This window comes from Micromys minutus, assembly GCF_963924665.1.
Source record: "Micromys minutus genome assembly, chromosome: 23".
In the NCBI taxonomy this organism is placed as follows: Eukaryota; Metazoa; Chordata; class Mammalia; order Rodentia; family Muridae; genus Micromys; species Micromys minutus.
This window is the reverse complement of record NC_137958.1, coordinates 6,709,351-6,853,529: the sequence shown is the minus strand read 5'-3', so window position 1 is coordinate 6,853,529 and position 144,179 is coordinate 6,709,351. Positions and strand designations below refer to the sequence as shown.

At 40.9% G+C, this 144,179-nt stretch overlaps 1 protein-coding gene and 1 pseudogene across 5 annotated transcripts; both read left to right on the top strand.

Moving 5' to 3' along the window:
* The first annotated feature begins 40,344 nt into the window (after positions 1 to 40,344).
* Positions 40,345 to 132,276, top strand: UBE3C (ubiquitin protein ligase E3C). Of its 4 annotated transcripts, XR_013975513.1 has the most exons (25): positions 40,345 to 40,669; positions 56,886 to 56,939; positions 59,367 to 59,441; positions 60,420 to 60,566; positions 64,658 to 64,773; positions 65,586 to 65,743; positions 66,922 to 67,075; positions 67,407 to 67,627; positions 68,472 to 68,623; positions 71,237 to 71,424; positions 75,033 to 75,119; positions 78,664 to 78,821; positions 79,022 to 79,254; positions 87,495 to 87,599; positions 88,191 to 88,278; positions 90,749 to 90,846; positions 92,732 to 92,864; positions 97,882 to 98,129; positions 109,121 to 109,333; positions 114,984 to 115,172; positions 115,285 to 115,351; positions 118,357 to 118,487; positions 126,460 to 126,514; positions 128,430 to 128,485; positions 131,319 to 131,336. XR_013975513.1 is itself a non-coding variant. In XM_080936570.1 (24 exons), exons 1-23 carry the CDS (start codon positions 40,604 to 40,606, stop codon positions 128,481 to 128,483), a joined length of 3,135 nt encoding a protein of 1,044 aa, XP_080792696.1. In that variant the 5' UTR covers positions 40,345 to 40,603; the 3' UTR covers positions 128,484 to 128,485; positions 131,319 to 131,447. The 4 variants fall into 4 exon arrangements, 3 of the variants coding, with proteins under 3 accessions (XP_080792696.1, XP_080792697.1, XP_080792695.1); XM_080936570.1 differs by lacking the exon at positions 126,460 to 126,514 and having other exon boundaries at positions 131,319 to 131,447; XM_080936571.1 differs by lacking the exon at positions 128,430 to 128,485 and having other exon boundaries at positions 131,319 to 131,435.
* Positions 81,934 to 82,599, top strand: LOC308435599 (acidic leucine-rich nuclear phosphoprotein 32 family member E-like; annotated as a pseudogene). The gene is made up of 2 exons: positions 81,934 to 82,123; positions 82,254 to 82,599. The product of its transcript is annotated as an acidic leucine-rich nuclear phosphoprotein 32 family member E-like (transcript).
* Positions 132,277 to 144,179: the final 11,903 nt, after the last annotated feature.

The following is a 144,179-nucleotide window of genomic DNA, read 5'->3' as shown; positions in this document are numbered from 1 at the left end:
TGTGTGTGTGTGTGTGTGTGCAGGTGGAGGTTAGAGAACAACTTTGTTAAGTCAGTTCTCTCCTTCCATCTTTATGTGGGTTTTAGGAATCGAACCCAGGTTGTCAGAGTTGCACAGCAAGTGCCTTTAACCACTGAGGCGTCTCTCCGGCCTCTTGTTCGCTATCCTCAAGACAGATTTTTGGTGTAATTCTGGTTAGTCTGGAGCTCACTATGGGTGCCAGGCTGACCTTAGACTCTCAGGCAATTATTCTGCCTTAGTCTCTTTAGTGCTGGAATTAGGGGCTTGCTCCATCACCAGCTCTGGTGCAGTTTTCCAAGGAAGGAGAGGTCCCTAGTACCAGGTCCTTCCTTCTGAAGTCCAGTGGCCACTTGTTTCTGGAAAGGTTTTATAACTGGGCACATTTGGGTCTCTTGGACACAAATCTGGAGCCTTTTGGACTGAGGATGTTGCTCTGCTCCTCACTTCTGCCAGTGACTTCCACAGTTTCTTTCCCTTCACGGAGCTCTAGAGCCCCTCTGCACCTTTTGGAGCCTCCAGGCTGGAGGCTAGTCCCATCCTGACAAAGCTCACACAGGCAATGCTGATCTTACTTACATAGAGGGGCCTCTCAGCCTGTCTCTACGTTTCCCCGTTTGAGCTTTCCGCCTTCTGAGAAAGACCTTCCCTGATGGTAAATTTGGCTTAGGGAGACATTATGGTCATGCATTGTGACCAATACACTGAACTATTCTTAACTGAGTCAGAAATCTTAAAACCAGTGCCACAGGGTATATGGGTATAGCTCAGTTGGTAGAGTTTTAATATTACAAAGACTGTTTCTATGCCCTGAGTAACCCTATGGCTGTCTCCAGTGGTGACGGGGGATGGTCTGCTTGTAGCTCTGCTGTGACAACAGCCAGTGAGTTCAAGAAAGCTAGTCAGGGTGCACAGCCCACCAGCCAGGTGGTAGTGAGCCTAGCAGAAGAAGCTCAAGCCTGAAACAACTTCCTGATGGCTCTGGGTATGAATATGTGACTGGTCATCATTCATGGCAAACCTGAAGCTGTTGGTCCAAGGTTGTTTACCTCAGGGACAACGATAACTTTTTTGCACAATGGCCCTATTCCAGAGCAATCTTGGACCCAAGTCTACTACCAGAACAATCAACTCTAAGTTGTTTGAGAAGGCTGTGTACATTAAAACAGCCATAAATCATGCTAATGAATCCCACAGTGGGGAGAGAAATCCATTACACATTGCATACACAGGACTATTACTCCAGGACTCAGGGCTCACGCCTTTGAGGGCATAAAATGCAGTATTAACAAACTGCCCTGTAAATGAAAACATCTCACAATTGGGGATGGAGTGGGGAAAGTCCCCAGACTCCAGTATGTGAGCATTTTAGCAATGCTAACTTTTTCAGGGACTTGCATTTCATCAAGAGGGCGGGTATAAGTGCATTGCTTGGCTCTTGGAAGGGTTTCAGAGTAATTTGCTGGGTCCCTTCAAGCAAAGTGAAGTGTGTCTCCACAGAGCAATAAAGAATGGAGACGTGGCTATTTGCGCGCTCACATGAATTCATTGCATCTGAAAATGGTTTAGACTTTCTGGACTAAATATACCCCCCCCCCACATACCAGAAGATGAGTGGTAATGTTGAGAACATCCTGAGCTTTCTCAGATGTGCCCACAGCAGAAGTTTGGACTCAGTTTCGCCTGCCAAACAACCCAAGGTCAGCAAAGCTGCGTTTGGAAATGAAAGTGCCGGTGCTCACTGCCGTCCTCATTTGATTTCCATTTGCAAATGAACAGGAATGACTTCTTTCACTTGCCCTTGGTGATTAACTGTCGGCAATCAGTGTCCTACACACAAATGAGCCTGTCCCAGTTTCCAGCTTCAAACACTGGACACTTCAGAACATCACCTTCCAGGTTTCTGGGTCAAGATCCAGTAACGCTCCATGTCTTGACTTGGCGTCTGGCGTCAGCACTGATTTTTACCTCAAGGCTCTTGCGCAGTTTCTGTTTGGTGTCCTTAAAGTAGGTGGTTACTCTGGACTTTACCTCTGTGGCTTCCATAAACGACACAGCTGGCTGGCTGTAGAATGCTCCCATGTGGGCAAAGATATGGGGGTGGGGAGTAATTTGAAGCTATTGATTTAGGATCAAAATACCTGGGGATGGGGGTGGAGTCTGGGAAGATAGTTGGGCTGTTAAAGTGTTCGGCTTACAAGCACAAGGACATGAGTTCAATCCCCAGAACCCAGTTTGGTTTGGGTTTTTGTTGTTGTTGTCTTTGTTTGCTTTAAAGCCTGGCACAGCTGTATGGAACACATTATCCAAAGGCTAGGGAGACAGACAGGGAGATCCCTGGGATTCACTGGCCAGTCAATCAGCCAACTTACTTGGCCAGTTCCAGGTCAGTGAGAGACCCCATCCTTCATGCCCCCAAAAGATGGACAGTACCTGAGGACACCTGAGTTTGTTTTCTGGCTTCCACAGGTACACACACATAAGTGCATATGTGCACCACTGCAAGCATTCATAGGGATGGGAAACAGAAACTCTCCTAGGGAACAATGGAAGCACATTGGTTGTAAATTCTGAGTCCCCCACTAACCTCACAAGCCTCAGTAAACTTTCCCCCACAAGTCTGAGGGATCTGTGGAGGAGCAGAGTCCTCAGCACAGAGAGCTTCCTTAAACCTTAGCAACCAGTATTTACCTGCTTTGCTTTCTGACTTATCTGATTTGAGGAAGCAGAGCCCAGATGTCACCAGTGCTGATTGCTGCTGCCATGGCCATCCTCACCCTGTGAAGCAAAGCAGACCCTTGTTCCCTTAAACTGCCCTTTGGTAGCTTTTACTCTCTGGAGCTCCAGTAGTTTCAGCATTGTGCTGTGAGGACTCCCAGGCAACCTGACTGTCAGGCCCATGAGCTGAGGAGCTGAGGCCTTGGTTAATGGCCAGGAACTGTCACCCTGCAAGTGAGCTACTGTAGAAGCTTATCTTTTGGAGCCGTGCAAACCATTCTGACACAGTGGGAAGGAGAAGGAGCTCAGCCTTGGTTTAGTGTCAGTATACGTCAAAGAGACCTGTTACTGTATGTTCATGGAGGCACCTCCAGCTTCAGCCACCCTCTGTGTGACAAACTGGGCTTCCGGTGTGGAGCTCCTGGATACAAAGACACCCAGACACCTCCACCTCCTTCCCAAGTGCTGGCACAGTTCATGGCTGACTGCATTCTGAGAGCTCCTCTTTCCACTTCTCCTATATGTGTGCCCAAGAAAGAAAACACTTTTAGTCAGTTTCTCCGGAGGAAGCGTCCAGTCCCTCATAGGCAGGCTCTGAAGGTAGAGAAGGGACACAGCTGTCCACTGATAGGCAGGCTCTGAAGGTAGAGAAGGGACACAGCTGTCCACCGATGTGTAGGTTTCCAGATTGTGGTATCTGAAGGACAGATACGTACAGACAATGCCTCTGCTTATTGGGGATTATCACTTATTAGAATAATAAGTTGTAGAATAGTTGTAATGATGGCAGAAGATGATAAGAATATGGATAAATAAAATCATTTACAGGCTGATGGAGGAGGCAAGTGATTAGAACTGGGCTGGAATATACTTGGTGGTTCCTCTAGGAATTTCTTGTTTTTAATTCCTGTTGTTGGTTTGGTTTTGTTGATCTTGATTTTGTTTTGTTTTTCTATGTTGTGATTTGTTCTTGCTACATAGCCCAGGCTAGCCTATAACTCACAATTTTCCTTCCTTTGTCTTCTAAGTGCTTGGCGGTTCTCTTCACAATTAAAAAAAATGGGGGCTGGCAAGATGGCTCAGTGGCTAAAGATGCCTGATGCTTGATGGGATGGGAGCAGTGTGAGGAAATTTACATGGTAGAAGAAGAAATCCAACTCCTGCAGGCCAGTCCTTTGGCTTCCACATGCACACCCTGGGCATAGCAGGTAGGAGGCACTGAGTTAGGTAGCATATTCTCTGCATTCTTGGTGGGCCAATGTGGGAATCCAGACAGGGGATTATCCACATCCCACTGTCATGGGGTGTGGGTGGGGGAATGGAAAGCAAGTGAAGCATCCAGGAGGGGCTAAATGGGAGCCAAGGCCTGGAGCTGTCCCCCGGCAGCCTGCAGCCTGTTCGCACCCCTCTTCCATCTATCAACAATGAGCTGTGACCCTTAAATCGCCAGGTAACTAGCTTGGGGCAGGAAAGGGTTTGCTGAGTCAGGTGCAGCTGAAGAGACCTAAGCTGAGACTGCAAGTCACTTCTTCAAGGTCACATGCTGAGGTAGTGCAGCTGGGTGGTGACAGGAGTCAGGAGTCCCTTACATGTTTGAATATTATTTTTATCTTTCAGATTTTTGAAGCCATGGGTTCTGAACAGCTTGGGCTGTCTATACCTCGGGCTTGGTTGTCACCGCAGAGGGCCCCTTTTTGCCTCCCTTGCACCCCTTTAGACAAGATTTACTGAAGTCGAGTGAACCTTGGTTCAACCTTGTTCCCAGGTTCTAAGTGGTCGTTCCACTTAGACATTTAACTAAAAGCCCTTTCCATACAACCAGCTCCCACAGGCATGCTGCCAGCAATTAATGAAAGATGATAAAATAATAAAAGCAGTAATGCATTAACTGTATTATCCTTGCCCATTTGGGCAGTTCTTTTCATTATCTCCTCCTCACGGACAGGCTCCAGCAGCATTTGAAGAGCTCCTTTACTACCAGGCTGCAACTGCATTGGCTCAAAGACGCTGCTGGGCAGTCTACCCCTAGGGAGCTTGAGCGTCCTCAGTAGGGGAAGGGGCAGCTCCGTGCCTGCCTTAGAGACTGGGCTGAGAACTCACAATGACAGATTTCACTTTTGGACTCCCAGCTCTGAAATAAATTGGTTTGTTAATTAAGAGAATTAATGCACAGTCTCCATTCGCAATTTACTTGAAGAACATTTTGATCAGAGATTGAGTGTCCCTTAGAGACATTTCTTCATGGGCATGGGCACAGGTACTTGCTGCCTGGGATTACAAAGCTTGTGGCATGTTGCTCCCCCTTTTTACTTGACTCTTACATCACATATTGGTCTGAAAGGCCTAGGCCTTGTGTATTAAGTGGGAAATGGCCAAGTCAACATTGGTGCACTCTAAGCTCACCTATAGAGATGGTAGCCATTATATAGGAAATAACACTGCTCTGATCAGTGGGGAAAAGTTCAAGTGGTCTGTCTAATGGGATGATCATAATGTCTGGAGAAGATCAGACTGTTGTGTAACTCAGTTTAGAGCAATGAATGCCCACAGCACATGGATGACTTCTGAGAAGTTCCGCTTCCCATGAGACAGTGCTAGCCAATCACTGTCAGAATATGAGCATGAAACCCAGGAAGTTCTGTTAGCCTGACACTGGAAATAGCCTTTCCATTAGGAAGGACCTGCATCTCTGGCACATTTTTGAAATGCTGCACCTGGCTAGGTCACTTGCCCTGGACTTCTTGTGACTTGAGAAGGGGCTCCCAGATGAGAATATAGTGGCAGCTTCCTCATTGATGCGCAGATATCCCTCATCAGGGACAGCAGATCTCCAGGCTCCGTGCCCAGTGCTCACTGTAGAAACCTGGATGGGACCAAGGATTGCTCAGGGTCACAATCTAAGCAAGTCTTTCTTTGCATTTCTTTCCTAAGGAATCAGTGTCTCCCAGAGTCTGGTTCTGACCAACCTGTGCTGAGCATCCCTCACACTGATGCTGACCTCTGGTTTCCTGACCTCAGCTTGACTGGAAGCAACCTACTCTCCAGTCTCTCCTGTGTGTTCCTACACCCACCTCCAATTTTGGTCCCATTGTAGGCAAGAGAGGCTCAGGCCTCTGCCTTCCCAGAGAACTCACAGAGGCAAAGCCTAGTGACTGAGGGCCCAGGTAAGAAGGTAGACCCCAAAGAGGGACAGTGGGAACCTTTCTGCAATTGCACTACTGGCAGGTGGTGCCTGGTTTTCCTTCTCCTCCATCCTCCTGAAGGAACTTGGCTGGGTTTTCTGCCCTGATCAGAAAAAATGAGCAAGACTTCAAAAGAGAATGTCTTTGGGGGCCAGGTGGCAAGATTCCTTTAGGACCTCAGAGAAGTTTATGGAGGACTGGAGGAAGTTTGTTAGCTACAGGGCTGGTGGAAACTTCCTCTTTGTTTTCATTTTCCTCCCGGTTTTATTGAGATGGCAGCAGCAAGAATGCTCCTTCCCTAACTCTACTGTGGACTTCCTAAAAGTCATCTGCTGTGATAGTAATGGGTCCAGTCTTTTGGGCTTAGAACCTTACTGACAGCCACCTCTTCTAGAAGGGTCCTAGCAAAAGCCTCCCCAAGTCCAGTGATCTGCTCCTACACCTCTCTTCTTCAGCATAGATGAAGAACAGAAGTAACTGGGCCAAGATGGGAGGACCAGAGAGGCTGGGAAAGAGGGGCATAGAGGTCACAGGTAATTCCAGACAGCTGAGGACAGTGGCATCAAAGACACAAGTGATTCTAGAGGCTGGAGGAGTGGCCAAGATCTTCCCCCACACTCTAAGCTTTCCTTATTCACCTCACCTCACAGACTTCTATAATGCCTTTTGCCTTCTGCTGAGACTCAAGGTATTTGCTGGCATGCTAGGCTCGTCGCTTTGTTCCTTGTTTGTGGCCTGGCTGAGTCCTGCCATCTCTTTCTCCAAGGTTGGCCTTTCTACTTTGTCCCCCTTGGGATGTAAGGCAGGGGGACATATCTTAGCCCAACAGCTGCTATAGGCTTCCTGACCTTGGATTTGGCCCTTAGGGCAGTGAGCATCCTCAGTACTGTTCAGAGGCAAAGGAGAGACCTGCTTTAAATCTTTCAGAAAAGACCTGACTGTAGACATTATTTTAGCTGCTCCCCAGAGCATCCTCACCCTCTGGAAGATGAGGAGATTCACAGTTCCTAGGGTACCTGACGAGAGAACCAGTGTTGCTTAAAGGATAAAACAGGCATGCACTGGTCAGCCATTGAGCCCACCCTCATTTCCACAGAATGTAAGCTTGACCACTCATTGGAACTGATTTGCTCAAGGCCATGAGGCTGGTGTATCCCAAGCTGGTGACATGAATGGCTTATGAATGGCTCACTTTGTTTTATTTTTTTCCACCCTGAGCTGGGAAGATACCGGCATAACCTTGCAGTTTAGGGCTCTTGTCTCACTCTTAGTGGAACTCCAAAAGTGCTGCCAGGCTGGAAGGAAACCGTCAATTAATTGTCAATTTTTCACATTGAGCAACTGATTAATTGGCACAATGTTATCTCTAAATCAGTGGTAATTAATTACTCTGTTCTTAATCTTGACCTTCAGAGTGCTAAAACTCTTCAAATTGTCACTGCTCCCGAGGCAGGATGACGGATGTAGCGACATTCTTCCTATAATTTGTGCGGTGCCTAAACTTTCTGCCTAAGGGAGAGGCAAGCAAAGAGACGCCGGGTGGAGTTGCACTGGCCTCACAAAGACATCAGGTGAACCTCACAGAAACTGAGCTGATTCCCCCGAGGGTAGCATGCCACCCTGCCAGTGTTGAACACCCTCAATTACTAGCTCTTCCCAGAACAAATCATGAATGCAGGGAGTGTGCTTCCTCATGCTAGGATGGGTTTGCAGAGCCAGAAACAGTCCTCTGGAATCTTATTGAAGTCTGTTTGGTTCTGGAGGGAAATGGGGTCCCCAACCTATTATCTTCTGTTTGGAGGAAGAGTATTTAGTCAATGAATTGCCAAGCCTGACTAAAGTGGCCACACACACAAGGTTACCTCCCTTGGCAGAACCCAGATGAGCTTCTCCACCTATGGGAAAAGAGATCATGGAGTTCATTTTAGGATGAAGAGGCTTTTGGTCTCTATCCCTGTCTGGTCTGTAGAGCCCTCAAAGCCCATTCTGGACCCAGATGACTGTCCTTGGGTCTGGTGGGGTGTCTCCACAGGGACTGTGGTGGAGAGCTCAAGGGAAGACAAATGACCTGTTTGCCCAAAACAGAACTTGTTTCTAATCAATATTTGGGGAGAAAGGTTAGAACAGAAACTTGGGAAAGATAGGGGAGTCCCAAGTCCTGCAGCTAGGACAGGAAGTGTTTAAAGCTAGATTCGACTTTTACACCTAAAAATATAAAGCTGTCAATTTTCATTAAGAATGAAGCAAATGAAATCTAGAGGGTGCCAAATAATTAATGACTTTTAATAACCCTAATAAATTCAGATTTCATCAAACTCACGTTGCTTGTCATTCTGGACGGCCAGCAGGATGGAGGCAGGAGGGAAAGCACCTGTGGGAAGTGATGCAGCTGACATTCTTCCCAGGTACATCAATTATCATTAAAGAGCGATAAGGATGCCAGAATGGACTGTGTTAGCACCTGATGCGGAGGCCTCTCGTTTAAAGCTGGACCCATTAATTGTAATGACCACTTTTGTGATCCCACAGGTAGAGCACAAACTAATTCATGGCTTTGGCAACCATGGAGGCCTTTGTTCATTAAGGAGTCTGATTTATTTTATACGATGGAGGACACCCACAGTCCAACTAAGAAAGGGTCATTCCACCATCTTGTTCCAGCCAGTCAGAGGCACTAGGCGAAATGTGTGTGTCTCCGGACTCTGGAGCGTCCTCGTGGGGGCAGATGGAGCTTGTCCACAGGGCTGTGTGCATCCAGCACCCAGCTCTGGAAGTCTGAGGAAGGGAGCCTGCATCGGGGTGGGGGTGGCTTTATTTTTAAATAGGAGTTTTTTGGTTTTGTTTTCTAAAAGTTTATTTACTTTGTTTTATGTACATGGGCATTTTTGCCTGTCTGTGCACTATACCTATGCACAGGAGACCAGAAAAGGATATCAGATCTTCTAAAACTACAGTTATAAATGATTGTGGTTCACTGTAATATGGGTGCTGGGTTCCTCTATAAGACCAGCAAAAGCCTTTAACCTCCGAGTCATCTCTCCAGAATGAAAAGTTATTTGGATTTTACCCCTGGCTATCCCAGGCGGTGGTCATTAGGATTCATCAGTTGTGACTTAGGTCCCTGTACAAGGGGATGGGGGCTCGGGGGTCAGGGCAAGAATTAGCTTCCTATTGGTCTACAAGACTCCTAAGGGGCTCCATGGATATTGGCCCTGTTGGAGGTGAGGAAGGCATATTGAGTAGAAGCAGGGTCCCCTGACTGAAAGGCCAGCCTGTCCTGTCCTTTCCTTAGAACCACAGAGCAAGGGTTCTAAGCAGTGGCCAGAGCTCTGGTCCTCATTACGAGAAGAACATGGCTTGCCAACTGTATTCTTCAAGTCACAGAATAATTGAAGTCAGTATAGTCAGAGCTCTCTGTACAGCAGAACGGAACATGCTGAAAAGTTCTGGGCAGAGTATCTAGGACTGAGGACCCCAAACCGCTCTCTCCTTAGGAAGCATTGCTGCCTGCAGGGAATACGAGGGGGGGGGGCGCTAGCTGGTCTTTATCTGCCACCTAACTCTAGGCCAGTTCCAGCAGCAACATGACATGACAGTCCCAAGGATTCTGGGGCTTGAGCTTTGTAGACACACATCTTGCTGTCCAGCCAACCCTGGCCTTCAAGTGTGTACCACATACGCACTCACTTTCTTCTAAACCAGTGCTTCTTAACCTTCCTAATGCCGCGGTCATTTCACAACAGTTCCTCCTGTTTTGGTAACCCTCGATCATTACATAATTTTTCGTTGCTACTCATAACTGTAATTTTGTTAGTGTTGTGAATCATGATGTAAATATTTTTGTAGAAAGATGGTTGCCACTTATGGATTGAGAATCTTTGATTTAGACTTTAAGCCAAAGAGCTGAAGCTTATTTTTTTTGAGATAGTTTGTTTTTAAATTTGTGTGTGTGTGTGTGTGTGTGTGTGTGTGTGTGTGTAGTGCCCTCAGACACCAGGCTTTTGGATCAATTGTAAGTCACCTAACATGAGCGCTAGAAAGTAAACTCTCATCCTCTGAAAGAGTAGCAAAGGCTCTTGATCGCTGTTCCTAGTTTATTTGTTTACCTAATTTTGCATTTTTAAAATAGAGTCTCATGGAGTTAAGGGTGGCCTCAACTCAATATGTAGCTGAGGCTGACCTTCAATTCCTGATCCTCCTGGCTCTGCCTCCCAAGAGCTGGAGTCTCAACCATGTACCACTGTGCCCAGCTTATTCTAATTTTGGGAATTGTTTTAGTTGCTATCCAGAAGGTTTCAGGTCTCCAGCTCCAGGTGGGTGCTTTAGGTATAGTAGGCTGCTATTCTGGGAACTCATAATGGGCTATAACCTGCAGCTTAGACTCTGAAATGGTGGCTAGCACTAGGTCATGCTAAACTTCATCAAAACAGCATGAAAGAGTCCCGTGAGGCTGCTCCTGTGATCAGCAAGTTTTTAGAGGCTGGCTCTGAGCAAACTGCCTGCAGTGCCTGGCAGAGTAAGGGGAGACTGACCCCAGAAGCAGGCATACTGCATTGAGGGGCAAAGACTGGCCCATGCCACCAACCCAGTGAGCAGAGAGGGTGACAACGAGGCTGCCATCTGCTTTGAGAATCTTTTCTCTGGGTGCCGGAATCCGGCTGAAGCCCATCTCAGGGCTGAGCCGCAGATTGAACCTGTCTTGATTCCATCTCATCTACAGGCTGAGTGTTTTATGGGTCTTCACGAAAGGCATGATTTATGTTTCAAGACTGATGGGAAGGCTCAAGCTTTTAAAAATAATTTCTGAAAATAAATTTCTTTTTAGGGTCAGTGACATTATCTCAAAGCTAAGGAGGACTCAGGTCCTACTGATTACTGTTGTAGGCATCTTCATCTTCCTCCCAGATTAACTGGTCCTTCACATCTTTAAACCACACGTGCCCCTTTAATTTTATGCATTGGTGGCCCATTCCCCAGCTTTTCGCAAAGCTTCTCATCTGTAGCAGGTTGGCCATAGACGTTTGTTGATACAATTACAGAGACCTACAGATATCTCACCAAGACGGACATGGTGGTTCATACCTGTGATCACAGCTCCTCAGAAGGCCAAGGCAGGAGGAAGCAAGTCAGAGGCCAGTCTGGAACACATAGTGAGACCCAATTTAAAATGAAAAATGTCACCAGTGTAGTGTGCTTTAGGCTTTAGGTTCCGGGTGGACTGTGGTACCAGCCCCACCCAGGTTCCCTCAGATCTGTGGATAAAAGACACACACACACACACACACACACACACACACACACACGCACACGCACACGCACGCGCACGCACACGCACACGCACACGCACACACGCACACACACGCACACGCACACACGCATTAGCTTATTTTTTAACCTGCCTTATTGGCTCAATTGTTGGGTGCTTCTAATCTGCAGCTAGTGTGCCCTTCCCAGCACTCTTAGCTCATCACCCCAAATGCTCTCAACTTTAGTTCTTCAATTATCTTCTCCCTGTTCAGCAACCCAAAACTGCCCTCTGCTTAGTTGTGTTTCTAATCTCCCTCTGGGGAAGAGGCCAATGGCAGCTCCGCCTGAGATCTTATCAGCTTTTCCCACTCCAAAGTATGGTGGAAATCTTCCATTTTTCCTCCTTGAGGAGACCTGGAAGTCCCACCTCTTTCCTTCCACTCAGTAATTAGCTCCTGGTATCTTTATTGATCAATCAAGAATTAATTGGGGAAAAGGACTTTAGCATTAGAACCACCCTCTATATCTCACCTTTTCTGTCTAATAAAATAAAATTTAAAAACCCTCTTCTCCCAGACATAAATTGAACAAAACCATAACAATCATCTAAATTACAATGTATGATATACAGTTAACATCTAGGCCAACATATTCATCAATGAGATAAAGTTCTCTATCATCATTGTTAATTTCAAGAATTATGATTATATTTAGATTTTAACCTGTAACACCATCTGAAAACCATGTCTTTTACTCTATAACCTCTTCCTCAAGATTAAACAGTTTGAGTTTGATTATGAAACTATTACTAATCTTTAACCCGGCAGGAATCCGAGAATGAATTAAATATTACCTGAGTATATAGGAAGCCCCAAACATGGCTTTGAAAACTTAAACAATTATAGAGACAGCTGACTACCTTGACAGCCCCTAATTTCTGATAAAGTTAGAGCATCTGTCTTTACCCTTTTGGCCCAGAACCATCTGCAGACCTTTTGTGAACTAGGAAATATGAAGGACCAGTTTATCCTGTCTTGGCAGAGCCAGTAGTCGACCATCCCACCTGTTTGTTCCTTTTGGACAGTATATTGTCGGTAGATGATAGCAATTTTTGTCTGGTGGCTACCTTTTCAGATAAGCATCCTCGCCTAGAGGTAAAAATGTTTAGTTTTCCTTCGAAGGAGAATGAGGAAACTGTCTGGACCACACATGTCTCACTGTCAAATGATTTTTTTAATAATGAAATAACATTAAATGTCACATTCTATGGATTTCTGATGATTTTGAAGACTATCTATATAAAGTATCTTAAACCATTAAACTTTAGCTATTCTTAGCCATTTTTATTTGAGTAAATTGAAGGTGCGTTTTTATAGTTAAATTAGAATCTAACATAATCATGAGTTTGCTCTCTGACCCTTAACTTGTCTTGTTTAATCATCTTAAACAGTTTGTAAAGCAGCTATTAGTGGGTCTAAGTCTCATATTCTCAAATTAGTTGTATGGGCACAATGCCTATCTAGAGTAACAATGTTAATTTTAAATTTTGTACCAATATAAGAAATTTACACCAATGAAAACATTAAATCTGTATCATATAAATTCTGTACCAATTTAAGAAACTGTAACTTTAATCTGTATCAATTATAAAGATTTCTATCAAGATTATGACCATGCTACGTTTTGTTTAAGGATACAATTTAGTAATCCATCTCATCTATTTCGTTTCTGTTCAAAATTATGACCATTTTTAAATTATCTCTCAAAATGACAGCCTATCTATAATTTGTAAAATAATAATTACCAGAAACTTAAACCCAGGGAATCAGGCTGACGACTCTCTGTAGCAACTTTATGCTGAATATGGACAATGAGAAATTTTCTAAAGGGGTGGGGAGGGGTAGGAAAATTAGAAAAACTGGTCGGACTTAAGAAGGCTAGCTTTAGTGTCGTCTTCTAGTCTGTGTATTTGGAAGCTTTAGAGATTGACTGAAATTTTGACTGGATCTGTGTGAAAGGTTGGATGAGGTAAGATGACCTGGAATCAGCAGTAATTCTAAAGCTGTTCTGGAAACAAGTCTCTGGACAGCATCAGGAAGCAGGAGCTGGAACAGCAGGTTAGTTTAGCATCCCAGCAGACGAATCTTGTCAGAGTTGTACATTTTGCAACACATGAATCTCACAACCAAAAATTTAGTATCATTAAGATATTCATATGGATTGTACAGGGTGCACATATCAGTTAAGGATGAAATTTTGCTCTTTGAGCAGGTGAGAGACAGCTGTCTTTTTTATGAATTAATTTTTATCAATGGCCAATTGTAATGATTCTTTTTTTAATGCCATGTGAAGGATGGCATGATGAACCTTTATCTGTCCAGTTTAATTTTTTTGGACTTTTAGAGTTTTTTAGGGGTGTCTCCTCCTTCCATATCTGATCCATATCACATCAGAAGATGTCCAGAGCTTTCCTGTCAACACAAATGTAGATCCTCTCTCCCAAAATAGCATATCCTTGGCCCAGAAACTGGAATTATTAAACGTTTAGCTTGGCCTCTCTCCTAGAGGAATTTTAATATAACCACCGAACTCAACCACACTTATTCTGATAAATAAAACTATTGAAAGCAAATAAAGCTATCTAAACAAACATTAACCAACGAGATAGTGCTTCTGCTGTCTCCTGTCCCGACCTTCATGAGATCAAAACCTAAATTGTTTATTTAATATCTCTGTGTACTTATTGTATGAGACTATTTCCAGGCTTTCTATTTATATAATTCTCAAGGCCTAAATTGTTACTGTCTGAGTTAGGCTAGGTGACCTATCCCCAGACTTTTATCTAATTATTTTAAGAGCAAATGTCTCACTATTTTTATTTCTCTGTAATCAACTTTAATTAAATTCCCCTTTAGCCTAAAAAAACAATTAAATCAAAATTTAAAAATTTATCAGCAGCCTTCCATCTTGATAAGGCCCTCACACAAGAGGCAGGGCAGGATTTCTGAGGGGCTTTCAGAAACCGCTGGGACACAGTCTCCCATGTTTTTGGACAATAATCTTAAAAAGTGAAGGATTGATCACTGAAGGCTCATTATACAGAGTCAGGGGAGAGAGCTCTGGGGAATTCCTATTAATAGGGACATTTTTATGTATCAATAAAGAAAAATAAGAAGTGAAGAAGATAAGGGAGGAGAGGGTGCGACTGTCTAGGACCTTGAGGCAGTGCCTCCAAGAATAGCCACTTTCGGGGATGGAGGTTTGCATTACCCTGATCATTAGAAATAATTCTCTTTTTTCTTCTTTTCAAAAAAGTTCCTCTGTGTACACCTGGATGTCCTAGAACTTGCTCTGTAGACCAGATGGCCTTCTGCCTCCTGATTTCTGGGATTAAAGGCGTGCATTATCATGCCTAGATTATTTTTTTTTGCACAGATTATATTTAAGGGGAGAGAGAGAGAGAGAGAGAGAGAGAGAGAGAGAGAGAGAGAGAGAGAGAGAGAGAGAGAGAGAGAGAGAGAGAGAGCCCTCTGGAATGATAAAATTATTGGCATGCACCACTACGTCTGCCAACACTCTTCTTTTTTAAGCCCAAGTAATGGTATAAAATTCCTTGACTTTATCAACTCATGTTTTGAAACTTGCTCTTGACTGGGAGTACAAAATAAAGATTATTCATAAACCACAGATCAAATTTTGTCATGAGCTGTAGTCCTTACTGTGTGCACCCCTCTGAAAGTGGGATGGGGCTCATGATCTTAGCTGTGGCCCTAGTGGCCAACCTTTTTGTATGTTCTCCATCATGCCAATCCTGGAGCCATGATTCCTCACCATGACCGGGGGTGAAAGACATCCTTCCTTGCTGTTCCCATCACTTGTGCCATTTCTGAGCTCCAAACACCTTATTCATAGCTTGGAAGCATGGAGGAGACTCAGGAAGCAGCTTGGAATTTCAAAGCTGGTATGTGGAGCTAGCCAAGAACTAAAAAGCAGGAACCTTAACTTGTCTAGAATGAATTAGGCCCTACTCTAAGGATGTACCTCTCAGTAGCGCTACTTGTCAGTAAACAAATAAGGGATTGATTAGAATCATGAACCGGAGTTTCTTCTTATATCCACGGTTAAGAGTCGATAGGGTGTTGGGTGATTAGTCTATCAGGCAGATAACACCCTGGTAGCAGCCAAAATGAAGGCTGAACCTTACTTACCCCAGTGACTTCTCATACCTGTCACCACTACAAAGGACCTGGCAACTTCATAAATAGGTCATTGGAAAGATCTGTTGTGCAGTGTGTTGCTATAGTTAATAATGACATGTCAAAATTGCTCAACAGTACGGCTAGGAAAAGAGCTCCGCAGTTAAGAGTACATATTGCTTTTTCAGAAGACTCGAATTTGATTTCCAGCCCCAGTGTCAAGCAGCTCATCAGCCCCTGTAACTCTAAGTCTAGTTGATCCAATGCCCTCTTTTGGCCTCTGAGGGCACTGGCTCCCCACAGAGAAAATAAATAAACAAACAAACAAAAGAAATCTTGCTGAGCATAATGGTACACTGCCGTTAATTCCAGCACTAAGGAGGCAAAGGCAAGCAGGTAAGTCTAAAGCCAACCTAGTTTTAAAAAAATGAATTCTAGGATAGCTAGGGCCACACAGTGAGACCCTGTCTCACAAACAAAAAGTAAATCTTTTTTAAAAATAAAGATAATCTTAAGTGGGGGCTGGAGAAATGATGGCTCAGAGGTTGAGAGCACTGAAAGCTCTTCCAGAGGTCCTGAGTTCAAATCCCAGCAACCACATGGTGGCTCACAACCATTTGTAATGAGATCTGATGCCCTCTTCTGGTGTGTCTGAAGACAGCTACAGCATACTGTATATATAATAAATAAATTAAAAAAAAAAAGAAATTTAGTGTTAATATTTTCCTGATAAACATAAAGGCAAATTCCTCAATAAAATATTAGAATAAAATTTAAAACACATTAATATCATACACCATGACCAAGTTGTTTTCATCCTAGGAATGCAGGGTTGATTTAGCATGAGTCAATACATGTAATACAACAGGTATGTGACAGAAATCACATGATCATCTCACAGATGCAGAAAAGGGCTTTGATCAAGGCCAACAACATTTCCCAGTAAAATCCTTGAAGAAACTCTGAAGAGAAAGAACATACCTCAGCATAGTATATAATAAAGGCTTTATATGCTGTGGTGGCTTGGATATGCTTGGCCCATGGGAAGTGGCTCCATTAGGAAGTGTGGCTTTCTTGCAGAATGTGTGTCACTGCATAGGCAGGCTTCAAGGTCCCCTAGTACTCAAGCTCCATCAAGTGCAGAAGACAATCTTCTCTTGGCTGCCTTAAGATTAAGACAGAGTTCTCAGCTCCTTCTCTAGCACCATGTCTGCTTGCACACTGCCATGCTTCCTACCTTGATGATAATGGACTCAACCTCTGAAACTGTAAGCCAGCCCCAATTAAATGCCTTTATAGGAATTGCCTCAGTCATAGTGTCTCTTCACAGCAATGAGACATATGCATACCCATAGCCAACATTATACTCAATCAGAAGAGACTATAAGCATTTATTCTACAACTAGAAATGAGATGATTACCCTCTCTGTCCACTCTTATTCAATGTAGTACTTGAAATCTTAGACAGAGTAACAAGATAAGATCAAGAACAAAATGGATACGAATAGGAAAGAAAGAAGTCAAAGTATTTCTGTTTGAAGACAAGTTCCTTTTAAAAATTATTGTGATTATTTTATTTGCATGGGTATTTTTCCTGCATGTATGTTTGTATACCACATGTGTGCACTGTCTGAGCATGCCAGAAGAGGGAGTCAAGTTCTCTGGAACTGGTGTTTCTGATGGTCACACGGTATCATATGAACTCTAGAAATTGAATCTGGGTTTTCTGGAAGAACTTCCAGTATTCTTAACTGCCAGTCTGTCTCTGAGGCTCTCAAAGATATGTTCTCAATATAAAAGTTGCTTAAGAAACTCTTAGCTCCAGTACACACAGCACACACACACAGTACACAGATCACAAAATCATCACACAGGATCAGCAGTCTTTAGCTGTCAATAATGCACTTATAAAGAAAGAGATGGGGACAAGGATCCCATTCACAGTATCTTTACAAAGAAATAAAATGCCTGGGAATTAACCTTATCAGGGAGATAAAAGACTTCTGCACTGGAAACTTCAAGACACTGAAAAAGGATATGAATTGATGGAGACACTAGAGGATAGAGAGTCCTCCCGTGGTCACAGGAAATTCAAAGTGATCTACATATTCAACACAATCCCTATCTAGTGATATTCCCCAGAGAACTAGGGGAAATCCTAAAATTTATATGGAAACACAAGAGAGCCCAAATACCCAAAGTCATCTATTGTAAGCAGTAAGAGCCATGCTGGAGGTATTAGAATCTCTCTCAAGTCATATTACAGATCCAAAGGAACAGAACAAGCAAGGCGCTGACAGACATAGGCACCACATGTAGGTAAACGGAATAAAACAGGACACCCAGAAGCAAACCCACAACTCTGGGAAAAAAGGGGGTGGTTTTGGGATAGTGGCACACAGAGTTAGGTGCAGTCTGATGTATTTAGTGAGTGTAAGAGAGTCAGGGCTAGAGAGACCCCATCTCAGAAAAACAAAAATAAAATACCCCTTTGAAAATGCATACACTGGAAAAAAGAAAGTCTCTACAACAAATGATGCTGCGAAAAGTGGACTAGTCATGTTTAGAAAAATTAAACTAAATCCAAATCTCCCACTGTGCACAAAAATCAATTCAAAATGAATGAACTATCTTAATGCAACATCTGAAACTCTCAACATACTAGAGGAAAACAGAGAGAAGACACAGATTCAGGCAAGTGTTCTCTGAAGACTACTGTAGCAGAGGAGACAGCCCCAGGAATTGAGAAGTGAGATTCCATAAAATCAAAAACAAGGGAGGCAACTACCATACTGAAAAGATATCCTATAGAACTGGAGAAAATATTTAAAGACTCCACATCAGAGACTTATGCAGAATGTATAAAGAACTGTAAATTTTAAACATAAAAATAAATCATCCAGGCTGGAGAGATGGCTCAGCAGTTAAGAGCACTGACTGCTCTGCCAGTCTTAAGTTCAATACCCAGCAACCACATTACAACCATCTGTAATGAGATCTGATGCTCTCTTCTGGTGTGCCTGAAGATTATACATAAAATAGATAAGTTTAAAAAAAATCATCCATCTAATAAATGAACTGGATGACTCTCAACAGAAGAAATACAAATAGCTAATAAACATTTTTTTTAAAAGCCAGGTGCACACCTTTAATCCCAGAACTCAGGATGCTGTCAATCAGATCTCTATGAGTTTGAGGCCAGCCTGGACTACAAAGAGAGTTCTGGACAGCCAGAGAGCCAGGGCTGTTACACAGAGAAACCCTGTCATATACATATACATACTTCCTGCTCCTCCCTGTTCCAGAGACAGCTGCATCTTCTCGTGCAGTGCCTGATGGAGACAAGGTGGTGAAGGTTGGTGTAAATGGATGTGGCCGTATTTGGCGCCTGGTTACCAGGGAAGCTGCCTTCTTCTAGGCATCTGGCAAAGTAGAGATGGTTGCCATCAATGACCCCTTCATTGACCTCAACTACATGGTCTACATGTTCCAGTATGACTCTACCCATGGCAAATTCAATGGCACAGTTAAGGCTGAGAATGGGAAGCCTGTCATCAACGGGAAGCCCATCACTATCTTCCAGGAGTGAGATCCCACTAATATCAAATATAGTGATGCTGGTGCTGAGTATATTGTGGAGTCTACTGGCGTCTTCAGCACCATGGAGAAGGGCAGGACCCATTTAAAGTGTGGGGCCAAAAGGGTCATTATCTCCTCCCCTTCAGCCGATGCCCCCATGTTTGTGATGGGTGTGAACCACGAGAAATATGACAACTCACTCAAGATTGTCAACAATGCATCCGGCACCACTAACTACTTACCGCCCTCCCCCACACCGGCCAAGGTCATCCATGACAACTTTGGCATCATGACCACAGTCCATGCCATCACTGCCACTCAGAAGACTGGGGATGGCTTCTCTGGAAAGCTGTGGCATGATGCCGTGGGGCAACCCAGAACATCATCCCTGCATCCCCGGTGCTGCCAAGACCGTGGGCAAGGCCATCCCAGAGCTGAATGGGAAGCTCACTGGCATGGCCTTCTGTGTTCCTACCCCCATTGTATCCATTGTGGATCTGACATGCCACCTGGAGAAGCCCACCAAGTATGATGACATCAAGAAGGTGGTGAAGCAGGCAGCCAAGGACCCACTAAAGGGAAACCTTGGCTACACTGAGGACCAGGTTGTCTCCTGCGACTTCAACAGCAACTTCCACTCTTCCCCCTTTGATGCTGGAGCTGGCATTGCTCTCAATGACAACTTTGTGAGGCTCATTTTCTGGAATGACAATGAATACGACTACAGCAACAGGGTGGTGGACCCCATGGCCTACATGGCCTCCAAGGAGTAAGTAACCCACCCCCCAGCAAGAGAGAAAGCAAGAGAGAGGCCCTCAGGTGCTGAGGAGTCCCATCCCAACTCGGCCCCCAACACTGAGCATCTCCCTCACAATTTCCATCCCAGAACCCCATAATAACAGGAGAGTCCACCCTACTCTCTTGAATACCATCAATAAAGTTCCCTGCATCATATATGTGTGTGTGTGTGTATAAAACTATATATTATTATATAGTATTTGATACATATTATTTGAAAAAAGGTTCAATATTCTTATCTACTAAAGAAATGACAAATTAAAACCACTTTGAGAATATATCCCCACTCCAAACCCCTTAGGTATTATAAACAAAAAGCAAAACACAGGGTTGATGGGGTTGGAGGAATGTCTCAGTAGTTAAGAGCATTTACTGGTCTTGCAGAGGACCCAAGTTCAGTTTCTAATACCCACATTATGGTTTATAACCATATGCTACTCCAATTCCAGGGATATGTTACCCTCTTCTGGCATCTACAGGCATCAGAAATGCATACGGTCCACATATATACATACAAATACTCATATACATATTATGAAAATAAATCTTAAAAAGAAAAAAGAAACCAGGTCTGGTCAGGCAGTTCAGCAGAAAAAGGCACCTGCCTTCAAGTGTAACAATATGGGCTTGATCCCTGAGATCCATATGGTGGAGAGACAACTATCCTGCAAGTTGTCCTTTAACTACATGTCCTTTAACATATGTGTACATGTGTGCACACACATGCTATGCAAACACACAAAATAAAGAAAGAGGACAAAGCAAACAATGGGATGGGTCTATACTCATTTAGTAGAGGGCTTGCTTGGCATGGGTGAAGGGTGAGGTTGATCAAAACCACCTGACAAACTTGTTTGGTAGTAATACCGGGAATCCCACAACGCCCATAATCCCAGCACTGGACAGGTAGACCCAAGGTCAGAAATTCAAGGCCAGCTTGGATTACCTGAGACTCTTGTCTCAAGAAACAAAGCAATAACAAATGCTAGTGAGGATGTGAGGGAAAAGAGACCATTACACAACACTGCTGGGAATATAAGCTGGGGACTCAGTGTGGAAGCCGGTGTCAAGGTTCTTCAGAAAGGCTCAGAGCCGGGGCTGGAGAAATTGCTCAACAGTTAAGAGCACTTGCTGCTCTCATGCGGGATCCAGGCTCGGTTCCCAGCACCCACATGATGGTTCACAACTGTTTTGGGGGATCTGACACCCTCTTTTGGCTTCTGTGGGCACCAAGCATACACATAGTGCGCATACATACATGTACACTTCCACACAACCACATAAAATTAATCTTACACACACACACACACACACACACACACACACACACACACACACACACCTAAAAACAGAATTGTCATGTGAGCAAGCTGTTCATGGTTGTTCACTGCTACCCTATTTGTAATATCCAGGAAATGCAACCAGCCTTAATGTCCACAAGCACAAGAATGGACATTTATTCAAGAGAAAAGGTGGCCTATAGATACAATGGAGATTTTCAATGGTTTTAAAAAATGAAATATTAGCATTGCATGAAAATAGATTGAACTATAGAGTACTATGTTAAATGAAGAAGAGCCAGACTCAGAAAGGCACATACTTATGTTTTCTATAGTATGTGGAAATGTGTGTGTGTGTGTGTGTGTGTGTGTGTGTGTGTATGGTGCATGTGTTGTTGTTGATGATGGTGATGATGATGATGATGATGATGATGATAGAAAAGGGACCATGATATGGGAAAAATGATATAAAGGGGTCAAGGGAAGGAGGGAAACTTCATGTAAAATGAAACCAAAAGTGGAGAAATAAGAATGAACAGAAGGAACAGGGACAGCCATGTGGGATAGATGGAATAAGAAAAAAGGAGACTACTGGATACATATGAAAATGCCATTAAAATTTATTGTTTCATGTGATAACCTAAAAATGCAATATAAAAGAAAAATTATATTTAGGAAAAACTATTTAGTGATGTGACTGTTTCCACTCACTTCCAGATCGGCACCTGAGGCAGAAAACCTGGGGACACTGGACCCAGGCCAGATGCCCTTCACAGAGAAGACCATACCACACCTAAAGAGCAGTGTGGAGCCTGGTCAGCAGCAGTGGGCTTGCAACAGAGGCCTGGGAGGCCTGGGGCTGCAGTGGGTGGAGGTGCGACCGGGCAGGATGCTGAGGAAAGGTTCTCTGATCACAAGTGAGACGTCAGAATATCTATGTGCGGAAGGACAGAAGCCATGGCTGCCTGTGTGGTTGTCTCTGTTTCTCTGAGCCCAAATGTTCTCATCTGTAAATTGAGAGCCTGGGTAGGACCCTCGGTCATCAATCTTTGTTCTATTCAGCACTGATGTATGTGTCTGCCTTTGTAGCTTGGTAGCAGATCAAAGTAATCACATTTCATCAGGAAAACTATAACCACAACCTTACTGAGCAAATGTAGCTGAGGAGATGAGGCAGACGCAGATGAGGAGGCTGCTGTGTAACAACCGGTGCTTAGTGCGGCTCTGCATCCAGTTCACTGTTACACTGCCCTCTGTGTAGGTGAAACTGTAAACCCAGATCCCAGTGTATGATTAGCTTGCTATTTAAAAATATTAAATGTTAGTATCGCATAAAGATTCATTTCTACAGTATTGTATATTCAAGTTCAAGCTCATGTTCTTTTTTATAAGATTTATTTTTATGAGGCTAAATAGATGGCTCTACAGTTTACAGCCCTGGCTACTCCTCCAGAGGACTCAGATCAGTTTCCAGCACCCACATGGTGGCTCATAACCGTCTGTAACGTGGGAATCCAACACTTTCTTCTGGTTTTCATGGGCATCAGGCATGCACACAGTACACAGACATATATGCAAGTAAGACACTTACACACATAAAATAAAATAAATCTAAAAACTATTTAAAGATTTACATTTACCATATTTTTCTGTCTCTCTGTCTCTGTCTCTGTCTCTGTCTCTGTCTCTGTCTCTGTCTCTCTCTCTCTCTCTCTCTCTCTCTCTCTGTGTGTGTGTGTGTGTGTGTGTGTGTGTGTGTGTGTGTACAATTGCCTGAGGAAGGTAGAAGAAGGTATTGGATCCCTTGAAGCTAGAATTATATTGTGAGCCACCCCCAATGATCTGGAAGAGTATCAAGTGCTCTTCACATCTGATCCGTCTCTCCATTCCCCAGGGCTCACGTTCTTAAAGAGACTGTGAGGCTGTCACAGTCTACAAAGTTCAAGAGGAAACAGTTGTAGTTCAGTTTTTGGAAGGTCGAAAAACTTAGGCCTAGTCCCTAAGGCCCCACTTTTGGAAGTTGGGGTAGACCTGGTGGAAGGAAGTGGGGCCAGTTGAGGTTGCCTTCAGTTAGAGCATGGAAACTCTCTCTGCTCTCTGGCTTCAGATGTGAGCATTCACTCAGATACATGTTCTCATCCTTCCCACACACTGCCCTCATTGTAGGCAAAGTTAATGGACTACCTGAGTTTGGATTTTGAGTATTTAAACCTGAGGGTTAATTAAATATTTTCTCTTTAATTGGTTCAAATATTTTGTTGTAGTAACACAAAGCTGACACAAAAGAGCCTATGTTGCTTTGCAGTGAGCTGTTCTTCTTGTTAGTCTTTTTTATTTATTTATTGGGAGGTATCTTAGTTAGGGTTTTATTGCTGTGAACAGACACCATAACCAAGGCAACTCTTATAAGGGCAACATCTAATTGGGGCTGGCTTACAGATTCATAGCTTAAGTCCATTATCATCAAGGCAGAAGCATGGCAGCATCCAGGCAGGCATGGTGCAGGAGGAGCTGAGAGTTCTACATCTTGATCCAAAGGCAATCAGAAGACTGGCTTCCAGGCAGCTAGGATGAGAGTATTAAAGCCCACGACCACACTGACACACCTATTCCAACAAGACCACACCTCCTGATAGTGCCACTCCCTGGGCCACACATATACAAACCATCACAGGGGGATTGTGTGTGTTCATGTCTATGTTCCCCCATGTGCATCAAGTGCACATGTGAAGGCAGAGCTCAAAACTGAAGTTTTTTCTTTAACCACTCTCCAACTTGTTTTTTGAGTCAGAGTCTCTCCTTGGCTTCTCAGGGAAGGACCAATGTCAGCTTCACAGCCAGAACGTTCCTTGTGCTGCCTAGTTTTTATCAACTTGACACAAATAGTCACCTGGGAAGAAAGAAACCTGAAGTGATGAGTTATCTCCATCAGATTGATAGTGGGCATGCCTGGTGCATTTTCTTGATTGATGTGAGAGGGCTCAGCCCATTGTCAGTGGTCTTACCCCTGGGCAGATAGTCTTGGGGCATATAACAAGTAAACTGAGCAAGGCATGAGGAACAAGCTAGTAAGCAGCATTCCCCCCATGGCCTCTGCTTCAGTTCCTGCCTTCAGATTCCTGCTTGGCTTCCCTTGACTCTAACCTTTAAGCCACTGATACATCTATTCCTCCCCAAGTTGCTTTTTTGTAGAATATACATAAAGCAGCAAGTCGTGTATGCTGGCAATCCAACTCAGGTCCTCACAGTGCACCGGAAGCACATTGCCAACTAGACCATCTCCCCCACGCACCTCTTGTCTTTCCTGGAGGAGGGTGGGGAGAAGGAGTGAAGGTCACTTGGAGACAGGATCTCATGGGCTAGCCTTCAACTCACTATGTAGCCAAGGTTAATTTTGAAGTTCTTGATTCTCTTACCTCCACCTGCCAAGTACTAGGATTAATGATGTGTCCCCATCACCCTGAGCATTTAAAATCTTTCTTATTTTCATTATTTCTTGGTTATAGTTATTCAATAAGACACTGTTGTGGATGAAGAGGCAACTAGATCAACCTTTTTTTCAGATATATAGCAGATTGCAAGCTTTTGTTTTCCTGGCTTATGACTAATGAAACAGAAAATACATTTTGCCTAAACATTTTGGTTTTATTTTACTGGTAAGTATGTGTCTCAAAGAATTGAGGGGCAAATCTCCAGCAGATGCTTTCCCACTGCTTCTGATACTGAATACATGGCAGGAAGTAACTCAAGTATGTATCAATAGATAAATGGACAAGCAGTGTGTCGTGTACATACACAGTGAAATAATTCAGTGTAAGGCAGGAAGAGACCTCTGAAACATGCAACCACACAGGCACATCTTGGAGACATTAATGTGTATATAAAAAAGAAAAGATGGTGTCCCGGGTTTCGGCACCAATGTTGGTTAAAAGATGAAGAGAGTGGAGGGGGATATAGCCTATGGAGGTGCAGCGAGGCATGAGGGCAAGGAGGATGTCTCTGGGGGACCCATGTTGGGAATCTCTTCCCCCTGAGGGGACAGCCACATGGTGGCATAGTTAGAATAGAGTTTATTCAGGTCATGGGGGGTTAACTAGAGGCAGAGAGAGAGAGAGAGAGAGAGAGAGAGAGAGAGAGAGAGAGAGAGAGAGAGAGAGAGAGTAGAGAGGTAGAGGCCGGCCATGAGCATGTGGAGAGACGGGGGGGGGGGATGGGAAGAGGAGGGACAAGGAGGGGGTGAGAGAAAGAGATCAAGAGAGTTAGAGAGCAAGAGCGAGTAAGAGAGAGGAGGGAGCAAGCAGCCCCTTTTATAGTGTCAGGTAACTGGGGTGCAGCATACCTGGCTTTTGCCAGGTAACTGTGGGTTGGGGTATACCTGGCTGTCGCTAGGTAACTGTGGGTTGGGGTATACCTGGCTTTTGCCAGGTAACTGTGGGTTGGGGTATACCTGGCTTTTGCCAGGTAACTGTGGGTTGGGGTATACCTGGCTGTTGCTAGGTAACTGTGAGTTGGGGTATACCTAGCTGTTGCCAGATAAATGAGGGGTGGGAGTTACAGAATCCCAACAGACATGATGAGGGAAATGAGGCAGCTATTTATTAAGTATTAGCTATTAAATAAAGCAGACATAAGGGTCAAATTCCGCATAATTGGACATTCATAGGATACCCTGACTGGTCAACTTCAAAGACTGGAAGTTTCTGTCTCCGGTGGAAGGAAGATTGAGGAGTTAGTATTTGGCAGGTAGAATTACAGTTTGGGTAGAGGAAACTGTCCTAGGGATGTATGTTTGATGGGGATGGGTGCAACGTAATGTGGCTATACACAATGCTACTGAGCCACACATTTTAAAATGGCTAAAATGCAGCCAGGTGTGGTTGTTGCTCCAAATGCCTGGGAAGTTGGCACAAGATCACTTGAGCCCAGGAGTCTGAGGCCAGCCTCAAAGCAAGAGTGGTGTTTGCACTGGAACATCACTGGAACAGCACTCCACACGTCTGGACCTCAGTTTTGTTTTCTTGTTGGAGTTAGTTTTTCCAGGATATATCCAGCTCCCTGGACAGTTCAAGGACAACTTCATGAGGAACTGGCACCTTAACCCCTTTGGGTCTCCCAAGAAAGATTGCACCTATCCATTTGAAAATTAAGGGAAGCCTGAAGTGGAAGGCAAAAGTTGTAATTAAGGCACTGAGCCTGGAGAGGCTGTCCACTGGCAGATGATGCTCTTTGTTGTGCGAGCCTAAACCTTACTTTAGCCAAATCAGCATATCGCAGCACACCAATATTGCTAATTTGAATTGTAACAGCTTGGTAGTTTGCTTTATTCTCAATTTGCAAATTATTTTACTTTCATGATTGCAAGGTGCTTTTAAGCATCAGGAGTTTATAAGCCACTCTATATTTATGTAAAAGCGTCCTTACAATAGCAAATCAATAGGGACCATAGAATATTTTAATTCTCCCTTTAATGTGATCTGGAGGACCGTGAGGCTGCCTCCAGGTCCTCCTGCCTGTGCTTCACCGTCCAAGTATGGAGGTCGGGAGGAATCAACCCATCCTCTGATGCAAGGGTCCCTTGGGTTTCTATGATTGGTTAAGCCTCAGCCAAAGTATTCCCTGAATATTGACATGGTTTACAATGGGCTCAGGATACTATGAGAGGAGAACAGATCCAGGAAGGCATGGGCACTGCTCTGGACCTTCTAGCAGAGCTGAATGTCCTCACTTTTGCCTTCCTGGGATGTGTAGGTGAGACCTGGAACCACAGCTGCTGTTTTACAAATGTGGGGAGAGTGTGAGAAAAGGAGGGAACAGAGTGTGGCCTTTATGGCCATCTCTCCTTCCAGAGTTCTGAAGTTTCTTTGTGGATTAGGTCTTTCTGCTGTAAGGGCCAACCCTACAAATTAATGGCATAACAAGAACTTGAGTAGGCAATTGGGTCTGGTCACTGTTCCATCAGCTTCCTCTGGGGCCTCTCAGTCCCAGCAATGGGCTCATGAGAAAGCACAGTCATGCCCCACTCCATGGGTGATCCCTGTGGGTGCCATGATTTCTCCAGCATAACTGGGCTCCTAGGACAGTCCTTCTCTACCTTCCTAATGCTTCCACTATCCACTATAGTTCCTCATTTCATGGTTCTTCCAACCATAAAATTATTCCCTTGCTACTTATAACTGTAATTTTGCTACTGTAACAACATAAATATGATATGAGACCCCCAAAGAGGAAGAATCGGTGTCTTAGGAGGAGAATGGAAGCCTCATTGCTCACTACCAGCGGAAGTGATTCCCTTTTATTTTCCCTTGAGTGATACCTAAAGAGACATGTTCAAGTATCTTACTGGAAAATCTAAATCACTTCTCAGTGGAGATGAAGTTTTGTGTGGAAAGCTTTTGGGGTCGCTTGGCAAGAATTTGACATTGGGCTAGGACAGTGAAGTAAACTCGGGCAGGAATCTGATTTTAGGCCAGAACAAAGAAGTAGGCTTCAGTCAAGAGGATGACTTTGGCCTAGGACAGGGCAGGAGGTTCAGATAATCCTGTCTGTCCTCCTTACAAGCCCCGAGAAACAGTGATGCGGGACTTTGTTTCTGGCCTGGCTCGTTCCCTGACTGTTTTGTGTTCACTGTCCTGCTTGTTCCCTAACCTAGAGCTGACCTTATTACCTGCATGTAATTAAAATGGTATAAAAGCAGACTGGGACAGATTAAACCTGCCTTTCAGCCTCAGGACTGGCTGGGGTCATGCTGCAGTATTGTCTAACCATCTCTTTCTCTTTTAATCCTCACTCTGCCACTGGAGAACCTCATTGACTAACTGAGCTGAGCGGACTTGGTCAGTTCTGTAAGGAAGTGTCAGCCTGAACAATTTCCCATGGCTACTTTAAGAAAGAAATGGTGTCTTGTGTAGGCTCACAAAATCCTAATTAGGGAGAGAAAGAAAACTTTTTGTACTGATAAAGGATTTTTCTCTTGTCTCTCCCTACTGTCTTTCTCAGACAGTCTCATGTAGCCCAGGGTAGCCTCAAACTCATTTTATAGCATAAAATGACCTTGAACTTTTGGTCTTTCTGCACTCATCTCCTGAGAGCTGAGATTACAGGCATGCACCCCTACAATCTGTATGGCTCTGGGGTTAGAGTCCAGGGGTTTAGTCATGCTAGGCAAACACTGTACCAATTGACCCCCAGCTCTAGCCCTGGTAAATTAATTTTTAAAGATTTCACCAGATGAGCCAGAAGTAGAATTAATAAATAATAAAGCTAATCCTAGCACCTAAAAAATAGTTGTCTAAGAAGAGAGTAAAAGTTAGGAAATGGAAAGACAATGTGTGAGGACAACCAGGGCTGGGACATGGTGTTCCACAAAGTGTCTCACTGTCTCACTATATTGTTGCATAGGCTGTCACACGGGTTGAATGATAAAATAAGATGAAAAGTAGTTAGTAAGTGTTTTTAAAGCTTTAAAGTTCTATCCAAATAATGACGATGGTTCTAATTCAGTATTTTAAAATTCAAAACCAGAATGGGAATGCCAATTATACAAGTCCAGATGATGTCTTCTGGTCCTCATGCCGGAGTGGTAGGCAGAATAGCTCGGTGCTTCTGCAGGAAAGGGAGGCAGATAGATACAGCCAGTGAAGTCAATGCTTTATTTTCAGGTTAGAGAATGGCACATTGGAACTTCATATTTTATCTTTTTAATCATTTGTGTGTCTGAAGTATTTCATTATAAATTTGAGAAAAAAATCAATCCGGGCCTTGACTTTCCAGTTAGTTTATTAATGGCATTTGGCAGCAAGAATAGTGTTTGGATCCCTTCCTATTAACTGAGAAGTTTTTAGCATATTGGTCCTGTTAGCTAGGGTTTATCTTCCCTTGTTAAGTGGCCGGTCTGTGGCTCAGCGTTCATACTGGGTGCAGAGAGGTCTCTGTGGATGTCTGTGGTGTGCTGTTTGTTCTCAGCTCCCAGGGCTTACATTATTTTACTTTCTTCTCTTTGGTGTAGCTGTGTAACTCGAGATGCTGTAAAACAAGCTTTGGCAAAAGTCTGCAACCAAAAGTGTTGTGTGCGGCTTTGAGTCAACGCATCCAGTGGCTCCCAGACCACAGTGTTCTTGTCCCTTGGTGGAGCGCTGTCACCTGTGTAGAGGTGATAAGAGCATATGTAGGCAGCTAGAGTTCCTGTGTCCATCTGCCAGTCAGCTGGCCTGCAAAGTAACCAAGCCTCCCAACAGGCTCTGTATGAAGACCAGGAAGGCTGTCATAATTCTGAGTAGCGATAGTTTGGGAGACTTTATACCTACACTTGACTTAGTGGGTCCTGATTATTTCCTTTTAAAAGAATATTTGTTTGCTTGTTTTATGTAAGTACACTGTACACTGTCTTCAGACACCAGAAGAAGGCATCAGATCTCATTACAGATGGTTGTGAGCCACCAGGTGGTTGCTGGGAATTGAACTCAGGACCTTTGGAAGTACAGTCAGTGCTCTTAACCACTGACCCATCTTTCTAGCCCTAGAATCTCCTGCTGTCTCCCAGATTCTCATGGCCAAGTGCTGTACATTCTCTAGGCTAAGCAACCCAGAGAGGGAGCACACAGATCTTGTAATCTGAATTACCTTGATCAAGTACTTGAAAGCACTTTTACTTTTTAATTGAATCCTGAATTTTTACTTCAGGAAAGCATTGAGCCTATAGACATATTTAAAAAGTTCACCAGGTTCACATAAGTAAGGTTTTTATTTTATTTTATTTTTTGGGTTTTGGAAACAGGGTTTCTGTGCAGTTCTGACTGTCCTGGAACTTGATCTGTAGACCAGGCTGGCCTTGAAGTCAGAGAGCAATTTGCCTCTGCCTCCCAAGTGCTGGGATTAAAGGTGTCTGCTTTTTATATCTAAGATTTTTTTAAAGATTAATTTACATATATGGTTCCATTCCCTGTTAGCGGCTTTCCTCAGAAGATACCCCATGACTCTGGCATCTCAAACATCTTGGGGTCTCCAGGCAACTTCAATGTTATAGCTTCTCATTTCAATGTTTTGGATCCACACACGATATGGGCTCCTCCAAAGGGCTGGTGTCACTTCTCCAGCTCTTCCCTCTGTAGCACTGTAAGCTCAGGCTGATCCACTCCACTGCTGCTGCTGGTCTTGATCATCCCATGTAATGGCACCTTAAATATACTGGGATCTTCCATTGCAACTAGGCTTCACCAATAGCTTTTCATAGACTCTTTTTATATGGTGTTAGGCTTCAGGTCATTTGCATGAACCCTTCAGTCCTGGTCCATTAACTGCAACTGGGGCCTTCCATGGCCTCTTGCAGTGCCAAGCCTCTGCTGCTCTCTATGACCCCCTTTATTCCTTCAAAACCAGCACTACCTGAGTGACTCTTACACATTACCAAGTACAGCTGCAGCACAAGGTACAATCTTGTCCACTCCTGGAACACAGCTCCTCTGTGCTCTCAGAAAACACTTCCCAAAAGATTTCACCTCATTAATGCTGGTCTTTTCTTTTTTTAAAAAAAAAATAAAGATTTATTTACTATTATATTTATATGAGTACACTATAGCTGTCTTCAGACACACCAGATGAGGGCATTGAATCCCATACAAATGGCTGTGAGCCACCATGTGGTTTCTGGAAATTGAACTCAGGACCTCTGGAAGAGCCCTGATCTTTTCTTAATCACCACTAATTTCTTAGCTCCAGCTGACCAGCATCAATAGTCCCAGTCGTCCCTTCTATTTTTTACTCTAAAGCCAGGCCACATGGCTGAAGCTACTGAGTTCTGCTGCTTCCTGGAGCTGGAACATACCCCCGTGTTCTATTACATCACCACTAGCTTTCTGTTTTACAACTCCTTTGGTGACTAAGCTTGGCTGCCCTGGAACTTGTTCTGTAGACTAGCTTTGAACTTGAGAACTGTATGCCTGTCTCCTGGGATAAATGTGTGTATCACCATGCCTGGATTTACCTAGAACTTTCTTTACCTAGAACTTTCTCAGTTCTAGGCTGGCCTTGAACTCAGATCTGCTTGTCTTTGTCCTGGGATTAAAGGCTTATACTAACATTCCTGGACCTAAATTTAGCTGAGTGGGATCTTTCCCCAAGGTTATGACTCCTTTAACTCAGTTTAATATCCTTGTACTCAGGATTTAGCTCCATTTCACTTCCTAGTGCCCCATTAATACTTGGACCATATATTCTGTATTTTTCCTTTCTCAGTTTGCTATGCTTGTTTAAAATGTTCTTCTTGAGACTTAACCAGAGAACAAAGTCTATGATGGGTGTTTCTGAGACTTCCTTTGTCAATGTAATTAATCTGAGTCTCTTCGCCTTCACCTCAGGCAGACTCTTCAGACAAGGGGGAAAAGTAGGCACATTCTTCTCCAAAATACCACAAAACAGTCTCTAGGCCACATATATTTCTCCACTGAAATCTCTTGGGCCAGGTCCTCACAATTCAAATTATTCTTAGTAACAAAGTCTTTCATATTCCTGCTAGGATACTTCATTAATCCCCATTTAAAGCCTTCCACTGCTTTCCAAACCCAAAGTCCCAAAATCCACATTCTTCTAAACAAAAACATGGTCAGGCCTATCACACAGTACCCTACTTCTGGTACCAACTTCTGTCTTAGTTAGGGTTTTACTGCTGTGAACAGACACCATGACCAAGGCAACTCTTATAAGGACAACATTTAATAGGTTCAGAGGTTCAGTCCATTATCATCAAGGCTGGATCATGGCAGCATCCTGGCAGGCATGGTGAAGAAGGAGAGTTCTACATCTTCATATGAAGAATGCTAGCAGTATTCTGGCTTCTAGGCAACTAGGATGAGAGTCTTAATTAAGCCCATGGCCACAGTGACACACCTACTCCAATAGGGCCACACTTTCTAATAGTGCCACTACCTGGGCCGAGCTTATACAACCATCACACTCCTCACCTTGCTTTTGGTCATAGTGTTTTATCACAGCAATAGTAACCCTAACAAGACAACCCCCAACTTTTTTTTTGGAAAGACTTATTTATTGTATATGAGTACACTGTAGCTATCTTCAGACACACCAGAAGAGGGCATCAGATCTTATTACAGATGGTTGTGAGTCACCATGTGGTTGCTGAGATTTGAACTCAGGACCTCTGGAAGAGCAGTCAGTGCTCTTAACCACTGAGCTATCTCTCCAACACCGCCCCCCTTTAGTACTGATTAATCTGTCTTTTTTTTTTTTTCTCTTCTTCTCTTTCTCCTCTTCTTCCTCCTCCTTCTTCTGGGTTAAATTCTCTGGCCAGTGGTCTATGATGACTCTGAGGTTCCCATCTTCTCTCAGACTTAGCCTGTTTCTAGACCACTATTACTCAACACCCCTGGGACAGACTCTCCCTTGGGATCTCACTCTGAGGACCTCTACTTCCACCTTCATGCGGGTAGTTCAAGACTCCAGAACTGACCAGTGGGTTACATTCCTTCTTAAGGTATTACAATGAGAAGCAGCTTGCTCCTTCCCTCTGCTCCCTGCCACCCTGTCCATTTCCATACTGCTCTGTGCCACTGTGGCCTCTTGCAACAATGAGCAACACCCTTTTTACTAGTGGTCATTGTCTCAGCCACTAACTTACTTGCCCTTGAACCAAATCTCAAAAAGTGCCATGCTTGGCTCTGTCCATCTCATATATACATAACCAGAACCTCAGGAGATCTGAGCCACTGAGACCTTGCTCAGTCACCATCGGCCCACCACATGGCCTAGGCACACACAAAGTATTTTCCGAGTCTTGAATTTTTCTAGATTTCATCAGCTAGTGACTATTTTAACGACCCAGTGTTGCCTCTAGCCTTGGCTCTGACATGAACTCCTTGAATCAGAAGAGATTTACTGCCCTACCTCTTCTGTGTCTCAATTTAATGAAAATGTTAAAGATACTTTGATGGTCTTAAACCAGTGTAATTTTAAATAAAATGTCCTCATTCTTTGGCAGACTCTGCCACCCGACGACGTTTAACTATCACAAAGTACTTAAGTGAAGTGCTATTTTCAATATTGTCTAAAGACAGTCAGTATGTTTTATAGCATTTCTCCCCCCCCCCCCCCAGAGTAAACAAAAAACAGTGTTATGGGCATCTTCGAGACAAAGCATCTCTATTTTTAGAAACTGAATCCAGAGGTGTATCTTGAGGGAAATGCCAGGCCCTGGAGCTACAGAGGAACTAGTTGTGGTCATGACTGCTTTGTGTCCCAGCTAGGAAGCCTCTTGCTTTAACTCTTTTTCTGAGCTTTGTTCTTTTTAAAAGGCAGCAGTCCTATTAACCTCTTAGGTTAGGGAGAAGCAAGTGAGAGTATGTATAGCCTTAGTGGAGCCTAGCAGGACCCTAGTTCCTGCAGTGGTTTTGATTCCCTGCTTTGTTTATATACACCACTTCCTAACTACTTGTACTGTGCACATCTTCCAAAATTGTTATGTGCTCTGAAGCTTATGGCAGTGATTGCTCCTTGATGGTCCTATATCCCAAAGCAGGTGAAGCAGTAGGGGGCACTTGTGCTCTGGCCATCTGTTCCAACACATGGAATGGCTGCCAAGCACGCTCTTAACTCTTTGAGTGATTAAAATTTTGTCAAAGTCAAGGCATCAAAATAGTATCAGTATATGTGGTAGTTTGAATGAGATGTCCCCCATAGTATTATCAAGTATTTGAATACTTGGTCTCCACTTGGTAGTGTTATATGGTTAAACTTAGGAGGTGTGGCCTTGCAGGACGAACTGTCACTGGGAACTGACTTAGAGGTTTCAAAAGCAACATTCTCAATTTGACCCATCTCTTTCTGCTTCCTGCCTACAATCTAAGGTGTGAGCTCTCATCACCTTGTCTCCCTACTGCCATTCTTCCCTACCATGATGGCTGTCTTTGTTAGGTCTTCATTGTGTGAAAACTCACCATGTCCAAGGCATCCCTTATAAAGGGTAAAATTTCATTAGGGCTGGCTTACAGGTTCAGAGGTTCAGTCCATTATCATCATGGAAGACATGGTGCTGGAGGAGCTAAGAGGTCTACATATTTATCCAAAGAAAGCAAGGAGTAGACTCGCTTCCAGGCTTCTATGAGGAAGGTCTCCAAGCCTACCCCCACAGTGACACACTTCCTCCAACGAGGCACACCTATTCCAACAAGGGTATACCTCTTAATAGAGCTACTTCCTGGGCCACGCATATTCAAACCACCACAATGGCTATCCTAATACTTTCCCAAACAGTACTTATCAACTGCAGATCAAACATTTGAATTTATGAGCATATGGGAACTATTCTTATTCAAACTACCACACTCTACTCTGTAGGCTTATGGCCATATCATAATGGAAAATGTATTTAGTCCAACCTCAAAAGGCACCATAGTTTCTCAGTCTCAACACTGTTTAAAAGTCTGAAGCCCAATGTCTTTTTCTAACTGTAATTCTTAGTAAAATAAAAAAAGCAAATTACAGAATTCTAGCACACAATGGCACAGACTATATATTATTATTCCAAAAGAAAGGAATGTAGGCATAACGAGGTAAATATTGAGCCAAAGCAAGATTAAAATCCAGCAGGGTGGCAGGGTTGTTGTGGCCAACCTAGCACTCAGGATGCAAAGGTTAGAGGACCTTTAAGTTTGAGGCTAGCCTGGTCTACAGAGAAAGTTTCAGGATAGTCAAAGCTCCATAGAGAAACCCTGTTTCAAACAAATGAAGACATCAAATCCAGAAGGGCAAACCCTAAATCCTGTAGCACTGTGTCCGATGTCAAGGAGATTAGATGCTTCTTTCCTTCTAGCTTTGCTGACTGTAGTATTACCTCTCTCTTGGGTTGGCTCCACTCCTTGTCTGCAGTTCTACTTGGCAGATATCTCATGGCTCTCAACAACATCTTGGCATCTCCAGTACAATTCAATTCACACCATGGCCTCTAAGGGGTTCTTGATCTCTAGGGACCTTTATGCAAGGGAGTGGCCTGCCACACATTGCCTGACCTCAACAGCTCTCCTTACCCACTGAGGAAGAGTCCACAACTCCCTTATTTGTGTATCTTTCATGACTCTAAAGCCAGAATCACATGGGTGACACTGTTCAACCACCAGGGCATTTGTGGCAGCTTTTTTTTTTTTTTTTTTTTTTTTTTGTTATTTAGGAACAAACAGTTCCCTATACCTGTCCATTTCACAAGCTGGAAGGTTAACTGGGTAGGGTATTGCCCTAAGGATAGCCTTCCCTTAGTTCCAAAGTAGATGAGGCCTCACCTTAATCTCAGCATCTCTTACAGCTCAGGCTTTGGCTCCAACATGCAATTTTCCTGGTACTCTTTTGCTCTTCAAACTGCACATTTGTGTTTCCCTTTTAAAAATAAATTCTTATTTTATGTGTATGGGTGTTTTGCTTGTATATGTCTGTGTATCACATGCACTTAGCACCCACGGAGGCCAGAAGAGGGCAGTGGATCCTCTGGAACTGGAGTTACAGTTGGGTGTGAGCTACCTTGTGAGTCCTCGGGGAGAGCAAGCAGTGTTTTTAACCACTGTACCATCTCGCCAGCCACTTTCTTTCTGCTCCCCCCTTGCTCTTTTTCATTGCAGATCTATGCAAGCGTGATCACTGACAACCACGCAACAGAGTCGATATTATGCTGTCTTAAGACCTCCACTAAAGAAAATAGTCCATTACTTCTCAATTTAGCCTCTGGAAAATCCTTAGGATGGGGCAAGAAGGGAGCCAGATTATTTACCAAAACATCACAGGAACTCCTCTAGCTGTGCGGCTGTTGAAGTCCTGGCTTCTCTCTGAAGCAGCTTTTGAGTTGGGCCTCCACAGTTACTTTCTATTGCTGTGATAAAAACACTTCATGAAATTCGTGGGCAAATAGATGGAACTAGGAAATATCCTGAGTGAAGCAATCCAGTCACAAAAGGACATCCATGTGTGTGCTCACTGATAACACTGAGAAGTGGATATTAGCCCAAAAGCTTGGAATAGTCGTGATGTAACTCACAGACCACATGAAGCTCAAGAAGAAGGAAGACCAAAGTGTGGATGCTTCAGTCCTACTTAGAAGGGGAGAACGAAATTATCATGGGAGGGAGAAAGGAGGGGCAGGAAAAATGAGGAGCAGGATAAGTATGAGAGAAGATGGGGGAGAAGTACGGGGGGGTCAGGAAATTGAACAGGGCGTGTAGCAGTAGGGAATGGGGAACTGGGGGCAGTCACTAGGAAGTCCCAGATTCCAGGGAAGCAAGAGGTTCTCAGGACCCAAAGGGAATGACAATAGCCAAAATATTCAACAAAGGGGAGATAAAACCTGTAGTGTCCATATCCAGAGGTCAGGCACAGCCCCCGGTTGAGGAATAGGGCCATCCATCCATCTCAAACATTTTAACCAACATAAATTTCCAGCAATCAGGGATGCTGTGTTATGACAGAACCATATGGAAAGGACAGGACTCAAAGAAGATATAACAATTAGTACAATAAATTTCTAGGTACTCCATCAAAGGATATCTGTGTTATATATCAAAGCTGGATCCTCTGGAAGAGCAGCCAGTGAGTGCTCTTAATCACTGAGCCATCTCTCCAGCACCACCTATGGTATATTTTGGTTTAAAAAATGGGGGGGGGGGAAAGGGAGAAATATAATCTCATTTAAAAGAGGACACTCCTATAGAGATAATACTTTATAATAAAGTATGTAGTAAAGAGGTCTATCTACACCCTAATGCCTAGAACTGAGAGCTGTGGCAGGAGGATGACCCTGAACTATCTTCAGAAACCCCAAATAATCAGAGTCTCACAGGAAGGAGGCAGAAAGGTCAGTCAGAGGAAGAAACCGGAAGACAAACACAAGGAGCAGGATATGATCAGGGGGAGGGGGCCCTGGAGCACAGGAGGCTCCTAGAAGTTAGAAGAGGCAAAAAGCAGATTTACCTTGCAGCCTCCAAAGGCAGTTCTATAGCCATGAAGTCTGAGCTGTACAAGACTTTGGCCTCCAGAATACCAATATCATAAAAGTGTGTTATTTCAACAGCTACATTTGTAATTATTTGTTCATGTGTGTGTGTGTGTGTGTGTGTGTGTGCAAGAGTGGTTGTGCTCGCCTGACTATATGCATGTGGAGGCCAGAGGTCAATATCTAGTGTCTTCTATTGCTCTCTACCTTATGTGTACTCATTATTTCTTAGCACAAACCCCACGACATCACTGGCACAATCAAGATAACAACACATTCAATGTCTTCCCCAAATAATTCTGTGTCACCCGAATTGACTTGGGTCACCTTGTCATATGCACTTTTGTGCAACCACTATCACAACTACTGGTTTTCCTGGCACCCGAGACCACTGAGTTTGCCTCTACCCTGTCTGCAACTCTCGCACCATGGCTCTGTTTCAAGTGGAATTTCACAGTACCAATGTGACCTTTGGACACTAGTGTTTTTTGCTAGTGTAACATCCTGTCCTCGAAGGCCATCCCAGGTGTTGTGCAATAGTTACTCTCCTTTCACTGTTTGTTTGTTTCCAGATTTGGGCAATTACAAAGCTGCTGCAAGTGTCATGTTCAGATGTGGTTTCAGTCACAGCCCTCCTTACTCTTGGACAAATGCGTAAGAGGACAATTGCTGGTTTGTATGGTAAGAATGTGTGCTTAAATCTTTATTAGAGAAACTGCCAAGGCATGTTGCAGGTAGTTCTGAATTCTCAATAGAATGAAAGGTCTGCTCCATGACCTCCTTAGTGTGTGATTGTTGCAGTAAATAAAAAAACCTTTCAACGTTCGCTAGTGCCGGCACCATTAGGGCCACATGGCACTGTGGGGTATCTTTATCTCAGCAGCTCCACACTGCCCCCAAGTACTCTCAGACCCAGGTGGTCCGAGGGCTGCCCTCTCCCAGCTGTCTCCTTGCCAACTGGGAACTTAGCTCAAATTCCCCACAGCCCTGTAAAATCATGACTCAATAATCAACAATTTATAAATTCTCCACACAATACATCCACACAATAAGCTCACAACCATTTGACAGAGATGTAAACCACCCACCTAGATAAAACAAATTGACCCATAGAAACCCTTAGAAATAATCATTATCTACCTATTGCCAGTTAAGACCACCTGGATCTAAAACCTCCTCCTCCCGCTCCATCTTGATTCTCTTTCCTTTTTCTTCTCTTCCACCTACCAAAACTTTGTCCCTGCCCCACTCTCTACCATTCAGTCATGTATCGCCTTGACTTAACTAGTGCCAGCCCTCACCTGCATATAGACATCAACCTACATGTGGCAATGTCACACCATCTGTTTAGTAGGGGTATGTATCTATAGGGATTTTTTTTATCTACCTCTTCCCATGGCCTTTTAGTCATTACATATTATTCAAACAATATTTGGGGTTCTGTCACTTAGTGCGGTTGCCAGTACATCAGTAGAGGTTGGCAAGATGATTCAGCAGTAAATGTACTTCCCATTAAGCCTGATGACTGAGCTTATACTCTTAAATCTACATGGTAGAAGTAGGGAACAGACTCTTATAAATTGTCCTCTGACATTCACATATATATTTACATATATACACACATGCACAGAGCCAATGAGGGAGAAAGAGAGATTGCAAGAGAGAAGATAGATAGGTAGGTAGATAAGTAGACAGACAGACAGACAGACAGACAGATAGAGCTGGTAAATTGATTCAGCAGATGAAAGGTAAATGTACTAGTTGCTTGCTATCAAGCCTGATGGCCTGAGTTTGGTTCCTGATACCCATATGGTGGAAGGAGAGACGAGTTGTACTCTGACTTCCACATGCATATCATGGCACTCACCCTACCCCATAAATACTAAGTAAACTAAAATGTAATACCTTTTTTTAAGTAAAAAAAAAAGGGGGCGGGAAGTAGTTGCATGGTGGTACACATCTTTAATCCAGCACTGAGAGGCAGTGGATGAAGGATCTCTGTGAGGTCCAGGACAGTTAGGGCTGTACAGTGAGACCTTATTTCAAAAACAAAAATTTAAACTGTGCTGGAGACATGGCTCATCAGTTAAGAGCACTTGTTGGAGAACTTGGTTCAGTTCCAGATCCTACATGGTAATTCCATTTCCAAGGGATCTGGCACCAAGCACACACACGTAATGTAATACAGACATGCATGTAGGCAAAATATTCACACAGATAACATAAATAAATCTTTTGAAGAACAAAAAAACAAAGCAAAACAAGAATATAATGTCTCCAATCATGTGCACATGATAACATATGTATATGTGATATATTTATGTATTTATATATATGTCATGTATATACAATATATCTGCATGTACACAGAACATATACTATATGATATACATACTATGTATTTATATGACACATATGTGGTTATGATATATATATTTCATGCATGCCATGGCTTGTGTTTATCAAACTATGTATATTCATACTATTTTTTGCATATGTATATGTGTATGTATACATGCATATGTGATATGTATTTATGTTGCCTTGTATGACATATGTGTATATGTATGTTATATATGACAGATTCATTTACATTGCTTTGTGTATTTTTATGTTTGTACTTATGTTTATGTAACAGTGCATGTTTTAATACATGTGCATACATATATTAGACATGTATACAAGTGTATGGATATATGATAGGGTATATTTGTGCATTATGTATATATTTATGATGCATTTATACATTTGACATGCATTTATATATATTAACTATTCATATAGAGTGTTGTATTGACGTTTGTGTGTTGGTGTATATTTGTGTATTTGTAAAGAACTGATATCCTAAACGTGTATGCTAGCTATGTATTCATACATATGTTGTGCGGTATAACTTACATGTGTTGGTGTGCATTTGTGTATCTCTATGTGTATGGCATAAATTTATGTGTCAGGTGTGTACCTTTGTTCGTATGTCATATATTATTCGTTTCTGAGTCACGGTCCAGATTCTCTGTATTAGTAACCTGTTCCCCACAACTAGTTGGAGGATGGGTGCGGCCACCTCTGCAGGTCTTTCTGTCTTCAGTAGTGCGCGCGACCGGGTTGGCGTCAATTGGGGGGCGGGGATCGGCTGGCGGCATGACGCACGCGCGGAAGGGTGGTGCATCTCGCAGAGCCGCGCACGCAGGCTAGCACAAGGGCTGCCGGGAGGAGCACCGTGTAATCGATGGCGGGACGGGCGCCGACGCTCGCGGGGGCTGCCGGGAGGAGCGCCGCGCCGTCGATGACCCGGCCGCGCACGTTCACGGGACCGCGCGCGCAGTGCGGGCGGTCACCATCTTGGCTCCGACGGCAGCGCGGTGCAGGCGCGAGTCGGGGAGCTCTTCGCTCGGCGGCGGCGCGCCGTGGATGAAGCAGCGTGGTCAGGCCGGCCTCCAGCGTCGCCGCGCTCGCGCCCGCGTGCAGGGCGGAGAGCGCTGAGCCGCAGGCGGGGCGGCGCGGGACAGCGAGGCCACGACCCTGCCGGGCCCCGCCCAGCCCGCCGAGCCCGCCCCCGGCCACTCCGCCGCCAGCCGGGCCGCGCAGATGGGATAGGCGGCGAAGATGTTCAGCTTCGAAGGCGACTTCAAGACAAGGCCCAAGGTGTCTCTCGGTGGCGCGAGCAGGAAGGTGAGGTCGTGCGGCCCGAGGTGTTAACCGAACCCGGGCCTGAGGCGAACGCCGGCCTGTCAGCGCCCGGGCGGCGCTGCTCCGCGGTCCGCTGTGGAGCGAGCTCCGGCCGGGTGCGGCTGCCGTGCAGTCCTGACAGGTCTGTGAGGAGGCTCCAGAGGAGCGCTGTCGAGCCGCGGACTGAGCGGCTGGGTCATTCATTGCGACCTCGCCGCGCCTGCCCAAGGGCCGCAGTTTTGACCTGGAAACACACGTGCACCGGCAGTCAGTGGCTGGGGGCGTTACACGGTTAGCTCTCCAGCACTGCGAGGCAGCTGCCCCCCCACCCTTTAAACTCTTCACAAGCTGTAAACTAGACATACCCGCACCTCACAAGCTTGGAGTGCTCTGCCCTCAAGAACAGCTTAGGGAGGAGTCCTCATGCCTATGAAGTGGAAGGGGTCAGGTAGGACAAGGTCTTTGTAACCTGCATCTCGCTTTAGCCTGCCTCACTCGGAGCAATACAGAGTTGTGCCTGCCTGGGGTCTGCGTCGCTTAGGAGCCTTCCCCTTGTGAAGGTTTTGACACTCTGGCTTTCTGGGGGCAGTCTGAAGGATGAGGGCACCTAGCCTTGATGCTCTAGGCCGGCCCCGGAATCCAGACAGGGTCCCTAGAATTAAGTTAAAACGACTTTTTTCTTTTAGGCAAAATTTTAAAGCTTTATATTAAAAAAGAATTATACGTCTGAGTGTTTGCCTGCATGTATCTATGTGCACCACAAGCTTGCTTAGTTCCTGCAGAGGTCAGAAGAGGGCTTCGGATCTCCTGGAACTGGAGTTAAGGACAATTGTGGGTAGTAGGAACAAAACCCGGGCCCTCAGCAAAAGCAGTAAGTGACCTTAACTGCTTAGCCATCTCCCTAGCCCTTTAATGTAAATTTTTTTTGGCTTTTTTTTTTTTCCTCTTTCCAAATTTTTCTATGTGCAAGAGCAGTGCTGCTGGGTCTTTACTCCAGCCTCATTTCATAAAGGATTTTTATCTGGACACATCTGTATGTAAATGAGCTCTTCAGATAAAGAATATTTTTGGTATTCCTACCCATAGTTGTTCTTCACCAAGGAAACTGCTTTTCTGGCCTGTCACTACTGATCAGTTTTAACTGTTGAACTTGGTGCAGATGAAGTGGGTGCAGCTTGGTTATCCTTTGTGCCTTGCTTCTCGAGCTAGGCATTTTCTTTGATAGATTCTCCCATCCCACTGTGTCTCTATTGGTCCAGGACATGAATAAAAATACAATTAACCCGTTCTGGTTTTCATGGGTGCTTATTACATGTGTCTTGGTGGGTGTTGCTTACACTTGTGTTCTGCTGGAGCACATTGCCCACTGCTTCCCTAGTTGATGTGCCCACTACCCTACATCCAGCAGAGTCTGGGGGCACTGTTGACTCAGATCCTGGCCAATAAGTGGTATTGATAGTCTTGGGAATTTTGGCTATTCTAGTATATTTGAAATCTTTCCCTTCTTCAGCTTAATGGAAAACTGTTTAGTGTTTTCTTTTTTAAAGTTAAATGAATATGTTTATGTTTTTTATCTGTAAGAGCTATATGCTGGGAAAATCCAAGACTTGATGAGTTTATAGTCTTGTTGGGAGATAAGACTTAGACATTGAGAAGTTATAGTGTACTGGTGACTTTTTGTTGTTGTTCATGTTTGTATTTCTCTCAGGTTCATACAGACAGAATTGGTTGACTTGGTCTAGAAAGGAGGGAAGTAGGATGGGTTTGAAGGGACAGTGCAGAAAGTTTGAAGTAGGTGTGTGGTGGTTTCCAATGCTTCAGTTCTACCGTCTTCTACTTGTACATGGTTATATTTGAGACTGGACCTTATACTGTAATCCAGGCTGGCCTGGAACTTACTGGCTTCAAATTTATATACAGTCCTTTTGCCTCTGCCTTCCAAGTGCTGGAATCACAGACAGGAATGCAGCAACACACCCAGCTCTGAGTCTGCTTCTGAAATCAGGATACATCCTGATGGCACAGCTTATTTGGCAGCTTGCATGTGTGTATAGAGGAGAATCTTAGCCGTCATTTGATTGCAAGTACAAAAATCCACTGAAACTAAGTGCAGAAAAGCAAATAAACAAAAAGCCTGTGGGAGGCACGATGATATTTCATAGAATGTACAGGTCAAAAACTGTCCAGTTTCCGTGCTACCAGTAGTCTATCTCAGCTATTCTCTTAGAGTTGCATTCTATATAGGTCCTGTTCATTTATTTCATTCTAGCCAAGCGGTGGCCATGTTTCCTGGTTGAGTGCCTTGATCTCCATACCAGAATGTCTGGAGAGGAAATCTTGGCTGGGTCATGGTTTCCACCTGTGAGCTGATTCTCAACCTCTTGAGGGTTGAGGAGAAGGAATCTTTGAGCAGATTATTCCAGGTGTGTGCTTAAGCTAGAAGACTACAGAGGAACAGAGCTTGAGGAATGAGTGCTAAAGTTCTTGTGGGGTTCAGGCATGTGTTACTAGATGTGTTACTCCATGATTAATCTGAGTAATCTGAGTAGACATGGGGGTATGAGGGATATCAGTAAACTGACTGGTAGCATAGTTGCTGATTCAAGTTTGGGACAGGAAGTATCACATCTTCGGATCCTGAGGAGGATGATGTCTGGAGAATGAGTTTATGGGAGGAAGAAGTGGACCAGAAGTGTTGAATGCTGAATGGTTACCTCTAGATAACACCATAGTCTAGATTTGAGAGTGGAAGACTGGTGACTAGTGAGTGTGCCCCTTAGGGTAACAGGAGCTGAAGTCAAGACTTCAGTTAGGCGAAGAATGGAGGGGGTGTACAGTGCCTCTCTGTAAAAGACCAGAAGATTGAATGGATGGCAGGGAGAAAGAATTTGAAGTCTAAGGCAGGTTTGGGTGATAGGACAACTTGACCAAGTTTTACAGAATCGGACACAGCAAAATGAGGGGAGGCAATGAGTAAAAATACAGGGACGAACCTGGAAAAACCAGGTGTATCTGGTTGGGAACTACTTTCAGATTGAAAGTGAGAGTGTATGTGGATGTAGAAAAGTTTTAGGTAGGATGAATGACTTTAACATTACCTTTGCAACTTCTAAGATTACCTTTGCAAGTTTCCATAGCCACTTAATCTAATAGTGGTAGTTGAATTATAGTCATTTCAGTGTTTGCTCGTTGCTTTATCCTCTGAAGCAGGCTGCGGACAGAGGAGCAGGCGGTAGAGTTACTGTGTGTTGAATTTGTTCCTCTGTGACATTGTCAGCTGAAGTCCATAGTGCTTTGTATCTTATGATTCTCGAAAATGATTACTATAATGACCTAACACTAACCCAGCATCATACAGAATAGTTCCCATTGCCTTTAAACCCCATTGTTCTCAGCCTAGCCACTGCCCTTCCTCTGCTTAACTTTGGCAATCCTGTCTACATAGAGTTACTTTCCCCAAAATGTCAGTGTTGGAATCCTAAAACACAGCCTTTCAGAATAACTTCTTTCACTTTTATATGCATTTTAAAATTCCTCCATACTTTCCATGCCTCACTGGCTATTTTATTTCAATTTTAAAATAATATTTATCTTATGTATATGTGCATTTATATGGGCATGTGAGTGCCAGGGCACTCCTTTCTTTTGTGTGGGTCCAGTGATCAAACTCAGGATGTCAGGTTTGGCTGCAAGTACCTTAACCTGCTGAACCATCCCATCAACCTACATCTTATTTTGTATAATCGTATGATATATATTAAGAGTGGTTTAAGGTTTATAGAAAAATGGGTAGAAACAAAGTTCTCAAATATCCTTCTCACTTCTATTTCCTACAGTCTTTTTGATTTCTGCTACTAATGTTAAAATCTTTTGTTTTTTTTTTTTTAAATACAAGCTCTTTCTATGTAGCCCAATCTGGCCTAAAACTTACAACACCTTTGAGCTTCTCGTGTGAGCCACCACACCAAGACCTGCACATTGACTTCATACACCGAGCGGTTTGCTTATGTTTTGTAGCTTAATAACACTTCTCCCATTTAATAATATTTCATGTTATGTACCAGTTTGCCTTATTCATCTGTATTGAAAGACTCATGATTGCTTTTAAATTAGGGGCAATTATGAATTAAGCCACTATAAACATTTGTGTGCTTTGAATTTGGGTAAATACTAATGAGCATTCTTTATTTTTAATATTCTTTTGCAGTGTTGGGTGGGAACTTAACCCAGAGTGTTGGTAGACTTTCTCTAGCCCCTGATTTTTGAAACAGGTTTTTGCTATGTACCCAGGCTGACCTTGACCTCCAGATTCTTCTGTTTTGGAATTAGATGCAAGTGCTAGGATTGTCAGTGCCTTAGGTATGTACCACACCTGGATGCCATGTGTATGTTTTTGATCAGGTGTCTTGAGTTGTTTGATTTCTTACTGTTAAGTTCTTTATTTCCATTTTGTGTATGCTGTAGCTACAAGTCTGTTTTCATATGTCTTCTGTAAATATTTTTTTACACTCTTGACTCTTCATTCTTTTAACAATACCTTTCATAGAGCAGAAAATTTTACTCTTTGTGAAGTCCAATTTATCTTTGTTTTCATGCTTTATGTTTCTGATATGTCTAAAATTTCTTCACCAATGTTAATATCACCCAGGTTTTGTCTTATTTCTTTTGTCTTATTTAGTAGTATTAATGAGCTTGTATTTTAAAGTCTAATCCATTTTAAAGTTTCAAGAAAGAGAAACATCACTCTTGCACATATTTATAGAGCACAATGCTTTAGCACATGCAGAATATGGAGTATTGTCATTCCCTTAGTGGCTGGCTGGCTTTCTGGGTTTTTTTTTTTTTTTTTTTTTTTTTAATGCTATTGAGGATCAAACTCAAGGCCTCGTAAATGTGCCAGACAGTGCTCTAACACTGTGTTCTATATTCCCAACTATCTTTCTCATTTAAAAAGTATTTATTTGTTCATTCATTTATTTTGACTTTTCAAGAGTGTTCTCTGTGTAAGAACTCTGGCTGTCCTGGAATTCACATCTTCCTGCCTCTGCCTCATGTAGACTGGAATTAAGGCAAGCACCACGTGTACTGGACCCTTTCTTTTTAAGGATTTATTTGTTTGTTTGTTTAAAGTGAGTACACTTGCAGCTGTCTTCAGACACACTCCTTACAGATGGTTGTGAGCCATCATGTGGTTGCTGGGAATTGAAACTCAAGACCTCTGGAAGAGCAGCAGTCAGTGCTCTTAACCACTGAGCCATCTCTCCAGCCCCTCTTTTATTTTTAAAAACAAAATTTTAACATTTCTTTGTGAAATGACGCATGATTGGAGGGTCAAGAGCAATTTCTGGGTGTCAATTGTATTCTTCTGTCCTGTGGATTTCGGGGATGGAACTCAGGTTATGAGGCTTGGCAGCAGGCACTCTTCGTACCTGAGCCTTCACACTGGCCCCTCGTGATTTTCTTATATGGAGCCTGTGGGCCCTTCTCTTCATGAAGTCTGTTAAGAGGTTATAGTGTATTGTCACCACTCATGCTTTGGTGCACTAGAACTTGTTCTGTTGTCTTTCTCTTCTTACCATCTCCTCTCCTCTCCTACCTAGCCTGTACTAGTTATAATTACTTTTGCATTCAGATTTCCTTTTAAAAAGTTCAATTTGTTGGGTTGGAGAGATTGCTCAGAGGGTAAGAAAGCACTTGTTCTTGCAGCAGACCAGGTTCAATTCCCAACTCCCACCTGGCAGCTTGCAGCCATCTGCAGTTGGTTACTTTTTGTGGGTACTAGGCATGCACATGGTATACATACATACACCCCCATACTTAAATACACCTAAGTTTATTTACTTACTGCTTTTATTGTCTGTGTGTGTTCACCTGAGTGTATATCTATGTGCACTATAAGCTTGCAGAAGACTGTGGAAGTCAGAAGAGGGATTAGACCTTCTTACCCCACAACTGAAGTTATATTAAAGATGGTTGTGAGCTTCCATATAGATGCTGGAAATGGAACCCAGGACCTCTACAAGAGAAATAAGTGCTCATAACTGCTGAACTACCTCTCTAGCCCCTGCCCTGGACTTTTTTCCCCTCGTTTTTTAAGGCATTCATCTGTGTGAGAGAACTTATCGTATTTGTCTTTTTATGTTTGTCTATTTCATTTAACATGTCTTCCAATTCTACCCATTTTGTTATAGATAGGATTTCATTCTTTTTAACTGGATAATGTTCCTTGTGTATGTGTACCACATTTCCTTTGTCTATTCATCTGGGACAGGAACCTAGATTGATTTCCTTCCAGGCCTTTGTGAATAATGCTGCAACAACAGGATTTGTAGACATTTTTAACATGCTGATTTCATTTCCTTTTGCAAAATATGATACATGGTAGTATATATGCAGTAAATCTATATGTAATTTTTGAGGACCCCCTACCCTGATGTACATAAGTGGCCATACTATTTTACATACCCACCAACAGTGTAAAAGACTTTTTTCCTGTCTTCTCATTAGCGTTTATTTAGTCTTTTGACAACAGTTTTGTAACTGGAGAGTGTATTTGTTCGTGGAGTTTTTATTATTTGATTTCTTTATTTTTAATATATATTAGAATTTTGCTTCCATGTATTTGTTCATCATGTATATGCCTTCTGCTTATGGGGGCCCCAAGATAGTGTCAGTTATGTTGAGACTGGAGTTACTGGTGTTTGTGAGCTGCCAGGTGGGTGCTGGGAATCAACCTCTGGCCTTTGAAAGAGTGACCAGTACTCTTAACCAATGAACCATCTCTTCAAAGCTGATTTGTGTTTCTTTTTTGGATAATTGATAGTGAACAATTTTTAATTTTTTTCTTTTCCTCTTTTTTTGTTTTCATTTATTTTGTTTTAAAGACAGTTTCTCTGTGTCTAGCTGTCCTGGAACTTGCTCTGTAGACCAGGCTGACCTCTACCTCAGGGATATGCCATCTGCCTCTGCCTTCTGAGTGCTGGGATTAAAGGTGTGAGCAATTTTTTTCATATGGTTATATTTTGAAAACTGTCCATTTTTAAAGTTGTATTTTGGTTTTGGGTGGGGTTTTTTTGGCATGTATATGTTCTTCCTTTTCTGTGAGTTGTTGCCTCTTTTTATTGAAGGTTTTTTGTTGTACAAAATTGTTTTCATTTTATTTTAATATTTTACTTATTTATTTTGGATACGTGTATAGTGTTGTGTAGCAATATCCTTGTACTGGCTGGTTTTGTGTGTTAACTTGACACAAGCAGGAGTTATCACAGAGAAAGGAGCCTCAGTTGAGGAAATGCCTCCATGAGATCCAGCTGTAAGGCATTTTCTCAATTAGTGATCAAGGGGGAGGACTCAGCCCATTGTGGGTGGTGCCATCCCTGGACTAGTAGTCCTGGGTTCTATAAGAAAGCAAGCCAAGGGAAGCAAGCCAGTAACATCCATCCCTCCATGGCCTCTGCATCAGCTCCTGCTTCCTGACCTGCTTGAGTTCCAGTCCTGGTTTCCTCTGGTGATAAACAGCATGTGGAAGTGTGAGCTGAATAAACCCTTTCCTCCCCAACTTGCTTCTTGGTCATGATGTTTGTGCAGGAATAGAAACCCTGACTAAGACAATTCTAAATAAAATATTTCATTCTAGAGGAAGGGTTAGTAAGGTGAGGGAAATAAAGAACTCACAACTGTCAAGTTTCTCAAACCTGTAAGATTTACACAGTCCCTGTCTTAAGAGTTTTACTGCTGTGAACAGACACTATGACAAATACATGTCTTATAAAGGACAATATTTAATTGGGGCTAGCTTACACATTCAGAGGTTCAGTTCATTGTCATCAAGGTGGGAGCATACTAGTGTCCAGGTAGGCATGGTGCAGGAGGAGCTGAGAGTTCTTCATCTTCATCTGAAGGCTACTAGCAAAATACTGACTTCCAGGCAGCTAGGGTCTTCAAGCCCACACCTGCTAATAGTGCTACTCCCTGGAACAAGCACATACAAACTATCACAGTTCCTTGCTCCTTAGGGTTATGTAAATACTAAAGAGATTTTTCAGTTTGTTGAGTGGCCTACATGTCCTACAGAGATGCTACTTTTGTGAAGGTTCATGATGAAAGGTTTTTGGTGATGCAGCTGTCTTTGAACTGTTTATTTCTGTGAACAATCTAGTAAACTAATTGGTTCATCAAGTTAGATATTGGTAGAGTTCGGTTTTTTGTTTTATTTTATTTTGGTATCCTATCTTCAGTGAGTAAACATTTGTTCAGCTTCTCCAGGAAAAGTCATACAACAGTTCATGTATGTGGTGTGGGGTGTGTGTGTGTGTGTGTGTGTGTGTGTGTGTGTGTAGGGGATAATAGTGGTTGTGTATACCACAGTGAATGTGTGGAAATCAAGAGATAACTACTTTAGTTTGAGGCAGGGTCTCTCTTTGTTTTTGTTCCTTTGCTGTGTATCCCAGCCCCTTGTTTAGTTTTACATTATCCTGTTTGTCTACCATTTTTCCTTAAGATTAAAAAAAAAACTGAATTTTCCTTCATGTATGTATGTACTGCATGTGTGCTTTGTGCCTATGGAGGTTAAGAGAAGGCTTCAGACATTATGGCATTGGAGAAACATGGAGGCACTGAGATCTGGGTCCTCTTAGAGAACAAGTGGATAAAAAGTTCAATCTCCCACCTTTAAGAGATGCTCACCTTACTGGCAGAGGTAGTCCTACAGAACAGGAGAGAGCTAGACCTGTTTTTACAGCAGGGGGGGGGTCACTTTAGTTTTAACTCTGATACGACCTTTGATCATTCTTCTCTTGCTTTTGACCTTCAGGCCTTGCATTTTAAATCGCTTAATTACTTTTATTAGAGAATGTATTAGTACAGTGCAAATAAGGATGTTAAGGCAACAATATAGGCCAATGATGAGACCAAATTATGATTTTAAGATTAAAATCATGCCAAAAAGGGGGGAGGGTAAATGTAGAAAACAAAGATTTTAGGGGCTCTGAGACTTTTCCAAAACACCCATTTTTGAGGACAGAATTTACTGGCTTGACAGCCACAAGGTCTCATAGAAAAGTCCAAATGTACATCATCAGCCTAAATCCCTCAAAATTTTTGAGAATGTATAAACAAGATTTTTAAAATGTAAAAACAAAGTTTTAGTGGACAGGTCAGAATAACTAGGCTGTGCTAACCAAGCTGAATTAAGACAAAACAAAAATAACTGCTTTAGGAATAACCCCCCTGCTCCTCCTTGTACTGAATGCTAAGAATTGTCAACAACCTTACTGCCAACGTTTCTCCCCCTTCCTCTCCCCTTTCTGACCAAAGAGTTTAAAATTATACTCTGCTTTGCTGACCAATCACAATATAGCAGTCCATCCCCCTCACAAAAAGATATAAAAGATGTGTGCTTTTTGAGTTCAGGGTTGACTCTCCCTGTGAGGCTGAGCAACTCCATGTGCGTCAGATCAAAAATAAGCCTCTTGCCATTGCAGCCATCTATCATCAAGTTGTGTTCTATGGGACGGTGCACCTAGGCTGAGACTTTGGGAGTCCTACACTGCTACAGATCCCCCCTGGAGAACCTTCGTTGATGATGCTTCAGAAGCTTGTAAGCTCAACCAACTTCCTCCATAAAGTCGTTTAGTTGTAGAAAGCTAGGAAGGTTTCCAGGAGGTCTTTGAGAGTATAAACCAACAGTTAGCTCTGTCAGATAGGCCTATGTGGGCTAGCCAGAGCTGAAGCAGATAGGCCCACAGAAGTTCAAGCCTAGACCACTCAGTCTCAAGTCCTCTTGCTGATGGGTCTCAATCCACACGCTAGCAAAGGTGTGTATCAGGAATATGGCTAGAGAGCATTGCCAAGTCACAAAAAGGTGTTTAAGTTATGTTCCTTACAGCATGGCTGTAACTAACTGTCTTAGGATTTTACTGCTGTGAACAGACAACCATGACCAAGGCTTATAAGGACATTTAATTGGGGTTGGCTTACACATTCAGAGATTCAGTCCATTCTCATCAAGGCATGGCAGCGTCTAGGCAAACATTGTGTAGAAGGAGCTGAGCATTTTATATTTTCATCTGAAGGCTGCTAGAAGAGTGGCTTCCAATTGATTAGGAAGGAGAAGGGTCTTAAAGCCCAGGCCCACAGTGACATACTTCCTCCAACAAGGCCATACCTCCCAGTAGTGCTACCCCCTGGGCCAAGCATATTCAAACCACCACACTAACCCTAGTAATGTGAAGAGGACAGGTAAATCCACAGGACTAGCTGGCTAGCCTGATTATCAAAGCAGGGAGCTCTATGTTCAGTGAGAGCCCATCTCAGAAAAAAAAGGAGATACCCAAAGATGACCTGGCCCCCATATGTGCATGCACAGGAGAGCACACTTGCATGCATGCTCACAAATATGCCCTGTACATATTTCTAGTTTTTTAATGACCTTTAAAGTGTGAGGTTGTGCATGTTGTGGTATGCATGTGGAATTAAGAGGACATCTTCGGAAGTGGTTCTCTTGGAAATGAAGTTAATAGATTCAAGAGAGTAGTGAAGGTATGATTGTGCATGACTTTCATTGAGAGGTAGAAACAAATATCTCTGAGTTAATAAATAATAATTACTAGGTGGTGTTGGTAGCACACACTTTTAATCGCAGCCCTCAGGAAGCAGAGGAAGGTGGATGATTTGAGGCCAGCCTGGTATACAGGGTTACACAGAAAACCCTTGTCTCAAAACAAAAAAAATAAATAAATGCAACAAAAGATTAAAAAGCAAGAAAATAACTAGTTTACACAGGCAATAATTCAAACGATGGAAAAGTAAACCAAATAGTCCACTTATCTTTCCACTCTGTTCTCTCCTTCCCTCCCAGCTTTTATTTCTCTTTTTCAGACTTGGCTTCTGGACTTTCCACAGCCTCCCACGACTGTCTTCTCTGTGTGTTTAATCATGTAGGTGTCCACATTCCTCTCCTTGTTTAAAACACATTCTGATGCTCCTTGAACCCCACTGCCTGTTTCTGTCCCTTAATAATCCAGCTGGGAGAAGGAAAAGGCAGGCAGATCCTCTGCATTGTTCTGAGTGGCTCTGGTACTGGCTTCAGTACCTGTTCTCACTGCTGATGTTTTAAATGGCTCTTATAGTTGCTTTCAGGATTGATTGGTTTAGGTTCTTTTGTTTGATTTTTTTTTTTTTTTTTTTTTTTTTTTTTTGAAACAGGTCTCACTGAGAAGTCCTGGCTAGTCTGAAACTTGATTGTCTCTATACTCAGATTGTCTGAAATTTGTAGCTGCCTTCCTGTCAACTGGTTTCCAAATGCTAACATTAGAGATGTGTACTACCATACTGAGCAGTATTTCTCCCTCTCTAATTCAAATAACACTTAAACTCGTGGCTATCATTATCATCTGTAAATTCCTGCAAGTGAAACTTCTGAGTGCAAGCTTTGGGTTGAGTAAGTTACCTCTGAGGAAGTTATGTCAGTGTAAAAAAGAACTTGTTTTTCCTGTCTGCCCTGCACATTGCATTAGTAAACATTATATGTCCCAAATACATGTTAGAAATAAATCCAGGATCACAAAGGAGACCACCATTCTTACTGAAGTGTCTGGATGAAGTAAACACTTTACTCACGACCAAGAGGGTATACTCTGAAAGAGCAAATACACACCAGGACAGGAAGCAGATTTGGTTTTTTACTAAGGAAAGTGGCAACTGTCTTTTCCCAGTTGGCTATAGTTTACCTCACCATCTTACTCAATCGGCTAGTTGGTGCAGAGGAAAGGAAGGACGTGGAGAATGGAGAAGGAGTCAGACTCCTAGAATATAGCACTGGGCCTTTGAATAAACAGGTTTTACTGGATGGGGAAAATTCAAATATTTCTAAGTCTTATAAGGTGGGGAGACAAAAAGATCTTAATTCCTTGTTCTACACATAAGTTTTATAATATTATAAAAGACTCATATTTGATATTTCTTACACATACAGAAACAAGAAATAAATCCTTATTTATAATTTTTACCTTTTTTCTTATTTATAATTTTTCACCTTTTTTCTTAAAATAAGTGGAGTTGAAGTTCTTGTGTTTAAAAGGTATGTTTTCTATGAGGTACATATGCTTTTGCTGATTTTTCTCTTTGGTTGTTGCCTTTTATATCATTACTGAATGCTCTCACAGGTCATGTTTGTGCTGTTTCAAATATTTGTTTCCACTTTGTCATGTGTCTTGAATCTTGGCTGTGATGGTTTGCTTCGTAAAAGATGTGAATTCTGTGATTAAATTTACACATCTAAGCTAAGCTTTGCGGCTGTTTTAGAGAATGTCATCCTCCATATTGAGACTTAATTAAGTTACATTTATTTATTTTGAGATTTTTAACAAAAAATTCAGTAGGTGTGGTTTGGTGATGCAGCTACAGGATGAAGCTGCATAGTGTATGTTCTTTGTGGGTTCTGATCAGAATTACTGTCTACCTTGTTGCAAGCTGGTTCATTTTCAGCCTGGTGGTAAAACTGCACTTTTACTAGTATGAGTCACATTGAAAATTAGAATCATAACCTGTGCTTTTTATTCCTGTTGGCTGCTGAACCTGATACCAGTTAGATATTAAAGGAAAACAGTCCTTTTTAAAATCTGAAGGTGAAGATGGTTATATAAACAAAGATATTGATAATAAGTAGGATAGTTGGTGTATCTCATTTCTGACCCTTGGAGGCATCTTTTAGTCTTTCTTATAAACTTGCTAGCTACAAAGGAAAAACACAAGTCAACAAACAAGTAGATTGAAATTTTTTTTTTTAATGCAGTGGCTAAGCAGTGGCCAATTATGTACCCCAATTTCAGGGAAGATGTCTTGAATCCTGTTGCTTGGTAAAGGTATGGCTGTAAAATTACTAATTGGGTAGCCTGCTGCCAAAGTTAGGTTTGGAAGACTTGTAACAAAGCAAATAAGATAGCTGACAAGATTCTTTCCTCCCTGATGACACAGTTGCCCTCTGTAGATAGACAGGACCAGATTGTGGAGCCATTGTTCTGCAGGGTAGACAGTTGATCTGTTCTCTTGGAAGGAGCATCCTGTTATAGGCTGGATTGATGGCACCTTTACTCTAAATCTCTAAATTAGAGGAAATCCTTTGCTATCTATTGATGACTCATAACCAAACCACAGTGTGACCGGAAAGGCAAAGGTAATATGTTAGCTAAACAAGAGTGTATATGGTCTTTTGTCCTCCAGTACTGGAAACTATCCAAAACAAATATGCTTCCTTCTGTAGGCAGCATTCCTGATCTCTGTACAGGAACATTTAACGGTGTCAGTGCATGGAGTGTCTACTCTGGTTAAAGGCAGATGACAGCTCCAGGCTTGTGAAGGCAGGTACCTGCTTCTCATTGCACTGAAAGCTTCTAGAGCCCTTCTTTGTTCACAAGGATGCTAGGTTTCAGGACTGTGGTGTTTTGTATGGTTTGTATTGTTTTGTTTTAGTTTTATTTCTAATCTTTCTATCTCCCAAGTGGTAGTGTTAGAGCTTGGGAGCTGAGGTGGTGGGGGTGTCACAGCTCAATTGAAAAAGTGTTTCCCATATAAAAATGAGAGCCTGAGTTTGATCCTCAGTCATGGTGGCAGTGAATGAGTTTGCAATCCCAGTACTGATGAGGTAGAGAGTGATTGATCCCTGGGACTTGGTGGCCAGCCAGCCTAGCCAAATCAGGGAGCTCTAGGTCCTACTGGGAGACCTTTAATTTACAGAGGCTGGTAGATTGCTGGAATTCAATGTAATCTTGGTATACATAATGAGATCCTGTCTCAAAACAAAAACAAAACAAGCAACCAACCAAACAGACAACAACAAATCCCCAAGGTGGACAGCTCCTATAGAATGACACCTCATACAACCCTTATTAATATTTAATTTTATTAAAAATTTTTAAAAATTTATAAAATGTAAAAATATATTACTAGGTGTGGTAGTGCATATTTTTGATCCCAGCACTCAGGGGGCAGAAGCAGGTGGATCTCTGAGTTTGAGGCCAGCCAGGCCTACATAGAGGGAAATACTGTCTCAAAAAAAGAAAATTAATAACTAAGTATATATATATATATATTTCTCACTAAGTTACTCAGGCTTGCCTTGAATTTATTACCCTCTTGAGTATTTCAGATTATGGACCTTTGTCTGATTTAAAATGTAATTTTGAAGGTTATTTTTTTTTTTTTTTTAGTTTTTTGTTCAATGTGTTTATTACAAGTATACATAGGCCACCCTAGAGATATAAAGTCTTTTCTTTAAATAAATGCATGTACTTTGTTTTTGGTAAGACTACCAGAATAGTCACATTGTGTCTTCTAGGTTCTAAGCTGGAGTTGATGGCCCCTGAGGTTTTATTTTTGTAATGTTTCTCTGATCCTTGGGTTGGTGTCTACAAGGTTTATTTATTGTGATTTGCTGTCTTTCCCTTGGTAATTGTGAATATCATGAGATTGAGGCCAAGAAAATTCTCATTCCCAAGCTTTGAGGAGTTGGTATTAGCATGCTTCAGGGGTTCTTACCTGTAGCAGTTACTGCCTGGTGCTTAAGACTGCTTTGTCCTGTGCCTGCACACACACACACACCCCCACATTGCCCATTATTAGTTATTTGTGTAAGTATGGAGTCATAGAGTTAGACCTGTTCCTATGGACTAAATACAATGACTATCATTATTGTGTAATGTCACTTGAATCATGAGAGAATATTGGAAACTAAAGCTGATAGACAAGATCAAGACAAACATTTAAGACAGGAATTGTTATGGGTGAGTGTTGGTAGGGGACAGTCAAGTGCTGTGAGGGATGTTAAGTGTGATTTGAAAGCAGATAAAGTCGAAAGCTTGTGAAATTAATGCTAAACTTGTGTTAGTTGCCTGTTGAGAGTCTGGTTGTATAGAAAAATAGAAAATGGAAAAGATTAGAGAGCTCAATTTGAAAAATACGGGGTTTTTTAATATAAAGATACTATTTTTTTAGCTTTTCTTTGTCTAAAGAGTTTTAAAAGCCAATTTTTTATTTTAATGTTTAAAGATTTATTTGTTTATTTCATGTATGTGGGTACACTGTTGCTATCTTCAGACACACCAGAAGAGGGCATCAGATCCCATTACAGATGGTTTAGAGCCATTGTGTTGTTGCTGGGAATTAAACTCAGGACTTCTGGAAGTGCTCTTAACCACTGAGTCATCTCTCCAGCCCTTCCTTCCTTCCTTCCTTTTTTTAGCCTTCAGAATTTTATTTTTTAAAAAAAATCCAGAATGGATGAAAAAGGAACAATCATCAAGAATATAGATGCCAGACATTGGCCAAGAGTGCGGCTAAAAGTATGCTTATATCACTCTCATGTGTCACTAACACAGCTGTTACCCATTGACCATGGCACAGGTAGCTTACTCTTCCAAGGTATTGGTTGAAGGAGCAGATGATTCTTTATAGCAGTGCCTTGGCCAACAAGCATCTGCGTATGATCTCAATTATCTCAATTCAAGGTTTATGACAGACTACCTCCACTGTATGTGAAATGGACTTCCTATCTTAAAAACACAGCCACTTGAGCACAAACCAGATTTACCTTAATGATTGGTACACAGCCCCATCCCACCCCTTTACATGCAGCTGAAAATAACAGGCTACTGACAGAACAGTATGAACCTGCTATTGCTGACTTTATTACCTACTAAATGAGTTGGCAACTGTCACTGAATTTATATGTTAAGGAAATTGTATACAGAATACTACAAAAATACATACAGTAAAAAGACTGAAGTTTGCCCCTTTTCTGCTTTATTCCCAAGCTTCATAGTATGTCGTCAGTCCAGCTCCACAATGCACTGCCACTATTACTGTTTCTCTTCAAAAGGTAGTTTTCAAAAACAGTTTTTAGTAAAAATGGGGAATCCTTTATTTTAGTGAGTTTAAAGCAAATTGTATGGCCTATGAAGTTTTCTGTGATGAAACTATCCTTCAGCTTTACATATTGATGGAGAAGCTTTGTTCTATATATTATGTGTTTGTATGTCAGTGTATATGTTGATTGTGCAATACTCATTTGCATATGTGATTCTCCATATGCCAGCAAAAACAGGGAGTGTTAACTTTATGTAGATTTTTGGGAATCCTTTTTGGGCCATAACATTCTGTAATCTTTGTATGATGATGTTTTCCGGCTTAAAATTATCCTAATCTTATCTCTCTTTGAATTTAGGAAGAAAAGGCTTCTCTTTTACATCGAACTCAGGAAGAAAGACGCAAGAGAGAGGTGATGGTTTTAATTATTCTATATTATTCTTTATAAACCCATTTTCTATAGGTTTTTTTTTTTAATTTTGCTTTACAGGTACATGTATGTATGTTAAGTGTGTTTATCTTTTGCAACAGTTTTGGATGTGTTCAGTTTCCCCAGTAAGTTTTTCATTCTTGAACCACTGTAGGAAAAGATAGACTTAAGGCTAAGTTCTGGGTAAGCAATGTAGGGTGTTGGTTCTTTTTTACTAATAAGGGTTCCAGCAGGTCTACAAAGGCTTAATGTACATTGTTCACATTTCTCCATATAAGGAGAAAACTCTTTAAGATACTTGTCTTAGCTATTTATGGAAAAGATAAAAAGAGCTAATGACATTCCTTTTTCTTGTTTTTGTTTTGTTTTGTTTTTTAATGCCTGTTTCCTGTTCTTCCTGCCAGCCCAGCCTTGTAGTCTAGGCTGGTTTCAAACGCCATTTTCTTGCTTCCTGGGTTGCAGTTTTGTGTCATTGTGACTGACTTAGATGTTACATCTTTTGGGGATAATTACTTCAAATAACTCTGGTGGTTAATCAAAACTTACATTGTAAGGCCTGCTTTTCTAGAGTTTTGGGTCTTGTTATTTTTCTTTCTTTGTTTGTTTTTGAGACAGGGTTTCTCTGTGTTGTCCTGGCATGGGTCTTTGTAGCCCTGGCTGTTCTAGAACTCTTAGATCTGCCTGCTTCCACCACTGCCTTGGGTCTTGTTATGTCAATAACTCATTCCTGCATTTAATAGATATCTGAGAACTTGTGGTTTGTTAGGTACTGTTGTGCTTGCTGGAGATACTTACTGATGGTAAACAAGACAGATAAGGACAGAACGGCCAAGGACGAAGATGGTATTGAGTGCTGTAAAGACCATAGAGTCATGGTTACTCACTGAGGAGTCTGGGATAAATGGGCACTGAAGGTAGGGTCCTGAGAGAAGGACAGTGTGGGTCTGAGTGAAGGCCTAGAGGTTGTTGCTGTGCAAGCTGAAGAAGAACATTCCTAGCAGCAGAAACAAGTCCAGCCTCATCACTGTTGACATTTTTTGGCTAGGATATTTATTTATCTGTGAGGTCTGTCCTCACAGCATTTATTTTCAGTTAGGACAGATCACCAACCAGTTGCACAGGTAAAGTCAACCTCAGTTGATACTCAAATGCTGTACTAAGAGAGGTATTTACTTGTTAGTGTTTCCCACAGTTTGAGGAAGTTCTGTAGTGTTTCTAACACTCAGCTTCCTATGTCCTTCTGTCTGTGTTTTTTCTTCTATCTATGGTGGGATTGTGAAATGGTGGTAGCTATCTTAGAAAACATTGTCATAGAAATGTTAATTTCACTCCTAGGTTTGACTCAAGATATGCAGGCCTATTATCTTTCAAAAAAGATGGACATTGTATTTATAGCAGGACTGTTCATAATAACCCACTGTGGAAACAGCAGTTATCAGCTGACGAATGGGTAAACAGAATATTAGAAATGTATATGATTAAATGTTATTTGGCCATAAAAAGGAATGATGTGCTGGCACATGCTACAGAGTGTATGAACACCGAAAACACCATGCCAGGTGAAAAAGATCAGAGAAAAAGACTATAGAGTGAGTGAATCCATTGTATTAGATGCACAGGCTAGGAAAATCTATTGAGAAATTATGAATAATGCCTTAGGGGTCTGGACAAGGAATGAGGGGTAATGGCTAAGATAAATAAGGGGTGTCCTTTTGGGAATAATGAAATGCCCTGAAATAGAATACAATGCTAGATGGTGGTGGTGCACAACTTTAATCCCAGCACTCAGGAGGCAGAGGCAGGCAGATCTCTTAAGGTCAGCCTGGTCTATAGAGTTTTGGAATAGCCAGGGCTACACAGAGAATATATTAGAAATATATTCAATGATGGGATTGGAGAGGTGGCTCAGCATTCAGGAATTTCCAGAACCCATGTTGGGCAGCTTACAACCACTTGTAGCGATGGCTCCAAGGGATCTAGTGCTTCTGGTCTCTGAGGCACCTGTACTGACTAAAATGCACATACCTACATAGGCACAGACATATGATATTAAAAAATAAAAATGCTGGGCATAGTGACTCATGCCTTTAATCTCAGCACTTGGAGGCAAAGACAGGAGGATCTTTGAATTCAAGGACAGTCAGGACTACAAAGAGACCCTATGTACAAACAAACATAATAATAAACATGAGTCATTAAAATATATTGATAAAGATATTTTAAATAAATAAATAAATCATTAAAATATATGTTCAGAGAGTGGTACACTTAAAAGAATGAATTTTCTGGTTTGTGGGTCATATAGCTAGTTACCAAAAACAAAAAAAACAAAAAAAACTTTAACTAAATGTCATTTTTTTTTTACTGATTCTAACCAATTGTTCCTTCTTTCCTTCCTCCATTATTCAGGAAGAAAGGCGAAGATTGAAAAATGCAGTAATAATCCAGTCATTTATTAGAGGCTATAGAGACAGGAAACAACAAGTAAGTTTGTTCTTAAAACTGAGAAGTGGACAGGAGAGATGGCTTATCAAGTAAAGGCATTTGTGGCTAACCTTGACAACCTGAGTTCAATCTCCATGACTCACATGGTAGAAGGAGACAACTAACTCCTCCAGCCTTCTCATAGCGTGCCACAATACAGAATACCCATACACATACAGAAAATAAACAAAATTAAGAAAAATGAATTCGATGTGGTGGTACACTCCTCTAGTCCTAGCACTGGAGAGGCAGACACAGAGACAGGCAGATCTTTGAGAGTTCAAGGTCAGCCTGCTGTATAGTGAGTTCCAGGAAAGCCAAGGGCTATCCTGTCTCAGACAACAAAACTAACAAGGAGGAAGAAGAGGAAGAAAAAATAAACCAAGAGTTATTTCAAGGAAAAGAGAACTGATGGGCTGGAGAGATGGCTCTGTGGTTAAGAGTACTGACTGCTCTTCCAGAGGTCCTGAGTTCAAATCCCAGCAACCACATGGTGGCTCACAACCATCTGTAATGAGATCTGATGTCCTCTTCTGGTGTGTCTGAGGACAGCTACAGTGTACTCACATACATTAAATAAATAAATCTTTTTTAAAAAAGGAATTAGAAGGCCTCAGAACTTATTTTAAATATAGTATTATTTTGTATAAATGGTATTTGTCTTGTATGAAGTTTTGCATACCTGTTTTATAAAATTCCATGTTAATAATAGTATTTTTCTAATAAATACTTGCATTTAAAAAAAAAAAAAAAGACTTAAAAGTAGGTGAGTTTTTAGGAAGAAACTGGTGATTACAAAGAAGAAAAAGGAATGGTTTTGTTGGTAGACATTTTGGATCTTCAAAGCACCCCAAGTTAGGAGTTTTTGTTACTAGCTTGTTTTTAATCTTTAACTAATGGTCAGGAACCACTTCTTAGTTGTTTCTGCCGTGAGAACTATGGAGAACTATGTTGACACATGACTTCCTGTACTTCCAGTACTTCATCCAAAGAAGGGCGTTTGACCAGTACGCCGACTCTGCTCAGCCTGGTGGCACCTTCTGCCTTGCTGACGGTCCCAACCTTACCCTCTTGGTAAGGCAGCTTCTGTTCTTTTACAAACAGAGTGAAGACTCCAAACGTTTGGTGAGTATAGATACATTTTTACTTAGCTTTGTTTACCTATTTTCTATCTCCTTTGGGGGGGAAGGGGGTAGAACTGGTGAGATCAGTTAGCCAGATAACGTCTTTCTGAGTCTAAGTGTTAGTGAGTTTTTCCTTTTATAAATTCATCATAACAGATGACCTCTGTGTTGATGTGTTTTACTTTTATTATATCTTTAGTTGATTTCTTTATTATAGAGCTTTTAAATGCTATAGGGTATGCCAACATTCTGTTAATGTAGCCTTCTTTGTCCAGCTGCTGTGAGGTGCACCCTCAATATTGATTGTGTACATATATAATACTTTGCTGTCTGTTTTAAATATAGCATCTCTTTAAAAACATTGTAACCCATTTTTCTAAAATATTTTAGGTCTTTGTTACTGCTAATGAGGGATGGAGATTGTTGTATCAGTGAACTATGCTTTTAAAAAGTGGAATTTACAGTTAGGTGTGATGGTTCATATCCGTAGTTCTAGCACTTGAGTGATGGAAACGGGGATCAGGAGTTTTAGGCTAACCTGGACAACATTAGATGTTGTCTTAAAAAAAAATAACAGTAAAACAAAATAAAAAACAACCTTATGTTTCATTTGCCCCAGGAAATACTATGATATTTGCATATAATTGTTATATTAGACATTTTATTTATCTGTAATTGAATTTTCCAAATTGCATTAAAAAAGGATATACAGTAAAAAGTGTGCTAGGCAGAGTGCCCCACCCTCACCCCCACGCACACATGGAGCAAGTCCAAGGCAAAGGGCTGCTTTACAGCATGTCTAGAGTTTGACTGTAGACTTAGTTCTGCAGCCCAAACTTGAGCTAGACTGGGGCATGAAAGAACTTTGAATAACTGAAGCTGATCAAGAAAAGTACAACAGGGGCTGGAGAGATGGCTCAGTGGTTGAGTATTGAATGCTTTTCCAGAGAACCGTAATTCAGTTCCCAGCACCCACTTTGTCTAAAAAATGTCTGTAACTTTGGTCCCAGGGATCCAAGGGCTTCAGGCACATATTGAAGAACCATGCATATGAAATATTTTTTTAAAGGAAAGGTAAATGTCAGTTAATGTACCCACTATTCTAGACTTCACTTCTGGACAGCTATCTGGACTCCTGTTTGAAGTCCAGGAGAAGAAGAATAAAAGTCATAGCAGCAGGCCATAGAAAGATTGCCAAGGAGTAGAAAACATGTAGGTGTTGGGAGTTTCTCCAAAGCACCTTTGTGTATGAGGGCTATTCTGTGACCTGATTCTAAAGAGGCATGCACAGATCTGCTTTAGAAGTTGGCAGTGAACCTTGGAGTGAAATGAGGGCTTTAACCCCAGACCCAGGCAAATGTAAAGCAAATCCGGACTAGAGAAAAATGTTGTCAAACACAGTTCATAAAAGAAAAGTGAGTTTAAACCAGATGTGATGATGAATGCCTATGCCAGCAATGTGTGTGTGTGTGTGTGTGTGTGTGTATCCAATAAAATCCTATATATAGTTTTATTATATGTAAATGTAATAATATATATAATATACAATGATTTTGTTATATATTAATATAGTTTTAATATATAATATATAGTAATACATACTAAATATATATTTTCCCAATCTATGTATGCATACACACTTGTACATTTATTCATTTTTTTTTTTTCTGAGACAAGGTTCCTAACTTTGTGGCCCGGGCTGTCCTCAAACTCAAAGAGATCCATCACTTGCCTCTGACTCCAGAGTGCTGGGATTAAAGATGTATACTACCACTGCCCAACAACTATATTTCTTATTGTGATTTTTTTAATATGGTCCTCTGCCGAGACAGTAATGTGTATCTTCTTTTTGTATATAGTTTATTTTTAACTTAACTTAGTACTTGCCTCAGTTTTTACTTGATTGGTTTTCTTTGAATCACTTGATCTCTTCTGCCTGGCAGCAGTTCTATGCTCCATTCTTTTCACTACTTTTTGTAAGACTTGGGCTGTCCCTGCCTTCATGCTATTCTTCAGTCTTAGGCCTGTTGTTATCCTGGAAAAGCCTTTGCCTTGCTTTTCCTGATTCATCTGTCTCTTGTTTCTTGGCTTACTGTTTTGTGTTACTGATATTCATTCTTGGTTGACATGTAAGATACATAAGGACAGGGGCTCTGGAGATAGGGCTCAGGATAAGAGTGCTTACCTCAATTGTGTGAGACCATTCTGTCTTTGTTAGGGTTTCTGTTCTGATGAGACATGAGGGACAACTTGGGAGGAAAGAGTTCATTTCCATTACACCATCATATCATAGTTCATCGTTAAAGGCAGTAGGTCAAGCACTCAAACAGGGCCTGAAGGCAGGAGCTGAAGCAGAGTCCATGAAGGGGTGCTGCTAACTGGCTTGCTCCTTATGGTTTGCTTAATTTGCTCTTTTATATATAGAATCCAGGACCACCTGCCCAGGGATGACCCCACCATCAATATACTAGGAATCATCAATCACTAATTAAGCAATCTTATGGAGGCATTTTCTCAAATGAAAACTAGCCAGTATACATTGTCAACATTACAGAAACAAACAAATAAAAAAGCAAAATAGTTTTAAGTTTTTATTTACTTATCTTTAGTAAATAACAAAAATTAAGCAAAATAGATAGGTAATAAGTGCAGTGTTTTGGATAATGGTGCATCTGTCACTAGTCCAGTCCAAGGATGACAAGATAGCATAGCAGGTTGAAGGTACTTGTTGTGCCCAAGCCTTAAGACTTGAGTTGGATTCCTAGAACCAACATGGAGTGGAGTAGAGAACTGACTCCTGCAGTTATTCAAACTGTGTACACATACCGTGTACACATAAAACACATTAATAAACATTTTTAGACAAGATTGTCAAAGGTAGAACAGAAAGGAATTCAGATAGCGTTGGAGATAGCGTTGGAGAAGCTTTAAAATTTATTTCAAATACCCAGTTAATAAAGTAAAATTTTATTACTTGCCTTATAGATTTTTATCCTGTATAGTTGTTATGTCTTATTTTTATTTGTTAATGAGAACCACAGAATTTTAGATAGCCATGTGTCAGGTAATGTGGAAGGCTTGTATCAGTCATGTCGGTTCCCATGAAGATGGACAGGGTGGCCCCAGGATGCCTCAAGAAGCTCTGTGTACTGACATACAGAAACTGATAGTGTATCACAGAATTACTTCCTCCCAGCTTAGGATGGACTATAATTTGCTATATATGATACTTTCCTATTATTTTCAGTGTTTTAAAAACATTAAAGCAATGTTTATATCAAAAAGAAAATACTTAAAGATAATAGTCAAAGAAAAGCTTATTTGACACATTCATAATCCCCCCTACAATTCAGTGATCTACTTTCAAACAGTATAAATAGTAGTCTCATGAAAACATAATACAAGTGGAGAAGATAAAAGAGAGTCCTTGTTAGGTATTGTGTTTTCAGTATCACTTGTGGCAGCCACTTGGGCACTGCTTATAGACAAGCCTTGTGAACACATTGACAGAGTCTGACATTCCACTTTACTGAACTCACAGACCAGTAATGTCTCTAAGTAATGTCTCTAATGTCTAAGAGTGGACACCTCTAACCAGCCCAGTTATGTGATTGTCCTTGGACTGAGGCCATGTGATTGATTGCCTTCTTATGAGGAGTGTTTGGGACAAACTTCCCTTTAGTAAATCTGTGTGTATAATATAAAAACAGCAAAAAACCAGCACATGGAGTTAGAGAAAGTAAACCAAAAGAAAGGACACTGAAACTGTAGGCTTGCACACAGGAAGGGCAGAGAGTTCAGGTAACTTCAGGTTGGTGCTATATTTTCCAAGTATTCTTCTGGTAGGTTGCTTCCTTTTGCATGTGAATTATTGTTTCAAGTAGAATGAGTTTTATGTATTCTTTGTTTAGAGACTAATGTAATAATGTAAATTAATATTGATGTCATGCTAAGAATATCCTAACTAGAGAACTTGTTCCTTACTAAGTTTCAGTTAGATTTAAGTGTGGAAACTATATAAACAAATTTTAGTATTTAAATAAGCAAGCAAATGTTTACAGATTAAATGTATTTTTATTTTTACTCATACAGATATGGCTTTATCAGAACTTAATTAAGCACAGTTCTTTGTTTGTCAAGCAGTTGGATGGATCAGAGAGACTGACATGCTTATTTCAGATAAAAAGGTTGATGAGCCTCTGTTGCAGGTAAGTTTTGTCATATTTGGAAACTTAAGAGAATGTGTGAGATACTTTAGGCCCAGTAGCAGCTCATCAGTGGACACCGAGTGAAATGCTCAGTCCATTCTCAGGTTCCTGCATTATGATCACAGGCAGAATCTGTAATTACGGTGTACCATTTATATCTACATCCAGAACTGCACCCTCCAACACTGTCCTCCAGTATATGCTTCAGTGATGTGCTGGGGATGTCTGTGGTGTAGTGAAGGATGAATCTGAAAGTGAGGGCTACAGGATAGTCAGAACAGGGAGTGTGTACAGTAGGGTTCTGGTGAAGGGGAGTTCAAAATACATGTGCGTTTTCAGTAGAGCCATTTGAAATGAATAGGAGAATATCAACCTTGATAGGACTGCATGGAACTGTGTCTGCTTTCTCTTTCTGAATGAAACCTTTGCTTTGGATAGCCTGTTTAGTACTGGGTGGGAGCCCTGGCTCTGCTCCCAGGAGTAATTTTGAAGCTGTCCCAGGTATTCATTTTTCCCTTGGTCTAATGTAGCAGTGGAGTGGGGTGGCAGGATCATCCACAGAACAAATAGATGGAACAGATTGAAAGTATTAGTTAGAAAAATTATACCTGGTCTTGAGGAATTAGCCATGATGGTACAGAAGGAAGAATTGCCTAATTAAAGAGAAAGTGAACATTGTTGCTTGAGCCCTGCCTGTTTTCAGAGACGCTGGCAGTGGCACAGTGGCTCACAATCTCATCACAGGGGTTGGAGGAATCAGGGAAACTGGCAACCTTGGCTTTCTAGCAAGTGTGTGAATTTGTTTTTAACAGGTTGCTGCAAAACTGTAGTGATGACAGTTTGAATGTTGCACTTCCAATGCGAATGCTTGAGGTGTTTTCATCTGAGAATACATACTTGCCTGTTTTACAAGATTCTAGCTATGTGGTGTCAGTGATTGAACAAATTTTACACTACATGGTTCACAGTGGTAAGTGGGGAAGCAGACCTGTGGAGGTGGGCATCATGGTGGAGGCATGGCCAGGCTTGTGGGCTCTTGAGGAATGGTGCTACTCTGAGCAAGACACAGCAGAAGCTGTGTGTATCTGTGAGTAACAACAGCCACTGAGTCCAGTGTTGATCTCAGCCTCTGGAAATGCAAACGCCTTTTCATTCTATTTATTCTTTGTTTTAGAAAAAACAAACAAGTTCATCTGGTTAATCCTAGAAGGAGCTGGTTGTTGGTTGTTCTTGAAAGCCATAAGTTAGCTTAAAAAAATGCAATAAAGTTTGCTTTGTTGAAATACAAGTGTGTGTGTGTGTGTGTGTGTGTGTGTGTGTGTGTGTGTGTATTCTATATATATAGAGTTATAGGTTAAAACTACAAAAATTAAAATCTTATGCATTTTTACTGTTTGTTTAGCTTAGTAAGTGTAAACAATAACAAAATGGCTTCTTAAAAATTTCAGAAAACTACTGATGTAGAAAATGGATTTATAGAGTTTGATTTCATAGGAAATAGATTGATGATGGCAGTGAGCTTGAGTAAACTGATTATTATATGTGTCCAGTTCATGCTTTTCTGTTTTCTAAAACTATTAAGAAGATAACCATGAGTTCAATTCCCAGCAACCACATGGTGGCTCACAACCATCAGTAATGAGATCTGATGTCCTCTTCTGGTGTCTGAAGAGAGCTACAGTGTACCCACATACATAAAATAAATTAATCTTAAAACTTTAAAAAAAAAAGTACAGTTAATACAGTTAATTCTCTTGTAGTAGTTAACTAAGCAGTGAATGTGGGAGTTTATATATTACTCAGGTCTCGGCAAAATGAGTGTGGCTCACCACTGTTACCATAGCACTTGGGGGACTGAGGAAGGAAGATTGCTGTGAGTTTGATGCCAGACTGAACTACAAAATGAGGCTGTCTCTTCCTCCTCTTTTTATCCATATAACCTTATAAAGATATTTAAAATTGATGATGACAGTTGAGATCGCTCAGTTAATAAAGGTACTTTCTGCCAAAACCTTGATGATCTGGGTTCAACGAGGCAGAACAGGTTCTTTCTACATTGTTCCCTGGACCTCCCCCAAATTAATGTGCTTAAATTTTTAAAAAGTATTTCTTCATCGTATTAAAAAGGGGTTTTCTCCTTTCTTTTAGGATATTATAGATCTCTCTACTTGTTGATTAATGGCAAGCTTCCATCAAGTATTGAATATTCTGATTTATCTCGAGTTCCTATAGCAAAAATTTTGTTGGAGAATGTCCTAAAACCATTGCACTTTACGTACAGCTCCTGTCCTGAAGGTGCAAGGTGGGTGAACTGGGCAGTCAGATGTTTTCTTTATTAGTATGTCATGGTTCAGTGTGTAGTGTTCTTTTCTCTGTCTTACCTGTGCCTAACATTTTAGTTTTGATGATATGGTTATTTATTTCCTGTTCTTTAGTACCTGTCGTGGAACAAAAAAAGAATTATCTTAATAAAAAAGATATAAATCAAATTCAAGCCTCTACTGAATGATTAGCTTTATTAATTTAGAATGTAGGTTATTTACTTAGAATGACATGGGGAAGTGATTTTTAACCTGTGATTGATTTGATGGGTAGAATGTGTTGATTCTCTTGAAATCCCTTTTTTTTTCCAGGCATCAAGTTTTCTCAGCCTTCACAAAGGAGTTTCTGGGAGCACCTTTTACAGATCAAATTTTTCATTTCGTCATTCCGGCCTTAGCAGATGCACAAACTGTGTTCCCTTATGAGCCCTTTCTGAATGCATTATTGTTACTTGAGAGTCGAAGTTCAAAACGGAGTAGTGGAGTGCCATGGCTCTTCTATTTTGTTTTAACTGTTGGCGAGAATTATTTAGGTATGAAATATAAGACATATATCTCTCTTAACTTAAAGGCGCCTGAGCCGATGAGTCAGGAAAAGACTGCAATGACATTTTAGCAAGAATTTCACAAATTGTTAGAAATCGTGAAAATCCAGGCTGTTTTTCTAGTTTACATGACACATTTTTTATGACCAAGATGCAAGATGTGGGCTGTCCCTTTGATCCTCAGAAGATTGGTTCTGACACTGGCTGCTTAGAGAGAGGGACAGACACTAGAAGTTAGACTGAGTCCCATGAAACTGCCTGCACTTTAGACCATGATGCACAGAATGGTTTTTTACCTGTGCTTCTGACCAAGTAATAAAAATTGGGGTTCCTACAACTCCTTCCTTCAACCTGATAGAATCTGAGAAGCATGCTGAGCATTATACAAGTTACAACTTACAACTAGCAGTGAGGATGTACTAGTTAAGATCTGAGGGGAGTCTGTGGGGCTTGAACACTCATGCACAGAACTCAGAACCTTGTTCTAGTTTCAGTAGCCCTTCTGATCAGCTCTCCATAGAAGCTGGGGTTTGACTTAAAATTAAAAGTCAAGCATGTTCATTACTTAACTGTCAGGTAGTAGCCCCACCTTTAGGTTTTATAAGCCTTCAGTAACTTCTAGCAAGAAATCAGTGGGTATTTTCCAGAAGGAGCTTACAGGAGAGACCAGAGATCCTGCTGGTGCTTTGGGTTTTAGGTTCCCAGAGACAAAGATCAAATACATTGCATAATGTGCAGCAGTCTGAATTTGATTAAAACAGTAAGGCCTGTTTTCTGGGTGAAGAAAGTGATGCCAAACTATCTGAAGTAACGTGCTGATTGTCTTTCAAAGGAACACTCTCTGAGGATGGTCTACTGGTTTATCTGCGAGTACTTCAGACCTTCCTCTCTCAGCTACCTGCTTCATCCACGGGAGTAGGCCGTCCTGATTCTGCCAGTGACTCTGAGGACGATAATGAGGAAACTGATCAACCCACCAGCCCTGTAAGCTACTGTACTAGACTTACCCTTCTAGCTTCTTAGTCTTAGTTCTGCAGCCAGGGGAGCAAGCAACCTGTTAAGCTAAATTGGTTGGCCCCAATCCCTTTATAACCATATTTCTAAATCTAATTCCAATCCAAAATTAACCTGAGTGGCTAAGTTTTCCAATGGAAGTAAGAGAAGTAAATGCTGTGCTTGCAGCTCAAGTAGCTTCCTCAGCATTGCATGACCACCATCAACTCCCTCTGAGAGGCTGAGGAAGTAACACTGAATACAGGCTGTTTCCTATCTGCTAAGATGTGGGTATAGCTTTGTTACAGAAAGTTCTTCCTGTGGGCAGAGGCCAAGATTTAGTAACAAAAGCATATATAATTTTCCTGCGTTACTGCTCTTTAATGCTTGTACCTTGCAGTTTGTTTTGTTACTGTTTTCATGTATTGAAAATGACAGTTCACTTTAGGTCTTCCTTTCCCCGTGATATACAATAGCTTGGAAGCAGGGGGTGTTCTCTTACAGTTTTGTGCTTTGATTTTTTTTCTTTCTCTTGTCCTGCAGATTATTCTTTCTTTCGATACACATCACATTTAGGTTGAGAGCTAATTGTCCAGTTACAAATAATCCAAGAACCATTCACTTCTGGGCTAGATTTTTTTTAGCCTGCCTTTTTTGTTTTATTTATTTGTATTTGTATGGGTTGTTTGCTACAAGTCTGTATGTGTAACATGCATACAGTGCCCTCAGAGGTCAAAAACAGGTGTTTCATCCCCCGGGGACTAAAGTCACAGATATTTGTGAAACATCATATGGGTGCTGGCAATTGAACCCAGGTCCTCTGAAAGAGCAGCCTGTCCTCTTAACAGGCATCTCGCTCCGGTGCCCCTTTTCTATTTATTTATTTGTTTGTTTGTTTGTTTTTTAAAGACAAGATTTCAGTGTGTAGCTCTAGCTGTCCTAGAACTCACTATATAGCCCAGGCTGACCTTGCACTTACAGACATCTCATGTTTCTGCCTCCTGAGTCCTGGAATAACAGGTATGCGGCACCACACATAATTTTGGGGGGATTTAGGGGAAGGGCACAAGGTCTCACTGTGTAGCTCTGGTTGTCTCTAAACCTCATAGAGATTCCCCTGATTCTGCCTCCCAGGTGCTGGGATTGAAGATCTGCACTATCATATACCTGCTAAAGCTAGATTCTTAAATTTATTTCTTTTGTAGGATTGGGGATTACACTCATGGCTTGGAGTATGCTAGGCAAATGCTCTACCTCTGAGCTGTATCCCTAGTCCACCCAAGTCCTTTATAATCCTTAAGAATTTAACTATATTTTGTTGACTCTTGAGAATTATATGGTGGACCAGGCCTAGTGGCCAATGCCTAAGAAACCTTGTACTTACAGGGCAGAGGTGGGCAGATCTCTGAGTTTGAGGCCAGCATGATTTACAAGAACAGGACAGCCAGAGTTACAAAGAGCAATCCTGTCTTGAAAAACCAACCAAACAAAACTACATGATGGCAGTAGGGCTGAGAAGGTAGTTAGTGAAAGACTCTTGCCTAACATGCTGTAGGTACTAGTTTTCATTCCTAGCACTGTCCCCTCTTGGGGGACAAATGAAAAAATAAAAAACAGAACAAAATAAAACCCACTTTGGAGTAGGGATAGATACATAATTGTCATTTTACTGAGTTGATAACTTAGGACTTTTTCAGTAGTACTCTTGTTGGGCCAAGACCATTATGGTCACGTTTATTTTGTTGCCTTTTCTCTTCTTCTGATACTTAATTAGGTAGAACTTAATTTGATTGCAGGAGATGTTTTCAAGGCCAAAGTTGGGTTATAAGCCAGGTGTGGTAACTACTATATAAATTACTACTATAATCTTGGGAAACTGAGGCAGGAGATCTCACCCTGAGCTATCTAGTAAGTTTGAGGGCAGCATGAACTATGTCTAAACCCCTCTTCTCTTCTAACCAAAAAAAAAAAAAAAAGCCATTCACCCCCAACTCTTGACTTTTAGTACAGCCTGTTCACTTTACTCTAAGTGTTAGACTATAAATTGACTATTCAAGTTTTGAAACAGTATAGTTGGTAGTACTTTCATAGATGTATATTTTTTCATGCATATACATCGGGGGAAAAAAGCATAAACCTTAAGTTAGTCAACCACATATCATAAGTTTTATTCAGTAAATCAAACCTAACACCAAGTTTATTATGTATTATGCATATCCTTTGAATTTTTTGTTAACTATGTTATAATCTAAAATAAAAATTTCATCAGAGACAGTTTCATTGGGTTTTCTGTCATAGTACAACTTTTATCTATGATATGTGGAATGAATTTTTCTTAAGATATAAATGCTAAAAAAATGTTGAATTGTAGGCAAAACCTGAGGGTTTATAGTTGCTGTGTTACCATAGTAACAGAGTTGATGCCTGATGGTGACTGTGTCTCTAGAGGCATTAGAGGTTTGTTAGTGGGTGTATTGGGAGGTTAATGGGATGTGGCTGTTTTTAGGTAAGGTTTTGCATTTTCTCTTCAGAAAGATGTAAAGTGACAGGTAGGCAAGTTGCAGCAGCACTCCACTCACTCAGACTCATCTTTTCTGTCTTTAGGAGGATGGCAGGGTCTCAGCCCCATACATTACTGAAGAGTGTCTGAGAAAACTAGATACGAAGCAGCAGACCAACACCCTGTTGAACCTGGTGTGGAGAGACTCAGCCAGTGAGGAGGTCTTCACAAGGATGGCTTCTATCTGCCACACATTGATGGTGCAGCACAGAATGATGGTGCCCAAAGTCAGGCAGGTCTCTTGGGGTTGGTGTGCACAGGTTGGGGAGTGTGCGATCTCTCTGTGATTCATGGAGTGTGAACTGTGAACTGTTTGCTTGTTTTCTTATAGAAGAGGACACAGGATACTAAACTTATCAAACCCTTCATAAAAATGGGAGTCTGTTTTCTTTTTAGAACCATTTATTATTATATATCCTTCTTGGTACTGCATGAGATACAGTAGTGAATTAGTTCAGCTAGCTTTACTTGTAGTAGCATCTTTCATATGAGTATTTAGACCTCAACATTCATTTTAAAATTTAGGTCCATACTTATGTGCTAGAATGTTGAATTTCTTTTTTAGATATTTTTCATAGTGTCTTTTATTCTATGATACCTGTGGCAGATCACCATAGTCAGTTTAAAAAAACAGTAAGACACATTTAGCCTTTAGTGGTGGTATTACAGCATGCCTTTAATCCCAGCACTTGGCAGACAGAAGTAGGTAGATCTCTGAATTTGAGGCCAACCTGATCTACACAGAGAAGCCCTGTCTCAAACCAACAATAGTGGCAACAACAAAAAGAAAAGGAAAGGAAAGAAAAAGAAAGAAACTTTTGTTTGAGATTTTTAAAAAAATGAGGCTGGAGAGCTGGTTCAGTGGTTAAGAGCACTGACTGCTCTTCCAGAGGACCTGAGTTCTCTGTAATTACCATCTGTAATGGGATCCAATGCCTTCTTCTGGTGTGTCTGAAGAGAGTGACATTGTATTCACATACATAAAATAAATAAATGTATTTTTAAGATTTATTTATTACATATAAGATTTAATTATTATATATATTGTATATATAATATAAATATATTATTTATTATATATAAGAACACTATAGTCTTTTATAAGCCTAGTCTTTATGCCTTGAAGAGACATATAGGAAGTCTCTATCTGCTTCTGAATCAAGCTAGTACCTGGACTAGAAAACCAGGCCAGCTTGTTGTGTAAACTGAGCTGATTGAGGAGGACTTACATAGCTTTGGACAACTTTCTGGCAGCTATATTCGCTAGTTACCAACCCAACCCATGCTCTTTTATAGAGCCTAACATTAATGCAGCACCCATCAGAGGGCAGAAGCAAACCAGATCTAGAAGAGCTACATACTATTAGGCAGTTATTCTTAGTAAGTTCATTAAAGGTCTCAGTGAGTGCTGTCTGGTATTGGGAGGTTTGGTTTTTTTTCTGCTCAAGTCTGGCTTATTGCCTTGGTGTATAGAACACTTGAACAGTGACCTGCTGCAAAACAGCATTGCTTTGGCTGGACTTACAAGATTGATCCTTACAACTCTTGGGTTACAGGTTCACATCTTGTCCTTTTATAACTTAGGGTAAATAGTTATACTGCTAACTATGGTTTGCATTTTGTTGTATATGCAGCATTAACTATTATATACTGTTTGTATGGTTTATAAGTATTTCTGTATTACTGTAAAGAAAACAGTAAGGGTATAACTAGAGACATTTCTTTGCCTATGATTTTGTGTTTTTTAAATTAGATTTAGTGAACTCCTTATTCTTTAAATTTTGCATTCTATTTCATGAGTGAAGGGCATATAAAACTAATAAACTTAAACATTTTGTTTGGATTCATATAGAGTTTAAGCAAATTCAAATAGTTTATTGTTAAACACAATAATTAATAGAAATAGGTCTTTTGTCAAAGTTAGTACTATAAATGTATTGTGAGTTTCAAAACTACTAAGTATTCTTTAAACATTTATGAGAATTAATCTTAAGACATAATTTATTGCTGGTGTAGTAGCACATGCATATAGTGCTAGCACTGGAGAGGTAGAAGCAGGAGGGTCAAGAATTCAAGACCATCCTGGCTCTCTGAGACCATGCTTTCAGTATAAAAAGAATAGGAAAAGAACATAAGTAAATTTGGAAGAATTGTACACCAGAGTCATTTTTAATTGCCACCCCCTTTAACGTTTTATTTCATGTTAACAAGTAGTAAAGGTTGGCAGCATTGGATGGTACTTTTATGCTTCTTTCTCTTGATTCATTTTTATAATTACGTGGGGGAGAGATGCCCATGGAAGCCAGAAAAAGGTCAGATCCCCTGGAGTCAGTGGTGATGTAAACCACCAGTGTAGCTGCTAGGATCTGAACATAGGTCCTCTGGAGGTACTCTTAACCTCAGGGTTTTGTTCTCAAGGCAGGCCTGCAGCTTTCCATGCAGCTCATCTACTGCCCTGAGGATACGTGGCTACTTTCACTCAAGCTTAGGCTGCCCTCTCCACAATACGGCTTCCTAAAATACAGTAATACTTTTAATCCCAGCAGATGGGAAGAAGAAAGACCAAGTATTCAAGGCCATTAATGGTTACATGAAACTTTGTTTAACAAACAAATAAAAACACAGAAAAAAAATTAAATCTAAAAACACAAACCCCATGTGAGATAAAACCAACAGAAACACAGACTTATGATGATAGAAAAACATATTGGTGAGACAGAAATCTGAATTACATGAAACATGTTAAAACAAAGTAGGACAATAACCGGTTCCGTAAGCACAATGAAACAATGATTTTTAAAATGGAATTAAAGATATAATAGGAATGATCATGAGATAAAAATTTAGACGCAGTGCCATCACAAGAGAAGAATGTTTATTTTAAATATCAACATAGTAATCTCAGGTTCTTTCTATGGCTCCTCAGAGCCTAACATACAAAGCAAGAGGCAGAAGATCTAAATAACCATAGGGTTAATTCTGCCTTGAATGCCTTAGAACCAAATCACCTGCTCAGAGCCTTTTCAGATACCTCTTGTTCTTCCTGTCGAAAGGGTGATAAAACCAAGCAACCAAACAAACAAACAAACAAAAAAATTAGTAATGTGTACAATTTATGCTAGTGAAATATGCTTATATTGATTATTCTTAATTGACTGAAATTTGCAAGAGTATTAATTTAAAACCCTACAGGTGGGGCTGGAGAGATGGTTCAGTTGTTAAGTGCTTTACCTTATCCAACATGTACATATATACAATCAAAAATAAAATTTCATAAAAACAAACAGTGAAACCAGGTAGGGTTGTGGTACACTTTAATTTCAGCAATTTGGGAGGCAGGGGCAGGCAGATTTGCAGTTTGAGGCCAGCCTGGTCTTCATAAGTTTGTGACCAACCTAGATTACATAAAATCATATCTAAACAAAGAAGAAAAAAGGATATGGCCAATCTGGTCTACAAAGCAAGTTCTAGGACAACCAGGGCTCTGTTACACTAACCTGGTCCCATAAAAATAAACAAAAAGAATTCATGATCTCTCAGGTCAGCTGCCCGAGAATTGGGATATTAAACCTGTTCATCAATATTGAACAGTCATCAAATCTTAAAATGGCAAGGCTCTATTAAGATTCTCTGGCACAAGTGCCCTTCACAAATCTTGACCATCTCAAAAGTTGAGGTACATGGCTCCACACAATGGGACCTGTGTGAGCTTTTGTAGTATTAATATGAGTTCTCTAAATCAGGTACTGTCTTTACTATATAATTGTATAGCATTGTTTTTTCTAAGTAATGATTTGTGTGAATAATTTCTTACTCTTCCTGTTTTTATTTTCTTTTTAGGCTTCTCTACAGTTTAGCCTTCAATGCCAGGTTTTTGAGGCACCTCTGGTTTCTCATCTCTTCGATGACAACACAGATGATCACAGGGTACGTGCTATACAGGCTTACAGATTGAGCCTAAGGGCATGGAAAGTGTCAGCCTAAAGAAAGGGTTATAATTAATTACTGCTTACACTTGTTCCGTCATGCTAGAAAGGTTCTGAATAGCCTTAATTCATACATATTACCCCCCCCAAAAGAAAAATTAGTGACTAATTTTACAGTTAGCTTATCTGTAAACATTATTAGAATGTGGGGTCTTTTTTTTTTTAATTTATTTCATCTTTTTGTGTGCAGGTGTTTTACCTGCACATATGTTTGTGTAACTTGTACTTGTAAAGGTCAGAAGAGGATATTGAATCTCCTGAAGCTGCTGGTTGTTAGCAACCTCATGGGTAATGGGTGCTGGGAATCAAACCCCAGTTTTTCGGAAGAACAGCCAGTGCTGCTAACTGCTAAACCATCTTGCTAATTCCTGCTCCCCTGACCTTTTTTCTTTTTTCTTTTTTTCCTTTTTTTAAATTAAAAACCAAGTGGAATTTTACTGCACAGCTAGTAGCTTGGAACTTAAGTCCTGTGTTATCTTCTGAAGTGCAAGGACTATGGGTGTGTACCCCTTATATCCAAAGAACCTCTTCTTAATCCTAAGGAAATTTCCTTTAATTCTTTTGTTTCATTGAATCTTAATGATTCTTACGTGAATAAGAATTTTTCTCATGAGTAGCTGGTGACACTCATGAAGGCTGAGTGATTCATCTGGAATCAACAAAGACTTGAGACACACCAAAGTTAGATTTGTACTTAGAAATTTTAAAATAAGTTTTGGTACATTTTAATTGTTCTGACGTGACCTTGACTTTCATGAGCAGCCGTTTACTTAGGGCAAGAGGAGATTGGAGATCATTAGAACAGGAAATTATCATCGACCTATGAGTGCCCCAGCTTAGCAACAGAGATGCTGGTGTGGTCTGTCTGATAAGCGGCTGTTCGTTTATGACATGTGTCTTTTGGTGAGGAAATGGAGTCGTGACGTATGAGGAAAACGATGCTGTTATTACATTAAATTATTAATGCTATTTTACAGTGGATGATGTTAGAGGGTTTTTTAAAGGCAGTTGAGAATTTTGAATTTCTTGTTGCTTGTTTATTAAATAACTTCCCTCCAGGAACATAAACATATATTAATATATTCCCACTTGACATAAGGTTATCATACTAAAAATGAAACAGCTGATTTTCTAAAAATGACAGTAAATTTAGTCTGAAGGTAGTTTCACAGCACGACTAGCTCAGCAGGTCCCGAGACCTGCATCAGACGTGGGAGTCGGCCTCATTGTCTCATCAGGTAGCCAAGAGGTTCCAGACCTAACTGAGATGCAGCCTGTCCCTCACCCCAAGCCTGCAAATCTAGGGGCGGGCAAATGTTTTTAGTGGGTTTGTTTCGTTTTGTTTTTTTCTAAACGGGGTTTCTCTGTGTAACAGTCCTTGCTGTCCTGCAGCACTCTATTGACAAGACTGGCCTCGAGTTCATAGAAATCACCCTTCCCTTTTCTTCCCAAGTGCTTGACCCATGGGCAGATGTTTTGCAAGCCATGGGTTCATTCCAAGTGTGTTCTTCCCACTATTTCCCATTGAAATGAGACAGTTTAGTTTCTGGCTTACTGAAGTTGAAGCAACTGACAGCCAGCAAACGGGCCACTCTTTACCAAAGGTAGCAGCAAACTGTTCCACTGTCGTCACTGCACTGAGGGACTCAGGGTGTGTGTAACAGGAAAAGTTGAAAACTCTTCAATGAAGGGAGGGAATAGTCTCCACAGACTCTTATTCTGAGGGTGGATACAGGTGGCAGGGATTTATATAAAGTCCCATTTATTATCTTTAATTCAATCAGCTTTTGGTGTCATACCTATCACATTAAATTGTAGACTTTTTATTTGTTTCCAAGTCTCTTGGGATTGACTTGATTTCAGAAGGATGTTTGAGTTGGTATTTCTAACTGGCATGTGTTTCATTTGTCCCTGGCTGCATGGTGCTCTTGTGACTTCTTCCAACTTCTCTTTTCCATCATTCAAGTGACAATAATTAACTTCTTCTGCTCACCTCATGGAATTAAGGAGAGAACAAATAAGTTAATGTTGGTTAACAGCATTAATTGTTTGCCTGTGTGATGTTTGCAGTGGCTTGTGGTAATATAAGGACCAGCATTCACAGCAGGAGTGATTTTTCATTGCTGATTCAGCTCTGCTTAAATGTAGAAAACACTGGCCACTCAGCAACTGTGTAACACTTGTTCCTTTAAATATTATATGGTTCTTGGTTTTATGTGATTTTTGTGGCTCTGCATTGATATGCCTGGGATCTAAAGGGTTATAACTATTACCTTTACTAATATCAATAAAAATATATGTCAGTGAATTAATTACTTTTGTGTGTATCAGGAAAATTTTTGTAAGTGGCCTGGTAACACAGTGAGGACTCAGAAAGTATATGCTGGGTTCCCTTTTCACGGGACCGAACAGGAGACAAAACCGGTGTTGTACATCCTTAAATCAGCTCTCAGCTTTCCTGTCTTTGGTGAAGCAGGACAGTATTTCTGTCTGCATGGGAACAGTGCCCAAGGAGGCTGGAAGAAGGCATTAGATCCTCTGATAGTGGAGTTACAGATTGTTGTGAGCTATATAGAGTTCCTGTTCTCATTCTAGACAGCATTAGGCAGATTCAGAGCCCCATCTGCATCTACCTCACTTACCAACCCAAACCCTAGCACCCCCACCCCCTGGTAAGAACAGACAGACTTTTACTCTGCCATCCTGCATGTATGGTGCTAGTTTCTCTGACTTCATTCCTGCTCCTGTCTTCAAATATAATTTTTGGGAGCTGGGTGTGGTGGTGCAGGTCTTTAATCCTAGCAGAGGATTAATCTCTCAAGTTCCAGGACAGCCAGGGGTACCTTGTCCTCAAAAACCATAATTTTTGTGGACAAGATATACAGAGAGTTGAGAGGTGTAACAGATACCTATGAGGTGACCTGCATATGACAGACTTCCATGCAAAAGGAGCCAATCATAGCTTGTGAAAAGCAGTAGAGACACAAACTTTTCTACACATCTGTCTATGTGTCAGGCAAGGCAGCCACTCATAAACATGGACAGGAGAAACAAGGCCCCAAGAGGAGTGAAAGATGAAGATTTCTAGTTTAGCTTCAATATAGAGGTCTTATAAACCTACCAAAAAGCAGGGGGCTAGGTATATTGGTCTCGTTAAAATGGAACTTCAAGGAGCAGGGATAGTTTTCTGTGCAGGAACGAAATCTTTATCTAAAACTCTCCAGGGCTTTGGCTTGGGACTATGTCCACTCTCAGTAACTGCCTATTCCTACAGGAACAGGGACACATCAAAAAGGTTTGTCTGGCTTTCTTGTCTTCTCTGGTACCAGTTACTAACTTAGGTTGTCTCTGGGAAAAACGTTTCCTTTTTAAAAGTAATTTCTTTGATATTATAAATTTATTTTCTCCGAGTATATTATCTGATGTCTTAATTCCTAAGCCTCACCTTAAAAAAGCTACTTTGTTTTTCCCTGCCTTTTCTTCAGGTCTATGGTGCCGTTGCTTCAGGTGATATCAAGGGGTTCACCCATGTCCTTTGAAGATTCTAGTAGAATCATCCCACTCTTTTACCTCTTCAGCTCCTTGTTCAGCCATTCCCTGATTTCTATACATGACAACGAATTTTTCGGTGACCCCATAGAAGGTAAGAATTTTGAAAAATGGGTTTGCTGCTGGCCTCATGGCCTATCAGTTTTTAAGGGTAATTGAAAGGCGCTCTCTCGCTCTCTCTCCTCTCTCTCTCTCTCTCTCTTCTTCTTCTTCTTCTTCTTTAAGTTTTGCTGTGTGTATTGATTTGAAAAAGAAAACAGAAAAAAAAACTGGTGAAAAATTGGGTTGTTTTAGTTGTAGGTCAGAGACAATCATCCATGATGCCTTTCACTCTGGAGGAGTTAATCCTGCTCTCACGATGCCTTCGAGATGCCTGCTTGGGGATCATCAAGCTAGCATATCCAGAAACAAAGCCAGAAGTTCGGGAAGAATATGTCACCGCATTTCAGAGTATTGGGGTCACTACTAATTCTGAGATGCAACAGTGTATACAAATGGAACAGAAGCGATGGGTTCAGTTGTTCAAGGTATGTGGCATGTCAGAATGGGTCCAGCACAGACTTGTTTTTATTTAGTTTCTTTTAGAAGAATAGAAATTTGGAGGTTGACTTCAGGCATAATTTTAATTAACAAAACTTTTAAAGAAAAGCCTTATCTTTACTTTATATCTGTTTCATTTTAAAGCATTGCTTTTGTGCTGATGAAATGGCTCAGTAAATAAAGGTTCTTTCTACAAAGCCTGGAGACCTGAGCTGAGCCTGTATCACACACAGTGAAAGGAGAAAACTGACTCTCAGACATTGTCTTTTGGCTTTCACATAAGTGCTGCAGCAGAAGATGAAAAAACCCTTGTCTTAAGATTATTCTTGACAAGCTAAAAAAGTAGTAAAAAATTTTAAGTGTTTTTCATTTTTATTTCTCATTAAAAGATTTTTTTGTGGTAAAAATTATTTGATGGAATCAAAAAGGTAGAATGAGTCAGTTTTTGATGCATGTTGTATATAAATTACTTCAGAATGAATTCATTTCTAACACTGGGAGGAAAAAAAGAAGTTAAGGAGTACCATGGCTGAAATGCTGGCAGAAGAGGATGACTGGATTTAAAAAAAAAAAAAAAAAAGAGCAGGAAAAAGATGCTTGACTCTGACCCCCATGCAATTTCTGCTGCAAACACATCTAGTCAGCTAAAATTGCTCGTTAAAGGAGAGCAGAAGAAATGCATCTTCCAAATTGAATGCTAGATTTACAGGCCGTTTAATACCAGTGACCTCTCAAACACTAATGTTCCATAAGAGTCATCAGCTGTCTCTTCAGGTCTTTTATCACTGCTTTTGTCAAGCTATCTGTTTAATTGAAAGAAGTTAATTGAATGAAAATGATCAACTAAGCTTGTATTAATATTGCTAATGGAACTTTCTTCTTGGCCATGTTTGGAGAAAGATGTCAAGTTAGACTTTAGGAAAGACCCATTAATGCTTGCACTTAACCTGATGGGCTAATTAAGGACTGCTTATTCATCCTACAAGTCCATGAGAGTCTCTCTGCAGCCCATTCTGCCTGATTTTACAACACATTTCACTTAGAAGCATAAGCATTAGCAGCAGTGAAAGTAACTGATAATGTTTTGATTGCATGAATACAGGTCTAATGCATCATTGAATTCATAATTTGTGCAGATTGGTGTAATACATGTTTGCACAATTTATTTTAATCACCTTTTTCTCTGTATTTCTAAATAAACCTTAAAAGTTGGCTGCTAAGCCCTTCCTTGAAGATGGCCTATTTTGCACCTTTTCTAGCTGTGTAGAATAAACTATCTCACCTACTTCAGACTTGGAATGTTTGTCTAAGTGTTCATGGATTTGAACCATATGGTAGCTTGTATGCTTTCTTGTCTATGTGTAATTAAGCTCTGGGTCTTTGCTAGTAACACTTCCCTTAATATAGGACACCAGGTTTTGTGTACACTGGAAGATAAAGTCACTGTTTTACAGTTCCTCCTGGATATTTTATAATTTTGTATGACAGTCTTTGGGGCTTAGGAATATCTGAATTTAATAATGCTATGAGAGATATTTTTTTTTACCCTGACCTTATTTTGTTTTGCTTAAACATTAAATAAAGATTTTGTGGAGCCAAATGCAGTAATGCATGCTAGCAATCCTTGCTCTCAGGCTGCTCAGGCAGAATGATTTACAAGCATGGGACCAGCCTGAGCTCTAGTAAATTCAAGGTGAATTGAGCAGGACCCTGTTTCAAACACCTTCCTGGGCAAGAGGTAGGAAATCTGCTTGATAGGTCCTTGTGTCTGGCTACCACATTTAATAAGCCTTTTTAGCAAAAGCAGTGTGTCAGGAAAGCAGACACATGTATATGCATTGCCACATAGAGATAGGGTGTGCTATTGTAGATGATTCTTGACCTTTTGATTATTGCTTTATATTTTCCATTTGAAAGAAAAATGTTCTGGGTGTGGTGATGAACCTGGTACATCTCAACACTTGGGAGACTGAGGCAGGAACCTGTGATCTGTACAGATTCTTTAAAAACCTAAGGCCAATTTGGTCACAAGGACAGAAAAAACAAAGTTGAAATTTGACTTTTAGTTTTCTCTCTGATCACTGACCCTCATACTGTAGACCCAGTCAAAAGGCCATATCTAGGAAGGTCCTGTGCCATAGTGGGGAAGCTATTGCTTTTTTGCTAACTAAACTTGACGTACATATCACATTACCTTGTAAATACAAGCCTATAGAATAGTGCTGTTGTCAGCTTTGGTCATAAAGCTTCTCTTTGCAGTGATCAGCAGTTAGTTCAGAGACTTACAAATGGAAAATTACTAAGAATAAATGACCCATAAATGGCACATACATACCAGTCTTGGTTAGGGTTCTATTGCTGTGAAGAGACACTACGACCATAGGAACTCTTTCTTATAAAGGGAAAACATTTAATGTGGGGCTGACCTACAATTTAGAGTTTTAGGTCTCTCTCTGTGTGAAATTGTATATGTGTCCGAGTGTGCGCGCAGGTGTTGCGGCAACCGAGTTAGTCCCAAGTCGTTAGACTCCATTTGCTATTCTTTTCTTTCTCTCCCACACCCAGGTGGTAGTGGGTGTTTGTCTTTTCATTCATCTCCAGACCTTTAGAGGTTTTTTAGGGTTGGGGGTGGTTGGGAGGGGCAGGCGAGGGCAAAGGAGGAGGACATGGAGATGAAGAACAGAGCCCCGGAGGAGGTGACAGAGTTAGTCCTTGATAATTGCTTGTGTGTCAGTGGGGAAATTGAAGGCCTGAATGACACCTTTAAAGAACTGGAGTTTCTTAGTATGGCCAACGTGGAATTAAGTTCCTTGGCCTGACTTCCCAGCTTAAATAAACTTTGGAAGTTGGAACTTAGTGACAATATAATTTCTGGAGGCTGGGAAGTCCTGGCAGAGAAATGTCCAAACCTACCTCAATCTGAGTGGAAACAAAATTAAAGATCTCAGTACAGTTGAAGCACTGTGAAATCTTAAAATGTGAAAAGTCTTGTTTAACTGTGAGATCACAAACCTGGAAGATTACAGAGAAAGTCTTTTTGAAGAAGTCACATACTGGACAGATTCAATCAGGAGGACAATGAAGCACTGGAGGAGGAGGACAAGGATGGAGATGAAGCTGGTCTACCTGAAGGGTATGAAGATGAGGATGAGGATGAAGCTGGTTCAGAAGAGGGAAAAGAGGAGGTGGGCCTCTCATACTTAATGAAAGAAGAAGTTCAGGATAAAGAAGATGAGGATGATTATGCTGATTAAGGGGAGGGAGAAGAGGGTCTTTGGGGAAAGAAAAGAAATCGAGATGCTGAAGATGAAGGGGAGGAAGACAACAGTTAGATCCTCCAGGGAGAGAGAGGCTGCCTGACACTCCAGGGAGCACAGTAGAGTGGTCATAGTGCCTTTGTTTTTTTATGTATGATAGCTGTCTCAGTAGGAGATGATGTGTAACTTTTTATAGGAAAAGTGTAGTTTTACTATTTAGGCCTTACCATTCTGGTTAAGGTTTGCTAGTCTGTTAATCATAATGTACTTAGAATTCTCATTCATCTTCCCATAGTGAAGTTCTCTAGCATTGTATTTAGATCCTGGATTTTTATAGTTCATGCTTAATGTATTAGACATTTTTAACTCTTAATTAAAACATGGTTGCTTTGACCAAAAAATAAAATAAAATAAAATAAAATAATAAATGGTTGTGAGCCACTTGCTGGGTTTTGACCTCAGGACTTCTGGAAAAGCTGAGCCATCTCTCCAGCTCTGGCTGCTGCACTCTTAAATTCACATCAGCTATGCTTGTCTTCACAGTATTAGGTCCTTCAATAATTTATCATTGAAATGGGTAGAGTTCCTGAGATAAGATTTAAGATAGGCAATTCATGAAAGAGGGAGAAAAGTTTTCTTCAGTATTATAGCCACTGGTAAGGTGCGCATGATTTTGTAACCTATCATCTTTGCTCCTGTTAACTATAACAAATCTTACTGGAACACACACACACACACATGAAAGCAGAAGGGATGAGGAAAGGGAAATGGGTAACGGTGGGGGCAGGAGAGACTAAGGAGGGGATGAATGTACTTCAAGTACATATATGAAAGTATCATAAAACCCAGTTTTATTTATAGTTAATATATACTAATTTTAAAAACATTCTTAAAAAGCCACCCATGTGTGAGAATGTGGCTTATTAAGTAGAACATTTGCCTAGCATAGAACCTTTGGTTCTGTGTTCAGCTCTGAAGGAGGGGGGGAGGGGGAGACAAACAACTGCCAACTTTTTTTTCCTCATACTTAAAATTTTATTGAAAAATGAATGCCAAAACTGGAAATTGTATTGCATACTTTATAAAATCAAATATAATTATGTTGTCTCGTTAGAGTAACTGAACTAGATAATAGATAAGGCTTTCTGTGAAAAATAAATTCAGGAACTTATATAGATTAATGTTGTTTTCTTTTAAAGGAACAGCCTGACCTGGCACTACAGTGTTGAACAGCCTATACAAAGTTTAGTTTTCAGCTCATGTCCGAGCCTGGCTGAAAACTAGTAACTCGTAGCAACCTGGACATTTCACATCTGTGAAGTAAAAATTTGGGCTGTCAACCTTTTCTTGTGTTTTTCTTTTCTTCTTCCAAGGAAGGGTGTAATAAATCTCTAGCCAGAAGATGGTGATAGCTGTGAGATGAGGTGCAGCAACCCAACCTTTGAACAAAGTAAATGGATACAGCCAATGTCCTGATGTCTGTCCTTCACAGGAGTCTCTATGTTCTGTTCTTGAAGATCTGTTCTTGCCTGTCCTTGTTATTGAGATGGGCTGGGTGGTTTTACTTTTTTGTGACTAGTTGAAATGAATACTTAAGGAAAAAGATTTTATAGTATTTCAAACATGGAAGAAAGTCCTGTCTTTAAAAATACCTTATGCTTAACAGATGATAACTGAGTGGTATGTAAAATGGGATTGTGTGTGCTCACAGCATTTGAAGCCTTACTTACTACTGATTCCTTAAGTAACCCCATGCTGGCTTCCCAGTGCTAGAGAATGGTAGAGAACTCAGGCTTGACCTGCGCAGTATCATTGTGTGAGGAGGGCTTGCAGTAGACTCATGATGTTCTTTCCATTCCTGTAGGAGAATCTCTTATGTCAGCTGCTGGTCCTATAGCTGCATGCCTCTGGTTTTCTCACGTTTCTTTGAATATATTCTTCATTTGAAATCAAGTCTTTATATACTTACTTTTGCAGTATAGACTGGTGAATCTCTGGTACTAGGCAGGACTGCAAGTTTGTGGCTGCCTGGGCTCCAAAGGGGGTTAAGGTCTACCAAGACAACTTACTGAGACTGTCTCAAAATAAGTATGAAGAAAACAGGAATGTTGTTCAGTGGTATTACGTGATCATATTATAATATCTTGTTATGATATGATAGCTAGGTAATAAACTAGTAGGACAGTTCCTTGAGTTTCCCAGGCCATCAGCAAGATTCCCTGTCATCATCAAAACCAGAACTCTATAAACAAGGATCTTGTAAAAAATAGTTTGTGTTAATGTATTATCTATAACTGGTCAGTTGTCAGTTGGGGCTTTCATAAGAAATTTGTATGTTTCTAGTGACTTACTTTTTTATTTTAATATTGAAGTTGAAGGAAATCAGTTTGCAAGTTAATTACTATGCTACATGTGAATGAAATGGAGCTTGCATTATTACTGTGTTCATTTCCAAGTGTTGGGTTATTTTTATTTCTGTCTTCAGACACACTAGAAGAGTACATCAGATCCCATGACAGATGGTTGTCAGCCACCATGTGATTGCTGGGATTTGAACTCAGGACCTCTGGAACAGCAGTCAGTGTTCTTAACCACTGAGCCATCTCTCCAGCCCGCCCCCTTTATTTCTGAACATTAAATGTAAATCATTGATCTAGGATGATGGACAGGAGTTAATACACCAAGTGTGTGTGTGTGTATTTTTATATATATATATATATATATATACACATATTGTATTTATGAAAGCTGCTGTCAACATTATAGATGAAGCTGGTCATTCTAAAGAATGCTTCTTTGCTTCTTTTCATATCTTATAAAACACATTGGTTCTCAAGTTCTTCAGACTCATCTCTGTCACAGTTCAGAGTGGCAGTTTGCCTGGCTCTACTTAAGCCAGTTGTGTTGAGTGGTGATGCCCACTCAAGGGTGGAAATTTGTCACCCTCCAGAGGATCCCCACATGTTGTGTAGGCTGGGAACCATAAGACTGGATCTGTAGAAAACTCACTTTGGACAGGTTTTTATAACCTTTGTTCAAAGTTTCCTAAGATGGATATACCTATACTTTGTTACAACTTATATCTAAGAGTCTTAGAGTCATTCTGTTTGGTGCAGTTTTCCAGAAAATTTGGTTGAGTTAATAGAAAGAAAAGCTGTCTTCTGAATTTTGTGTTGGGCATCTGTTGATTAAGTTTAAAGCCATCTCTCCAGTTGTTATTCATCATCTTGAGTAAACTTAACGTGTTTTCTATGGTCTACCTATGTAGACTTGTCCATCCGTTTTGCTAAAGGTTACATCATGGTTGGCATTTCATTGCTGAGAGTATGGACAAAAGTAATGTGAGAGTGAATCCAATCATATTGTCATGGTTTGGTAAAATTTATATTTTTCTTAAGTCTGAGAAGAAAAATGGTTCATATGGAGGGAAATCATTAGCAGGTACAACTTTGTGCTCTGTGCTACTGACTTTCCGATCCTCGTGGTGGGGGTGTCAAGATTGATCATGTGCTTCCACCCGGTAGGGAGCAGATGAAGTGTCTACTGTTCTCAGATTTGAGAATTTCCCAGGGTTTCTGAATCATTCCACCTTCCCAGGTTTTGCATGGTGACAGGGTTCTACTTTCCTCACAGTTCTCTGCTTCTATCATGGGGTTCCTCAGGATTTAAACTCTTGTCGATCTTGGTAATAAGCATCTTTACTCACTGAGTAATCTTGCCAGCTCTACAGAGTATATTTCTTTGTGGTGTAGTAAGTTGATCTTATTTATTTATTTATTTATTTTTTAGGATAGTACTGCTAGATTTCTTTAATCTTATGAATGACTTTTGATCCCAGATCAATTACTGAAAACTCTCAGGTCCCTAGGTAATTTGTGGGTTCTCTTCCAAAGGAGCTCATGGCATAGCCAAAGCAGACCTAATGTTTCAAGAATAGTCAAAGGATACACATAGCTCTGATGTTGCCGTTGGAGATAATTGCCATCTTGAGAATTACACAAAGAGACTGTAGAAAACTGATCAGCTCTAGAGGCACAGGCAAGGGGAAAACAGATTTAACTCCAATTTCAGGAGATTATGTGCTGTCTTCTGACTACCAAGGATACCCGATACTTGCATGGTGCACATGCATACATGCACCCAAAACACTCATGCACATAAAATAAATTTAAAGAGGATGCTATCAAAAAAATTCCAAAATGTGGCTGGTGATGCAGACTTGTAATCATTGGCACTTAGGAATTAGCAGAAGGATGTAGACTGAGCTGTATGAGATCTCGTTTGAAAAAAGAAAAAAATAGAAAACTATTTTTACCCAGTTTATACTGTATGTGGGGTGTAAGGGTTGGGGGGGGGCAAGTAATAGTGTTCTATGCAGCTACCCCTAGAGACTAGAAGAGGGCGAGTGCTATGACTGAATTTGGACCCTTTACAAGAAAGGGGAGTCATTCTTAATCATTGGACCATCTCTCCATTCCTCAGTCCCTGGCTACTTAGTCTTTTTTGTTTTATTTTGTGTTTTCCTTCTCTTTGGTTTTTCAAAACAGGGTTTCTTTGTCTTGCCCTAGCTGTCTTGAAACTCTGTATACCAATCTGGCCTTGAACTAACAGATCTCTGTCTCCCTAGTGCTGGGATTAAAGGTGTGTGTCAGTACCCTTTGAATCACAGGTTTCCTTTGGCTGGGAGAGGACTGACCTTTGTTTTTTGTTTGTTTTTCTCAAGACAGGGTCACCTGGCCTCATTTTTTAAAGACCACTTTGTGCACTTATGTTGCTTTTTTATTTCTTTTGGTAAACAACTGGTTTGTTCTTCCGGTGTGTTCTTGTGGTCCCTAAAGGAGGCTTTTGTCACATCCATTTTATCAAGTAGACAAACACCTGTGTTTGTGGTTATCTGGTTAATGGTGTTGCCAGCTCTGTAATGTGTTAGTCACTGAGTTTATATGAACTGTCCTGTTCTTTCTCTTCAGGTTATCACCAACCTAGTGAAAATGCTGAAGTCTAGAGACACGAGGAGAAATTTTTGTCCTCCAAACCACTGGCTGTCAGAACAAGAGGATATCAAAGCAGATAAAGTTAGTGGAAAAATCTCCCTAATACTTTTTATTAAAGATGGGCTTCTCAGATTTTGTATTTATAGGGAGTATAAGCCCTTTTAAATTATATAACTCTTCACTTAACTTCATTTAACAATGTTTTAGGCAATCTAGATAGTAGTGATGTCTTCCTGTTTGCATTTCTTCTACATAATAGGGGTCATGTTTTGTGGATTCAGGAAAGGTTGTAACATGCCACCACACACACTGAGCCTGTTACTCTCTCTTCGGGTATCTCTGCAAGTAGTGAGTACAGTACATTCCAGACCATAAACAAAAGTGTATACCTTTGTTGAAAAAAATTACAAAGACCAAAACTAAAGGATTAGAAGAACTTACAGATTAAAGAAAAACTTAAGAGATATAATATTTCTCATTTTTTAGATGCAATATGCTTTGTTTCATAATTATATCATTGTTATTTTACTCTACCCTGACAATAATTCTCTTTAAAGTATTTAAGGCTAAATTCTGAGGAAATGAGAGGCAGCCTGGACTGGACAGGAATAGACAGCCAGTTCCTAAGGTGCTGGGACAGAAGAAAGTGCTGATAGCAGTTTGTTCCCATAGGTTACCCAGCTCTACGTACCTGCATCTAGACATGTGTGGCGATTCCGGAGGATGGGCAGGATTGGCCCACTGCAGTCTACCCTGGAGGGTAAGTTCTCAGTTTGCACTTCTTTTCTCTAGGACAGATACTCTGTAGCTTTCACTCACTGTTAGCTCTGTGATTTTTGCTGAACACCACACAGAGTATCTTCATTATCACTTCAGTAAAAAAGTCAACTTGTGTAACCCTGGTAGACAGGTAGAAAATGATTGTTGTCTCACATTTTCTGAAAGGTGGGGCTGCAGACAGCCTTTGGTGCTATGGATTATAGCCATTTCTTTGCTCACTTTGCATAATTATCAGTGTTGCAAGAATGTGTGTAAACATAAATAATGGAAGAATCATGAATCACTACAGCCATGTGCTTACCTTTATAAAAAGAAAGAAAACAAAACTACAGAACTGTTTTCTGAAGTAGCTGTACCACCTTCTATTCAAACCAGAGAGATAGATGTTTTGTGCACTGGTACTTTGTATCTCAGACAGTACTTGGGTTTGTCATGTTTTGTTTTGGTTGGTTGGTTTTTACTTCTTTGACACCAGGTCTCATTATGTAGCCTTAGCTGGTGTAGAGATCTATCTGCCTGTCTCTGCCTTCCAAGTAGTGGAATTAAAGTGAGAGACCAAATATTTTGTGTTCAGATCCCATCTTAGAGAACCTGACCTAAATTTGAACTCAAGTAAACTAACAGGCTGGTCCCTAGCACCAGTCTTCAGGTTAACCACCCCCTCCCCAAGAAATCTGTACCTCTGGGTTACAAGCCTACCCCTGCCTAGCAACCACCAATCTGGAGGAAATGAGTAGTTAAGCTTGGCTCCCAACACCAGACAGTTATGCTAAAGGCCACAGTAACACCTCCAATTAGATGCTTGCCAGGCTAGAAACACTCAAGTCTCAATTGTCATTTTCTGGCTTTTCTCCACTGCAACTGTCATGTGGGTTGACGGTGAGTTAAGCCCGAGCTCAAGCTTATAAATAAAGACCCTTAATGTGATTGCATCAGATAGACTTCTGATTGGTCCTTTGGGGTTCGCAACCACTTCCTGGTACAATAAAAGGTATGCTCAACAATCCCCTCCTGGGATTGTCATTTTTAAAAGATTATCTTATGGATATGACATGGCCATTGTAATAATGAATAGTAGCTATGTTTCCCTGGCTTTTCAGCATACTGGCATGGATGAGGAAAGAAACTCACAGGCTTCACAACTCCTTAGCAGTTAACATTTGGTGAGGAAGTAGGAGTCATTTTCTTCAGTAACATAGCCTCTGGTTGGCTGCCCATGCTCCAGTAAATAACTCCCTATCTTCCTATAAGAAACTTGTTGAACTCAGTAGATCACAAGAAGAAAAAAAAAAAAAAGGCACCATGAAAGTTAAGAGGAAACCAGAGACCAGTCTTGAGGAGAGTGGTGAGCGAGAGTGGGAGGAAGAGAATAATGGGTCATGAGTATGGTCACTGTACTTCGTGTACATGTGAACTTGTTAAAACTTTGTTAGTTAAAATTTCAACCATCTACAAAGGTGTATAGCCGACTGGGAATGTAGCGCAGTGATAGAGCACTTGCTTAACTTTGCCCACACCATGTGGTTCATCCCTAGCTCCACTGAAGGGTAGATGAGAAGTACAGCAATGTCTCATGGTAAAGTTGATCTGCATTTCCCAGCTGACTATAGTATTGAGTGTTTTGTCTGTTTAGTTTTAATTATCGCATTTGGGGGATTTTTAACATGGATACGGATATAGTTTCTTTGTCATAAAATTTGCCACTCTGTGGTTTGTCTTGTCTTTTTCTTTCTTTTTTTTTTTTTTTTTTTTTCTGGAGACAGGGCCTCTATGCAGTTCTGACCATTCTGGAACACTCTGTAGACAAGGCTGACCTCCAACTCACAGAGATTCACCTGCCTCTGCCTCCCAAGTGCTAGGATTAAAGGTGTGTGCCACCACTGCCCAGATTTATTTATTTGTTATAAGTACACGGTAGTTGTCTTCAGACACACCAGAAGAGGGCATCAGATCTCAATATGATGGTTGTGAGTCACCATGTGGTTGCTGGGATTTGAACTCAGGACCTCTGGAAGAGCAGTCATGGACTGAGCCATCTTTCCAGCCTGGAATTTTAAACTGTTAAGAATTATCCAGATTTTCTCTTTTCATTCGAATGAGTTTAAAGGGTTAACTCTGATACGTTGTGCCAGGATATCTTCTCACTGTAGAAAGAACAGGGACTAATTTTACTGGTACGAGTATAGGTCTACTGGCTATACCACTTTCTCTTAGGCAACTTCTGACAGGCTTTGGCATCCTCCTTACCTAGTGAGTGAGCTTTTCCACTCCGCCTTTGTACCGCTCACCTGGCTGGGCCCAGAGGCTATGTTCATGGCAATAGATGGAATTACTGGGTTACTTCAGATCCTTACACTGACTTTATAAATCCTGGTTTTAGTAGCTGTAGTAGCTGGCAGTGAATGGAAAGGAAAATACAAATGGACTAATGAATTTAACGTGTGTTGCAGTGGGTCTGGAGTCCCCACCCCTGTCTGTGTCTGAGGAACGACAGCTTGCAATCCTGACAGAACTGCCTTTTGTGGTTCCATTTGAGGAGCGAGTAAAGGTATGCCATTCAGACCCTGTGATGCTAACCCTGTGGTTTTACCTTAACACAGTTAAAAAGCTAACACACCATTTTTTAAAGTCTCCCATTTCATTCTTAAAATCCAGCCAGATAATTCTCTGTATCCACGATTTCCCTTGTAGCTAGCTGAGCAGCCTGTTAGACAAGAAACTTCTAATAGTGGGACTTAATGAATGTTGTTTAAACTGTCAAAGTTTGCATTGTTACTAAAAATGCCAAATTTTTTGTAAAGGTATTTTGTATACATTCACTAAAAAAATTAGTATGACATCACTGCTTTGAAAAATGAATGGGTATCTTAGTCACTTGCCAGATGATTTTGAAAAATATTTAAAAGTTTGCATACATTTGTTTGCAGTTTAATTTGGACTGTTAATATTAGAAATTTTCTAGAAATTGCTAGGTTCTTTCTTAGGTACTGGCCAGAATATTCTCCAGGCCTTCATTTGTTTGAGAAAAACGAAACAAGCAAACCAAAAAATGGTATCACTTACCTAAAGATTCTAGATCAGTGGTTCTCAACCTTCCTAATGCTGGGACCCTTTTTCACAGTTCCTTATTTTGGGGTGAATCCCCTCAACAATAATTGTAATCTTGTTACTATTAAGAATCATGATGTAAAGATTTTTGAAGATAGAGGTTTGCCAAAGGGATCACCACCCACAGTTTGAGAACTGCTCTGGGTATTCATAAAAATATCAACCCCCTACAGGGCATTAGGACACACACCTTTAATCCCGGTACTTAGAGAGGCAGAAACAGGTGGAGTTCTGTGAGTTCAGAGGCCAGCCTGATGTTGGGAACTGTTTGCCTGTATCTAAAAGCAGAGTAAAGGTTTGCCTGCTTTTCTGAAACAGAGAAAAAAGGTCTGCCTGCCCGGCAGAGTCAAGGTGGGTCAGGGCCTGTGAGCAGATTTGCTGTCCTATTGAGGCATGGAACGATAAGAGGAGGTGCGCTTGAGGCTCAAGTCGAGGAGCTGAAGCTTCTGTTAACCTTGGTGGAAGGAACAGGGAGGCCTTTGGATGGGAACAGATGTCCTGTATATATTTCAACAATTGTTTCTGTTAGCTTGTGGCTTTGCTTCCTGCAGTACTATGAAGTATACAAAAATTAAGAAAAGTAAACTCAAGGTTGCTGGTTGCCACTGGCTGCCACTGCTGTGGTATTGTCCAGCAGTTCTCCCAAATCTATCTCTTGGCTTTGCTTCTTTTTCTTGCCTTTCTAATCTTCCTCTTCTCTCAGAAACTGGTCTGCTAGTGCTGGCAGGGCCAGCACAGCCAAGGATGTTACACAGAGAAAGTGTCTTAGAGTAAAAGCAAACCAAATAAGCAAACAAATGCTAAAACACCATGGTACCCAACTATGAGTGCTCCTGAGCTCAGTGTACTTCAACATTATAGACATGTGAATTTTATTCTTGGAGGAAGCTTCACTTCCCTCCTAAATAGTAGTTTTAACAGTGTGTTTGTACGTTTGTAGAGTTTGTGCAGAGGTTGGAGAGCAACATTTAGAAGTCCATTCTCTCCTATCATATAGGTCCCAGACTTAGCTCAGGTCATAACTCTTAGCAGAAAATAAATGCCTTACATCTCAATACCCTCCACCTGTCTAGGTTTTTAAGAAATACTTAATAAATGAATATATACTATGGCATGGGTCTTTCAAAACTAACTATGAACAGGGCAAACAACTTTCGAAATACTTTTAAATACTCTTTTCTTTAAAAAGTTAATATTTGCTACCTTGTATATAAAAAGTGATTTCAGAATTTATAGAAATAGAAAGTTCATATTTAGCAGTTTTGTTTAGATTGTCCTTAGACCAACAAGTCTTTTGGGCGCTAATAACCTTACAACTTTTTTAGATCTTTCAAAGGTTGATTTATGCTGATAAGCAAGAAGTTCAAGGAGATGGTCCATTTCTGGATGGAATCAATGTCACTATAAGGAGAAATTATATTTATGAAGATGCTTATGACAAACTTTCTCCAGAAAATGGTAAATACATATATTTTTTTCTCTGTATACCTGCATATGTTAGCAGAAACTAGGGGATTACTGTAGAAAAATAGCAGTTATTGCTGGTCATAGTGGTGCACACCTTTAATCTCAGTACGCTCAAGGCAGAGGCAGGTGGATTTCTCTGACCATCTACATAGCAAATGTGATGTCAACCAAGTGTATGTAATGAGCACCTCTCTCAAAGAAATTCCGTGATGGTACATGCATGCCTTTAACCCTGGTAGCACTAGGAACCAGGAGTGTGTGTACGTGTGTGTGCGCGTGCATGGGTGCATGTGTTTCCTGTTTATAGTTTGTTCTATTAAGACTTTAAAAGAAAAACATTGGTTTTAAAATCAGCCTGTCTGTATGCCGGTCTTTCCTTTGTACTAAAGACAGAACCCAAGTTTTTTACGACTGAGCTGAACTTCCAGCCCTCTGCATGATTTTTTTTAACTGAAATATAGTAAATAAAACTTCGCAAATGTGAACTATCAAGTAGTACTCCTAAAATTGATAAGTATCACAACAAGCATTTTAGATTACCAACTTTTTCTTTTAAAGGTAACCTTTTGCCCCCATTATAATATTATATCTTCTTCATTCTGCTATCTATAATTCTAAAACTGCAGGTGGCACCGATTTCATTCTGGTGGTGGTGGTGTTCTTGAGACAGGGTCTCCCTATGTAGTCTGGCCTGTCTTGGGATTCATAATACTCTAGCTTCAGCTTCCTGAGTGCTGTAATAATGACTTTGTATTATCTATTTTTCATATACATGTGTGAGCAATTGTTGGTCACATTATATTAAAATGTGTTGTAGCAGTCTGTATTTTTTTTAAAGTGCTTAGTAATGGTTCTGTAAAGAAAATTGGACTCGAATGATCTGAAAGCCAGTGACACATGTTTTATCTTCTATTAATACTTGACAGTCGTAGCTAAAATGCTGTAATGGTAACAGTTTAAAAGCTTTGTCACCTTAGGTCAATGGTACAGAGTTAAATGAGAAATCCTAGTTGCTTCTCTTTGAAGGGAACCATTTAATTTTCTCTAAGAAAAACTTCGGTCTGCAATAATTTACATTGCCCAGCTGACGAACAAATGGTGTCAGTTAGATGGTAGTAGAAGAAAACTGGTGCCAACAGTTTGCTGCCATACTCAGATCTGCTTTGGCATAACTTATATTTGTCACTTGAGCACAGAGAGATGAGCATAGGCACCCGTGGACTCTATAGAAGTATTCTCTCCAAAATCTAAGCATCTCTTAGAATCCTATAGCAGCTCATAAGTCAGCCCTCATTCTGACTTTATTATCTAACTCATTCGTATCTCTCCCATTTACCTTATTTAAATATGCCCTTTGCTGAGCCTGCTCAGCAGATGTTCATGCAGTACCTATTGAAGTTGTAGCTGAGCCCAGGGAAAAAGTATAGTTGGACAGGACAAGAGACGTATGAATGGTTGTCATGGCAGGAAGGCTGGTGGACTTTCTGAAGAGGTGAGACTGGAGCCAGAATGTTTGAGATAGTTCGCGGGTAGGGTATGGGGCCTATGTCTAACTGCATACCCATCTCTGAGGCCTCTGTAATGTTGGAGTGTATGTGAACTTTTCAGCCAAAGAGACTCTGTGCTTATAGGCTATTTTAATCGAACATTAAAAATTTTCAGATCTGCTTTAGTTCTTAGGAATGAAGATTTTTGTAAACTGTGGGTAAAGGTTATTTAATATTTTGCTACAATCTCAGAACATTTGATTTGCTTACAGGGAAAGGTTTGAGCTGCTGCTGTATTAACTTCATTTACATGAAGTCAGTTGATGTGATTAGTGACTAGATGTTAAATGAAATAAAGTCAGTTCTTTGTAAATGTGACTTTTATTCTCTTGAAGAAGTAATTGTCATACGAAGGTTTACTACCTTGTCTGCTAATCCAGGTCTAGTCCTGGAAGCTTCTAGCCACCATACAATCTTACCTAGGCCTAAAATGTTTCAGCCTTCAAGACTTACTTCTGAATAAGCTCACCTTTTCTAGTTCTTTCTAAACTCTGACTGGCTGGTACATCTCAGCTGTTCTGGCTCAAAATCTGGCTTCTCTCTCAGCCTCTGACTGAGTTGCTCTGCTTGGCCTCAAAGTAATTCTGAAAGTCTATTCTATCTAATCTTCTGGCTCATTCTGTCTTCATGTGTGTCTAGCTTGTTCTTTCTTCGGTCCGATTCTCTGTGACTCTCCCAGTAAAACTGATTCCTTTTTCTCTGGCACTGCTCGTCAAGGAGCTTCCCCTTCCTTTCTCTTGTCATGATAGTGGGGCATAACATGTTCTGTCAAATCTTTCTCTGATTTGTCACTTTGTCTGCCACTTAATTAGACACAACTCTCAAAAATGGGTGCTTCCTTCTATAATAACTTTACCTTCATTGTTTGGGATTAAAGCTGTGTACTAAGGCCGTATGTATTCTAGCCAGAGGGTTTAAAGGTGCATGCCAATCCTGAGATACATTACAACTAAAAACAGATTATTTTATTTTATTTTTTTTAAGTAAATAGCACAGTCTGGGGGTTCACAGTGTGATGAAATATCCGGCAACAATTCTTTATTTTGATGTTCATCTCAGAGGCTTTCTGAATAGTTTGAGCTAGTCATTTACAAAATCAATGGATTGGAGCTTGAAGAAGCTGGTAGCAGATGTTTATAGACTTGACTTTACCCATGGAAATCATGTGCTTGTTGCAGTGGTGGAGAATTCTACTACAGAGAGAATGTGGAATAGACTTCACCCAGGAGTGCTTTGAGGACTGTGGGATTGTCTTGCCATAACCCCTGGTCATGTGCTCCACCACTGCTTTCATCTCTCAACATGCAGCTGTGGGAGTTAGACTGACAGTAGCCTTGATGTCATTTCCTGAGAGTACCTTCTTCAGGAAGTTGGTATTAATTTTTCCCCCCACTAAAACCTTAAAATAAAATCAAGTATTTCTAATTTGTTCATAGAAACAAGCAGTGTCAAGATCCCTGACAGGCTAGATTTTATGATGAAAATATTCTCACTCAATTATATATTCTGATTTTCATAAGTCAGCTTTCAGAAAGACCAGAATTTTTGACAAGCTATAATCTGAGGATGACCCTAGGAATACTCAATGTCAGTTCTTTTGCATTGGTCCTGAAGTCTAAAGTCTAAAGGAGAGGCCCCAAAATGACTAAGGGCAACAATTTCTCATTCGGAGTGTTTTCACATTTAAGACTTATAAACCCCCTTGGCAGTAAGTGCAAGATCTTATGTGCAGTAGCAAACAAATGTTCCTCTTCCTTCTTGATATTGGTTGTCCAGAGAGTAGATGGGCATACGTATCAAAATACATATATTTGTATGGGAAACCTTAAGATCTTTTTCCTAGGGGCTTATTTCAAACTTCAGCCTTATTATTATTACTAACTTCTACTACTACATTAAAATGTTGTTTTCTGACTCTATTCCATATTAGTTGTTATTAATAAATGGCATTTAAAACATCAATGTCTCTTTAAAATGACATTTTAAGTTTGTTTGGTTGGTTGGTGGTTGTTTTCTTTAATGACAGTGTCTCTCTGCTTATCCCTGACTGTCCTAGAACTCACTATGTAGAGCAGGCTGACCTCAAACTCAGAGATCCACCAGTCTCTGCCTCCTGGATGCTGGGATTAAAGTCATGTACTACCATGCTCTGCCTGTATTTTTTAGACATTTTGATCTGCAAAATAAGGTTTTCTAAAACTTAGCAAATAATTGTTTGTTTTGTGTTTCTTGAAATAGGGTCTCTTTACGTATCCCTGACTTTCTGAAACTCTTTGTAGACCGGACTGGCCCTGAACTCAATTGAGATTCTTCTACTTCTGTCCCTTAGTTTTGGGATTAAAGACTAAAGACTATGTATCACTGTGCCCAGCAATAAATAGTTTTTTTTTCTTTTTTAAATCAGAGAAACCTTTCAACACAGAAGCAGTGACATGAAACTTAGTTTTTTTGAAAAGAAAGGAAATACTTGTCGTCTTCAGAGTATTAATTCCATTTATATAACAGAAACATCCTTATCAAAATTTAAAGGTTTCCTGTGTCATAAACCAATTCATTCCTTAAATGATCTCTGAGGACTGCAAACTTCATGAAGTGTGTGTTCAGCTGTCCAGAGTCATAAACATACTTGGATTTCATATATGTATATTATGTCCTTATAGTCATTAAAACCCAGCAAAGGTGGGTAGTGAAAGGCTTAACTAATTCAGATTAAAGGCGTGGAAGTAAAAGTTTCACATTTACATGTCCAAAAGTCAGGATATTACTGTAAAAATAAACAGCTGTGTATATATTCCCACCGTAGATAACAGGGTGTGCAAAAGATATCAGTAGTTTGCGTCCTTTGGTTACTTTTCTAGCCTGTCTTAGAAACTGGCTTGGGTCCTTTCTGACCAAAAAGACAATATTTTCAGCTTATACTAAGGGTTGCCTTTGATTTGAAACTGCTTTGTGAATCATTCCAGTGATGAGACCTCTAACAAGGTTGTTAGGGCCATCCACTATCACCTGTCACTCTTGTTGCCCCCAAACTAAATCTCTTTTTTAAAAGTCTCTCTCTCTTTTTTTTTTTTTTTTTTTCCTGTCCAACATGGGCACCTTGTTCAATGCCTAGCTTTCCTCTTTAGAGATGGTGGGTTGTTCTTACTAAGAATCTTTCTCCCACTGGTCCACTAACCTAAACCATCTCCTGTGTGATAAATCCATGGAAAAGAGTTACTTTGTAGGACCTGGAGGAATTCCCATAAGTTTTTTTGGTTACTTGTATTTTTAATGGAACTTTCTACATAAAAGTTTATTTCTGGTTTATGTTTATTTGCATTTTAAGTAACTTTAATGTCATTGTCTTTTTAGTATTGCTGGTTTGTTGAACCATAAATCTTAAAGGTCCTGGTTGATAGTCTTGGTGCCTTTACATAATACTTTCTGTAATAATGTTTATTTTATTACTTTCTTTTTAATAGAACCTGATTTGAAAAAACGGATCCGGGTGCACTTGCTCAATGCGCATGGCCTGGATGAAGCTGGCATCGATGGTGGTGGTATTTTCAGAGAGTTTTTAAACGAACTACTGAAATCTGGTTTTAACCCCAACCAGGGGTTCTTTAAGACTACTAATGAAGGGCTTCTATACCCCAACCCAGCTGCTCAGATGCTCGTGGGAGATTCTTTTGCAAGGCATTACTACTTCCTAGGCAGAATGCTTGGAAAGGTAATTTTTATATAAAAATAAGACCCAAAACAAAAGATGTCATTTTACTGTTTTATAGTTGTCTACATTTTATTATCATCATTCAAAGTTGCTAAACATTTTGCTGATCCCAACCTAGTAATTATATAGCAGCTGTCTACATTTTATCATCGTCATATATTGCATGGGCAGTAGTTGGACTGAAAAATAATTGGTACAGTACAAAAACAGAACTATAAAACTACAGATAGAGTTATGTATTTCTTTTAATGTGTGTGCATGGTATACTTGGAAATTGGTGTCTTTCTCATTTGCTTCCTACCATTCTTATTCTGTGAGGCAGGGTTTGGGTTTTTTGTTTGTTTATGGTTTTGGTTTTTTAAAAATTACTTATTTTATGTATATGAGTACACTGTCGCTGTCTTCAGACACATCAGAAGAGGGCATCAGATCCCATTACAAATGTGAGCCACCATGTGGTTGCTGAGAGTTGAACTCAGGACCTCTGGAAGAACAGTTAGTGTTCTTAACCACTGAGCTCTCTCCAGCCCGCCTGGCTGTTTATGATTCTGTTTTGTTAGTGTGGGTGCTAGGAATGGAGTGACTCCTGTAAGCACTTTACCCACTTAGCCATCACCCCAGCCACAAAAGTAACTGTTTTAAACTTGTTCAGTGTGGTGACGTGTTACATGACTGGGGAAAAGGCAAGACTTTGGTTTAATGGTGAAATGTAGAGACTATAGACAGGGGAATCTACATTGCAATTGCTCCCTATAAGTAACCCTTAATCCAGTTGTTACTTTTACTGATTACTTGTATTTTTAAATGTGGGGCTTTTATATACAAGTATATATTTCTATACTATGTTTATTTTGTTTGCTTACTTGGATTTTAAATAAAAATGTTGATTACTGTTAATTGTGGAAGAATGTGTCTAGCAGGCTGTTCCAGTAAAATCAGGAGCTACCTACTGTGTCTTAAATGAGTTCTAATTTGATCCCATGGGGCAGATAACAGTTTTGTACTGGAAGGCATGGTGCGTCTGCCATATGTCAGTGGATCTCTGCCATCAGGCTCAACTTTTTTCAAGGTTTATTTTTATTTTTAGCTATGTGTTTATATAAAGATAGTGTGTGTGAGTCCAGCTGCCTTTGGAGGCCAGAGGAATTGGATCCTCTGAAGCTGGAGTGATGGTGACTGTGAGCTGACTGACATGGGGACAGTGAGCTGAACTCGGGTCCTCTGCAAAAACAGTATGCTGCTCTTTACCGCTAAGCCATCGCTCCAGCTGTGAACTACCCAGTTCTTACTAGTGTGTTGGCACACGCCCATGCTTTTAACCTCAGCACTCAGAAGGCAGAGGAAGGCCTCTATGAGTTCAAGAGCAGCCTGGTCTACAGAGTTGAGTTCTAGGAGAGCCCAGGCTACACAAAGAAACTCTTGTGTTGAAATACTAAAGACAGAAAAGAAGAGAGAAGCAGGTAAGAAGGGGAGAACTCACCACAGGTTAGGTGAGTTGTGAAACTATAGCCATGAGGGTTGGCCAGTTGGAGTTAAATGCTGCTCAAATGGAACATGGTAAATTATAAGTCTGGGTTATTGATAGAAAAGTAGGATTCTAATAGCATGGAAGGTAGATATCTGCCCAGCTCTGGTGCTGATTGAGGCTTATTACAGATAAGTGTAGATATAGTAAAGGTTGTGCTTTTTGTTGTTGTTGTTTTGTTTTGTTTTTTTAAATCTGGGAACTGGATGATCAACTGCAGGGTGGAAGTCCCCAACTGAGAGGAAATATTTACTGCAACAATATATTGATACAGGTCAGATTTTCTCCAAACTCAGTGAACTCAAAACAACTATGAGTCCTTGTAACTTGAGGAACAGAGTACCTAGCCTGTTGTAGCAAGGCAGCTAAGGACTCAACACAGCTAAGGTAGAAAGTGGTTCATCCGACTTCCCTTCTTCACCTGATGCACTATCACAGAGATAAGCCTACTTCTGCCTCCTGAGTGCTGGGATTAAAGGCTCTTATAGAGGAAAGATGTAGCATATTTGGTGATATGAAGTAACTCATAGTGTTCATACAACATACCAACTAATGACACCTATCACCAAGCCTGATGACTTAAGTTTGATCTCTGTCTTCAACATGGTAAAAGAAGAAAAACAGTTCCCACAAATTGCCCCCTAGCTTCCATATGCATGTTATGGTATGTGCCTCCTCCCTAAATAAATAAATGTAATACAGTTATATGTAAAACTTCAGTATCTTTAACTGTCAGACAAATGCAAATCAAACTACATTGAAATAGCATCCTATCCAGTTAGAATGGCTACTATTGAAAGACATGATGGCTCATGCCTATAGCCTAGTATTTGGAATGCAGGATGATTATTTTAGGTTCCATACTGGCCTGGGCTATGGGTGGGTGAAATGCTTATGAGAAAAGCCGGGGAGGAGAACTTTGCAGTTAGTGAGGATGTGTATATGGACTCTAAAAGTTCCTCAGAACAACTGCTGCCCTCAGATACATAGCTTATTCTTCTAAGGCCTAATGTGTTCCTAGAGAAAATGCAGTTACCATGTCCTTGTTGCTCAGATTGGTGCTTAACAGTGGAACAGATAAAGAGATTATAGTATAAATGATGAAATAAATACTCATCTATAAAGAATGAAGTCATGCCATTTGCAGGGAAATTGTGTTGAGTGGAATAGTTCAAACCCAAAAAAAACATGAACCACATGTGCACTCTGGTATGTAGAAGCTAAGAACTAGTCATGAGTGTAGAATAGTGATTTAGACATTAGGAAAAAAACGAGAGTAGATGAGAGAAGCCGGATTTTATCATTGAACACTGTTGGCATGTGTAGAAATATTTACTCTGAGCCCCATTCAGATGTACAGTTAATACGTGTTAACCAAAAATTAGAGTGTGGGAGGCTGGAGAGATGACTCAGCGGTTAAGAGAGCCGCTGTTATTCCCAGCAACCACACGGTGGCTCACAACATCTGTAATGGGATCTGGTGCCTCTTCTAGTGTTTCTGAAGACACAGTGTACTCAAATACATACAATAAATAAATCTTTAAAAAAAATTAGACTGTGATGGCACATGCTTTAATTCCAGCATCTAGAGTGCTGAGACAAGAGGATTGAGAGTTGAAGGCCAGCCTGAACAAGGCCTTGTCTCAAAAAGCAAGGACTTGGCACATAGCTCGGTGATAAAGGGTTTGCACATGTTGTTGAACCCTCAAGACTGCAAAATAAAAGCAGAAGTGAATTAAATTATTTTAAAAACTGTAGCTCCTTGAGAATGTTGGTTGATTTAGTTTCTCAGAGTTTTCTGCATGGAATTCCTTGGGGGGTTCTGAAATGTCTTTACTCTCAGACTGTTAGTGGTTAACTTTGCATCAGCTTGTCTGCATCCAAATGAATGCACCATACAGCACTAATAGCACGGCACCTGAACATTAAATCTGTAAGAGAAGAAAACTATCTATTGATTGATTACAGTATTTATTGGGTCATAATATATTTAAATTTTCTTAATGCATATGTTAGTGATTGTTTACTGTGATAAAGTGCACAAAGGTCCTCAGAGCAGCTTTGCACAGGAAGAATTACCTCCTGTCACTGGTCACTTCTCAGTTAAAAGTTCCATTAGCAGATGGTTCCTGCCTGGGCTGTGGGTCATGGCTGCACTTTGTTGCTTGTAAATCAGGCTCTAGACAGGGATAAGTAAACAGCCTGGGATGTGGTCATGTCATGTTGGACTTTTTCATAGATAGAAGCACCTTAGTCCATTTAAGCCAATTAAGTTCAGAATATTTATTGGAACAAATCTTTTATCATATTTGAATTCTACTTGAAAATTTCCCCTTGATTCAAATTATTGATTTAATTGGAACAGAATGCCTATAAATCAGATTATTTTGTAATACCATGGTAATATATTTGGAATTTTTAATTATCAGATTGTGTAACTTTAGCATGCTTTATAATTGTGTATTTCAGTAGAGTAAGTATGCACTTAATGTATCATAAAGTGAGATGTTGACAGTTAGCAGTTGATCTTGACCTTTCTGGAAGCTGGAAGAATTTATTCTTATACGTCATTAGTGTCCCTTAGAAAATGTTCTTTGGGTTCTAAGGCTTAAATTTGTAAAGCTTGAGATGAACACTTGAACTCTTGCTTGCCTCATTCTTCACGTGACACAGCTCCTCTCTTCTGCAGTCATCTTTGAGCCTAAGATCTCCTGTCTCATCCACTTTGATCAAACCAAGGCTCTTCTTGTCTTTCCATACACTTATGAACTGTAGCACAGGCCTTCTAAAACTTTTACACAATTTAAATTTAGTGACTGTGCCAACCATAGTTGTACACACCTTTAACTGGGAGGCAGAAACAGGAGAATCTCTGAGTTTAAAGCCAGCCTGGTCTACATAAGCAAGTTCCAGGACTAAATAGAGAGACCTTGTCTCATCGAAACAAAACAACAAAAACAATTGTGGCCATGGCACCTATGTTTTGCTCTTAAACAAGATCAGCTTAGAAAGGCAGCTATAAGTAGTTGAGCCCAATCATTAGCATGAGTTAGACCAGGTAAAAAGAACTCCTGATCTTGATTGTTTGACCTGAAGTGTGTTTAATTTTGACATTATAAATAGGTAGAGCAGGCACTCAAATGGGAAACCTAGGTAGATGTTGAAAAGCCAGTGGAATCTCAGCCCTAGTAGTATAGGACTGAAAGGGAGTAACATATGAGGGGTTTGTTGGTAGGAGATAAAGGAAGAGGATAGGAAGGAGCCTACCTGGTTTGTTCTGAGAACAGAAGGATAGAGGCTAAGCTAGGAACGGTTGGGTAAGAAGTTACTTGATTTAGATACCTGAGACAAGCCTTAGGGTTTAGATATCTTAGGTAGACACTGCATTCAAGAACAAGGTTTGGACTGGGCTGCAGACTGGAAGGAGTGCACACACAGGGTGGAGCTTGGGAACAAAGGCCCATGGAACAACAGAGTGCCACAAAAGAAAGAAAACCAGGAGAAAGCAATGTTTCAGAAGCCTGATAAAGATTGTCTCAAGGGAAAAGAGGATAATTACTATGTGATGTTACTGATGGGCCAAATAACACTATAACAGAGAGATGGCCTTGTCATTTATCAGTGTGAACAATTATTTTGCATGGAATGCAAAGCCTAGGCAGATAGATGGGGAGCGTAGCATCATTGTAGCTAAGGTACATTCTGTGCTCTGTATCTATTCTGGGAACTACTATGGCCATTCAAACTAACAAGCAGTAAAATGAAAGCCATTTTCTTTAACACTAGACAAGCAAACTGCTGCTCTTACCCTCCACATGAAGTACATGCAGACTTGATGCTTTGAGGAAAGAGTATTCTCTGCAAGATTCCATTTAGTACAGGTATTTGAGAATGTGACAAGGTCTGCGGCTAGAAGAAGACAAAGACAAGCAAAGTGCTAATAATTCTTAATGCTTTACCCCCATAGTGTGTCCATAGGTAAAAGCAGAAGGACTTCAGTGAAGTCATAAGAGGTACACTTCAAAAGGAACTGAGATGAGTGAGTAGAGCCTGTGTGGGAAGGAGGCTGATGACCCCAAGGATGCCCCGGAAATAACAGCTTCACCTGTGTGCCCCTTGGGCTAGCTAGCTTGCAAGCTTCGTTCTGCCCGTTCTCAAATTTGTTGAGCTAACCATGAGAATAACTCCCCAGGGAAACATGGGTTGTCAGTTAACCGAAGTTTTGGTTAAGTGAACCAAAGTGGCTACTAACTAGAGCAAGGCAAGAAATCCTGAGCTGGACCAGCCTGTGATACATGAGACCCTATGACAAGAAACTAAAGAAAAAGAAAGAAGACTAAAGTTTGTTTAGTGTGTAAACAAACTAAAAACACATACAGTGATCATAGGATCCCATCCTAAAGTCTGGACTGTTGAGAAAATCAGGAGGCTGAAAAAGATGGTTCAGCAGTTAAAAGCATGCTCTTGCAAAGAACCTACGCTTGGTTCCCAATACCTGCGTGGTGGCTCACGACTATCCATAACTCCAGTTCTAGGGGATCTGACTGCTGAATTCTAAGAACACTTGTACACACACACATTCAGGCAAAACACTTAGACACATTAAAATATAAGAAAGAAAAGGAAATTAGTCTGTGAGTGGAGACAAGGAACTGAAAAGGAGAAAGGGGACAGAGATGAACATAGGCTGTCAAACCCAGAGAGTGAAGGGACTCTGAGTGAGGGTCAGTAGAATAGGTTCAAAAGACAAGGTGGCCAAGGTGGGCTATTGAGTCAGCAAGAATACGTAGCTAGAATGTTAGATCATGGCCAATTGGGTCACTGAAGTCACCAAAGATTGTCACAGGACTGTTGGAGTAAAAAGCTTTTGTTTTTTTAATTTTACCGCCGTTGTTTTTGTTGTTATGTGTGTAATGTGAAAATGCACTTTTGCAGGTCAAAGGCCAACTGGGCCACTGTGGATTTTGGAAATGGGTCTTGGGGTCTCAGGCTTGCATGGCATTTACTTTTACCTGCTGAGCCCAGGTGTGAGAATCTTGAACTAAAGAGGGTCCTGGCCCAGTGTGGGTATCACAAGAAGAATGTGTGCTCTGGAAATAGTAGTGCCAAAGGGACCTCTTCAGTTCTGTCTGCAGAGGTTAAGATGTGAAAAAGACATCAGACACTGGGTATCTTTTTGGCAGGCACAGAGCAATGTGCAGAGCTGATGCTGTTCATTGCTAAGGTCAGCACTGGATATGCATTGGATTCCCCAGTGATCCTGGATCCTAGATGTGAAACCAGAACAGTCCATAAAAGGAAAAAAAAAATCAGTCCCAGAGAGAGGATGCAGTGGTTATGAGCACTTACTGCTTTTGCAGTTAGCAGCACACATATCAGGTAGCTAACAGACTCAAGGGAGGAGTACCTACCGCACAATTCCACACACACATCTACATAGAACTAAATATGTTGATCTTTTCAAAGGACATCAGTTGATTTAATCAAAAGTTAAAGCAGTTGTGCCTCTAATAGCAGTAACCATTTGAGATCTCTCCCCCACCCCACCCCACCCATGACTGTTCCTGTTCTTCAAATAACAAAACAGCCAGGTGTGTTCAATTGCTTCTAGTTGCACATCCACTGGTTCACTAAGGAGCACTTGCACTCATTGAAACTAACATTCACATGGGCAGCAAAGTGGGGCTCAGCATCTGGTGCATTAGGTACAGTTGGGGTGTCAACCCCAGCTCTAATTTAGTGTCAGGTAACTGTGTGGGCCTAAATGCTACAGGAGTTGGCTGTGACTGAAAACCAAAGATTATAAATGAGTCTAAATGGCATGCAAATGTTTTATTTTTTAAGCTTTGTAGTTAGCATGATTAGAAATAATTAAAATTATTATCTGCTTGCTTATTTAGGATGGCCTTAAAGCAAGACATCATTTCCTATAGTTTTTAGATTAAGTTATAAATGTTCACTTTAGAACTACCTGAAGATTGATAGAGATGCATTTGAAAAGCATTATTTTTTTTATTGATTCTTAATGTAGTAAATTACTGAAGTTATTTGGCAGCAAGCAGAAGCAGCCTGTTTTTTTTCCTGATAGAGCCACAATTTGCATTAATTACATTGAGACTGCACTCACTTATATTAAAAGGCTTCTACCATAATTAATCCTTTTCATTTCAAACCATTTTGGCACAATTTCTGGCTATAAACATTCATGAAGGACATAACTGGAAAATACTGTACAGGCTTTTCTATCTACCTAGCCTTTTTTTTTTTTTTTTTTTTTTTTTGTGACAGGTAGTTATTGATATGTTTCTTGGAACAAGTGTGGTGCAATGGGCTTGAAAATGCTAAGTAGATGATTTTACATAAAAAATAGACAGTTTTAGAGTTGTATAACTAACCTGTATTTAGAAAGTACCTTGATTTATGCTTACATTTGTATCTCGGTTGCATACATTATGGAAATTTAATTTATAATCCATTTAGCTGATGCAACCATAGTGTTCAGTGCTATCATTTATTAGTGCTTGTGTATTAAATGTGCTAAAGGTTTAAACCTGCCTTATGTAAAAAATTATACCTATGCATTTACATTTTATGAGTCACAGTGGGATTTCTGCTTAAAATTCAGGTAGCCCTGATGTATTTAACGAAATTCTCTGGTTTATTGTTACTAATGCAGAAATGGCAAACAATGACCTTCCATATTGAACATATGATTTACACTCCAGCTTACTCTCAAGTCCGTTGTGTAAATGAGTCTTTTCTCAGTACATGAGGATCAATCATGCAGTTTTATGCAAAATGCTCTCCTTGGCTTTGAACTCATCCTTCATTTAGAACTGATGGTGTTAATAAGTGTGCCAGGTTAATATTATTAACTGTTGTTTGTTTGTTGACTGGGGGTTTTGTTTGTTTATTTTGAGAAGAGTTGCCCATGGGGAAAATTGTGTCATATAGTTACCATTGCCTGGACATGCTGCTGGCCTGAGAGGTAGGGAGAGAACACAGACTCAATGTGAACACTGACCTCTGAGTTAGACATATTCTAATAGGGGAAAAAAATTGTGGAGGAAGACTTCTGTGACTCCATAGGAATTGATTTCTGAGCATGTTAAGCCTTAGGAAAATGAGTCAGGTCATGGCCTGCTTGTGTTTGTGTTTACAAGAGTGTTCAAGAGCACCATCCAAGCTGTTAACCAAGGAATCTGACAGAGATTAGTTATGGCTTCCAAGTTTGCCTGTCAGAATAAGACACTAAGAATATAGTGGTGGGGTTTGTTTATGTGCTTTTGTGAAATGCTCATCTGTCATGGTGCACATGTGGAGGTGCAGGTAAAATTCTCATTCCATCCTGTGGTCCCAAAGGTTAGGCAGGCTTGGCAATAAAAACCTGAATTCACCATCTGAGCCACCTTGCCACAGCCTCTAAAAAAATATTTTTTTTAACTCTTAACACACATTTCTGAATCTATATTGCCTTTTACAACTGTGGGCCATTGGAATATTTACTCTGTGACATGAATCACAGGCATGATGTTGGAAATCTTACATAACTGTACTTTCCACTTCTGCTAGGCAATCTCTGGAGACCTACATAGTAACTCATTAACAATAATTAATCCAATGGGTGTCAGGAAGAGCAGCCTCTGGCCACAGTGAGATGCTGCATTAGCTACCAAGACCAAGATTAAAAAGCTGGCAATACTGACAGGTGGGGAGTGTGAGGACCAGTGGGAGTCCTCACACATCACTGGTTGGGGGCAAAAGGTGCTAGCATTTTAGAAACTATTTGGACAGTGTCTTCCTTGTGTAGCCACATCTTTGCTCTGTTCCTAAGTATATGTTCATGAAAGTCCAGAAGTGGAAACACCACACACACTCATCACCAGGTGAATCTATCACACCACAGCAAATGAAAGACTCTCCAAAACCTGATGTGTGCTATATATATATATTTTTTAAGATTTATTTATTGGGCTGGCAAGATGACTCAGTAGTTAAGAGCGCAGACTGTTCTTCCAGAGGTCCTGAGTTCAATTCCCAGCAACCACATGGTGGTTAAACCATCTGTAATATGATCAGATGCATTCCTCTGGTGTGTCTGGAGTGTACTCACATGAAACAAATAAAATTTTTTTTAATTATTTATTTATTTATTATAAGTACACTGTTACTGTCTTCAGACACACCAGAAGAGGGCATCAGATCTCATTACAGATGGTTGAGCCACCATGTGGTTGCTGGGATTTGAACTCAGGACCTCAAGAAAAGCAGGCAGTGCTCTTAACCACTGAGCCCTCTCTCCAGCCCGTGTGCTATATTATTATGAAAAGTCTTCGGAGTGATGAAACTTAGATCTGTGGAGGGGATTCCCTGAATTTACTCAGGTATAACCAAGTAAGAAATTCATCAAAAAGACTGGAGAGATGGCTCACTGACTGCTCTTCCAGAAGACCTAAATTCAGTTTCCAGCAAACACATGGCCTCTCACAACTGTCTGTAACTCCAATTCCAGGAGATTGGATACCCTCACACAGACATATATGCAGGCAAAACACAAATTCACATAAAATTTAAACATTATCAAATAATCATGCAAGGTTTATCTATACTAAAATGCAAATAATTGCAAAAATAATATAAAATGAGGACATATTTCTTATTTTTACCCCTTTTTAGGGGCATGTGGGTGTGTGCCATATGTATTCAAGAGCTCAACACGGGCTGGAAGAGTATATTAGATCTTTTGGAGCCAGAGTTATAGGTAGTTGTAAGCCCCTCTGATATGGGTGCTGAGAATTGAACTCGGGTCCTCTGGAAGAACAGCAGTCTTCTGAACTGCAGAAGTAGAGTGGGAGCTGTGTTCACAGTGCTGATGTGACCACATCTATAGCTGCTAAAGAGTTCTGTTCTAGATCTAGCACACCATGTCTATAAACATGCCCTCACTTAGAAATACATAGCCAAGTTCAGAGCCAAAATTCAGTGGCCAGTGTCTTTCTACGATAAAGGGGGGATGCGACACAAAACAGACACACAGTGCAGATAAAGAAGCAGGAAGTAGAAGGATGCAGCTGAAGTTGGGTTTCCTGAGCTGCCAGGAGCTGGAAGGGAAGTTAAGGATTCAGCTGAGAACTCTAAGAGAGTACTCTGTTTTGTTTAGTTTCCTGTTTGTATTCAGTTGGTGCCTAATATACTATAACACTAGAGCACTCATATCTGACTTTATGGAAAGCATTTGCTGACATTGTAGCATGAAGGATTTGGCTCTTAGAAATCCCATTTGGTATTAGCACTCTGGTTTCAGCCCTGGCCTGGCACATAGTAGATGCATTGGCCTCACATTATCATGGAAGCAGGGTCTGCCTCTCAGGACTCTGTCATTGTTGAATTCGCTGTCTTCTGTTATAGAAAGCATACAGATAATACTGACTTTTAATCCCCTGTCTGCCCTTTGGTCTGTCTGAAGGCTCTGTATGAAAATATGTTGGTGGAACTACCCTTTGCTGGCTTTTTCCTGTCCAAGCTACTGGGAACCAGTGCAGATGTGGACATCCACCATCTTGCCTCATTGGACCCTGAAGTCTACAGGAACCTGCTTTTCCTCAAGAGCTATGAGGAGGATGTGGAAGAGCTGGGACTGAACTTTACTGTGGTGAACAATGACCTGGGAGAAGCCCAGGTGAGCTGGGGAAGCATTTCATCTTTCTTTTCCTCATGCCTCTGTCATTGTCCTCAGCTGGAAAAACTTGTGACTCGAGCTTGGCAGCACCAGCAGCTCAAGCATCCAGTCACTCATGTTCTCGGCATCCTTGCAGGAACGGTATGCTCTGCCCAGCAGTCCTTCATCTCTGAATTGTACCCCTAGTTGTGCTGAAGCTGGAGCTTCTCTGGTTCCTTACTAGGGAGTGACTGACAAACCGTTCTTCCCTCACAGCTGCCTGGCTGCTCCTGCTGCTTTCATCCTATTTGCAAAAGGAAATGCCTGTATTAGAGTCAGACTAGGTTTTGTTGTTACTTTTGGTTTGTTGGGCTTTTGTTGTTTGGTGTGTGTTCATGAGATGGTTCTTTGTGAGAGAGGGTTTCATGTGATGAAGCTGTCTCTTCTCGAACACTTAGATCTGCCTACTCTGTCTCCTAGGTGCTGGGATTAAAGGCGTGTCTAACCTCATGCCTGACACAAACTTGTTTTTCTTGTTTTTTGTTTTTTTTGGGGGGGGTTGTTTTGTTCTGTTTTTTTTTGTTTGTTGGTTTGTGGTGGTGAGATAGAGTCTTAACTATTTAGCTCTGTGTATCCTGGCAATCTTTATGTAGACCAGGCAAGACTTAAACTCCAATCCACCTGCCTCTGCCTTCCAGATGCTGGGATTGAAGGTGTCACTACCACCACCACTCAGGATCCAAACTAGTTTTCTTGATAGCAGCTTTATTGTTATAGAAGTCACATTTCATAAAATGCATATATTCAAAGTTGGTAGGTATCACTTTAGCTAGTTGCAAAATATTATGTTACTCTTAGGAAGAAACAGAGTTTTCTCTACCTGGCCTATCTTCTAGTATGTGTTAAGTGTTTCCAAAATTTAGAAAACACCTTAAATATGTAATCCCAGTCCCAGAGAGGTTGAGGCAGCAGAAATTCTAAGTCAGGTTGGGCAATATCCAGAATTTGTTTCAGCAAAGAAGAGCAGAAAACATACCTCAACCTCACAATTAGTTTATAACTAACCCCCCAAACTAAATGTGAACTGAAGCGTGGGTTATAAAATGTGAAATATTAACAAGCATGACTTAAAAGTTGTAGATGGAGACCCTTCTGTGTTGTTAACAGTTCATGCTAGGGCTGGAACCCAGACCACTGCCTGTGCCTCCAAACCTTATTGATGTAGAACAATAGTAATCTTTTTCTTAGTTCAATAATTGGGTTAATAACTACTTTAGAGGTTTTTGTGTGTGTGTGTGTGTATGTGTGTTTGCTTGTTTGTTTGTTTGTTTGTTTGTTTTTTCAAGACAAGGTCTCACTATATAACTTTGAACTTACTATAGACCAGGCTGGCCTCCAGCTCATAAACCTGCTTGCCTCTACCTCCCAAGTACTGGGATTAAAGGCCTGGGTCACTGCAAATTTTGTTCTTTTCAGTTTGCATTGTTACTTGTTTCTCTCTCTCTCTCTCTCTCTCTCTCTCTCTCTCTCTCTCTCTCTCTCTCTCTCCTTCTTTCTTTCTTTCTCCCTTCCTTTCTTTTTGGCTTGTCAAGCCCCGGTTTCTCTCTGTAACCTTGGCTTTCCTGCAGCTCACTCAACCACATGTCTGTCTTCTGAGTGCTAGGATTAAAGGCATGAGCCACCACCACCCAGCCTGCCACTTGTTTCTAATACAGGTTTTTCAAAGGTCATCAGTGAATGAAATATGAGTAAAGTTCTGGTGTGTATTCAACATAATAATAACAGAATAAGTCACTGTATTTCCAACAGCTAGGAAAGAGGAGTTTGATTGCTTTTATCAGTGAAAAACATGATAAATGTTGGAGATGTGTTTAACCTGATTTAAATATAATACAGCAAAGGTCACAGCATCACATCACATAGGAACCCATGAATACATACAGTTTTTGTTTTTATGTATTACCATGAAAAATAAATTTAGGGAATTGGTAAGAAATTTCAGTCCATAAAATGTTTGCTGTTTAATCATAAGTACCTTTAATTTAATTTAATCCCCATTGTCCAAGTAAAGGGCCAGATGTTATTACCAGGAAACATCCTGGGTGCGCTCTGTGCCAGGGTTCCAGAATTCACCAGTCACACGTAGGGAATAAAAGGATTAAGAAGAGGTTGTTCATGCTGAGCCTCATGGTTCAGGCCTGTTATCTCAGCACTAAGAGAGCAAGGTGAGGTTTGTACCATTATAAGAATGTTTTCACTGTACAGCCAATGCTTGTGCTCCTGTTGCCATGTGTCTTGGTAGCATATTCTCCTTAGTTAAGGTTTCTGTTGCTATGATAAAACAGTGACCAAAAGCAACTTGAGGAGGAAAGAGTTTATTCATTTTACAGCTTGTAGTCCATCATCTAAGGAATAAGAAAGAGCAGAAACAAGGAAAGAACCCAGATGCAGAACTGATGCAGAGGGGTGCTGCAGACTTGACTGGCTTGCTTCTTGTGGTTCACTCAGCCTGTTTTCTTATAGAACCCAGGACTAGCAGCCCAGGGATGATACCACCCACACTGAGCTGTGCTTTCCCACATCAATAATCAATCTAGAAAATTATCTACAGGTCAGTCTAGTGGGGGACATTTTCTCAGTTGAGGTTCCCTTTTCCCAGATGACTCTATCCTGTATCAAGTTGATATAAAAATTCATCAGCATGTACTGTTAGGTGCTGCTAGCTGAGGCAGCTGCTGGTAGCATAGAATGTTTCATTGTGTTAAGAGATAGATGGGGACTGGAGAGATGGCTAAGTGGTTAAGAGCACTGACTGCTCTTCCAGAAGTCCTGAGTTGAATTCCCAGCAACCACATGGTGGCTCACAACCATCTGTAATGGGATCCGATGCCCTCTTCTGGTGTGTCTGATGACAGGTCAAGTGTACTCACATATATAAAATAAATAAACAATTTTTTAAAGGTGATAGATAGGTGATGTAGAAATAGCTATACCAAAGATCTGATCAGAAGAATAAGGAAGCATGATGGTAGAACAGATTTAGGGGAGTTCTGCAGAGGGAGATAGAAACAGGCAACCCTCTGTGCTGTGTGCCACTATTCTTCTCTGTAAAGTAGCAGTTCTGTTGTTCTGTTGCCTGGATATTTCCTTTAGTGTGAGCATTATGCCTGTTTACAGGAGAAAGAAGCTAAGGATGTAACCAGGCCATAAGTAATGATGAATAGTTGCGCTGGGGTTATAAGACCTCGATTGGAGTCCTCAATTTTCTTGACTTAGGCAAGTTGTAGGACCTTCCCTGTTGCAGGAGCAACTGTGACATTGACACAGCTGACCCTCACAAGTGCCAGAGGAAGACACCTACCAGGAGAGCTTCCCTGTGCTGTTGTGTTGTTTGTTGTTTTCACTACGCTTCAGTGCTGGAGCCCAGGATCTCATGATGCTGGTATTTCTTCTCCCGTTAAGCTATGCCCGTGACCTCCCTGTTCAGTCTTCAATGGCTGTCTTAATATGCCCATCAAACCAAGAACTGTGGCACATTTGGGTGACTTTTAAGTAAACAGATTAAACATAGATATTTAGATTTAGCCTGAGAGAATTTTAAGATAGTATCAGTATTTTGTAAGTTACTAGAAATTCCACTATTAGGTGATTGGTGGTCTTAGAAGTCCTTTTTACTGGGTACTTGATTACTAGTCTTCACATCCTACAATCACACCATCATCTATTACCTACCTTAATCCTTTTAAAGAAACGGTGTTTTTATGTATGGAAATATAATAGCCAGCCTCAGAAGGTCTGGTTAACAGATGAACTGTCAGCTGAATACAAGCAGAGGAATTAGGGTAATGAACAGTCCTCACTCAGCTTGAAGACAATGGCTTGAAAGCCCATTGTAAGATTTGATGTCCCAAATTGAGAAAGCAAATTAGTAAGAAAGATTGAATGTCTAAAATGTGAAATACTGCAGGAAGAAAATCAGCCATGTTGAAGGTTAAAGCTGCATAACTTTGATAAAATGGGAACAAGCAGGTTACCATGCTCTCTAGTACCAGATACAGCTTGATTTAAGTAAGGTTCTTCACCTAACATTGGCATATCCTTTACGGTAAAACTTAGGGGTATATAAAATACTACTCAAGCTGTTAATATGTTCTTGTTAGACTAGAGATATAAAAGAGCCATGAAAAGAAAGTAGAGCTGGGTAGAGCTGGGAGGTGGTGGTGCCAGAAGTTCTGTGATATACAATATTAGCACACTATAGCCAAGGCTTGTCTCCTGCTCCCCAGACACAGCCTATTTCAGACCATCACTCTGAGTTTACTAACTATAGTGCCTTCGTTAATGTGGAAATACAGAAATGTCTTTGCCTCTTTATTTTGTGCCTCACCCCACCCCTGGCCACCATTATGTGGCCCAGGATGGGCTTGAATTAGCTGTCTGCCTTTGCTTTCCAAGTGCTGAGATTCTAAGTATGAAGCCTTCACTTATTATACATTCTTTATCATCAGAATAGGTAACCTCCACTAACACCTGAAATGCATTTTTAAAAATTTATTTATTATGTATAAGTACACTGTAGCTGTCTTCAGACACACCAGAAGAGGGCATCAGATCTCATTACAGATGGTTGTGAACCACCATGTTGGTGCTGGGATTTGAACTGAAGACCTCTGGAAGAGCAGTCAGTGCTCTTAACCACTGAGCCATCTCTCCAGCCCCAGAAATGCATTTCTAATCTGTGGTTATAAGCAAGGCATTTCAGAGCATGCTCTTGTAACTAATGCTACCACATCTGTGGTAATCTCTATATGTGAAAGTTCATACACTTACAGTATACCCTACGGCTGAGGCAAGAGCTCATGTTAAGGTGAGAACTGTATTTTCACTGCACTACTTTCATACTGGCCCTGCCACGACATTTAAAGAACAATTTTTCAGGTTCATTCTAGTTTTAGAAACAGTGTGGCCATGAGGTGGTGGTGGTGCACGTCCTTTTTCACAGCTGGGGGAGCAAAGGCAGAACCAGGTCAGTCTCTGTGAGTTCAAGGACAGCCTGGTTTACAAAGCAAGTTCCAAAATAGCCAGGGCTTCACACAAAGAAACCATGTCTTGAAAAACCAAGATAAATAAGAAACAGTGTAGCTGCATTGGGGGTGGCATTTTTGGTTTGTCTTTATGTTTTTTTGGTTTGTTTTGAATTTTGTTTTTCATATAGTTTTCACTGTGTAACTCAACACAGACTAAAAATCTTCCTGCCTTAGCTTTCCAAGTAGTGGATTTAATAAGCATGTTCCCTCCAAAATCATTTACCACTGTCCTTTATTCAAACATTCTACAATAGAGGCAACATTCTAAAAAGATTAAAGGAAATATAATGACTGTTTATTCTCCAAAACAAGGACCTTGTTCTCTCTAGGACTAAAATGATTCTCTGATTCATAATTTTGCCCTTAGTGACTCTACTTTTTAAAAATGAAATTGTCACAGTTCCATTATTTCTCAGTGCTAGGATAGGACAGGATGCTTAATGATGGGAAAGAAAAAGGTGCTGCCTCTTGTCATAGCAATCCTGTCATGAGCCTGTGCTACTGGTGTATGCTGGATTTTTATTTTCTAAAACTTTGGTTTCCCTGTTTTCACACCTCTAGAACCCTGTACTTTCTGTTGGCAGGTGGTTGAACTAAAATTTGGTGGGAAAGACATCCCAGTAACTGGGGCCAACCGAATTGCCTACATCCACCTGGTGGCTGACTACCGGCTGAACAAGCAGATCCGACCGCACTGCCTAGCTTTCCGCCAGGGCCTGGCCAATGTTGTAAGCCTAGAGTGGCTCCGAATGTTTGACCAACAGGAAATTCAGGTATCATGGCTACTACTCTCAGAGATACAGTTGTTTCAGGAAATAAAACACTTTCTGAAAATATCCCTTCAGGTTTCCAATTTAACCTTTACCCCCTCTACTCTTCCTCCAGGTATTAATTTCTGGTGCACAAGTTCCTGTAAGTCTGGAGGACCTAAAATCCTTTACAAACTATTCAGGTATGTAGCACCACATTAGACTGTGCCTTTCCCATAGGTCATTTGTTACTCTTATATCCCTGTCTTCTGTCCACTTTACAGTGAGCTACTGTTCTCAGTCACTTGCACGGCTACCAGCAATTACAAGTATGAGCCTTTTCTCATTTTTATATTGTTCAGCAAGTTGCAGGACAGCCCGAGCAATTACATAAAGATTCCCTGCCTTTAAAAACAAACAAACAAACAAAAAAACATACAGTGGTGGCAGAGGCAGGGATTATCCCTATGTTCCAGGACAGCTAGGGAGAGATCCTGTCTCAAAAAACAAAATTAAAATAAAGAATAAAAGAAAATGAGGTAGAACCTGGTGGTAGTGGCAGTGCACACCTTTAATCACATCACTTGGGAGTCAGAGGCAGGTTGATCTGTGCAGTTCCTGGACAGCAGGGGAGGGGTACTAAATACAGAGCCCCTTTGTCAAAAACACAAACAAAACAAGTTCTTTGAGTAGGGCAATGGTCCTTTATGTAAACAGTGAGGAAGATTAAAACATTTGCATAAAAGTCTTAATAGGTGAGAGATTGAAAAGATTTGAATTTCAGGGGAGAGGAGAGATGTCTTTGCAGTTAAGAGCATCTTCTGGAGGTCCTGAGTTCAATTCCCAGAAACTACATGGGATTCACAACTATCTGTAATGGGGTCCGATGCCCTCTTCTGGCGTGTCTGAAGACAGCGACAGTGTACTCATACATTAAATAAATAAATATATATATAAATCTTTTTCAAAAATTGGTTTTTGTGTATCTGACTTAATGTTAGATCCCATGTAACTGGAATCATAAGCAGTTGTGAACCACTGTGAGTGATGCAAAGAATCAAACCCGTGTCCTCGGTAGGAGTGGCCAGTATTCTACATTGCTGTACCAACTCTCTGGCTTCCTCTTTCTAAAAAATGTTAGGACTGTATGAGCATGCATGGATGCACAAAAGTGCAACATTTTTGTAGTCAGAGAATTGCTTGTGGAAGTCAATTCTGTTGTAATATGTGAGACCCAGGAATTGAGTTCAGATCATCAGATTCGGAAGCAAGTTGCATAGACCCACTGAGCTAGTTGTATAGGCCCCAACATGGATGAATCTTCAGTCCATTGTGCTAAGTGAAAGAGACCAGACCAATCATTGAAATGACAATGCTAGATGATTCTGCTTATGTGAGGCACCTAAAAGGCTCACAAACTGAACTTAAAATTACTCTGAGAAGGAAGCAGGGTGGGGGTTCTGTTTGAGGTGAGACTGATGGCTGTGTGGAAAAGTAAATGTCATCGATACTCTTGGATTCTCACATAAAAGTGGTTTAAATGGTTAATTTTATGTTGTATGTTTTACCCACAAAATAAAAATAAAATAAAAAAAAAAAGGAATCTAGAACTGAAGAGATGACTCAGTGTGTAAAATGTTCTTGCTGCTGGGCCTGAGAACCTGAATTTGATCCCAGGAATCCACATGGTAGGAAAAGCACACAGACAGACACTAACTAAATGAACAAGTGTACTTTTTTAAGTAAGAAAAAAATCAAGGTAAGTGTAGTCCTCAAGGGGCTGAGGCAAGATTTCTGTGTTAAAGGCAAATCTGGACTGTAAAGTGAGACCAGGAGACAGGTGGAAAGGGAAGAGAAGGAGAAAGAAAACACCCAAGAGTTCCTGTATTCAGTTAAAAGGCCTTTTGTATGCACCATCTGTGGAGTTAGAGACAGAAGGTCAGAGGTGTCTGTAGGAGCTTTGTGAGAAAAATGGAAATGTTCTAAATATGAATGTGCTGGTGATTCTAAAAATCACTTAAATTTGCATTGATGTATGTGCATTTTTTTTCTTCTGTAGTTGTTGTTGCTCTAAACCTAAACTCTAGTCTTCTATAAAAACAAATAATGCCACAGGTCATAGTGTCTGCACTCTCCAGTCAGATGTTTAGGAAATGCCATCATTCTGACCTTTCTTTGCCAAGAAATTGCCCTGAGTTGTTTGCCTTCCCTGTCTACACTGAGAGTTTATACCTTTAAGGATCCCAGCTATTCCAGTAAATAGATTTAAAATATTACCATAGTCATTTTGGTGCCAATTAATGCACTTAAGATATCCTATTGATGTTATTTCTGTAATGTATTAACAATATATGGCAATTATTTTAGTTTTAGGGAGCACTTAATGAGATTAAAAGCTATAAGTAGCAGATAGTACATTTTAGAATTGTGTTTAATAACAGTGAGGCAGGGCTGGCTGTCAGCCACAATCTGAACCTTATTATCTATCAGGAGTGGCAATAAATAGACACGGAGATCACATTGGCCAAACGCCTAGCTCTCTGAGAAATAAGGTATCAGTGTCTACTGGGGATTTTTGTTTGTTTGATTTGTTTTGTTTTATTTTATGTATATGAGTACACTGTTGCTGTCTTCAGACACACCAGAAGAGGGCATTAGGTCCCCATTACAGATGGTTGTAAGCTACCATATGGTTACTGGGAATTCAACTCCGAACCTTTGGAAGAGCAGTCAGTGCTCTTAACCACTGAACCATCTCTCCAGACCATGTCTTAACACTTTTTTTAGATGCATAGTCAAGTGTCAGTTCCAGTAGACCTTCCTGTCTACTCCACATGTTGTTGGTTTCTAGTGCTTGCTAGGCATCATTTCATGCCCACTCCATCATGGTCACACCTACCCTCTGCATACGACCAGAGGCAGGTATCTTAGTTTGGCTTAGAAAACCTACTCTCCTATCTCATGGGCCCCTCAAAACATTGGTGTCATACTCCCAAGTTGTTACTGCTCCTTCTGCATTGATTAGGGGTGGGGGTAGGGTATTTGTTTTGGTTTTGTTTGTTTAGGCAGTGTTTCTCTATAGCTTTGGCTGTCCTCAAACTCACAGAGATCCACTTGCCTCTGCCTCCCAAGTTCTGGAATTAAAGATATGTGCTGCCACTTCCTAGCTTGGGTTTATTTCTAATGCCTCATGTTCCTTTTATGATAGGAGGTTATTCTGCCGATCATCCTGTCATTAAAATCTTTTGGAGGGTTGTAGAAGGTTTCACTGATGAAGAAAAGCGCAAGTTGCTCAAATTTGTAACAAGTTGCTCTCGCCCCCCTCTCCTGGGTTTCAAGGTATGTATCTTCCATGCCATTTTCTTTAAAACCATACACGTCTGGCCACTACATGGTTGTTGTCTTTTTGTCCCATTCTAAGTACTAAGTGTTGTAGTGATTGTATTGAGGCTTGTGGTATCTAAAGAGCCTTCATTCAAATAGGCTGCCTGAAGTTATAATCATCAGACTTGTCAGTCCGTGGTGATCATTTTCCACTCTGAATTGAAGAATACACAACCTAAAAATGTAGGTGTTGAAATGAGCAGAAGTAGATTTTGGTCATGGCTGTTGTTACCATTTGCTTTACATTATACTGGACTTGTTTGTTCACTTCTGAAAAGTAATTGCCCAGCCTATAGTGTTTAGTAATTAAAGTTATTTGGGGGGTTGTGGAAGTGGTTCAATTAATTAGTAAATACCATGCAAGCAGGAGGATCTAAATCCTATACCTAGTATCTGTCTGACAAAGTGGTGCATGCCTTTAATCCCAGGACTCATATCTGTGGGTTGGAGACCAGCCTGGTCTACATAGTGAGTTCAAATCCAGTGTGAGCGAAATAGTGAGACTCTACTGTCTTCAAAACCAAACAGAATAAACAGATATTCAGTACTCAGTTGAAAAAAAACTTGGCCTATGATCTCAACTCTAGAGAAATGGAAACAGAAAAATCCTTGGAGCCTGCTGGCCAGCCAGTCAAGCTGAATTAGTAAGCTTGAAGTTCAGTGAAAGACTTTGTTTCAAAACATGGCAGCAAGACAAGATGGCTCAGCAGGTAAAGTCACTTGCTTGACTGCTTGAGTCTAATCCTATTAAGTACTGTGCATTTGTAATGTCAACACTCCTACTGTACTTTGAGAATTAGAGACTAGACACTCCCTGGTAACTAACCTAGATTACACTATGCAGTAGAAACGACATTCTGCTGGGAAAGAAAGTGACAGGAAAGAATGTACTCCTTTCCCTCTAATCTCAAACACACACACACACACACACACACACACACACACACACACACACACACACACACACACACGAGGGGGGGAGTTTACAAATTTAAATTAGATGGAGGGAAGTTGAAAAGTCACCCAAGCTCTTACTTCCACATGCATACCCATACCCACCCATACAAACATTCCATACACAAAAATGTTGCTTGAGAGATATTTAATGATATTTTCAGTATTCATTATAAAATAGGATAAAGCAGCATTTATACTTAATAAATACATAGTGGAGATAGCAAGACAGCTCAGCAGGAATTGTTAATAGCTCACTGGGAAAAGACACTTGCTGCAAAACTGACAACCTAACCTGAGTTCAGTACTTGAAACCTGTGTGCTGGATGGAAAAGAATTTCTGAAAGTTGTCCTGGCATGCTTGTTCACACGCACATCATGAAAACATGCACATAATGAATAAATGTGATTAAAAATTTTAGACAAGTGTGGTGGTGTACACCTTTTATCACAGACTTTAGAAGGCTGAGGCAGGCAGATAGCTATGATTTCCAGGCTAGCCTGAGTTAATATGGTGAGATCCTTCCTCAGTGGCTCAGCAATGTTGTGTGTGTGTGGTGTGTGCGTTCGTGCATGTGTGCGTGCATGAGTGCACATGCCACATACACATGCAAACATACATAAGGAACCAGCATAATTACACAGTGGTTAAGTTACTGCCATGCCTGGTATACTGAATTTAATCTCTAGAACCCACATGGAAGAAGAACAACAGCTCCCACAAGTTGTTCTTGGACTTCAACATGAATGTAGGAGGCAAGAACTAATATCCAAAGTTGTCCTCTGCCGTCTCTCACACATCTGCTGTGGCAAAACTAGAAAAGACTTTCCCTGCCCACTTTAACCTCTTGCCTGGCCATGTTTGCTGTATAGTCCTAAGTCATCTTGGAGCAGATTAGGGGTATCTTTCTTTTCTTTTCTTTTTTTTTTTTTTTTTTTTTTTTGTTAGATATTTTACTTTGTTATACCCTAGAATAGAGATGGTTCTATAAGTCACTACAATTCAATGATCAAATATAAAAGAGTTTGCCCATGTTGCATTTACAGTCTGGCTGTTCAGACTACAGCTCAAAAAGCACTAGAAACCTATTTGCAGGCTCTTGGAAACAGCTGCTTCATACTGCTGTGTGGAACTAGGCAGCCATGTTTCTAATCAGTTTCATGTATCTTGAGACTTGGTGAAATTATGTCACTTGTCCCTTAATGACCCTTGTAGAACTTGTCTTCTAGGTAAGGATCCAGTGTACTGACATGCGCGGGCATGTTTTTTTCATTTTGTTTTTTTGTTTTTAGATGGTATTGCTCTGTAACTTAGACTTACCCCTGGACTCACTATTTAGCCCAGACTGGCCTCAAACTCTTTAGTCCTGCTGCGTTGGTCTTGTGAGTGCTGGGAGTTGGCCTTTATTACCTTACCAGTTTAGCTATGCCCTTTAGTTCCTTCTCTGTGTTCTGGACAGTTTGGGTAGGCATAAACAGGTTCTTTTTTGAAAGTGTTCTATGGCATTATCTTAAGCAGTGTGCTTAGGATGGGTGACAGCATTGGTTATGAGGTCCCAACTTATAATAGACACCATGACCTGCAGATACTCAGACATTTAATAGGAACAAATGACTGTAGTATGATCAGAAGATGTGAGCATTGACATCTTGTTGTGAATCCACTACATGAAATAATCTTTTTTTTTCTTTAAGATTTATTTTATTGTATAAACACCATCCTGCCTGCATGCCTACACACCAGAAGAGGGCATCAGATCTCGTTACAGATGGTTGTGAGCTACCTTCTGGTTGCTGGGAATTGAACTCAGCACCTCTGGAAGAGCAATCAGTGCTCTTAACCACTGAGCCATCTCTCCAGCCCATGAAATACTCTTTTTTTTTTTTTTTTTCTCTTTGAACTTTATTTTTTAAAAAAGAGAAATGTACAAATTTTAAAGGCATTTTGGCATAGAGGTTTAATAATATGCACTGAAATCTTACTAGTTACCATAAGCATAAAGTACAGGTAGAACAGAACAGAACATGAAAACAGTCACAGTTTTCTTAGTGTGTATAGATTAAACATAATGATTTTTGAATACCAAAAATTGCCACAAGACTATATTCTTAGCTCTTGGATTATTAATGATTTAAGGTTCAGATGTACCACACTCTGAGAGGATGCTATACACTTATTTTTTTTCCTCAGAAGGACTGAGGCTTTCACTTTGTGGCCTTTGTTTTTCTTGAGCTTCATATGGGGTATTCAGAGCTTTCTGGGGCTAGTATCCAGTTATTAGTGACTGCATATTATGTCTGTTCTTCTGTGACTGGGTTACCTCACTCAAGATGATATTCTCTAGATGCATCCATTTTCCTAGTAGTTTCATAAAGTCATTGTTTCTAATAGCTGAGTAGTACTCCATGTGTAAATATACCTCAATTTTTGTATCTATTCATCTACTGAAGGACATCTGGGTTATTTCCAGCTTCTGGCTGTTATAGATAGGGTTGCTATGAACATTGTGGTGCATGTGTCTTTGTTGTATGTTGGAGCTTCTCTGGGGTATATGCCCAGAAGTGGAATAACTGGGTCTTCAGGTAGTACTATGTCCAATTTTCTGAGGAATCGCCAGACTGATTTTCAGAGTGGTTGTACCAGCTTACAACTCCACCAACAGTGGAGGAGTGTTCCTCTTTCTCCACATCCTTGCCAGCATCTGCTGTCATCTGAGTTTTTGATCTTCAACATTCTGACTGATATGAGACGGATCAAGTGAGATAACAACCAAAGATCCTGTAAACATCTTACTGGAGGTCTGGTGGAAAGGTCAGAGACAAAAATAGATACTGCTGTGCCTACATTCTAAAATCCACTCTGTCCTGAGCTGCATTTCTAAGGATACTGCCTGGAGCTATAAATACCAGTGTACTTCTCTATGCCACATTCTTGAAAACCCTGCCCTTCAGATGTAGATGTACTTCCTTATAGCCTTATTCTTGAGAGCCCTACAGATGCCAATGTGCTAGATAGCCTTTACGGGGCGTAGTACAGAAACCTGATTCCTGCCTTGGCCAGCCCTAAGGTGTCCTGGGATAATATTAATATTATTCCGCCATCAACTTTTCAGAGGTGCCAAAAATGCTCTCCACAGTTTAATATGGAGATCTTTGATCCACTTGCACTTGAGCTTTGTACAAGGAGATAAGAAAGGATCTATTTTCATTCTTCTGCATGCTGAGTGCCAGTTGAGCCAACACCATTTGTTGAAGAGGCTGTCCTTTTTCCATTGAATGTTTACAACTCCTTTGTCAAAAATCAAGTGACCATATGTGTGAGGGCTCATTTCTGCATCTACTATTCTGTCCATTGATCAACCTGCCTATCTGTACCAGTACCATGTGGTTTTTAACACAATTGCCTTATAATATAGCTTGTGGTCAGGGATAGTGATTCCCACAGATGTTTTCTTGTTGTTGAGAATGGATTTCACTATTCTAGGTCTTTTGTTATTCCAGATGAAATTACACATTGATCTTTCCAACTCTATGAAGAATTGAGTTGGAATTTTGATGGGGATTGCATTGAATCTATAGATTGCTTTTGGTAAGATGGCTATTTTTACAATGTTGATCCTTCCAATCCATGAGCATGGGAGATCTCTCCATCTTCTGAGATCTTCTTCAGTTTCCTTCTTCAGAGCGGTCAGTGCTCTTAACCACTGAGCCATCTTTCCAGCCCATGAAATACTCTTAAAGCCAGAGCTACAAAGGTAGATGTGGGGCCAAGGCAGAAGGAAGAGCTCATTGAGGGTGCAGAGATGTCTCAAACTGTAGTGGGGATAATGACACAAATGTAGCAATTTGCTAGATTACTGAATCATAAATTTAACGTCTTAAGTTCTTAATTAAAGCAATTACAGTTTACTAAGCTGTTTTTAAAAATGGACAGTGATAGCTTAATACAGCATCTTAGTTAATACTCAAGTGAAGATAGGAAGAAGATCTGCACAACTGCCAGGAGCTCATTTTTCACAAGAAGCAACTGTCCACACTGCCAGGTTTGGGAACAGTGAGTAATAAGAAAGTTTTATTCATTAAACAAGTAGGACAGAAATTAGGTGACTCTTGCAAGTTTCTGGAGCAGGATAACAACCACATATGTCATCCAGGAGTGGAGCGTAAAGATAATATCAAGTAAACTGGAGGATAGACTGACAGTTAAGAGCACTAGCCACCATGGTACCCCAAACATGACAGCTCATAACTGTCTGTGTAGCCTCTGCGGGCACCAAGCAATGTATTTCTCAAACATAATTTGGGCAAGACACTCCATACCTACAATTAAAATAAATCTTTTAAAATATTAAGATTAGAGGACAGCATGATCTACAGAGTGAGTTCTAGGACAGCCTGTGTCCCAGAAACCCTGTCTCAAAAACAACTATAAGAAAGTTGTCAGGAATCATAAAATTTTAAAAAGAATCATGAAGTAGAAAGTATAAAAACAAGATAAACATGAACTGTTCAATAAAGAATATACCAAGGCTGAACTCTCCTAGGAAAGGAAAAACTATATTGTAATACATGCCTATAATCCAGCACTTTGTGAAGCTATGGCAGGAGAACCAGTTGGTACTTCCATAGCAAGACTCTGTCTTCCAAGAAAGCAAAAAAATTCCATAATAGTTTATAGTTTTCACAATTGTGTCAGATTGTAGAGTTAGAAAAGCATGTTGACCTTATGGTGGCTATGAGTACTCCAGAGCGTACAAGTGGGGTGGTTGACGGCATAGTTCTGATGGACTGACTGCAAATAGCATGACACTCACAAAACAGATACCTCCACGTCCAGTTACTGAGGAAGAGCAGCAGCTGCTAAAAGCTGATTAGAGCTAGTATGTTTAATTCATGGAATTGTTACAGACAAAAATCATTAAGTTGTAGAAAAATTGAAGTTATCATCAGGCCACACAGTAGATTGATTTTTTTCTGAATTAATGCAAATTTCCATTATATAGTATTTAATTATGTATATAATGGTGCCCCTGACTCAAATTTCAATAAAGAACTTTATCTTTCCACTTTAAAGACTCCAAGGAGGGGGGAAAAAAAGACTCCCTACTAGGAAACTTAGTTAGCATTATGAAAGAAATAATAATACATGGTATTTCGATGTGAAGTGTATTTGGAACTTTCCATTTACAAAGAAACTGCTGACCCTGCCATCAGATCTTTTCAGTCTTAAGTTTATAGTGTTTTTATTTTTGTTTCTTTAAGAGCTTGAGTAGCTGGCTTCCCCTGTGTACTCAGAACTGCTTATTTCGAAATGTAATGAATGCTTTTTGGTTCTCTTTGCTTCCTATTCCTTATGAGAGACTCATAGTGGCACAGTAAACTGTAGTTACAAATAAAAAGAACGCTTTGTTCCTGTTTGTAGCTTGGATTTTTTGTTGTTATTGTTTTGTATTGTTTTGTTTTGTTGGTTGGTTGATTGGTTTTGTTTTGGGGGGATTTGTTTGAAACAGAAGTTCAAGTTATCCAGGCTGGCCTGAGATTCACAGCAGACCTTCTTCCTCAGCCTCTTAAGTGCTGTAGTTTGCAGGTGTGTAACCACACACTCAAGCCCAATTAGAGTGTGAATATTATAGCTACACATTGTTCTTAAAGTTTCTTTTTTACAGGGCAAATAAATAAGCAACTAGGTCTTTTGTTTGTTTGAAATAGTGTCTCTATAATGTAAGTCAGCCTCCCTCAGTGCTTGGACTAAAGGCATGTCCTGCCATGCCTGGCACATCAGGGTTTTTAATATGGCCCTTGCCAGATTGTGTTCTTACTCAGTGAGGAAAACCCAGCAGACTAGCAGAGTGGGTCATGCCTTGTGCCTAGTTTCTCCAGAGTCCACTGTTCAAATTGGAATGTTGTTCTCTGTTCTTCTGTAATGGCTGTAAGGTAGCTACCATTTCTTGGTTGGATTTGTTTTTCTTTCTAACAAAATCTATGGTTTCAACAGAACAAATGGGAAGCAGTGGTTAGGTAAAAAGAAGAAAAACATACTTTTTTTTCTCCTTTTGGGCCACTGTTATGTTTTGCTCATTCATAAGCTTCTGCTTTTATTCACCATTTTCTTGAACTGGAGACATAGCTTACAAGTAAAGCACTTTCTTAGCCTGCGCAAGCAAGACCTTACCTCCAAAAAAAGGAGAACCACCAGTTTTTTCATGTGTTAAATATTTTTTTTTAATTTGGGGGAGGGGCAGTGTCTTAGTCTGGGTTACTATTGCTGTGATAAAACACCATGATGGAAAGCAGCTTGGAGAGCAGAGAGTCTGTTTGACTTACAGTTTCACATTACTGTTCATCATTGAAAGAAGTCAGGACTAGAACTCAAGCTTGGCAGAAACCTGAAAGCAGGAGCTAATGCAGAGGCTATGGTAGGGTGCTGCTTACTGGCTTGCTCCCCATGGCTTTCTCAGCCTGCTTTCTTACAGAGCCAAGAACCATCATCCCAGGGTTGGCCTTACCCACAATGCATTAGGCCCTCCTCCATCAGTCACCAGTCAAGAAAATGCCCTAAACCAGTGGTTCTCAACATCCTAATGCTGTGACCCTATAATGCATTTTCTCATGTTGTGGTGGTGACCCCCAGCCATAAATTCTTATTACTACTTTATAATTATAATTTTGCTACTGTTATGAGTTGTATTGTAAATATCTGTTTTCCGGTGGTTTTAGGGTGATCACAGAAGAAAGGGTCTTTTGACTGTTGCCTTGTAGGTTTGTCTGCGGCCTGATCTTATGGAGACTTTTTTTCAGTTGAGGCTCCTTCCTCTCTAATGACTCAAGCTTTGTGTCAGTTGGCATAAATAAAAACTAGCTAGCACAGAAGGTTGAGGTCCTTCAAATGCTAGGATGACAGATCACAACTTGAAATACTTTGAACATTGTAGTGTCTCATCATGTGGCCTTAAGTAAATTATCTTCACTCTAGTTACAGCACCTGAAGAGCAGAGCTCCAAAATCCCAGTGACCAGCCAGGTGTGCAGGTACCGTTTTGCCTGTGCTGCCCCCCCCACCCCCCCACCCCCGCTCGTGAGCCTCATCTTGTTGACGCATGCAATGAGAGGTGAACTAGGCAGGCAACTGATACCTACATCCAGGCTGGAAGAGTAAGTCAGTTTGCGGCACTCTGCTTTGTTATATGTTGGGAAACAATACAGTCACCTTTCAGGTATGAAATGGTATCTGATGGTCCTCATGAGTAACTGTTGGTTATTTGTACTGTTGTACTGTCTGGCCTTTCTTTCCTTGGATCTCAGTGTACAGTTCTGCAGTTACCATCAGCTTAGAACAGATAATGTGTTTAGCCTATAGACAAGTATAATTGTGAATTTAATCACACAATTCTTGCTAAGTGTAGAGATATACTAGTCATCCATCCAAGCATCTGGGAAATAGAGTCAAGAAGATCAGGAGTTAAGCCATCCTTTATTGCATACTGAGTTCAAGGTCAGCCCAGAAAGTCACAAACAAAAACATAGTTTCTTTACAGCCTCGTTTATGCAGTATTAAAACTGCATGTGTGCCTATCAGTAGATTGTGTGCTCCTGTGTAGTAGGGTGGGAAGAAACACTGTATTACTTGGGCAGAATCCTGGGACAGGGTAACAGAGAAAGAGGAAGGCACAGGATAATGGCTGTGATTATTATTAAACAGCATATCAGATGTGCTGATAGAAAATGAGAGAAGAAATCTTTTTTTTTTTTTTTTTGCATTAAATGTCAGTGGATATATCTAAGGGAATCAGTGTATCTGCAACATAGAAATGAAGGGTTCATTGTTGTACATTAGAATTAACCAGGGCTGGAGAGATGGCTCAGCAGTTACGAACACTGACTGTTCTTCCAAAGGTTCTGAGTTCAATTCTCAGCAACCACATGGTGGCTCACAACCATCTGTAATGGGATCCAATGCCCTCTGCTGGGGTGTCTGAAAACAATGACAATGCAGTCACATAAAATAAACAAACTTTTTTATTTTATTTTATTTTTTTATTTTATTTTATAAAATAAAATAAACTTTTTTAAAAAAAATAGTAACCAACATGAAGCTGCAAAAATGACTTGGCAGAGGACCTGGGGTCAGTCCCCAGCACTCTATGGCACCTCACATCCATATTTTAACTACAATTTCAGAAGATCCGACTCCTTTTCTAGCCTCTGAGGGTATTGTTACACATACATTTGGTTCACATATATACAAGCAGGCAAGCAATCACTCAACACATATAAAATAAAAATGAATGAATCTTTAAAAACAATAACCAGGTTGGAAAAATGGCTCAGTGGTTAGGAGCACAGACTGCTCTTCCAGAGGGTTCAATTCCCAGCAACCACATTGTGGGTAACATCCATCTCTAATGAGATCCAATGCCTTCTTCTAGTGTGCATGACGACAGTGACAGTGTACTCACATACATTAAATAAATAACTAAATAGAGATCTTTAAAAAAAAACATTAATAACCAGCATTCACCATCACATCTTTAAATAGCATTCACTGGCACCATCTTGTCCACATACTCAGTAGGGTAGACAAGGTACTTCTAGAAACAAGCTCCGTGTTCTTGACTCATTTTAGGCTCCTGTCTACAACATGATTATATAGAGAGAAAATGTTAGAAACCACCAGGTTTGCTCAGTTTTTACATTTGAATTTTCCTTTTTGGCTGTTTGGTTGGTTGGTTGGTTTTTTATTGGTAGCAAAACACAGATGTAATCATTTCCTCAGATCTAGCTGGAGACAAGGTGGGAAGGAGAGTCTATCCCTGTGCTAGAATTGGTCTGATCACTTCTAAGCAAGTGATGCTAGTGGCCACATGTGACTTTAGCCATTCAAAGTGTATATCATTTTATCACCAACTGAAACTTTCTAGAAAGAACTTTTCTGGTCACCTATTAGGTTACATCAAGAAATGGTTTGTACAGAAGAGCTATATTAAAGTCCTCAGTGTAAAGGTAATTTTTTATTCACCTGATGTAATTGCTGTCTCTTAAGCTTACTGCTGAATATGCTCACTCTTTCTAGTTCTTTCTGAACTCTGGCTGGTTCAACACAGCTGTTCTGGTTCAAACTCCTCCCCAAGGCAACTAATTCAATCTGGCTTCTCTCAGCTCTCATTGAATTGCTCTGCTTAACTTCAAACTAACCCTGGCAATTGTTCTAATTTTCTGGTTTCTTATTCTGTCTCTGCTGACCTGCACTGAACTGCATGAACTCACTAATGAACTCCACTGCATTGCCCTGTACTGCACACCAACTGCACTTACTGACTGAACTGACTTCAGTTCAATCTCTTTCTCCTATGCTTCCTTCCTCATTAGAGTTGAGCATATTCTAACTTGTCAAATCTTTCTCTGACTTGTCACTTTGTCTCTCAATTAGACAACTTTGTTTGAAAATTAAAGGTGTGTTTTAAGAGCATGTCTACATTCCGTATAGGGTAGCCATGTTGCTGAAAGCTCTCTATACCCAGAGCTGTTCCTTTCATTTTGTATCAATTCTGAAGGGACAATATACTGTTCATCAATACTTGGAAGCCATCCTTCATTCATCACACAAGTTCAGACTATGTTGCCAAAACAAACAAACAAAAAACCAAGATAAAACATTGGTAGCGCTTAGTACCTAGTCTGATGACCTGAGTTTGATTCCTGGGTCCCACATAGTTGAAAGTAACTTCTGCAAGTTGTCTCCTGATCTCCATAGGTGCTCATGGTATATGTGCATGCACATATATATTAAATTTCACGTAATTTTGTTTGTTTTTTTTCCAGACATGGTTTCTCTGTGTAGCCTTTGTTCTCTCTCTCTCTCTCTCTCTCTCTCTCTCTCTCTCTCTCTCTCTCTCTCTCTCTCTCTCTTGAGACTGGAGAGATGACTTACAGAATACCCACATTGTGCTTCACAACTGGCTATAACTACAGTTCCAGTGATTTAATGCTCTTCCCTGACCTTCTTAGGCACATGTATGGTTCATATACACATAAAATTACTTTTTTTTTTTTTTTTTTTTTGAGGGGAGTGGGTAGCTATGGGTAGTGGTAGCCCACACCTTAAATCCCAGGCAGGCAGATCTACGAGTTCGTCATTTTGCTATAACTTGAAACTGAGTCCTCTGTGTAATTGAAAAATAGGGCTAAAGAGATAGCTCAGAGGTTAAGAGCAAAGAACCCTGGTTTCATTCCCAGCATCCACATGGCAGTTCCTAACTGTGTAACTCTACTTCCTGGGGACCTTCACACAGACATATATGCAAGCAAACGCAGACACTAGTGTGTGTCTGTCTGTCTGTCTGTGGAGGTAGCTCACAAGGTAAAAAACACCTAGCCTGACAGCCTGAGTTCAGTACCCAGCACATGTGGTGAAAGTAAAGAATTGAAGCCAAGTAGTTGTCTGCTTACTTCTACATGTTCTGTGACATGTATGTATCCACACACAAATGTCTACAAATAAAATATAATTTTAAAAATATTTAAAATCATAATGAAGTTGGGGAGTAGTGGTGTATTCCTTCAACCCAGCACTAGGGAAGCATGTAGATCTGAGTTCAGGCTTTACAGATGGAAATCCTGGACAGCCAGAGCTATATATAGAAATCCTGTCTCAAAAAACAAAAATACATATATACATACATACATACATACATACATACATACATACATACATACATACAGTAACAAAAAAAGGCAAGGGTCTAGAGGGGTGGCCCAATGGTTAAGAACACATACTGTTCTTTTTTTTTTTCAAACATTTTATAGGAACCAAAAATAAAGAAAGCAAACGAGTCCTCACAGACCATTTCCATTTCTTATTAGAACTAAAATCGGATCGGTGACACTACACAGTTCTCACACCAAATACACATCAAAGAACTCTTTCAGGCAGCATTTGCATACTGTATTCATAGGACTATATCCAACTATTTTAAATCAATATGACTCCAGATTTTCCAGGATACAAAAGCACTCAATAATGCTGCTCCAGGGAAGAAAAGATAAAAACCACCAGAACAAATGGGAAGTGGGGTCATGTCTAATTTCTAAAAACATTCCAAACCTTGTTACAGAAGTAGAAAATCAGCCTTTGAGCCATATCACCTGTGCAGAATTAAAACACTGCTCATAAAGTAATCTGTGTACACTGCAAAGTTAGCAAAACTACTTTTTCCTTGTTGTTTTTGAGACAGGGCCTTACATAGATAGCCTTACATTCAGTGACAAATTCCCCCATGCTGGGATCCCAGGTGTATGCTACATCCAGCTGGTGAAACACTTTTAAGGTACAGAGGTCTAATTGTTAAGGAAGACAAGTGCTCAGCAAACGCATCAAGGCTACTTGCAGCCTTGTTCTCAGATGCAGTCTACTAAGATAAACACCGAGGAACGCCACAGAATAGGAAATATACACGGACCCACTATGTCTCTCCTAATGTTTTTACGGTACCTTGGACTTTGAGGCAGAGTGTGCAAACCTAGAAGATGAAGTCATAGTTAAGAAGTAATTAGAGAAGCTCTTGTTTGTGAAACCGTGTGAAGGTGCATTCCTTTGTGTGTCACTTTCCAGGAATGAAAAGTTGTAACCTCAGCTTGGGATATCCAAATACCTCTGGCTACTGGGTGATGTCCTCACATTCACAGACACACATATATGTACTACACAGAATTTAAGATTCTTTTCAAGAAAAAACAATTTGAGAAAAGCAATTTCCACAGTAACTGGTAAGCAAGCTCTGGTGGGCTTCAAGCTCTGCCACAGTCCTCTAACCATATCCTGTGCCTTGTCTTCTAGGAGTTATACCCTGCATTTTGCATTCACAATGGAGGCTCTGACCTTGAGCGACTACCTACAGCCAGCACCTGCATGAACCTGCTGAAGCTCCCAGAGTTTTATGATGAGGCCCTGCTGCGAAGCAAGCTGCTGTATGCCATCGAGTGTGCTGCTGGCTTTGAGCTGAGCTGAGCTGAGCTGAATTGAGCCAGGGGAACCTGATCTGACCCAACGGCAGCCAGCACCTACCACACCCAAGAGAGCACTCAGGCAGGACCCTCAGCTCTCCTCAGGCCTTCTGTCTGGCATCCCTCCCTTTCTGATTTTTTTTAGATGATTTTATTGTGATGCAGTCACATACATAGATGGACATTGCTTTTCACATAACCTAGCTATTGTTATGTGCTATGTGGCTGGTTTAGTAATTTTGCCAAGAAGAGCACAGGTTTTAGAATAGTGGCAACTCAGTGAAATTAACCAAAGATGAAGCTTTGGCCTTGCTGACCCAGTTTATATTCCTTCCTAGGTCAGGCACCAGTATCTGCAGACAGAATCTGGGGCTGATACACAGAGCCCCTAGCCACTGCTTCTCATGTGGTTGATTGTTTACAAACCTAATTGTAAAAACTGAAGGCATTTTTTTTTCCTGCTGCCTTTTCCCAAAGTGGTTAGGTTTGGAAAATGGATAACGCTAGTATTATTTTATTTGTGCTTTTTAAGCCATGTCCTCCAGGTGGGAATCGCATGCTTGTCTTCAGACTCCTACTGACCTGCATCATGAGGTTTGGACATGGCTGTGTGGGTGTGAGGTGACTGCTGCCCTCATTGCTCTTTGCCTGTCTCTGCTTTATGCCTGGAAAGCTCTCCGGGAGGTGGAGGAGGAGCATCCATATCTTCCTGAGGTACTGTGTCACCTGCAGTGAGTTGGCAACTGGGGGATGTGGGCACTGCAGCTTTCATTAAAGTCATTTGAACCAAAGTGGCGGGCTGCGTCTCTCCGTGATCCACATGCTCTACTGGCCCGGCAGTACTGCCCATCATCTTGCGCATCTTGGGGGGACTTATCCAGGCCTCAGCACCTCTGCTTTCAGCTGATGTTTTGACAAGAAGACAACATCCCTGGCATCTGTCAGGAAAGAGCATCAGGCCAGGTGATTCTCACTTAGGCACTTTATCAGGGTCCAACTTGTTGCCAGTTGACCTCAGCCTCTGCAAACAGGAAGCAGGGACGCATCTAGGAGGCTAGCATACAAGGATCATCATGGAGCTGGTGAGGACTCCAGACTCTGCTTCCGGTCCAAGTCCAGCCTCTTTGTGCCTGGAGGCTCTTTGTGCTGTTGGGGTTAGGTGACCAGAATTAGCAATATACTTTTAAATGTGGGAAAACTGAATGACACTTTTAAGACAATGACAATTATCAGACAAAATGTATAATTTCTTAATTTGAATAATAAAGTATTTAAATGCTATTTGTAGTCTTGATACATAGGAAGAAATAGCATTTATTCTTGATTTTGTTTTTTGTTTGGGGATGTTTATATTGAATGCCCTACATCTTTTTATTAGTTAATCTGTGTATTAGTATTTTAGAATTGAAGTATCTGAGACTGGAGATAAATTGGCAGTTTGTGTGTTTTTTTTTTTTTTTTTTTTTTCCTGCTGGCTCTTCTGAGCTTATTTATTTGTACGTCCTAATGGATGAATATTTACATTAAATCTTTTCCCCAAGATTGTGTTGGAGTGCTGCCCCAGGTCACTGGTCACTTGTGTTCTGTTGTAGTAGACTTACTTTTTCAGGTCACATATATCTGCAATGTAGGAAGCCACACAGCCTGTGGTCCTTTAAATTCAGCCATTTGGGATCAGTATCGTTTCTGGAATACTCACCAGGAGTAAGGTGCTCGGGCACTCAGTGGGTCTTATATTAAATTACTGAGAAAAAAATAAGTCTTCCAAAAGGAAGATTCTCATTTCTTCATTGTTCTAGGTGCCTTTGAGTTTGGTCCTGTTTTGCTTACTTTGGGTGACTTTTTTTTCCTGAGACTTTGGGCTGGTGGTTGGTTATTACAGATGTTTCTCATGGGCTGTTACATGCTTAGAGAGAGCTTTGCTTTGGTGTCTGTGAGCTCACCATGTAAAGTTCTCCCACCACATCATAAGCACCAGGTGTATACTGTCACTAAGTGGGCACAGCTTGTATAGAGGTGCCCAGTATGGGCTATAGTGTACTGAGCTGTTGGTACCTTGTGTTCGTACTCAGGACTGCTTATGATAAAGTTACAAGTTTGCTGAAAACAGCATTAAAACTTAAACTTTAATTAAAGCTTAACATGTTATAATTACTCAAATAGGTATTAAGAGCCCACTGCCCTTTCACTCCCATCTACCCAGACACACAGCAGGAAATAGTCTGTCGTTGTGGTCTATCATACACTAGTGTCCGTGCCTCTAGGGCAGACTCACCCACACCCTCCAAGGGCCACAGGCCTCCCAGAAGAAGATCCCACACTCCAGATAGCCCTGCACTGGAGCAGGCCCAACTGGTGGTCTTAAGTTCTCAGACTGGGGCCTAGAGGTCCGTCCAGTTCAGAAGTTCACCAAACACATGGAGGTCTCTGTTCCAGAAACATGAGGGTTAGGTGACTCTAGGCATGGGCGTATTTCAAAAGAGTATAGCTCACAGGTTTCACATTGTACAGTCTATGAATGTAGGCTCTTAATGTCTTTTTGGCAGGCTTAGCAGTTGTCACATTTCAAACTTACTGTACTACTGTAGCACTGTAATGGTTGTCTGATCCACAGTCTTTGTTACTCCTATAAAAAATGTTTTGGGCAAGGCCATTGGTGACACACCCTCTTAGTTCCAGCATTTTGGAGGCAGAGACAGCTGGATCTGACTTCAAGGCCAACCTAGTCTATAAACAATTTCCAAGACAGCCAGGGCTACAGAGAAAACCCCTGTCTAAAGAAAAGAAAAAATTGTTTTTGAGACACTACCGGCTGAACCCAGATAGGATAGTAGCCTTGATGTATAAATATCTTGTTCTGACTATTAAAAGTGGTAACTATGTCCCCCTCGTCAAGTGTCTGTTCCCACAAATACAACAATATTGATATCAGGCTGGTTAGCAACAATATAGTGGTCTCTGCAAGTGAAGTAAAACTTGTTTGCCTCTTGCTTTCAAGCAAGAGATAGTGGTAGGCTACAGTGGATGAGCACTTGTCTCAGAGGAGTGAGAACCTGGATTTGTACCTCAGCATCTTAAAAACAGCAAAAACTAGAAATGATTAGGTTTAATGGAGACATGTTCAAAACTACGATGAGGGCCAGCCATTGGGACACACATTTAAGAGTTTAAGAGCAAATGCTACAAGTCCTAGGCCAGCATGAAATATGCAGTATCAGTCTAGCTAGGGCTACCTTCTGAGACCATGTCTCAGAGAAAGAAAACAGGAGAGGAAAAGCTCTTGGACTGAAGTGCTGCTGTGTTTGTACAAGTGAAGAGAAAGCAAGGCCTTGCTGCTGAGAAAGTCTAACAGTGTTGTGGATCACCCAGCCACATTCTGGCTAGAGGAATAGCTAAGGCCTAAGGAATGAGGTCGGTAGGGGGAAAACAAAACAAAACCAAAAATCCAGCACTTACCTAAAGGGAAAGGAGATGGTTTGTTCTGGAGCCATTTTGAGTGACCATAGCCCAGGAACACAGATTTTAGGTTCCCTCGAAATCCATATTCTAATGTAGAAACAGTTTCATTGAGGTATTACAATTTTGCAGAATAAAGTTATAAGTCAAGGCAACTTTTAAATACATTTATGGGTACATCGAAGTGGCAAGATGGAGGAAGCTTTAACCCAAGTTCTTATATGATGACATTCTTAACTTTGGGGTTGGTAGAAGGTAGTGGTCTGCCGAGTTAATAGATTGCAAGGACTTTTAGCAGTCAAGATAGTAGTTCAGACAGAGGTGGGCAAGGAATGGCTGGCCTGGAGAGCTAAACCCAGCTAAAGATAAAATAATTTATTAGACTCTGGACCTGACCATTCCAGTCTCCAGCATTTCACAGAAGGCTTGCGAGATGGAGTAGAACTGAAGCTAGTGGTCAGCTGGGCTAAAGAAAAGTGTCTCCTATTGTTGGTTAGTTTTATGGTTGGTTGGTTGGTTGGTTGGTTGGTTGGTTGGTTGGCTGGCTGGTTTGGCTGGCTGGCTGGCTGGCTGGTTGGTTGGTTGGTTGGTTGGTTGGTTTTTTTAGACAAGGTCCCATGACATAACCTGGGCTGGAGTGGAACTTCCTAGGTAGGCCTGGGTAAACCTCAGGTCCCTCTGCCTCCAGAGAACTGGAATTAAAAGTGAAGCAGTGAAACTTGTTTTCTAGAAGTTGTAGCCATGATCACCAATTGCAGTGGCTGTGCTAAACAGGGTTTTATTTTCTTTGATTGGCTCACACAATGTGAAATAATCAGTTTCATGACTTTTTCACATGCATATCATACTTTTTTCTTTTGTTTTTATTATTGTTTTGTTTTTTGCTTTTCTAAGCAGGGTTTTTCTGTGTAACCCTGACTGTCCTGGAACTCACTCTGTAGACTGGGCTGGCCTTGAACTCAGAGATCTGCCTGCCGCTGCCTCCTGAGTGCTGGTAATAAAGATGTGGACCATTGCCGCTGCCACCCAGCTGAAGATGCTTCTTCATCATTTTGCTTTTATCATTAATGCTTTTGACAGACACATTGTCAGAAATTAGGTGGTTGTAGTTGTGTGGCTATGTCCCCAGGTCCTTTGTTCTGTTTCATTGCTTTTGTTGGAGGATATTGTGGTTGTTTGATTTTATTTTTTAGCCACCATCGAGTACATGGAACTAAACCTGGGTCCTCCTCTGCAATAGCAAGATGTGCTCTTAACTGAGCCGTCTCTCCAGCATCTGTGGCTGCAGCATAATCCTCGCCGTGTGGCATGTTACCTGCAGCATCGGGCTCTACATTCAGTGTTGCTGTGGCAATTTGAGTCTTCTGTGCGTCTGAATTAATTTTAGGAATTTCTCCCTGTTTCTGTGAAAAATATCACAGGAAATTTAATGAAGATTACATTGAATTTATAGGCCACTTTTGGTGGTACAACCTTTTTTTGTGTGTTTTCTTCTCTGTTTTAGCATTTTAAAAGATGAATTTACTTGGCTTTGGTTTGATAAGTTAAAGATGAAAAGAGTTCCAAAGTGTACCTCAGGATGGCTTTGAACACAGTTCTATCTCCAAAATGCTAATTACCAGGTGTTGCCATCATACCCAAGGTTTTATGTGGAGGTGAGAACCTAATTGATGTGCGTACATGCGTGTGTGTGTTCTGTATTTTAATGTTTGTTAGAAATGAGTCTATTGAGAATCTTCAAAGTCCTTTAAGTTCAAGATCATATTGTCTAGAAGCAGGAAATTTTACTTTTCTATCTGGATCCATCTTGTTTTCTCTTGCCTTGTTGCTCTAAGACTGCAGCACTAGATGTAACCATCTCTGTCTCCGTTCTGATTTTAGGACTGTTGTATTTTTCTTCCCATTGAGTAAGATGTGCACTATAGGTCTTTTATATGGCCCCTCTGTAGAATGCAGGTTAGTCCTTCATTTTAGGACAGTGGTGGAATGTAGATTATAGTCTGTCATATGGCCTCTTGATACAGTGCTGCCTTTTTCACACTTATTAAGCTCAGATGTGTTCTTCTATACTTAGTTTCTTCGGGGCTTTTAGCATGAACCAGTGAACATTCAAAAGTGTGTTGTAGGGTTGGAGAGGTTTAGAGAACTGGTTGCTCTTCCAGGGAATCCAGGTTTGGTTCCCAGCAACCACGGTGAATCGTAGCCATCTAAAGCTCAGGTTCATGGGATTCGATAGCCTTGTCTGTTCTTCCTAGACATCAAGCAAGCATGTGTTACACACACACACACACACACATATATATATGTGTGTGTGTGTGTGTGTAGGCAAAATACACATATAAATAAATTTTAAGGTAATTTAGTGTTAAACCTGGTATAGTGTGGTATGTCTTAGAATCATGACGCCTGTTCAGAGGCAGGAAAATGAGAAGTTAAAAGCCAGCCTCCACTACACTGAAAGTTCAAGGCCAGTCTGAGCTATGTGAGACAGTCTCATTTATTTCTAAGGTATAGAGTGGTGTAGTTCTGATGGTAGGATTTGCCTAATGCACAAGGCCTTATACTATGTCATGGTGGTGTATATCTTGCACACTAGAGAGGTAGAAGCAGGAAAACAAGAACAGGATTACCCTTGAACTTGTAGGAATCTCAGGGCTAGCCTAGGCAAAATATGTTTTCTTTTTTCCCTTTCCCTCTAGGTTTGTCTTTGTCAAGGTAGTTTTCTTATAGATAGCAAACAGTTGGATCTTGTTTTAAATCCATTTGGCCAGTCTGTATCTGCTTTTGGTTAGTTATTAGTTTGATTTGGTTTGGGGTTTTGTTGTTGTTTTGTTTTAGTTCTTTTTTTTTTTTTTTTTATTTAATGGTTTAAAAAAAAAAAAAAAAGGTGTATGTTTAGAACTAACCATCTGGACTCAGTTTAGATGATCCCAATCTTCTTGGCAACATCTAGAGCATCATAATCAGGAGGCAAGTGAACACATGACGTCTTCTCTCCTTCAGGCCTTATCAGGGTATTGACTTTGACCACATCAGTGTTTCTTCACGGCCTGTTTGATCTGGCGCTTGTTGGCCTTGACATCCACAGTGAACACAAGCGTGTTGTTGTCCTCTATCTTTTTCATGACTGACTCAGTGGTCAGTGGGAATTTGATGATAGCACAGTGGTCCAGCTTGTTTCTCCTGGGTGCACTCTTTCGAGGATATTTTGACTGCCTCTGGAGCTGCAGGGTCTTGGATCTTTTTGTGTCTGTGGACGACTTTCAGCATTCAAGGCCTTGGCTTTGGCTTCGGCTTTGGGAGGGGCAGGAGCTTCTTTCGCTTTCGACGCCATCTTGGTGAAAAGGGTTGCTTGAATTTCAAGTCAGGGTTTCTCTGTGTAGTCCTTACTGTCCTGAAACTCACTCACTAGACCAGGCTGTCCTCGAATTAATGGATCTGCCAGCATCTGCCTCCTGAGTACTGGGATTAAAGGCGTGTGCTACCACTGCCCTGCCAGTCTCCAGTTTTTAATGGAGAGTTAATGCTTTTTAGTTATTGTTGAGAGATAAGTACTAACTTCTGCCTCCTTCATCTTAGAGGTTTGCTGGTTTATTGAGTAGGAAAAAAGTTTTAATTCTTTTTTAAATAATGTATTTTTTTAAAGCTAGAGGTTCTTTTTAATATTTATTTTATATATGTTAGTACACTGTCACACTGTCTTTAGACCCAACAAAAGAGGGTATTACAGATGGTTGGTTGTAAGCCATGATGTGGTAATTGAATTCAGGACCCTTGGAAGAGCAGTTGGTGCTTTTAACCACTGAGCCATCCTACGTGTGTGTGTGTGTGTGTGTGTGTGTGTGTGTGTGTGTGTGTGTGTGTGTGTTGGATCCTGGAATTATAGATAATTGGTAGCTGCCTGTCTTAGTTAGGGTTTTATTGCTGTGAACAGACACCATGACCAAGGCAAGTCTTACAAATAAAAACATTTAATTGAGGCTGGCTTACAGGTTCAGAGGTTCAGTCCAGTATCAAGGCAGAAGCATAGCAGCATCCAGGTAGGCATGGTGCAGGAGGAGCTGAGAGTTATACATCTTCATCCAAAGGAAGCCAGGAACAGATTGAACATCCTCAGGCAGCTAGGAGGAGTGTCTCTAAGCCCATCCCCAGAGTAACATCCTCCAACAAGGCCACACCTTCTAATAGTGCCACTCCCTGGGCCAAGCATATGCAAACCATCACACTGCCCTATGGGTGCTGGGGACTGAACCCAGGCTCTCTGGAAAACCAGTCAGTGCTCTTACCTGCTGAGCCATCTCTTGAACCCCCAAAAAAAATGTTTGATTCTTTTGTATTTTTTACTGATTGTCTGTTCTCCTTGTGAGAGCATTCTTACCCGGGCTCTTTATTCTGACATGCAGCTTCCTTTCTCATCTGTGTGCAGTAACCCTGTGCCATCTTTGCTCCCTAAGTCTCTGAGCTGCTTTCATTTATTATCAAAGAAGGCAACTTTGCTAGTTATAGTAGGAGTTATTTTGCTTCAGGGCTTCAAAATACAAGTCCATGTTGCCCTGCTTACAGCCCCTCCCCCACCTTCCTGGGTTGTTTTTGTTGTTGTTTTGTTTTGTTTTTTTGAGATAGGGTTCTGACTGTATAGCCCTGTCTGTCCTGGAACTCATTCTGTAGACCAGGTGTGATTGTTGGACTATGCTTGGGCCAGGGAGTGGCACTATTAGGAGGTGAGGCATTGTTGCAGTATGTGTAACACTGGGTGTGGTCTTTAATACCCTAGTCCTTGCTGCCTGGGAGTATTAGCAGCCTTCAGATGAAGATGTAGAATTCTCAGCTCCTCCTGCACCGTTCCTGCCTGGATGCTGCCATGCTCCTGCCTTGATGATAATGGACCGAACCTATGAGCCAGCCCCAATTAAATGTTCTTATAAGAGTTGCCTTGGTTGTGGTGTCTCTTCACAGCAATAAAACCCTAACCAGGTGTACTAGTCAGGGTTCTCTAGAGTCACAGAAGTTATGAATAGTTTCTGTATAGCGAGGTATTTATTGGTGACTTACAGTCTGTAATTTAATCCCTTAACAATGGCCAGCAACAGCTGTGAAGTCCAAGGATCTAGCAGATGCTCAGTCCCACTGGGCAAGCAGGCAGGCAGAGAGAGAGAGCCTTCTTTGTTCCAATGTCCTTATTTGGTCTCCAACTGAAGGTGTGTCCCAGATTAAAGGTGTGTGCCACCACACCTGGATCTGGGATTTGCTAGTCCCAGGTGACCTTGAGCTCAGTAATCTCCTTGCCTTAGTTTCCTAAAATTCTTAGCCTCTGCGCCTCAAGGTCAAAGGTGGGCCTCCCAATTCTGGATTGTGGTTCATTCCAGATATGGTCAAATTGACAACCAGAAATAGCCACTACACCAGGTTAGCCTCAAACTCACATCTGCCTGCCTCTGCCTCTGCCTCCCCAGTGCTGGGATTAAGGGCACACACTACCACCACCAACCAGCTAAATTACCACTTTGTATTGGAAGGTAGATGCCACCTAAGACTTTAATGGTTGGAGTGGCTTTCCAACTCATAAGGGCAGGCTGACTTATGAGGGACAACTGCTAATGGAGACTTTGAGTAATCATTTGCCACCTGAAATCCCACCAGCCACATAGTTTCCTGTGAGCATGCTGACCATGCTGCAGCCCACTGACCAAAGAGAAATCTCGACTTTCAAGTCTTACTGAAAACCCACCATGCAATGGTGGCACACACCTTTAATTCCAGGACTCAAAGGCAGAGGAAAGCTCTGAAAACATGAGTTGCCACTGTCTTAGAGAATCATGACAGTACATAAACTTAGTTGAGAAGCACAGGCAGGGTGGAGGTAGTTACTCCAATTTTGAGAGAAATGTTCTCAAACAGCCAGGCATGCCAGGGAAGACAGACAAATGCAGCACATTCCACTCTTACTAAGATGATTGATTGATAGATAGATAGATAGATAGATAGATAGATAGATAGATAGATAGATAGATAGATAGATAGATTAGATAGATAGATGATAGATAGATTAGATAGATAGATGATAGATAGATTAGATAGATAGATAGATAGATAGATAGATAGATAGATAGATAGATAGATAGATAGATAGATAGATAGATAGCCTTGCCCGCCCCAGCCTGTTAGTTGGCAGTCAGCAACAGTCCTCAGCTCTGAAGCCTGAGCCCAGAAGCAGGTACAACTCAACAGGGCCAGATGGTTCTTGGCATTTTTTTCTCTTATCAGTAAAGCTGGAGTTTTGTGTGGAGTGGGGGGCTGTTTTTAATCTTTATCTTATTTCGTGTATGGGTGTTTTTTCTGCATTTGTGTTTATGCACCACATTCATGCAGTGAGAAGCTTGACTTTATGTGCATGGGAAAGCCAAGCATTTCTGTACCTCACTTTACTGAGATTTGTCACCTTGCTGAAATGATCCAGAGGCCAGCTACCTTTCTAAGGCTTGCTTTTGTCTTCTGCATGTGCAACAAGGTGGGGAGGTGGGACACTGGAGACCCTTAGTTTGGAACTCTGTTCTATGAACACTTGAGAATGGCAATATACCACCACTGTTTGTCTGGGTTTTTTTTTTTTTTTTTTTTAATTTTTAAAATACCTCCCAGATAAATTTCCCTCCAAGTTTCTCTACTTGTTTTATTTAATTTCTGGTGTTTGGCCTGCATGCTATTATTCTATGTCCTACAAGGTTGGAAGAGGGCATTAGATCCCCAGAAATAGAGTTACAGGTGGGTGTGAGCCATCATGTGGGTGCCAGAAATTGAACCTAGGTCTTATGGAAGAGCAGCCAGTGATCCTAATGGCTGAGACACCTCTCCAACCCCTTAATATTGTATGTTTAGTTACCATGTTTGTGTGGGTGGGTATGTACATATGAGTGTGGGTACCTTTAGAAGCTGGAAGTGTCAGATCTGCTGCAGTTGCAGGTAGTTGTGAACCCCTTGATGTCAACCCTGGTCCTCTGGAAGAGAAGTGTGTGCTCTTAACCACTGTGCATCTCTCCAGCTCCCATGCCTGTCACTCCTAACATGCCATGCCTGTAGTAGCGACTGCTTTCCCAGATGCTTGTGCCTGACAGCAGGTTACAAGGCCCATGGTGTCACTATACTCCAGCACCCTACCCTGGAAGGTAGGGTGCCTCTGCTCCTTTGTCAAAACATTTTCCCTCCAGTTTCTTTCTTCTTGCTTGCCATTTTCATTTATTTCTTTGTTTTTAATTTTTACTTACTGTACATCCTGCTCACTGCCCCCCTCCTAGTCACCCTCTCCCACAATCCTTCCCCCCTTCCTTTTCCCCTTCTGAGCAAGTGGGGCCCCTTGGTACCCTCCTATCATTGCACAGCCTCTCCCACTGAGGCCACACAAGGCACAGCGGGTAGAACACATCCCTCATGCAGGCTACAGCTTTTGGGACAGCCCCTGCTCCAGTTGTTCAGGACCCACATGAAGAGCAAGCTGCACATCTGCCACAGCCAAACAACAGATGGAGCTTGGGAACTCTTAGGGAAGAACAGGAGGAAGGATTGCAGCCTCCGGGAGTATAGGAAGTCCCTAGGAAGACCAACAGAGCCTTTTTTTTTTTTTTTTAATTAAGCAGAGTACATATCATATAGGTCTCTGAAGAAATGAGAGGTGCTAAAGAGATTGATTGCTCAGTAGTTTTTTGTAGTGCTTTTTGCTTTTGCAGAAGACCTGACTTTGATTCCCAGAACCTACATGATGGCTCACAACCGTCTGTAACTTTAGTTTCATGGGATCTGACACCCTCTTTGGACACCATATACATAAAATATACATTTAAAAGGGAACTGGGGGGGGGGGCAGCGGTTTTTTCTTTTGTTTATTTGTGTGTGTTGGTGTTTTTTCTGAATGTATATCTGTATGAGAATGTAGAATCCCCTGGAACTGGAGTATAGACAGCTGTGAGCTTCTATGTGAGTTCTGGGAACCAAACACAGGTCTTTTGGATAAGCAGCCAAAGCTCTTAATCACTGAGCCATCTAACCCCCAATATTTGTTTTTATATGTATATGTGTGATATGTTACATGTATTGGGGGGTCAGGACAACTTCTTGAAGTCAATTATTCCACCTTTATTTGGGTTCTAAGCACTTAACTGCTAAACCATCTGACCAGCCTTGTTTGCTTTTTTCTTGCAGTGCTGGGACTAGAACACAGCATCTTAGTTATGGTGGGCAAGTGTCTTACCACTGAGCTAGCTACACCGCCAGCCCTTTCTAGTTTGAATCAGTTTGGGTTGGCCCCAAATTCACAATCCTCCTGCCTTACTATCAAGGGTTGTGTTTACAGTTGCCTTACCATGCCTGAGTATTTTTGTCCATTTTATTGTTTTCTGTACATGTGTGTGCCATATGTAATACAGCCATGTGTAGAGATCCGAGGACAACTTGCAGGAGTCAGTTCTCTCCTTGAATGAAAAAAGAAAAAGGAAAGGGAAAACATGACTGGTCCCAGGCACCAGATGAATGAAAAAATGAAATAAGAAAGGACATGATTGGCCCCAGGTTTTGCTACCAAATGAATGAATGAGTGAAAGAACAGGAAAAAAGAGGGAAGGAACATGACCATTCGTGGGTATGGTAGAGGAGAAAGTATCAAACTGGGAGAGCCTAACCCAAGTCAGGGACATCTGAGAGAGTCCAGAGTAGACGTGACTAGACTGGGCTCTGCCGTGGGCTGGGTTCCAGATGCAGCATAGGAGGCCCAAAGGTACGAGTGGGTGAGCAAAATGGTTGGGTTATATAGGGAAGGGAGATTGTCAGGCTTTGCAGAAGTGCCTTTACCTCCTGTGCATTCTTGTCTATTTTTTGTTCTTAAAAAGCTAATTCATATTGTTATTCAGAGATGATTCCCCAGGTCTGGACACACATTACCTGCCCACTTCCAGATAACATGGATGGCAGGGCCTATAAAACTAACCATCCTCTGCTGGTCAGTAATTAGCAAATGTCTGCCATCCAGGAAACTGAAATCTAATACTAGTTTGAGTCACCTCAAGTAAAGCTCCTGCCTCACTTTCCTGATCCATACCAGCCTTCTGGGCTGGGCAAACAAAAGAGGAGACCATAGAAGAGTGCAGCAGGTATCTGTGGCCACCCGGTGATAGAGGCTAACATGCCATCACTAGGTCTTCCAGTCCAAAATGAGTTACAGCTACTGTTACAAAAAGTAGCCTTCTTGAGC

Excerpts from the sequence above, each read along its gene's own strand:
- UBE3C (XM_080936569.1), top strand. The coding sequence starts at position 40,604 with ATGTTCAGCTTCGAAGGCGACTTCAAGACAAGGCCCAAGGTGTCTCTC. Across the intron at positions 68,624-71,236 it reads CTGATCAACCCACCAGCCCT|GAGGATGGCAGGGTCTCAGC; the intron begins GTAAGCTACTGT and ends TTCTGTCTTTAG. Across the intron at positions 71,425-75,032 it reads ATGATGGTGCCCAAAGTCAG|GCTTCTCTACAGTTTAGCCT; the intron begins GCAGGTCTCTTG and ends TTTTCTTTTTAG.